The sequence below is a fragment of the Bidens hawaiensis genome, unplaced genomic scaffold, assembly GCF_021521415.1.
Source record: "Bidens hawaiensis isolate Kalapana, Puna unplaced genomic scaffold, B.hawaiensis_p1.1 tig00022011_1, whole genome shotgun sequence".
Lineage (NCBI taxonomy): Eukaryota > Viridiplantae > Streptophyta > Magnoliopsida > Asterales > Asteraceae > Bidens > Bidens hawaiensis.
Genome location: NW_027493415.1, coordinates 21,299 through 165,065, shown reverse-complemented (window position 1 = coordinate 165,065; position 143,767 = coordinate 21,299). Strand labels below are relative to the sequence as shown.

Below are 143,767 nucleotides of genomic sequence, written 5' to 3'. Positions count from 1 at the left end.
CTAAGAGTGTGTGGAGATTGTCACGAGTTTATAAAGGGTTTGTCAAAGATATCAAAGAAAGTGTTTTTGGTTAGAGATGCGAATAGGTTTCATAAATTTGAAAATGGGGAATGTTCTTGTAGAGATTATTGGTAACGGTGCAGATGAAACCGACACAGATGATATAGGAAAAGAAGCTTGTTAGATCAATGTCGGGTGTCTCATTATCTTTGATGATCTAAAAACAGATGCATGGCCGAGAATCGTGAAAAATTTTTGGGCCGAAGGGAAAAAAATTTTGGCCTTAAATTAGTTGAGCAATTGATATTTTTTTTCAAAAATATATTTATAATTTTTATTAAAAAAAAAAATCGGGCCAATCGGGATGTCAGGCCGGGGTCGAGTGTTGAACAGATGCAACCCCCTGAAACGCTCGACACCATTGAAAGCAAGGGAGGTTGTTGATAGCTTGTTCATGAGTGATGAGACCAGCAAAAAATAATGGCATAAAGGTGATAGAATGTGGTGCTGAATCATTCATTACTCAATCTGAATTGTATTACTGGATTTGCATTGTGAGGGTATAATTGTCATTTTGCTTTAAGCTGTCTTCTTCATGGTGATACTTATCACTGCATTATGATACATTTAGCAACCTTCAGAATGGATAAAGGGCAAAAGTCATCATCTGCATTTGACTATTTCAACCAATTTATTTTCTTTATTGAACCAGCTTAAAGAAATCAGAATGGATCAAGCCCACTTTGGTTTAAAATTATACATAAATAAATGTTGACTTCCCTGTACTTGTGTTTTTATATTTTGATACACCATTGTAAATTATTCGGCACATCAGTGCACGCAATAATGTATCACACCTTGTTAGACTATGTGTTATGGTTAGTTAAAGAGTCACGTCATTAACACGTAAGCAGTGGGCTTTAACTAACCAACTCTTGTTGTGGTTTAACTAGATATTAAAAAAAAACAATTAACTAAAATGAGGGTGAACCCCACCGTTTTGAGCCTCTTGGGCGTTATTTGTGGAGGTGTTGTGGTTTGGTGTTGTGTGTTAATGGGTGAGGTGGCAGGTGGGTGGAGCGGTGGAGCCCCTTCCTTATCAACAACTAATAAAACAATAAAACTCATATCATACTGGAAAATTTTGTTTTTACTAGTATAGTTTGAAAATAATAATAAACTATTTTTATTTTCAAATTTAAATTAAAAATCAAACGCATGCTATTATATCAAATCAAGTCACGTCAATAGAGGGTAGAAGTATAACGATTATAAGGCTGAGGGGTGTGGGGGGCGCGAGAGGGGGCGCAAGTGGGGGCTCCAGCCAATAATATTGTGACGTGTGGCAGAGAGAGAAACTTGATAAGATGGGTGTTGGTTGTGGTGCTCGCGCCCCGGGCCCTGGTGTGGAGGGGCGCGAGAGGGGGCGCGAGCGGTTTTTTTTTATTTTTTTATAAATGTATTAAAAAAACGTATTATTAAAAAAACAAGAAATTATTTAAAAAAACACACATTTTTTTGAAAATTCATAATAAAAAAAAACATACTAAAAATTAAACAAACAATAATATTTAATAATAAAACTAATCTAATACAAGATCATCTGGTCGCCTCGCCCACAAATGTTCAACCAACTCATGTCGAAGTTCCCCGTGTATCTCACGGCTCTTGATATTTGCTATGTTATGAAGTTTTTGTTGATCACTGATTGTGGACGGTTGTGGCGGAATGTCACCTTGGTAGTTTTGGCATATAGCTTTGCCCTCGTCTTCTAACGTCATGTTGTGTAGGATAAGACACGTGTAGACGACGTCCATTATCCTCTCCCGAGTCCAATAACGTATCGGGTTCGCCAGAACATAATATTGTTTTTTTATAGCTCCAAAAGCTCTTTCAATATCTTTTCTAGCAGACTCTTGCTTCTTCGTAAAATACTTCCATTTGTCGGCGATTGGATCTGTAAAAGCTTGAACTAACACAGCCCATTCGTTGTAAATACCATCGACCAGATAGTACCCGTACTTGAAGAGTTCTCCATTTGCAAGAAAAGATTGAGGTGGTTCAACCCCGTCGATAAGGTCGTTGATCAAATGTGACTGATCGATAACATTAAGGTCGTTATTTGACCCAGCAACACCAAAAAAAGCATGCCAAAACCAAAGATCCTGTGACACCGCCGCCTCAAGTATGAGGGTCGGCCCTTCATGATCACCACGGTGGAACTGACCTCGCCAGGCCGTTGGACACATAGCCCATCCAACATGCGTACAATCGATGCTACCTAGCATCCCAGGAAAACCATGTTTTTCTGCGTGCACCTCATATATGCATTGGATGTCATACGTTGTAGGTTTACGCAGATATCTCCGAGCGTAAGTCGATATGACTCCTACGTACAATATATATTACAAAATGTAATAAATATTTAATAAAAAGTAAAATTAATGTTTTTTACCTTGGCAGAAAAAATGAAGGGATTCGCGTGCAACCCTTTTCGACATCTGTAAATACTCATCCAAAGCGTCCGACGAGATGCCGTACGCTAATTGACGGATAGCAGCCGTGCATTTTTGAAGAGGGGTAAAACCGGGAAGACCCCTAGCATCCTCCCTTTGTTGAAAAAAGGGATACCGTGCCTCTAAATCACTCGCTATACGCGTGAACAATTGCCTGCTCATTCGAAAACGAGTTCGAAAATCCGACTCCGTGTATACCGGTTGAGGGCTAAAATAATGCCTCATCAAAGTATCGTTAGCACCCGATCGATCACGATCACGAGGTGGTGCTCTAACCCTCGGGAGTCGGGGTTGATGGGCTTGATTTTGCAAGAGATTGACCACGGTTGCGGTCAAAACTCCCCCTACATGAAGAAGCAAATCATCCTCTTCGGAGGAGTCGGAATCAGACGAGTACGACGACATTATTTTAAAAAAAAAATTGGGACGATGGGTTGTTTTTGGATTTTTATATGAAATGGGTTATATATAGGAAAAAAATTTTGGGTTTTATAAAGGAGTTTGGGATATTATATATGAGTTTGGAGATTGAAGTTGTGTTTGATATGATTAAAATGGGTTGATGGTATGTGATATTGGTATGTGATATTGGTTTTGGGTGGTATGTGATATTGGTTTTATAGAGTAAAAAATTTTTTTTTTTAATAAACAAAGAGCCCAACGGCTCTATTTACGCATTCCAAGGCCTCCTCACGCGCATTCCCAGCCGCGAGACCCCTTGCGCCTGCTTTGAAAGTTGTGCTCGCGCCCCTCTCGCGCCCCTCTCGCGCCTCGGTGGTGTGGTGCTCGCGCCCCGGGGCGCGAGCGGATGGGCTCACGCGCCCCCTCTCGCGCTCCACACCCCTCAGCCTAAAGGGTATATTTAGCCGGTGCTTGGATTTAAATACCATATATATAGTACGAATGATCTTTTCAAATAAATTTCAAACTTTAATTTAAAACATCAAACCACTTACGAATAGCATCATTAATGGAATTTATAATATCATATCCTTGTAATACTTTTAGTTTGATTATGCAATACTTGTCAACATAATAATTTTTCTTTTTTTTTTTTAATTTTTTTTTAGTTTTGTTAAAGTAGTATGAAAATAAATAATTAGTAAATCCCAATACTATAACATTGCTTTAAATGTACGTTTAAATCTAATCCTCCCTTTTTTAACTCATTTTCAAACAATGTATACTCCATATACAAAAGGCAAACATAATTTAAACAAGACCCTTGATAGTTTATACAAAGAGGCTCACCAAACCGGTTCTTAGAAAAGATTCTTCAATGCGGTATTAATAATTGAAAATTGAAATCATATTATATAATCACACACACACTATATTTCCTAACTAGTTGAACTTGAAGATAACACAAACAGGAAGAAAATAAATATACAAATTGGTGAAACATACATGAGTCATGACCCTTTCTATTACTAATAGTTACTGAAAATGGAATAGGGTGATGGTGCCATGTATTCTAACTAAACTAATGATCATGACCCCTAGATAATTTCTTTGTCATGTAGATATTCTCAGGACTGACTTTGCTTATAATCGTAGGAGTTTTTGTTAACGAGGCCATCACAAGAGAAAAGCGATTCAATTATCACGATTCACGGAGTGAATTTTGTTTACGAAAACCAGATACACATCAAAATGTTCAGTAAGCTTTAGAGAAAGAATGCTTTCTACCTTCACATATGTTATATGATGGTTATATTTATGAAGTACACAGGCTAAGACTTACAAGTGTTGCACATAGTAACTTGGCAATGGACAATTTTCTTTTATCCCATGATGCATTTGATTTTGGTTTAATCAAGTAAGGTTATGTTTATGTTGCCCCGAAAACTTCCCCACTAAACTTGAAAGACTTGAAATTTGATTTGAATTGGGTTTTGCGATTCAAAAAGGGGTAGCGGCGCAGCTTGTTGTCCGCTTGCCTTCTGTTTCGATGTAATCAAATACATTTTTGTACCTTTATTTCATAATTAACTATATATGTAAAATTCAGATTGAATTCTCATCCGAACCGAATTCAATATTCGGTTTTGAAATTTCTTTATTAATTTGAATTTACTCGAAAACTTTCGCGGTTTGAACATTCTGAATACATTTTACGATAATTCAAAATTTTAATTGAAAAATAAATAAAATATAAGGAAAAGTTGTAATATTATATTAAATAATAAATAAAAAATCAAAACAAATATTGCTTTTTTAAGAAATGTATTCCATTTAAATAAAATCAAATAAAGTATCTATCAATATTCAAATGGATGGTTGAAATAGTGTGAGCCTAATAGGTCCACCATCATGCTTAACTTGAAATAGTGTGTGAAGCCTTCAACGCTATTTATGCTCTTGCACACGTAGACGACTGGACCATTTGGAACTCTAAACCAAAGCCACCTCAGTCAACAAAACGTCGTCAACGATGCCATCTCGAGCATCTAAGACTGTCTAAACTCTAAAACCGTTACCTTTTTCTTTTAAAAAGAAAAAAGGTTTCACATAAAATCCTTATTAAAAGATTTGAACCTATCATGTTAGTTTTATGAATAAAAAAGAAGTGTTATTTAATTAAAATAGTGATTAAAAAAAATAAAAAAATATATATATGGAGTAAAGCCATCGGGTTCTATTCGCCTTTCCAACCAATTCAAATGAAGACGATTTAAATAAACTCAAGCATACCAATTATATAGATGGTTTCTGGTTAGAATGGTTCAACCAACATGATGTCCAATTCTGAATATATATATATATATATATATATATTGTGTCTTATAAATTTTATCCAACGGGAAATTTACATACACAATACATATAAAATTTCAAAGAATTCCATCCAAATTTCGATTTCTTAAACATAGCATTTTGAAGAATGAATTATTAGATAAAGCCTTGAACTCTGATAACAACTTCGACACACATGAGTTCTCTTGATCAATCTCTATATAAACGTTCTCAATCAACTTGAACCTACAAAATAAACATCTTTAGCTTCATCATATGAAGTGGGTTCTCTCTGTGACTATCCTCCGATGTTAGAATAAGTATTGGGCTTTAGAGAGAAAATGAATGCATCAATTGCTATGTACGAGTGAGAGTGTTAATGAGTGAGTGAATGAATGAATTACCTCATGGTGATGTATATAGGAGGGGAATTAGGGTTTGATGTCAATACAGTATATAGGCATCTTTACTTCTACCGGGGGAAATTAACATTCTTTTTGTCATGTTTTATTATCCTTATCATGTAGACATAACAATTTGACAAATCATAAATGGGTTTAAATTGGGTCCTTTAAGTTTTGTGAAATGATTTAAGGTCAAACCTCTCCAGATACTTTAATTATACTTTAAATACATATATTGACTAATAATAATTCAAATATAATGTTAATGTGATTAATAATACTCTTAAATTTCATTTTTGTTGCCATGCATGGGCAACACCCACTATTAGAAAAGTAATTCAATTGCTTGTAATAAACAATTTATTGATTTTTATCCCAAATAGAATATTACAAATTGTTTAAAACAAACATAAATGAAAGTTAGCCGGGTACCTCTCGGATTATTGGTCCGACTAGCTAGGATTGCCCTTAACAATGAAAGTAAAAGCTGTAACTAATTAATCACAGTCAACAAAATTATAATAGTTTGAATATTATTAAAATTAATTTTTTTTCACAATACATTAATGAAAAAAACTTATATTATTCCATAGTAGATGCATGAAGTCTCCCTAATCGTTAGAAATTCGCATGTAGATGTACTATATATAACAACATATAAGTAGTCACTTCCATAAGTTGTTCTCCACCACTTGGCCTTGATCTCCTCTGACCTCTTTCATATACACATACACATACACATACACATACACATACACATACACATACACATACACATACACATACACTGACCGAATTTAATCCACTCTTTTCCTGCAAAAAGAATGCATATTCATACATCACTATCCGTCATTAGTTTTCAAACTTGATCCATCACTCCGATTATAACTCACTTTAAATTATAATTATACCCTTAACTGGATCACCTTAATTATCCAAACACATTCATTCTCTCCTAGCCTTTTATTATTATATATTCTCCCAAAGATTCAGGAACCCTAATCACGTTTCTTTTGACTGAACGCCTTTTATTCGAATCTCACACAATAACCACCACTCATATTAATCCATATTCCATTATAAATATATATCCAGAATATTCCACTCTAATATCACCATATACAATTAAATTCACTAAACATGACATGTTTAAGGGAATTACAAGGTAAAATGGCTAATGATCACGCCTTTGATCACGGCTCTAGACGTTGCGTATGGGTTCATGGACCGGTCATAGTCGGGGCTGGACCGTCTGGGCTAGCGGCGGCTGCTTGTTTGAAGGATAAAGGGGTTCCAAGTGTCGTGTTGGAGCGATCTAACTGTATTGCGTCGCTTTGGCAATTCAAGACGTATGATCGCCTCCGGTTGCACCTTCCCAAGAACTTTTGTGAGCTTCCCATGATGCCCTTCCCGGACGAGTATCCAACGTACCCTTCAAAGCAGCAGTTTGTGGAGTATTTGGAGAATTATGCAAGCCAGTTCGGGATAGAGCCGGTTTTTGAGCAGGAGGTGGAGAGTGCTGAGTATGATGAGAGTGTAGGGTTGTGGAGAGTGGTGAGTGTAGGGTTGAAAGGGGAGGAGGTGGAGTATGTTTGTCGGTGGCTGGTGGTGGCTACCGGGGAGAATGCGGAGGCGGTGGTGCCGGAGATTGAAGGAATGGAGGGGTTTGGTGGGGAGGTGGTGCACACTGCTGAGTATAAGAGTGGGAGTGGTTTTGGAGGGAAGAAGGTGTTGGTGGTTGGTTGTGGGAACTCAGGAATGGAAGTGTGTTTGGATCTTTGTAATCACAATGCTCATCCTTCTCTTGTTGTTAGAGATTCTGTGAGTTTAACTTATGATTATTGTCAATGATATTTCTGTTTATTATATCTTAGATATATAAATATTTTACTTTATGAAAGTTAAAACATATGTCATGTTGGTAGAAAACTAGATATATATACATCTTCTCAAATACACTTCTAGCAAAACTAGCTTAATTAGCTTCATTAATATGTTGATTATATGGAAACTAGGGCATTGTTTGGGCTCTATTCATTATAGATTGAGAATAGTTAATTGCATGGTAAGTTTAATTTCTATTCAGTATTGAGTATTATCTATGCTATATTGCTATCTACTCTTTATCATTGCAATATTCTACATATATTATGCATTTGCATTCCTATTCAACATTTCAAACTATTTAATTACCAAATTGTGATTTGTAATCTAGCAAGTTGCTAGCTTATTTATGTTTTATACAATACAATTTGTCGATGTTTAAGAAAAGGAAAATTCGTAGATGTCCTTGGTGGTCTATTATAGTGATACTAGTACTACGACACAAGAACAAAAGGAGCTCTAGCACATCCATCTAATTTCTTTACCTTGTATCATCACTTTTATTATATCAAACATAAGTTTTTTATAGACTGATATGCGTGATTAATTGGGAAATAGGTCCATGTCCTACCACGAGAGATGCTAGGAAGGTCGACGTTTGGGTTGTCGATGTGGCTGCTCAAGTGGCTACCCATACGACTCGTTGATCGCTTTCTATTGATCATGTCATGGCTTATTTTTGGAAGCACGGCCAGTTTTGGACTCGAACGGCCCAATGTAGGACCCCTCGAGCTAAAAAGCAAGACTGGGAAAACACCTGTTTTGGATGTGGGAACCTTAGCAAAGATCAAAAGTGGAGACATCAAGGTAAACCAAATTACCATATGTATCTATATGAGCTTTTGTGCTACTTTTAATTCTTTTCAATTCCTTAAACATGTTCCCATATCCTTGTGCTTTTCTTCTACTTAGGATCCTCCTTTATTTTTTTTGCTAATTGTAGGGGTATGGTACTAAACCCGGCTTACGACCTTAATTTATTATGTCTGGCTTATTTTATTATATGGACTAATACAATATTATTGGGCTGAGGGGGTTTTGTGGAGGTAACCCTGACTGGGCTAGGCCCATTAGGGTACCATGATGGTGGCCATGAGGCTCCCTATATAAGGAGGTCTCCACCTCCTTATTAAAGGTTGTTGTTCTCAATAAGAGCCACCACCATAACCATTTTTGTGTCTGTAAACAAGATATCCTCGAGATTTCTTAGCAGTCACCTCCACACCCCCAAAAGTCATTGCAGATCTGAGCGGAGAAGACGATCCGAGATTTGGTTAGATCTCAAGCTACCGGAGAAGAAGATCGAGTCGTGGTTCGTTCATCTCGAAGACCGGGGAACATCGTCATGGATCAGGTCAGATTCATTTCATGTTTCTTCATTGGCGCCATCCGTGGGAACGGCAACAAACCACGACTCGATTTTCGTCTCGGTTCTCAGATCTATCCGTGGGACCACATCGAAAATGAGCCGCATCTTCGACTCTCCTTTTTTGACTTCTAGATCTGCTTTTTGGAAGAACGAGAGGGTGAAATAAATCTGAAAACCTTTTCAGATCTGATGATTTTTCAGAAAAAGCAACCAGATTCGGACAATAATGCTCCGGATCTGTGACGGTTTTAATTAGATCTGACCGTGACGACCAGATCTACTTTATTTCGGTGGCCAAAAATTCTCACGGTGCAAGATTTGCATTTTTTCCGGCAATACAGCCAAGATCCGGCGCAGAAATCTTCATATACGAGTTCGTAATGCAAAAAATGAGCTTTTAGATCTGCTACCTTATAAAAAAAAAGGATGGTGCTGGCCAGCTTCAATTGTCTTGTCATCCAGGGATGTCTTGTACAAATCTCATCAGAACAGTGTTGGCCAGATAGACTCCGCCTCCTTCTTCTATTCAGCTCCGTCGGGGCTGTCTCCGCCATCAAGGCGCCATACATGTGCGCCGCCGCGGATCTGCACCGCGCGGCCATCCATGAGCCCTGGTGTGAATCAACACCGCGCGTCATTGCGGACCATATAAGCGCTCTGGCTTTCCAACACCACTAGTGACGTCCATTCCGCGCCCATAAGCAACAGTGCGCCATCATGCATGCGCACAGTCGAACACCCCGATACAATATATGAGCGCCACCGCAGATCGTCACCACGGAAGAACAACGCAATACGCATGTCTGCTACCGCGGCACAACACTCCGCCACCACGCATGCGCCACCGCGGCACAATACATCGCCACCACGCGTGCGCCATCGCGGGTCCTCTCTCCGCCGCCACGCATGCGCACTGCCGAGGTCACTTACCGCGGGTCAACACCTGCGTGCCACCATGCATGCGCGCCGGCGGGTCCTCTCTCCGCCGCCATGCATGCGCACTGCCGAGGGTCACTTACCGCGGGTCAACACCTGCGTGCCACCATGCATGCGCGCCCGTGGAAACCACTATGTGGGTCGGAAGACGACTCCATGTCCTTGGTTTTACACAGAAGACTCCACCGCCATGCATGGGCACTGCCGAGGATCAAGACTTTGCAGCCATGCATGCGCGCTCGCGAGTCACGACTCCGCCGCCATGCATGTGCACTGCCAAGGATCAAGTCTTTGCTTCCATGCATGCACATTGCCGAGGATCAAGACTTCGCCGCGATGCATGCGCGCCCGCGAGTCACCACTCCGCTGCTATGCATGCGCACAGCCGCGGATCAACATTCCACCACCTATGGAAGATCCCGCGCACATGGAACGCATCACAACTTAGAAAATGTTTCATGTAAAAGTTGTCAAGTTCGTAATCAAGGCTTTTTAAGCCATTATGAATAATGATACGCTCTATTTTTTCTTAACATGCGTTCTATTACCTTTTGCATACATGTTTCACACTTCCCTTTATTAATTTTGAGCAATATGACAACATTGTATTGACATCAAACTAAAAATAAAACGAAGTAAAACATACATGCGCGAGCTTCAAGCTCAGACGCGTTAACGAGTTTTAACTCTAAAACGTTAGGGCCTTAGCCCAATAATATGAGCCTTAGCTCAAATTACTCATAGCATCCATCCTACGTATTGCGCAGCTGGACCATAAAAATACCTAAGCACAACTAAGGCAAAGCACATGCGCGCTCAACCCTTCGCCATGAATGCGCGCTCAACTCCCGCCATGCATGCGCGCTCAACTCTCCGCCATGCATGCGCGCTCAACTCCCGCCATGCATGCGTGCTCAACTCTCCGCCATGCATGCGCGCTCAACTCCCGACATGCATGCGCGCTCAACTTTCTGCCATTCCGCCACCATACGTACGCACCGCCGGGATCAAGACTGCCACCATGCATGCTCTCCAGCGGGTCACCATTCCGTCGCCATGCACGCGCGCCCGCGGAAACCACCATGTGAGTTCGAAAGACGACTCCATGCTTTTGGTTTTACGTAGAAGACTCCAACGCCATGCATGTGCACGCAACCCTCTACCATGCTTGTGCGCAACTCACCGCCATGCATGCGCGCACAACTCTTCGCCATGCATGCGCACTCAACTCTCCGCCATGCATGTGCGCTCAACTTTCAGCCGCTATGCATGCGCGCCCGCGGATCACCACTCCGCCGCCATGCATACGCGACCTTGGATCACCACTCCGCCTCCATGCATGCGCGCACCGCAGATCAACACTCCGTTAGACGAACACCGATCACCGCGGATCTTTATGAACGCTAAGGGTCGCTTATCGCGGGTCACATGTGTGTTCCTTAGAATAAATTCCAAACAGTTGGAGGTCACCCACACACGCATATCGGTGCTCCTCTATCACCACCGAAGCAACTAAAGTTAACAGTCTCGGAAGAACTCCGCCACCGCGGAAATATCCATGCTCCGCCGTGATGCTTGCGCGCCGTGGATCAACATTCTGCTGCCATGTATGCGCATCCGCGGATCCTTAGTATGTCGCCATGCATGCGCGCCGCGAATCAGCATTCTGCTGCCATGTATGCGCATCCGCGGGTCCTCAATACGCTGCCATGCATGCGCACCCGCGAATCCTCACTACGCTGCCATGCTTGCGCGCCGTGAATCAACATTCTGCTGCCATGTATGCGCATCCGCGGGTCCTCAATACGCTGCCATGCATGCGCACCCGCGAATCCTCACTACGCTGCCATGCTTGCGCGCCGTGGATCAACATTCTGCTGCCATGTGTGCGCATCCGCGGATCCTTAGTATGCCGCCATGCATGCGCGCCGCGAATCAGCATTCTGCTGCCATGTATGCGCATCCGCGAGTCCTCAATACGCGCCATACTTAAAGGTTGGGAATCCTCATAAACCCATACGGCTACGCGCCACACTTAAAGGTTGGGAATCCTCATAAACCCATACGGCTACGCGCCACACTTAAAGGTTGGGAATCCTCATAAACCCATACGGCTACGCGCCACACTTAAAGGTTGGGAATCCTTATAAACCCACATGGCCACGCGCCAAACATAAAGGTCGGGAGCCTAATAATATCCCACATGGCCACGCGCCAAACATAAAGGTCGGGAGCCTAATAATATCCCAAACGGCCACGCGCCAACGTAGGTTGGGCACACCTCATAATTTGCCCGAGGCTGGGAACCTTGTAATGCATCCACTTTTAGTTGATATGTTTTTGCAGGTTCGGCTACGAGTCGCACAAGCACCTATGACATTGTTATTATTATCTGGCCGTTTGTGACTCCATTATTATTTTGAAGACAAGCCGGGATAGTCATCCTGCGTAGAAGAGGACCTTGTGGGCCAGTCATTATCATCATATTATAGCTCATAAGCCGCAACTCGCGCATGCTTCATTATTTTATAGCTCGTAAGTCGCCTCGCGCGCAAGCTTCATTATTTTTATAGCTCGTAAGCTGCCTCGCGCGCAAGTTGCATTACATTATTATCGAGATGCGCACTCTATCTTTTATCAGGCCCCGCGCCACTATTGTTATGATGCGTGCTATATCTTATTCATGCCAGTGCACCATTATTATCATAAGGATCACAACATGTCACAATCATGGAGAAAACCTCTCAAAACTAAAAGACAATAAAGACAAGGCCGAAGAAAGGGGAAAAAACCGCCTCATATCCTAACACACCTTATGAAGTCCAGCGCTCCACCTAAACGCTTGCACGCCTAGGAGCAACACTGGATTTGGGGGGCTTGTAGGGGTATGGTACTAAACCCGGCTTACGACCTTAATTTATTATGTCTGGCTTATTTTATTATATGGACTAATACAATATTATTGGGCTGAGGGGGTTTTGTGGAGGTAACCCTAACTGGGATAGGCCCATTAGGGTACCATGATGGTGGCCATGAGGCTCCCTATATAAGGAGGTCTCCACCTCCTTATTAAAGGTTGTTGTTCTCAATAAGAGCCACCACCATAACCATTTTTGTGTCTGTAAACAAGAGATCCTCGAGATTTCTTAACAGTCACCTCCACACCCCCAAAAGTCATTACAGATCTGAGCGGAGAAGACGATCCGAGATTTGGTTGTAGACTCACTAATGTAGACTCACTACATTAAATCTACTTGTAATTATATAATAAAATATTCTTCCTATATAACTTAGCATGTGTATTTACTTCCTTTTTATTATAATATGTGCTCAAAACGTCTATAAATTTCAAAAGTTTAAAGATTTTATTAAAAATTGTGTTTGAAAAGCAGGTGTTTTTAATTTATTATAAACTTAGTACTAATAATTTATAACTAATATGTATTTTAACATGTATAGATACATCCAAGCATTCAAAGTGTTGACAACCATAGTGTGCAATTTGTCAATGGAAGAATAGAGATTTTTGATGCAATCATTTTAGCAACAGGGTACAAAAGCAATACTCCCTCTTGGCTAAAGGTACTTTATATCCTCTTCTTTCACTTTTATTCTTACAAAATAAATTTAGAATTTAGTTTTGTTCTCCAATTCAATCACATTCAAAACTATGTGCACATGCCTATAGGAGAAGAGGATGTTGTCTGAAAAAGATGGGATGCCTCGGAAACCATTTCCTCAAGGTTGGAAAGGTGGTTGTGGGCTATATGCGGTAGGGTTCACTAAACGTGGCTTGTTTGGTTCATCTATGGATGCAAAACGTGTAGCAGAAGACATAGAAAAGTTTTGGAAAGCCGAAGCCAGGAATCTTTCCATGACCATTGGGCGATCGTTCACACTCCAACCTGCGTTTTTTCCCGTGTTTTCTTGCTATGACTTAAAGAACTCAAGTTTTATTTAACTACAAAAGATTATGACTCTAAAGCCAACCAAGAAGTTGTTCATCCAATTGTAGATAATTAAGAAAAAATTGTGGTGGAGCTACTTCTAGCAACCAATTAGTTAGGTATTTTATATATATATATATATATATATATATATATATATATATATATATATTATTTGGAGAGGGGACCTCTATAATAATCTAGGATAGTGTATGTATGCATTTTGTACATTGCTAAATTTATTTCTTTGACAGAGAGGGACAGGGGTAAAGCTTGCAGAGTTTGATGTTTTTATTGTCTCTCTTTTCAATTTTATTTACATGGTTAAGAACTTTATTAGCTCATAGTTTACAAAGTATATAACTTTATTGTGTATTTATCATAAGTGAAATTAAAGAATAAAACAAAATCCTTTTCTCTACTATGAATGTAATATGAAAGTGATGCTTTCGTATCGAAAATCCAAATGATCACTAAGACATTTATAAAGTTTTATTATTTTGTAGTTTTATTGTTGTAATAATTTCATCGTCAACTAATTTCTAGGACCACGGTTTCAATCAATAATTAATGAGTGCACGCGCATTTTCAAAAAATATGTGCGTGAGAGAGAAGTAGACCTTACACAAAGTTATTATGTAATTGGATGATTTCGGTGTAACGTGGTTTTGAGGAGATTAATGTGCTACTAGCTACAAATAGTTTCTTGATGAGTTGGAGCCCTCAATCTCTTTCAAATGATATACTTCCATGATCAATATACATGCGGTTTTAACAACTATGGAAAGTGATTGAACATTCATGATAACCAAATTTTCAGCTAATTTCATCTAAGAAGTGGAATCACGTGTTGTTAGTTTCTTATTCTTATGGTCAAATAGTTCCAAACATATAAGTTGACTGAGTGTTAGAAGAGTTACACATGTAACGAATACATTACACGCACAAAATACGCATGCATATTTATGATATAGATCGACCGGGTAGGAAGCTCTAAAGACATCAATTCAAACAATTTTATAAATTTAATTCATAATTTAACATTGTTGAGGGATAAAAAAAAATTATGAATCGAAGTTACAATCTATAGCTTTGGTTCATAACTTTGTCATAAAGTTTCCCAAATTATATAGGTCACTATTTGATCTTATACATGTGAACGAATGCATTATATTAGCAAATTTGATTTTGTTTACGTCCAATTTAGATTCTATTCAATTATTCTCATTTAACGATTATGCCACTTAAAAATATAACAATTAGATGTAAAGTCACTAGTTCATATTGTTTCAATTATGCTTGTGAAAAACTAACCAATTTATTGGGTTTAAAAATTGTCCTAAATTGGTCGATTTGTTGACCTAAACTAAACTGGTTTAGAATAAAGAAATTCAAACATTTAAATAATTAACCATATGAAATTAAGTACTGTTTTTTGTTGCCTAAAATGTAAGAAATTGACTATACATAGTTCTTATCTAAAAATGCTTTGCTTTGAAGCTAGAGGGTCGTTGTGTGTTGTGATGATTATATTAAAATTTGCGTTTTTAAATAAATATTAATGATATTTGAGATGGGTATCATTGCTACTCTAAATAACTGATTATAAAATCGTGTGCCATACATGTCTAGCAATAACCAGTCGGGTATCGGATATATATATCCACACTTTTCACTATTTTTTTCATATGATTTTATTATTCATAGAAATTTGATATAAAAGCTAAAATTAGTGGACTAGTTGATTTCTTTGTTACCCCTAGAAAAAGAAAATTGATTATAGGTATGGGTTCGTGAAATTCATGTAAACGGGTATGCATGGTTTGAGTAATCGATCAAGTCGGATATCACCTAATATCATACCCGTATCATACCACAAAAAGAAATTAAAGCTAAGCTCTTAACCGTCTTCAATTTCTTAACTTTGCTCATCCGGTTCACGTTTGTTTATCATCATTGCTTATAAGAGTTGAACATAGTAGCTAGCATATATGAAAAAGAGCAGGAAATGTAAAACTACAAGGCTTATAGAAATTGATCGAATGATATTAAGTAATTTACATTTTATTCTAGAAAAAGTTTACAGGACTAGCTCTTTTGGTTGTAGTCATCTAAATATATCAAACAAAAATAAGAGGGTGTAAGTTTGGTGATCCATTTTTGAGTTGGATAAGTTTATATGCCACTTGTAGTTTTGAACCCAAAACATTTGGTTTTATAATCAACACCCTTTCCAATACATCAAAGGCTCGTTTAGTGAGCTCTAATTTTAAAGTAAATTAATAGAGAAAACATATATATACAATTAAGTAGTTATGGGCCTCTGCGAAGAGCTAAGGCAGTTGCCCACCTTGCCCCTCCCTCCGGCCCGGCTCTATCATTGGGTTCCACCAAGAGAATGAAACCCACCCTTTAGACTCTAGATGATGAACTATAGCTAATACATGGCTTCTAAACCAAGATGATGTTGCAACGCTCATCCTTAACTAAAGAGTTGCACAAACAAGACCAAGGCTTGTAGGAACTTAGGAGGCATCTCTAGTTACCTGAAATCTGTACAGCTAGTATTGCTTAGCTTTCAATTGTTTACGCTTCCAACTATAAAAGGAAATTTTTTTTTTTGGTAAATATTTTGTAGAGCGAGATCTCCATTATCGAATACATGCTGACAGGATAGAGTGTGGATAGAGATGGATGCATTAGTATGTACTTGAATGAAAGTGGAATAAATTTATAACGAATAAGACTATCTTAACCCTTATCAGTCATTTTAAGCCACCTAATTGGCCAAATAGCATTTACGAGTAATTGAGTATGTACCTACAAACCACTACAAACGTATGACCTCTTAGCTTCCCAATATATCAATAGAAATACATTTGAACCACTAAATCTCTTTACATGATTGACAAGTGAGGTCATTAAGAATCACCCTTAGCTTAATATAGTACGTGCTACTACTTCCATGATATCAACTTGACACATCTAAGCTCGTATGTATTGTACACATCCTATTTTAATACGTTCAGTGACTTCGGCTTGTGTCCTCTATAACATTTCTATGCTATTATGTATAGCGGTACTTCCTAACGGCGATCATATCAAAAAGAAAAGCCACTGATGGATTTAGAAAACATCATCAAGTGTAACTATCAATCATAATTTATAAAAGAGGTAAGGTTGAAGTGTAAATAAACATAAAAGTTTATTCGCTGGTTTTGGAATGGTAAATAAAAATAATTGCAATTGACCAGTTAACATTATCGTAATTTCTAAAAAGACCTGTTACAATAAAAGATACGATCTTTTTATAAACTATTTTAAAAAATGAAGCTACATTGCCTAATTTATATAGTTGCATTCACTACATTGATGTATGATTTTGATGGGGGTATATCATTAATCATATGTGGTCCTAAACGTAGGTTATGGAGGAAAGTTAGCTAACTGTTTTGTAATTATTGATTCATAAAGATAAAAAGGAGGGACCATTTGGTCAAATACACTATTAAGTCCTAACCCACGGGTTCACAAGTTCGGTGCATAGGCTCCTTTAGCCTCGTGCTTAATGGCACCCAAATTCACGAGATGGTCAACTACAGAATCTTCTAATGTAATGGTAAAACAACTTATGTTTGGTTTAATTTCCTGAAAACGTTTGTACTAAATTATTTACTTTATTTAATAATTGCATTTTTTTTCACTAACGCCCCTAAAATCTACTTCACATAATCCAATATGCACCAGTTTAGTAGTTAAACATCATGTGTCGCTGCCCGCTAGACCAAAAGACCACTGCTAATGATTTCGTGTGAGTTGCACACAAGTTTTTATGATTTGATGTACAATATTATTAAAATTATTTATGATTTTCTTTTTTTTACCTTCATAGGTGAAATTTTACTTTGGTTTTTATAATAAATAAATAAATATAAATGATCGTGTCTCAAATAAGGTTACCTATACATTAGAGTTTGATTTGATATTAGTATATTAGAGCATTCACATTCTACTCATTAAATTATGTGAGTGGGGTTTTTATAATTTATGAAGTGTCTTATGGTGTTGTAAGTATATGAGAGAGAAAATACAATGATTTTTCTGTATATTTGAAAAGTTCATGTAGCATTCTATAAATTTTTTAATATTTTTGAAAGTGGTTGTAAATGAAAGAGAGAGAAAAAGGAAATGATAAGGTATTAAAAAAATATTATTTAATTAAAAGAAAGGATAAAATGTAATAATTGTTAGTGTAATTTTATATTTAAAGATAATGAATGGGATGTGAATGCTATTACATTCATGTAAAGACTTTGATTTTTGCAGATACGTGTAACTAGTCTAATGGCTTAGGACTAATTTTCCATGATATGTTTTAAAGTTTGTATTTGTTAGATATTTTAGTGTAATTGGTTGATTTATCGACCGATGTAAATTGCGATATACATTAAATAAGTCAGAAGGTGCAGAGTGCACGTTTGTTTTAATTATTATGATGTTAAGAGCAATGCCTCTAAAAAATGTATTCCAAGGGGGTAGCACCCCTTGGTTGGGGTTCGGGGGCAGCGCCCTGGTGGCGGTGCTGGCTCCCTTGGCTAAAGTTGAGCTGTATGATCAGCTTGAATTCTTTATTATTTTAACTATTGCTTCTATGTTGACAACTCATTAGAAAATGAATTTTCGGAGTTGTCACACGACTGTTATAAGTCAAAACAATTGGTGAATTTTATGATGTATTGAAAATTCAAAATGGTAATTGCCATTGCGTCGAACTTTCATTCTCTAGTTCACGTAATTCACTCTCGCATTCATACTCATTTTTGATCTATTTCTGAGTTTTATCCGATTGTGATATTTAAAAGAATCACTAAATAATTTCAGCCTAAAAGTTCCAAAGGACTCTCAAATAATCCAAGTTTCTTATCCTCAAAATTCTCAATAGTGTTTAAACTCTATCTTAGAAAATAAAAAGATAGAAAATGAGGTTTTGGTGATAATAAATAAAGTAACGATGACGGTAATCATTATTATTTTCCATTGTGTGTGTGTGTGTGTGTGTGGTGAACTTCATGCTATACATCACCGCGGAGCTGGAAAACCTGACAAACTTTCAGCCTAAGGCCGGCGTCGATGATCCTAACTTCACCTACTACTACTTCAAGGTCTTCCTTCTACTTTCTCTTTCTCATTATTATTATGCTTTCATTCCGACTGACTGTAGATTTTATTTGACTCTATATATCTGTATATGTAACCTAAACCTACTTCTTCCTCTAGTTCATATTTTAATAATCTCCGTCGATCGATTCTGTTTTAGAATTAAGGCTGCGTAACTTCTTCCATCTGTTTAGATTATTTGACGCCGTAAATTGTTCCTTGACATTTTCTATTGCAATTTCGCAGCTAGTAACCCTAAAATGTATGTTGTCATGTGTTGTATCTGCTCTTTGTTATAATACTTGATGATTGATTAGCTTTGGTTATACGCCATCTATAATATGTATTTATTTAGGTACATAATATCATCAAAGTTTCGATGCCTCGTTTGCCGATCTGTTTGCTTATTAGTTTCAAACTTCACCATAGATATGGAATATTGTAACTTAACTGCAATCTCTTCATTATTTTAGCATATTTTTCAATAATAAAGCAGACGTTTACTTCAATATATGTCTGGTTGATGGCTTTGTGTGCCTAAATTGGTTTACTTCCGTAACATTTACAATCTGTTGGTTGTAATCTACTATAGCTGTGAGTTTTTAACAACCGACGCCGTACGCATATCGCCGTAAAGTGTTCGTTTACAGTTTCTAATGTTAATTTGTCACGCCAACCCTAAAAATGTTGTCACATCTTGTATCCGCTCACTGTTTCATACATGATTAGCTTTGGTTATACGCGATCTATAATATGCATATAGGTATTTAATATCATGAGCTTTTGTTGCCTCATTTACAGAGCTGCCTGGTCATTAGTTTCAAACTTCACTATAGATATGGAATATTCTAGCTTAAGTGCAATCTGTTCAATATTTTAGCATATTTTTCAATAATAAAGCAGACATTTACTTCAATATATGCCTGGTTGATGGTTTTGTGTCTCTAAATTGGTTTAATACTCTAACATCTTATTTTGTTGCAAATCTAAAATTATATGCATTTACAATGTGTTGGCTGTAATATACTATAGCTGTGAGTTTTTAACAACTGGCTGCGGTAGTGTTTCATGAAGTAATGTGCATGTTCCTTTAATTTTGGCTTTCAGCTATTAGACCTATATGTATATATACTCAATTTTCAGTTTCATCTTTTTGCGGTGGCTGCTCATTTCTCCCATATATGTAACATTTTCATCATGAATATCTACTGGCAGTGGCAAATGGTGATGGTGTACACCTTATACTCCATCACATCTGATGCAATCTTTAGTGATCTATATTATGATATATTGATTCCAACCAATGGATATATAATCATGGCATCCAAATGTTTATCTCAGTGTTTGTTTTTGACTGAAGGTTAATATACAGATGGCTAGCTGTGTTACGTATATATACTTGTGTCCATGGACATTTATATAGTTAAGGCATCATTACGTATTAAGAGTCAGATTTTGTCCAGTTCTTCCTAAATTTTATTACGCAGGAAACTGTTACACAAACATATGTATTTATCTGCATCTCTTTTACATTACCACATGCATTTATATTCATCTTTAGGGAACTTCCTGATGATTCCAGAAGTAAACTCTTGTCACATCGTTCCTTTTTACTTTTCCGCATCAATATTTAAGCAATATATTTAGTATCAGATGTAGTTTTCTGTCTCAAATATCAGTTAAGAGTTAAGACTCTTAGGACGTGCTTTATCGTGCACAAACATTCACTGTTATAGTTTCCTCTTTTCAAAATAATGTTGTTTGGATTTTAAATTCATGTATTGAATTTAGATATCTAGAGGATTTTCTGATGTGTTTATCCTCTGTCTCGAAGAAAACGGTTTGCTATATAATCCAATATCATGCTAATAAGTACCCATTTGATTATCACTTTAAGTTAACCACTGCTGTGATTTCTGTTGCTTAGTACTTCAGTGCACTTTTGTAATATATACTTACATATCTTGTGATTACACCTGTTGTATAGTTGAAATGTGAAAACTGTGGTGAGGTGACTGATAAAGAGACATGTGTGAGCCTGAGTGAGGAACTTCCTCTACCAAAAAAGGGCAAAACGCATCTTATTCAAAAGGTTATCATCTCTTGATCTCTTTAATAAAAGCATATGTTGTGTTTATAGTTGATCATGTTAATATATTAAATTATGTGTTTGTGGCTGTATCAGTGTAAGTTCTGTAAAAGGGAAGGGACTGTAACTATGATCCTGGGCCGAGGCGCTCCACTTACTCAAGAACACAGTGAAACTGGAAAGCATGCTCCACTAATGGTATTCGACTGCAGGGGTTTTGAGCCGTTGGATTTTGCCTTCAGCACTGGCTGGAAAGCTGAATCTGTAAGTCATAACCCATATCAAATAATGATTTACTTTTTAATACTTTCATCATATGATCTCAGAAACGGCTTCTTAATCAAGTAGTTAGTCTTAAGTACATAAATGAACATATCATTGAGGCAGGGGTAGGGGTGTAAATGAGCCGAGTTGTTCGTGAGTTACTCACGATTAGCTTGCGAAAAGCTTTAATCGATTTGAGCTTAAATGAGCCCAACACGAATCTAAATTTTAGCTCATTTAATAAACGAGCTCCAGTCTAAGCTTGACTAGGCTCGCAAGTTATTTAATTAAATATATCAGTTAACTAATATAAGAAATATATATTTACATGATAAATATATGCTAATATACAATTTTTTTTATAAAAATGACTAAGCAATATATATGATGTTGTATGTAAAATTATAATTTATAAATATATAAAAGTAACTATATTTGCATATAAGTAAAATTACTAAATAATATTACAGTTGGTTTTTCACTTGTTAACTAAAAAAAAGTAGTGTTTATATCGATACAGAAGGCAACTGGGCAACAAGCTTAGCCGCTAGCCCTTTTTGAATAGCAAAACTAAGTCATTTAAATAAGTAAAAAATAATTAGCGAGCCAAGTTCAAGTATAGAAATATAGCTCACGCAAACCAAGATGGTTCTTTTCGTGTTAGACCTTGGCTGATGTGAGGCTGTGAGCAGACAAATTGTAAATTATTTGTTTTGATTTGTAGCTTGAAGGAACCAAGTTTGAGGATATTAATCTGGATGGAGGGGACTTTTCTGAGTATGATGAGAAGGGTGAGTGTGGGGTGATGATCTCTAACGTGCGCTCCATGTTCAAAGTTGTTGACTTGAGCAAGAAAAATTTATAAATAAGCAATCTAGAGAGCATATATGCTTTGGAAATTATATTTGCTGCCTCGTGAATTCTCTGTTGTTGACTTGAAACCTGCTGCTTTCATTTTGTGATGTAAAAAAAGTTGGCAACTGTTGCACGGATTTTGTGTGATGAATGGTCTGTTTATGGTCAAATTGCTTAGCTTAGCTTAACTTGCTTGCTTGATCATAATTCATGCATGCCTTTATGATTTGACATTGTGCTCAGGCCAAAAGTAAAAATCTGGGCTCTTAACAAGTTAGTCCTGCTAGGGGTCATTGTTAGGACCCGGTGCAGGATTTTCAAGCCATATTTATTTTGCCTGTTTCTGATCAATTTCTATTTCTAAAGATGCACAAATAGCGAGACTAGGAACAGGGTCTGATCCGTTTTTTCCTTTTTTTTTTTCGTTTCCGTTTTCCTTTGGCATTTAGTGCGTAAAACCGCTTTCTAAAGAAAATATAGCCATTTTTGACCGTTTGAACCCAGTTATTGACCATTTTAACCCCCCTAACTCGGTATAATAGGTATTGAAAGTTATTGACCGTAAAACCGTTTGAGCAGGATTATACCACTTGTTTTAACTCTCAAAGGTATCTAATCTCAAAGTCAAAACTGGTCAAACCTCTCAAGTGTTCAAAGGGGCCTGGGCCTGAAAAGCCCAAAGCTTGTCTTGGCAAATACTTGGAAGTTTTTGTCATAGGCAGGCCTGGTAAAAGTTTCAGGTGAATATATATGTCTACACATGTCGATATAAGATGGAACTATAATGGTCAGGTTATTTCAAAAATGGATAAAAAAAATTAGAAGGGTGAGAAGTATTTGTAACAAAAAAAAAAGAAAACACTTAAAAAAATGTTGAAAAATTAATTAAAAAAATCATAACTCGAATTTTAATACAAAAACGAAAACTGTAAAAACACAAAAATGTTTCCACCGTCTTCTACGTCCTCAAAAAAAAAAAAAAAGACACGATGTTGAGTGCAAAAGATCATTGTGTCTTTTTGTTTATCTTTATGCTTTGTGTTTATTTTCGTCAATAATTTTGTCTTTTTTTCTTGATATTGTGTTATATTACTCAACATTGTGTCATATTTTATTTGGCATTGTGTTATATTTTGTGATCTCCTGTGTCCTTTTTTGTTTATCATTGTGTTTTTTTTTTGAACGAGAATGACGGGGGAAACATTTTGGTTTTTTAATTTTTTTCGTTTTTTATTTATATATTGAGTTATGATTTTTTTATTTAATTTTTTGAATTTTTTAGGGGTTTTTTGTGTGACGAAAAATTCTTTTCACACCTTTTATTTTTGTCTCTCTTTCCATTTTAACTTTACCCATAATGTCTAACGGTTATTTTTAGTATTTTAAAACCTTTTGATTATTACTTGTTTATATAGTTTATGCAATACTTGAAAGAGAAAATTACTATTTGCATCCCTGTGGTTTTAGGACGAAGACACAATGAGTCCCCGAAAATTTTTTTGAACTGGTTGAGTCCCCGTGATTTCAAAAACAAACCATTTGAGTCCCTGTGGTTTTAGAAACGAACAATTTGAGTCCCTGTGGTTTCAGTAAAATGAAAGTTTATCATGAAAGTTAAGTAATGACAGGGACTCAAATGGTTCATTTTTAAAACCACAGGGACTCAATCAGTTCAAAAAAATTTTCAGGGACTCATTGTGCCTCCGCCTTAAAACCACAGGGACGCAAACAGTAATTTAATCCTTAAATCATATTTGATTGAAAATAAGTTTGTTTAAAAAAAAAGAGCCTGGGAATAGTCCGGTGCTTCTTTGTGATTTTAATTACTTTAAAAAATATTAATCACTAATTATTTATTTTAGTTCATCACTTATATGCCAACCCTACTTAACTTATTGAGTTGACCCTTCACCAACTTGAGATCTCATGTTCTTAATTTGTATCCACAAAAGATTTCTATGGTGTTTTCATTTATATAATTTTAAAATATACTTTTATTTCAATGCTTATTCTTCATATTGTATTAATTACTAAAGAAGTTTAAAGATATGCTTTTCAATATTAATATGATATTGAATAAAAATGATTGTGCTAAATTTCATAGTTTATAATCTAAAGAAGTTATATTCTTGATGTAAAATATACCTTTATACACAATAATTACTTGTACTTCATCCCTTGCATCAATCATAGAACAACATCCTTTCCATCATCAAAGGTGTAAACTGTTGTTTCTTTCTCTTTCTATATCAAATATACCATCTCATAACATAACAAGCCAAAAGATTTTCTTGTCTAGCATTATTATTGTTTTATCTATATTATGCAATTTGATATAAAAAGAAAACATTTTAGTTTACAAAGTTTTAGTAAATGTAGCCTATAGATGTATGGTTAATTGTTTAACCGCCATATGCTTATATTAACTTTTTAACTATTACATATTACAAACAGTTCGATAATTTAGTTTTTAATCGTCAACCACCTCATGATGATTATAGAAAGTTTTACTGATCATAGCCTTAAGACTGTTTTTTATAAAAACTATAATCGACTATAAAGTGTACAGTGCTATATACAAATTTGAAAATTATACGAATACTCCATGTAGCATAGAGTTTGTGTACGCATATGTTCCATCATTTATGGGAAACGCCTACAACAACCCATCGTCACCATTTTCTTCACTTTCTTGTCGATTTGTGTGTCTTGGGTGGTTGGGTTTGCCTTTGCCTTTGCCTTCGCCTTTGTAAACCTTTTAGGCATCTGGTAGGTTATTGTTAGGGCTTCTATATGTAACTATGAACACATTTGATGCAAGTGTTTAGATGTGTTTAATTGATATCATGTTTGTAGGTGGATGGTGCTTGCAACATGGGAGTGGCTGGTAGACTGATGTGGATCGGTGGTTGAGATCCGACACTCAACAAACAAAAGATTAGTTCAAGCTAATTAATTAATGGATCAATGTTTTAAGCATTGATTATATTTTAAATAGAATTAAAGCACAAAAATAAAGAAATATGTAGGAAAAGGCAATCATGCACTCAGTGTCCAAAACAAATAATCTTCAAACAAAAACTAAAATTTGAGAATTAAATGTATAGTTTTGAATAATCAAAATCTAAACATATAGAACATCTGTCCATGAATTTTTACGTTGAATATTCAATTATAAAAGTCATAAAGCCACCATTCGCTTCATTGCTTTAAGTATAAGCACTAAACTAAATACACATGTTAACTAGATATATTGGATTACACATGCCTTATGCATGCGTCCTTTGACTAGATTAGTATTTAATATATTTCTGTGCATAAGCATATACTATAATCAAAATTATATGGACAATATTATAATTTAATTTAATAATATTATAACTTTGTAGATAATTGTCTATTTTGTAATATGTTAGCAATTGGTATCGTATTCCTTTTACATTTGCTCTCTCGGCCCAAGACCTTCTAATTGGGCATGAATCATGCAATTTGGGCGTTAAGAAAAATAAAGCTCTTTATGGGATAAACCTTAAGATGTGTTGGTGCATTTGAAAGACTAGAAATGATGTTATTTAAAAACAAGGCGGCTATCGTGTCCCAAATGACGGAAGACATAAAGGCTTTGAGCTTTCTAGGTTTAAGAATCGCTCCTCTTCTCGTAGTTTGTTATGGAGGAATTGGTGTAGGTTCTTTTTAACTTGTTCGTTGTTTGTTTTCTAGTGTCTTGCTAGTTGTTTTAGTAACTTCGTCACTCCAAAAAATATATTAGGATATTTATTATTATTCTTTTTGAACGATTAAATTTATGCAATCTATAAGGTTTGAACTCATGATCTTTTATTATTGTCCCATCAAAATAGAAATGATAATAGGAAATTCATTTAATATATATAATTAAAGAGTCTATAATGCATTACAAGTCAAAATAGGTATAAAAGTTATTCTAAAACCAACTTCCCCTTCTCACACATAGATCTTGCAGTGTGTTGTAAGCAATTCTAAAACACAATCATAACAAACACACAAATTCTATTCCATTAAGAATCGTTCCTTTTTTCATAGTTTATTGTGAAGGAATTCATATAACTTTTTCTTGTAATTTGCTCGTTTGTTTTCTAATGTCTTACTAGTTTGCTAGTTGTTTTTATTAAATTCACCGTTCAAAAAATAAAAAAGGAAATTCATTTAATAATATGCATAATAAATATGGTGTGTGTGTGTATTGATTCGTATGATTAAAGAGTCAACAATTAACATACATGATTGATTGATTTAGAATAATAATAATAATAATAATAATAATAATAATAATAAAATGTCAATTCCAATTCCATAGATCTCTCTGTTTATTTCACTCATACCTTTCGCATTCTCCCCTAAATTTCCTCCTCCAACACTCACTCACTACCTACCGATCAATATAATATATTTCACTCATCACTTTACCTCAATTAATTCTTTAGATCCTTCCTTCAATTCAGTTGCTTTTTTTTATTACTTCCTTTGATTTTCATTTTGATTACTCGATCACACATACATGCTTGTTAGTTATATGATGATGATGATGATGATGATGATGATGATGATGATACACCACTACTAATTTCTATTTAATTAGGTTTCCACTGTTTTGTTATTATTATTATTATTATTATTATATCATTATTATTATTATCAAAGCATTCATTTTTCTAGAAGCAAGCTTCCTTTCTTTCTTTCTTTCTTTTTGTTTGCTGTATTTTCAGATCTTAGGGTTTATATTATTCTACAAAACCCTTCCTATTGCTCTAATCCTGCTTTTATAACGCCAGCAGCATTTTCATATGCGAGCGCCAAGGTTTTTATATAATTTTTTTTATATGTATCAAGATTTTAGCATCCCCTACCCAAAATTTAGCTATACACAAGCATTATATATGATTTAATATACAAATATGTATGTTGTACGACACACCCGTGTACGAAAGACACGCGCCTCAGGCAGCTTTTTTGCATAAAAATCACGCTTCCCTTGCGTCTTTTGAACTTTGGTCGCCCAAAAGCGATGAGGGTTGCGCCTTAGGCCACCTCAAGCGTGTGTAGTTTCAACTTTCAAGCCTCTTGATTTTAGGTCTTAAATTTGAATTAAAACATATGTGATTGCAGTATATTAATCTAATTATCAATATCGGTGATACGCTTGTAAGTTGTGACTCTATCCGGTATTATGATATTTCAGGGTTGAAGAAGGTTCACAAATGACTTGCTAGATATTATTGTTTGTTATTGTTATTATTGCCAATGGAAGAAGGCAAAGATCCTGCTACTACCACTACAATTATAACTCGATCGAACCAATCTAGGGCTTTACCACAAAGGCTTATACAACTGCTTACCTTGTTTCTAGTTTTATGTTTTACCATTTCTTTATTTAGTATATACATGATCCGTAAAACTGGAGTCGTTACCGCAGTAACATCATCAATCCCCATTTTACAACCGTGTATCCAAGAACAACCAAGCAACAATCTTGACCATTGGATCAGACCTCCTTCGAATCTTATCCACACGATGAGTGACAAAGAGCTGTTTTGGAGAGCGTCTTTTGTACCTCAAGTGAAATAGTATCCGTTTGCAAGGGTTCCAAAGATTGCTTTTATGTTCTTGACTAAAGGCCCGCTGCCATTGGCTTCTTTATGGGAACGGTTTTTTAAGGGGCATAAAAGTCTTTTTTCTATATACATTCATTCACTTCCGTCATATGAACCGCGGTTTTCATCCGAGTCTGTTTTTTATAACAGACAGATACCGAGTCAGGTACGTTTGACTGTTTGAGCCCTTCTGGTTTCATCTTACGTTAAACCATTTATGTATATATTATGTAATAATTGTTTTGATTTGATTGTATATATTGATGAAAATGTCTAGTTGTCTCGTATGATTGTATATACTGGGATTTTACTTGTCAGTTTCATGACAGAACAAAAGGTTTACAACCATTGTTATAATCTTATAAGTAATAACACAAATTTCTATTACAAAGATTAAAGAAACGTGTCCTCAAAGATGTTTTTGAAAAGTTTTGACCTTTGTTTTTTAAGAAATCGTGCAATCGTAGTTTGTTGTTGGTTAGTAATAGTTTAGATGCTACATATTTTTTCATTTGCAAAATCTTGATTTTTTGGATTGTCAATAATCATCTGTTCAGGTCTTGTCATTTCTGAATTTCAAAGTTAGTAATTTGTTGGTTAGTAATAGTTTAGATTCTACATATTCGCTCATTATGTTCATATTGGTGCACAAGATTCTGAATTTAGCAAAGGGCATTTTAGACATTTGACTAATTATCAAACAAAATAAGAATATAGTTATATAACTGTTATGTGATGATTATATTTGCAGATTGCTGAACGGGGTAGAATGAGCATTTGTGATGCAGAAAAAAGACTATTAGCAAACGCACTTCTCGATATCTCAAATGAATACTTTATCCTTGTCTCGGAATCATGCATTCCCATCTACAATTTCACCACAATTTACAATTACATATCTCAATCCAAATACAGTTTCATGGGAGCGTTTGATGACCCGGGCTCATTTGGTCGTGGTAGATACAGCCCAAACATGTTACCGGAAGTCAACATTTCTCAATGGAGAAAAGGGTCTCAATGGTTTGAAGTCAACCGAAAACTTGCGTCAATAATAATATCTGATGTGACATATTACCCAAAGTTCTTGGAGTTTTGTCGGCCTGCTTGTTATGTAGATGAACACTATTTCCCAACTATGTTAACGATCCGGGCACCAAATCTGCTAGCAAACCGGAGTTTAACTTGGGTTGACTGGTCAAGAGGCGGGGCCCACCATGCAACATTTGGGGCACCAGATATAACAGAGGGGTTTATGATGAAACTTTATGAAGGGCGCAAATGTGTTTATAATGACAAGCCTGCTTCTGTGTGTTATCTGTTTGCTAGGAAGTTTGCTCCTAGTACTTTACAACGCCTGCTGCTTTATGCATCTGATTTTTTGGGGTACTAATTTGGCCTGAAGTTTATTTAGGCATACAGATTATGATATGAACAGGTTTTTTCTGTATATTTTTAGCTTAAACTGTTTTCTTTTGGTTAATTAGTTTATATTATGTTGGGAAACCTTAATTTTTCAATTGTGTTTGCAAAAGCTTGAAGTTATTTCAAAATATATTAGTTTAAATGAATCTGTTATTATTGTTAAAATGAAAATGGCCTAACTGCAACAATTATATAACTTGGTTATTATTTAGCTCTACTTTAGGTTAAACTTGTAACAGTAAAAACTACCAAGTAGTAACCAAGTTTTATATTATATGAGTTTGGATCAAATACAAATTAAATTAACGTGCTAACTTTTGAGAATCAAGTAGTATGATTATATATATAACATAGTGTAATTATAGCGTAGTGTAATTACAAAGTGATTACACGACGATGTAATTACATAATTACACTAATTGTAAATATAATTACACTACTTGATTATCACAATTAGCACGTTAATTTAATTTGTACGTTAACTTTCCCCTATGTTATTATATAAGTTCTAATAAAAGAATTTACAATTGCACAATTTTGAAACATGAGTTGACTTTCGTAATTTAAATTAGAATTAAGTGTCATTTTAGTACATGTGGTTTGTCTATTACGCAACTTTAGTACCATTTTTAAATTTATTGCAAATAGTTACCTCACTTTTCTAAAACTTGCAATTTTAGTTTTTTTTTCTAACCCTGTCTATTTTATTCGTTAAGTCAGGGGCAAATTAGTAATTTCGATGATTTTATTTATTTTCTTTTTTGAGCTAAGTGTCATTTTCACACATGTGGTTTGTTCAATTACACAATTTTGAAACACGAGTGACACTGGTAATTTAAAATAACTGGGTGACTAGAAACCTTGGAAAAACTTTGTTACCATTTGGTGAAATTTTCCATTAAAAAAACTACATAAAATTCACTTTCAACTTTGATGAGTTATTTAAGAATTTTATCATAACAATTATGGATTGTAGTTGCTTATTTACACAAAGTAAAATGCATCTATCAACACTGTATTATAAGATATTATGTCCTCTCCCAAGTGAGTCAACACAAAATAAGAAAAATCATAGGTCAACAACTTAATAGGTCAAAATATCAACCCTTAAATCTTCTGCTTGCACATTTAGTCACCATACCACAATATACAATCATAATTAAAAAATAAAATAAAATACATTACAGTGTCAATTCAATGCAGTATACAAATCATCAATCAACCCATTTTTGTTCCTTGACTTCCAGCTCTATACCTTGCAAGTTACAATTACACCCATGAAATTTCAACAATTTACAGTTTCTACACAACTTTAAACAGAAAACGACTTACCAGCCCAAGGCTTCTTCTTTAGGAAGATTTCGGTTGTATAAAGGAAGCTCAAATAGGAAAGCAGCTTTAAACCAAGAGGGCAAGTTGCCATAAACCGCTGTAGGCAGCGGAATCAAAGGACTGAAAACCGAGGAAAATTCGAATTATTTCCCATTTTTTAAATATCAGAAAAAGAATTTCTTGAATGTTTGGAAGTGAAGGACATCCTTAACAAACCTTGTTATCTTTTTATACTGTCGATATGCAGCCACGTTTCCATACTTCTTATCTCCGGATTCCTGAATTCATTTTATAACAAATTTAACCAACGATAATAATATTAACTTATATATAACAAAGAACTATAAACACCGAACCTCAAGCAGAGGTATCCCACTAACAAAAAGAAGCAATAATGTTAAAAATAATGGCCCGAAGACAACGAGCCATTCAGCACCATCCAGTACAGGAGTCGAAGCCACAAAAACTCCCCACCAAAGTAAAATCTGCAAGCAGAAATATATTATAACTGACTCAAAACTGAAAACAGAAAAGCCGATCCTGCTGATGTGGTAGTAACTGAAATGAAATGACTCAACAGATTCAACCACTAACCTCACCGAAGTAGTTTGGATGACGAGTATACCCCCATAGTCCAACATTACACCATTTCCCCCTATTTTCGGGTGCATTTTTGAAATTTAATTTTTGTTGGTCAGCATAAGCCTCTATTGTGATACCCACGGCCCACATAATCCACCCGATTATGTCACGGGCTTCAATATCTGGATCCGAGTCACTTGCGTTGACAACTGTCACAGGTAAACTTACTGTCCAGACCCATACAGCCTGCCATAAAAAAAACAATAATCATTTAATCAATTAATAATGTTGTAAAGAAAAATAAACCCATAAAGTAGAGGAAACACAAACCTGAAAAATCCAGAAAACAGCCAATTTTCCCAAATTAGTACGCATTTCATCGAACCGTCGATCTTCTCCCCAATTTAAGATTCTGCAAGAAATGTGAAAGATTAAAATTAAAACCATAAATCAGAATGAAAGTTAAAGAACAATTAACTAATTATATGATATTATATTATGATATTTAAGAATGATCGGGCGTCTATACCTCATAAGTAGAAACAATGCAAGGCGAAGACCCCATACTACAACAAGGAAGGTCAAAACCGTCTGAAATGCACAAAATAATAATATGAAATATGGATATACATAGGGTAAATAAGCATGGGCATCTAGGATTAAATTCCAAATTATGATATTATTTGCTTCCAGATTTTACCTGTCTCAAATGCCATGAACCTTTGAGAATCAAGGTTAATAGGGAGATTATAACAAAATTTGTGCTTCCTGTAGAAAATTAAGTGTAATGCCAGCATCAGAATGAGTAAACTCTAACGAAGTTGCTTATTTCAAAAATCAATATATGATTAGCATTTGTCCAAAAATATTATGATTCTACTAAAAAACTTAGGTAGGGGTGTGCATGAAACCGAAAAAACCAAAGTTTCGGTTTGGTTTGGTTCGGTTTCGGTTTTGCGTGTAATAATACATTTTTATATTATAATAAAAGGATCCAATTACAATAGAGTGGCAGGTAAGCGGGCAACAAGCTTGCGCCGCCACCCCGTTTTGAATGGCAAAACTGATCCTACCGAAAACAAAGTTATCGTTCTTCGGCATCGTTGAGTTGCCGTGCACGACCCGTTGAGTTACTGGCACGTTCTTCGGCGTGCAATTAAAACCAAAAAAGGCAAACCGAATTTATAGATTGTTAGCATTTTTTATTTGAGATATTTAGAAATAAACAATAGTTTAATTTCATTAGAATATATCTAGCACAATTGGAAAACTAGATCTAAAGCATACATAAAGTAGTAGCTAGGAACAAAATTCTCCTCCATCAATCAGATTTGGAGTGAAATTGAAGCAATGGAAGACGTGATTATTATTCTAGACAGACGTACGTACCAGCAAAATCAGTAACTTTATCGAATTTGAGAAGTGCTGTGATTATGAAGAACAGCAACTGATAACCAATCTATAATAATAATAATAAGTTAATAACTGCAATACAAGATGATATGATTAGAATAATAGGGAAGAGAGATAGATACAGTGACGATTGCCGTGAGCGCCAAGAAATGAGAGTCGATGACGGTGCCCATAATAGTTTAAGTTTTGCAGTTTGAATTTAACTAACAAACACAGATGTTGTTTGTGTTTAATTTAATTGAGTTGTGACTTGTGAGCGTTCGTTCGTACTGTTGTATTGTATTGTATTGTATTGTATTGGTCATTGGTGTACTGTGTTAAAGAGTTTTGGATACGTGGATGAGGACTTGACACGACTCAATACCCAATGCCGCATATGTTGTCAGTACATACATATAACTAAATATACCGGTTTCAAAACAATGAATTCTATAAGTAAAGGTTCGACCCCCGCCAACGACTCATTTTATGTAATTTAGCCATTCAACGAAAACTAAAATTAAATGTTTATGTTTTCCATCATTATTCAGTCGTGTCTACATTTTGAGGCATTTTCTTTCTTCTAAATTCTAGCAAACGAACCGAGTTAGGAAACTTTTTAAAGTCAAGCCAAGCTCGATCTTTATTTTCCGGTTTGTGAGCAACCCTACAGCAACTATCAACCTAGTGTATCCCTCGGTCCAAGCCAGTGACGGATCTTGAGCATTTACTATGGATGGGTCGAAAGTCACAACAATCAAATATTTTTTTCCTGCTTCTAAGTGTCGGTCGGCAATCCGGTTCGGGTCGGGTCAAAGAATAATTCAAAACCCTGACATACCAGATTGAAAGAAATACAAAATGGTGAAATGCGAATTACCGAATCTGGTCTCTGCTTGCTTCTATTGACTGTTTCGATTAATCGATTTCACTCCCCACACGAATCAGTTCCGAACCTCAGGCCTCAGCAGACAACAATAGTGCCCAGTCAATCAATCGATTTCACATTCAAACGATTTCATCAATTCACTTGCTTGCTTCTCAGCTTTTGTTTTGACTTATGCGCCAAACCTCATAAGTCAGTCACACAACAACCATCGCATAATGGAGCCTCCATTTGTTGTTGTGTTCAAACATCAACCATATGTTAGGGGTTGGATTTTGGGCTTAATGTTTAGTTTTTTTGTTTAAAGTTTATTTAGGTTTGGGGTTGGTCCTATAGAGTTTTATTTCTTATCCTTCCTTTCTTTATCTTTACGTTTATTTCGTAAACGATTTCTGATCTTCGACTTTAAACAAACTTTACATTTATAAAAATTCACATCTGGCCCGGACTCAAATAATTTGGCTGCGCCAGACTCAATACATATATATATTTTCTTGATTTTTTTGAAAAAAAGACACTACCGGGCGAAAAACGTGATGGGGCCGCGGCCCGGTGTGACGAAAAAAGATCCGCCAGTGGTCCAAGTGCTATGTTCGACACGAGCGTGCATAATGCATTATATAGTTTTCATAATTCTCAACATATTATTGGTTCTGAAATGAAGGTAGTTAACAATTAAGTTTTTGTTTTAAGTAGCTTTCCATTTACATACTTGAAATTTATCTTTCATAAAATTTCACCAAAATCTAATTTTCAACAACTTATGCGTTACCCAACTGGTGTACTAACTTTCCTATTCTTTATCCTTTTGGTCTAGTTCCTATAATCATAAGGTAAATATATAAGAAAAATTTGTTAATTGGAAATGGGAGACAACAAACAAATAAAAGTAATTACAATAAAAAAGGGGTTCATTAGAGCATTAGTTGTCTAAATTTCTACTAAGTAGTAAGTAATCAAGTATTATGCATATTCATAAATAAAACATTAATTGGTCTAAACACAACACAATTTTAGATTTGCCCGACTTAGGGTTGATGTCTTTGATACATAATTACATATACATATATGGTCGAGTTTGGTTCACCTATTCAACCACTCAACCCAAAATCATTCTACCACCATCCCGACACAATTTATAATTATAATGAAAATATTGGCCCGAACTGGTAGCTACTATTTTGGCCCGAACCCAAAATAGTGGCCGCTAGGAGGTTGTTCATGGTTTAGGTCGGCTAATTTTGATGAAAATATTGGCCCGAACCGGTAGCTACTATTATTTTTATAAAAAAGACTAATCAAACCACCAGTCATCATCGTTTTACAGTTTAAAGATTATAGTTAGGTGGGTTACGACTTTTAGCCAAAAGAAAATTTTCAAAAGCATATATATTTTTTTAAATCATATATATTTTTTTATAATTTTATATTTGTAGAAAACAACGTAAATAGAAATGCTAAGGAACCTGCAACCTGTTTAATTTACACGGCCAGATTCAAGTTTATAACTATGTTGGAGCCCCGCAGGAACTTTTCATATTTCAAGTTTTCAACAACCAAATTAATTATTAGAACAAAATTAGTTACCATTTACCACGCTATATCAACATTTATCTGTACATGAAAAGTTTATAATAATCCATGATTTTGAAAATACAATTAAAGCATGCCAAAGAATTATATTAATCTGTGGTTGAGAAACATAAGTCGTGTTTGTTTTTTTAACGGTTACATGTCAAAAGACCGTCAATATAGTCGAATTATTAAAGTACAAAATTAAAATGTTGAATGTTAAATCATTATATAACACTGTTTTAAAGAAATATTAAATGAAAAATACAAGCTTGTATAACTTTTCAGTAAAATAAAAAAAACACTAACAAACTTGTCTTACTAAGAAATTAGCTGTTATTAAGTACTAGCTTTAAGGCTATATGCAGCAGTGGGTTATAAAATGACGGAGATTTTTGATACATGATGCCACGTCAGCAGAGGGCCGATTTTCATTTCAGGGGTGTAATGGTATTATAGCCCTTTGTCTCCCCTTTTTTTAATTTTTTATTATTATTTTCTTAACACATCCAAGCGACAAATTTATATCCCCCCCCCCCAACTTGACGCCCGAATATTGTCTAAGGGTGGTGTTGTAGCCCCTTGTCGCCCAAAATAACCACCAACTTATCGCCTACTACGCATAGTCTAATAAATTGTAAATCTGTCTAGCAACCTAAACCTATTTTTCTAATGTATTATTAAGTTAAAAAATAATATTATATTTATGGAGCGATTTAGAATACCCAGCATTCATTTATTTGTTTCTTAAACAAGTAGCAAGCTTTGTTTAGGTTATCATCTCATAAGGTTATTAAGGGTGGACGTGGAACTCATAAAGGTAGCAAAATGAGTGGTGGGGGTTGGGCGAGTAGAGCTAGGTTGGCGCCCCTTTTGAAGCCCGTAGGAGTGCTAGGGTTGGAATTCGAGTTCTACAACTCGGAGATGAATGCAACTGATGTCAGGATGGATGGGGATGCGAGGTGCATAAATTTATTAGTTAGTAGGTTGAGCTAGGATTCACCAAGTCCAAATTGAGTTAAATTGAGTAGATTTAGCTGAAAAGGTGGCACAATATTATTAGTTGATTGATGGAATTGATGTGGGTTGTAATTGGTTTCTAGGTGGATGCATCGTTCACACTGTTGGTCCGCCTTTGTTGCGCTTCCACGGTTCCACCATAGACACATCCGCGGCCCTCCTTGCGTACTACAACTCACTCAATAGTGCATAATATTTACCAACAAACAAGAAAGCAAAATTTTCATAGTAGCCAAATATTCTCTATATTTAATATAGGGAAATAACTTGGAATATTATACAAAGGAAAAGGTTCAGAACCTCTTCCTTGAACCAGATGAACCCCAAAGAGATTGCCAAAAGACGGGCCAATTCTTTTGAGCCTCATTCCAACCCAAAAGAGAGCCTTCCCTCATAGGGTCCCAACTAGTGGACACTATCCCATAACTAACACCCAATAGAGCTGTCCCAAAGAACACAAATGACACTATGAAGGGCACCCAAGTGGGCACATCAATCTTCAACCCTACTTTCAGATAATAAAAGAAAGGAAAGAACAAGAGCCCCATAAACAATGGAATCCCAACTGAAAGCCCAATTCTACCCATCATCCTATTGGTCACAACCTCTGGAATCACACCTGCATCTCTCTCTATCTCTTCATCCTCCTCATCTTCATTGTTGAGTTTTGTTGGCTTCAGGGGCTTTTTGGTAATTTTCTTAGGGGGAGGTGGGCCGAAGCCTTTGGGTGAATTGAGTGATGCTGATATGGGTGAGGAGTGGAATCGGTGATTCCGGTGCAGTGATGGGCTTGGAATTGGAATTGGGAGTTTTGAGATCTTGGTTGGAGATGGTGAGAGATGGAATGAGTAGCAGGTGGTTGTTTCCATCACTGGTTTTGGGGGTTTGTTTTCAATGCATTATGTTTTGTGAAATGGTTGGTGGCGCGCCTTAGTGTTATGAGTTTTGGATTAGATGGCTTATCTTCTTAAGAGTTTATGAAATTACAGTAGTACCCTTATCCTATGAGAGCTAGTATAGGCCCAAGCCCACAATGTGTTAGGCCCAAATGCAATGGGCACAAGCCCACAAATGAATTGCAATCTTACTAATAGTAACTAATATTTTGATAATATGATCCACTGAATTTTCTAATAGTAATACAAAAGAAGAATATTTGTAAAGCACATTTATATGAATATCATCAATAGCAACTTCATGTATCATATTTACTTCTGTAAGAAGTCTTGGTGATTCAAGTAAGAATTCTATTTATTAAAACTGGATTAGACCTAAGCAAACAGCAAATTTTAAGAACAATAACTTTCATCACCTTCGGGAGACTAACAAGACTGCATCCGGATACTATTGCTTTACTCTGTGACCGATTCCTGGTAAAAAAGTATTCTTAAGTTAATGGCAAATAGGATCATAGACCTTTGAGACCAAATATGCAACCTAAAATCACAACTATTTATGGTTTGATTTCACATTTACAATGGTGTGTATGCAAATTAAGCACCAAGCATGCCATATGAGTATTTCCTAATTCCTTGGTGTTTGTTTTGACATTTGAGCGGTCTAAAAAAGGTAAATCTTTGTGTAATTAAGTTATGTAATAGCTGCTCACCTAGAAGAACCAGTTTGTTGCTTAAGAAAATCCATAGCGGCTCCTTAGAGAGTCGATGGCTTTATCCACAGATTGCATAAGTTCAGGGATGGTTGTTTTGCATACTGGAATTAACAAAACACAAACAGGCAAACCGCATTAATCTTTAACAAGTTGTGACAAAAAAAACATGCTTCTTGCATGTAAACTATAATTATACAAATTGGTGTATAGTTACGTCATAAAAGCATACCACGGTTAGTGTTGGCTTGTGTTTCTTTCATCATCTCCATATATGATACCTGAAAAAGGTTGGTTTGTCATACATAAAAAAGCTCAAAGTCGTGATGAAAATCGACCATTTACTGATGCATCAAAATTTAAAAATCACCTGCATTGTGTCATGAGTTTCACTTATTCGGTCATTCAGCTTCTTGAATTCTTTCTCAGCTTCATTCGTTGTTTCTTGACATGCTTGGTTTTGAATCTTGAAAAACAGTAAGAAGATAAGAGCTTATAGACAAAAACCAGTCGACCAGAAGCTTGAATTGAAGCAGGTAGAATGATTTACAATGTAATAACAAATTTCAACCAATCACTTACTAGAAGTTATTTGTATGGTGTAATGGCATGTATAGGTAACAAGATGCATTTCAGATATGTATAACATGATTAGCATTATTGAATAAGCCTAACAAAAGGAAAATGTGTTAGCATTATTGATAATGCATCAAATACAACATAATCTTTACTTGCACTAGACAAGGCCTCAACTAGTTGACTAGTTGTATACAATGAAGAAATAAAATTTGAAAAGATTACATTAGTAAGCCCTTTTTAGTTTACATTTCAAATAAAAATATATGATCCAAAGATATTAGTTAAGTTAGCACGGTGTCTAGTTGTTTGGAACTTTGGATGTTCAGTTACATAAATGAACTCTTTATTTGCAGCAGAACAAAAACAAGTTAGTGAAGATTTTAGGAGTGCCAACTGAAGGAAGAAGAAATTAGTCAATTACTATCTGTAGATGCATAAGAACACAATAAATGAAACTTCCACATCAAAATTCAAGACAAACACCTACAATCAGATATCATGTCTCCTAACCTAGTTTTAACTTTTAAACATACAAAATATACGCCACTCCTCGTAACATTATAGCACAGTTTGACTGTTTAGAGTATTGAATATCAAACCTGAAACCTGGTTACTTCATAATTCAAAATGTACATTGTTTAGCTACTTTCACAGATAGAAAATGTTGATTGCAGCGGCTTTCTATAACCTTATATACATATCAGTTTTCCTCTACAAGCAAGACTATCTAATCACTGTTAAGGTGCAGCAAAGTAGACACTTATAAGTCAAAAAACTGGACTCTAATTTTGACATAGGGAGTATCATAAGCCGAAATGTACAATTCAGCAACACAATTCATAAGACCTCACTTTTATCCTGTCTTTTTATGAGAATTACATCACTAAGCTGGTATAAGCTATTCCGAGGCTGATTATATATGATCACCGTATTAATAAGCAGCAATGAACTCAGCAGCCTAATATAAAACCTAGCTTTTATTAGGTCCATTTTCATGAGAGTCACATTACTAAACACAAATGCACAATTACGCTATTCCTAGAGTGATTATATCTGATCTCTATATTAATAAGCAGAAATGAACTCTTCAGCAACATAATTCATGAAACCGCACTTTTATTTTATCCTTTTTTACGAGAATTACAGTAACAGGCAAAAATAAGTGAATCTGAGGCTAATTATATATGATCTCAATATTAATAAGCAGAAATAAGCTATCCTGACTCCTGAGGCTAATTATGCATGATCTCGATATTAATAAAGAAAAATAAAATGTTCTAAGGCTAATTATACATGATCTCGATACTAATATGCAGAAATAAGACGTTCAAATACTAATTATATATGATCTCGATATTAATAAGCAGAAACAAGATGTTCCGAGGCTAATTATATGTTATCTCGATATTAATAAGCAGAGATAAGATGTTCTGAGGCTAATTATATACAATCTCAATATTAACAATTAACAATAAGATGTTTGAGGCTAATTATACATGATTTCAGTATTAATATAGTAATAGACCTTAAATCGTTTATGCAGGCGTGAATGAGAAGCTTCCATATCCTTAAGTATCTCCGAATGCGAGAAATCCACGTGGCGCTTAATCGAATCGACGTTATTAGTCGCCATTTCCTTCAGATCCGCAATTGTGTTAAGCGCCTTGCTCAGTGACGATACCGCAGGCGCAGGCGATACTCCGGTAGGCGTCTCCGCAGCTGATTTGTTGCCGGTCTTCTTCATCGGAGACGAGTAGGAGTTAGTGACGTCATTGAAGCAGGTGAAATTGAACTTGAACTTCGGCGGAGAATCGGTTGGTGAACGGTTTGGAATTGCCGCCGATGGCTTTCGCGTTGTTTTCCGGCCCATGGCTAACGAGTCACGAGAAACGGTTCTGGTTGAGTTGAACTGAACGGTTATGGTTGTAACTGATTTTAAAGGTGTGGTGATTAGTGTTTAAAATTTTGATTGTGTCTAGTGGCGGGTAATTGGTTGCGTGTTCAATTTGTTCACGAGTTAACAAAGTGTTTGGGGGATTATTTATTCGAAGTTGTGATTAGACAAATAACGAGATTTATTTAAACGAGTTTATCCTCAAAAATAATAATTATTAGATATTAGGCCCTTCCCGGTCTTCAAATTCATAATTACGCTAAAAAAAACACTATATTTTATCTGATATTTTCAATTAAATAATATTTTTTCATACTTTTATTGTTACATTTTCTCACTCCTTTACTTACAACCACTTTTAACTAATATTAAAAAATTACAAAGGGTAAACAGTAACTTTTTAAATTTACAGAAAGTTTTTTTCTCTCTCTTCAATCACAGCACCATAAACTACTTTTTATATTATAAAGTACCATTGAATATGGTGGATGTAACTTCTTGGAACATGTAATAGATATTATGTAAGACCAGTGTTAAGTATGGGGGCTTGGATGATTTGTTATTTAGTGAAAAAATTGTTAGTTATTTGAATATAACCACATATCTTTTGCGAAACTGGACAATATCTATTTCGTATACCTTAACTATAGCTAGCGTATGATAGTGGCAGCATGTATTTCAAACTCAAAAAAAACCTAAAATTTGAACTCAACCAATTTTAAGCAACGAATTCGAATTTAGGTTTCGGTTATTTGAATTGGATCCTTATCAAAACCGAATTCGAGCCTATGAATCAATTGACATACTAGATTACTTATTTATTAATTTCTATTTTTTTCATAAGTTGGGTGGATTCGAATCAGATCTAAATTTTTTTGGATTGGATGGGTTCGTATAACACTATAACTAATTTCGATTTAAAAAATGTCTAACCTGATATCGTGACAACCGTCTCCGCGTCTCAGTTAACACTAGGGATGGTAGTGAAACCCGAACCCGATGGGAAAACCCGACATAATTGGGACGGGTCTTACCCGTCCCATTAGGGTTTGGGACGGGTCTGGGATTAGTTTTTAAATTTTTCGCGGGTTTGGGACGGGTCTGGGATTTCTAATATACCCAATTACCCGACCCGATTACCCAATAATATGGACCTATTTACCCGATTATGTACCCGAAGTACCCAATAACTATATATCTATATACATATACATATAGGGTTAAGTTCAATGGAGAAATCATATTAGTGTGAGAAGTTGGAGAAATCCTTTGAACCAATCAGATTTTTTCTTTTTCTTTTCTCATTTAATTAAATGCATGGGCATATTAGTAAATTTCATAATTTCTTTTATATGGTAAGTATTAATGATTTTTTGAATTTTCAAATTATCATAACAATTATTTTATATCCTATATTTTTGTTAATTTAAAACTTAAATTATGACCGATTACTGAGTCGATTATGCCTATTTTTGCTTTGCGTAACATGCCATGATTCGACAACATAACGAATACATGATCAGGTTATTTATATAATATCAATTGCAATTTTGTGTCGCAATAGTTTCATATATCCCCTCTACACTTACCTACACGAGTTCATATTTATACGCCCTGCTTCATATAGTTTCATATAATATCAATTGCAATTTTGTGTCGCAAAAGTTTCATATAATATCAATTGCAATTTTGTGTCGCAATAGTTTCATATAATATCAATTGCAATTTTGCGGTGCGCACATATAATGTATATATGTGTGAACCCTTGGGTGGGCAAAAGTAAAATTGCACTAATTTTGACGTTATTTTACTAATCACGTGAAAATAACGTTAAAAGTGGCGGAAGGTTAATCAGGCATCATGTGGTGGCGTTGATAGCCGAAAGACAAGGGCACATGCACCAATCAGCCGGTGTCCCGATGATTGAGTGTTATGTGTCTTATGTCCAAGGCTTGATTCAAAACTACTATCGAGCCGGGGGTCTCACCGGAAGCAGCCTCTCTATCCCTATGGGATAGAGGTAAGGCTGTCTACATCTTACCCTCCTCAGACCCTACCATAGCATTGCTATTGGTGGGATATACTGAGTACGATGATGATGATGATGATTAGTAGAGAAACATGTCATTATACTTTTATACCACACACTTTACATCACATACCCTACACTGCACAATAACTTACTGACAACATACATTACCCTACATTGACCTCCACATGGTAACATCCATAGCATACATGGTTGGAAACACACAAGTCACCAGACTTTTTAATTTAGCCTACATGACCTACACACCTTCACACAGATGATATATTTTCACAAACTGAGACGATTTGTAAGAATCACATGAATACTTTTGTGGATTTGATGGATTATCTCTTAATTTGGAAGATATCGCGGGATAAAGGGATGAACATAATTGATATTACGAATCTTGTGCAGATTTGGAAGATGGAAAGTCAACGAGGGTTGGTTTATAACAAGCAAGTTTCCAAACAACCATTTTAGTTTCCTATTTTGATTGTATCACAAGATTACTATTGTACCATTTTCATTAAAAAAAAACTCTTAATAAAGCATAATTAATTACCAACATGTGAGAATTAATGTAGGCCTTTTATCAAAATATCTAATGTCTAGGATTCATTTATCCAATTTCTCACTCTAATTTCATTTTTCAACTGAACCGTCCCCTATACATACATACATATATATGTATATGTATATAAATGTAAATATAAAAATTAATATTTCTAATTTGTGTTAACTATTGTATTAATTTTTTTACATTCTAGTAATGTTTAAGACTATTAAAAGGATACTGTGTGTATATCAATAAGCAATCAATTAAAAAAAACATATTGACTAGTTGCATATTGTCAAAACCTGACGGGTATACCCGATGGGTATTTTTAATAAACTAACGGGTATACCCGAAACCCGTGGGTATACCCTAGACCCGATGGGTAATTACCCGATTGGTTTGGGACAGGTCTGGGATGGGGTTTTATAAATGGGTCCGGGTCTAGGAATACCTAGACCCGTCCCAGACCCAACCCATTGCCATCCCTAGTTAACACCATGCTAATGAAATTAAAGGCATACATTTATATGCCTCTCATATTTATCTTTATGTTTACTTTGCTTGTAATTTGTCCTAATTACTTGATAATAAGCAGGTTTTGGTCGTGATCACGAGTTGATTGTGAAGTCTCGTAACAACGCATACGTTTTTTTAGAACGACGATTTATTTTGTTTTTAAGTCACCGCACTCCCTAAACTGAAGAGTTCGTTACCCCACTCTGACAAGACTATGTTGATGTTTATATATTTTCCGTCCCAAAGAAAAAATAGCATTTAATAAATGTGCTTTACTAAGGGGGTGCTTGGGATTGCTTATTTTACCTCCTTAGCTTATAACTTTCAAAAAAAAATAATAATCATAAGATGCTTGACAGAATTAAAAGTTGTGAGAGGAATAAGTCATAAATATTACTTTTATAGCTTATGACTTATGAGAATAAAGTATAAGGCGATGGAAATAAGGAATCATAAACACCCCTTAACACTTAAATACCTATTATATTTATTAGTAAAGCAGTATCAAAATACGACATGTACTTTTTGTGATTTCAAATGAAAATAGACAGAGATGAATAAAATAACTAACTATATGTAGTTTTTAAGCAATTCAAATTAATAATTAAACTTTATGGTTTTTAAGTAATACTAGTTTTTATAACCCGTATGTTGTGACAGAGTTATTAAACTGTATCAAAAAAACATGTGTGGAAACGTTAAACCGTCCACACATGTTAGACATGGTAACTCACACGTGAAACATAAAACAAAAAAGTTCTTACGATACTCTAGGTGGTTTGGTGAAGTTTTATAAAAATAAAATGCATATTAATATAGAAATTTGTATTTACTTAAAATTGTCATATTTATTCTGAAAAGAAAGCGATTTTGTGAGAGAAAAAAGTATAGTATTATGTCATCAAATAAAAAGATTATACAAGAAAGAAGAAAATAATAAGAAAAGTGGGAACACTGTAGATAAAATGATCAATCAAAAGTATTAAAATTGAATGGTAAACTAGGTTAATAAACTGTGTATTATACAGGCTGAAAAATGATATAATTTCAATAAAAATATATTTACATATATGATACAAATTATAATTGAAATCAAGCATATAAAACAATTATAATTATTTAAAAAAATCCATAATGCCAAATAATTTTGTAAGGTATAACAATTTCTCATAAATTAAATTATATATTACAGTAATTATAATAGTGACAAAGGATTTAAAAGCTATTGACCTGTTTTGAACCGAATTAATTTTGCTAAAAAGCTATTGACCTGAACTAAATATGAGCGTGATCTGCCTTTTTAAATTAACATAAAAACTAAGATGGCATGAACAATAAATTTATCTTTGTTTATATATATAAACTTTCATATAACATTGTAGCCTTTGCATTTGTTTTTAAGAGTCATGTAAAACAAGATGTTGAATCTTACACACACATATAAAATAACCATGACCATCTTTTTGTTGAAATTAGTCAAGCTTGCTCACTCACATATAGAGAAACGATCTTAGTCACAACACCATGATTTATGTCGTTTACCGACTATGAGCGGATTGGTTTTGTCCATTATGGGTTAATCACAATTGTTAAAAAAATAAACTTTGAGATAACCATAAAAATAGTTTAAGGGCAAATTATTTGTGAAATATTATGAACTATTTGATAACAAACCGTATCATAAAACATACAATATATCAAATTGCTGTAACTTTTTTTCAACTTTGCTCCAATTTTTATGCCAAAATGTAGTCAACTTGTGCCAGACACTTTTGACCCATAAATCTGTAATATATTTGTTAAAAAAAATTAAACCAATTAATCAAGCTGTTAAAACCAGCCATTCTTTCCAAGGTAATAACTTAATTGAGTTAATTATAAATTGTTAATAATATAATTTTAAGAAAATAATAATTGGTTTAATTGAGGTAACTAATAAATATTAAATAATAATAAATGCATTAATTGTTATATCATGTAACATAAAAAATTATTAAATTGAATGAGTGGTAATTAAAAAATTAGTTAATCAGATGGAATATGTATAAATGAAAATTGATTAGTTGGCATTCTATGTGAATGGCATACTTGAAAGTCATGTAAAACATATATTGCTTTAATATATTAGTTAGGTTATGTTAGATTTGTGAGCGACATCAAATCTCCAAATTAATATATAGGTTAATTTGTTAAGCAATCCAATAATTGAATATTCATGATCTTTGCATTGTTTTAAATACTTACTAAATATAATAGGTAGTGGCATATTTAGAAAATATGTTAACATGCCACTAATATTAGGCAAATATTGTGTAACAATAATGGATAAACGACAATTATCCTAAATAAATGTTTAGCATTTGTTGATAGTTGAGAATTGAGATAAACATATTCAAGAGGTAGACACATGTCATTTCTAATGTCATTTCTAATGTTTCATACCGGTAGAAAGTTTAAATTTTTAATAGAGACTCAGGTTTAATTCATACAAATATATATATAATATTTTGGGGAGGACATACATGGGTGGCTCATTAAGGATATTGTGATTTATCCTAAGGACGTCTAGACTGAGTTTTACCCCTAGTGGGCCTTTGAATGGGTGGATTTCCTCGAAACTAGAGATAACCTGGAGGCACTTAAGGTCTCCGCTGTGTTGGGCCTTGCCCTTTACAATTGAGTCACATTATACAAACAATTCTTTATTTGTTGGCCTTTAAAAAAAAGTATCAGATACGCACCTACAATCATGATATTTTATTATTCGACATAACTAAATAAAAAGTATTAAAGCTATGATTTTAGTCTACTCTTCCTATCAACAAAAAACCATGACATGCTAGTTCTAAATTTTCAATATAAAGCAATATATTATTACCAAACATAATTAATAATTAATAAAAAGTATTAAAGTTATCATAGATGATTTTTTGTCTACTCTTAAGTCTTATCAACAAAAAAACATGGCATCCTAGTTCTAAATTCTCATTATAAAGCAATCTTGATATTTTATTAGCAGACATAATTAAATAAAAAGTATTAACGTCTTATCAACAAAAAAACAATGACATGTTCTAAATTCTCAAAATAAAGCAATTTTGATATTTTATTAGCAGACACAATTAAATAAAAAGGATTAAAGTTGATCATAGATGATTTTAGTCGACTCTTAAACCTTATCAACAAAAAACCATGACACGTTATTTCTAAGCTCTCAATCTAAAGCATACCGAACACTCAACCATCCAAGGGCAAAACATAACAATCAGCATATAGTTTAAGGACCAAAATCACACTTACCCCCATAAAACGAAACAGAATAGGATAAGTGCAGACTCAGACACACACCATCATTATGATGCAACTATATATGTATGTATATCTTTCAATTCAATTGATTTCTCCCAAGTTTGCGTCGTTTTCTCTCACCAAATCAATCCCACACTCATTTCTATAAAAACCCACCCCATTTTATCTGCTTTCCTCAATACATAATAATAATAATAATAATAATATCTACACGCGCATTGGTCCATCACTACTCAATAATAATAATTGATTAGATCATGAGGATTGACGACGGAGTTGACGAAGTATCAGCTTCCAGAAACCATTTAGTGTTCGCTTATTATGTTACTGGTCATGGATTCGGTCACGCCACACGTGTTGTTGAGGTCATTGATGGTTTCATTATATTCAATTTCGTTTTTAGTATATGCTTAATTCTAGGGTTTAATAGGCGCTTCTTTATGTGTAATTGAGATGATTAGGATTGAATAATTACTTCTTTTAGTTTGCATGTGCTTTTTGAGACTGGTTATTATTTGCTATTTTAAGAATTATAATTGTATTAATTATTATTACCAGTAATAATCAAATTTAATATTGTTTCCAGTAATTGAGGAACTAATTTTTACTTGAATTAGTTATTTTTGGCGCTAAAAAGTGGAAAATATAACCATAATCAATATATGTGGTCCAGCTCATCTATTGTTCTTTGATTTGACATATCTGCAATATATGATGAATTATGAAGTTTTTTTAGTGTTTATTTAATTAATTTTTAATTTTTGTGCAGGTTGTTCGCCACCTAATTCTTGCTGGTCATGATGTTCATGTGGTAACTGGTGCACCTGATTTTGTCTTCACTACCGAAATAGACTCGCCACGACTTTTTCTTCGGAAGGTGGATTTTGGAAATAGGCTAAGAAGTTATTTTATTATATATGGCTCTTGATTAATAATTTGTTGACTTTGTTTTGACTTGATTAAACTGTAATTAGCTAGTTTTGGACTGTGGTGCTGTTCAAGCAGATGCTTTAACAGTGGACCGACTCGCCTCGTTGGAAAAGGTGTTTTAAGTTTTGTAACATGAATTTTTTTTTCTTATGTTAATTTCTTATTGTTGTATGTCTTTTTTGTTAATACAGTATTCAGAGACGGCTGTTGCACCACGTGCTTCTATTTTGGCTACAGAAGTTAAGTGGCTGAATTCCATCAAGGCTGACTTAGTGGTAATTAATATTCTGTTTAAGTATTTGTTATTTTAAGTTAAGTTTTTTAAGTTGCTTATGTATTATATGGAAATTGTTATATGGAACAGGTGTCAGATGTTGTTGCAGTTGCATGTCGTGCAGCGGCTGATGCTGGTATACGATCGGTTTGTGTAACTAATTTCAGGTAATCGAAAATGTCTAAAATGCCCTTTTATAAGGACCAAATACATTTGATTTGTGGACCAATTTCAAGTAACCATTATTATTTTTTAATCGACAAAAATGAAAATTTTACTTTAACTTATCATTGCTCATGTTATCTGTTAAATTTTATGTTTTATCATTGCAGTTGGGACTTCATTTATGCAGAATATGTTATGGCTGCTGGATATCATCATAGGTCTATCGTTTGGCAGGTATTGTTCTTGATGATTTCTATCATCATTGTTTTCTTTTCTTGTAATGCTATATGACAAATAAGGTCTAGATTTATTTGTGAGTTATAATTCTCTGTGTTCTAACTCTGTCTCTAATTGTTTGATAATTAATACAGATAGCTGAGGACTATTCACATTGTGAATTCCTAATTCGGTTGCCTGGATACTGCCCAAGTCTGTTTCTTCTTACCGCACCCCCCTAATATCTTCTTTATGTTGTAACTTGCAAGTAATATTTTAATTGAAAACTTTTCTGTTTAGTGCCTGCTTTTAGGGACGTTATTGATGTACCTTTGGTTGTAAGGAGGCTGCACAAATCACGCAAGGAGGTTTGTAACAACATTTGTCTTTTCCATTATTATTTTAATCTTATTTTCTTTTATGATGCATTACAGGTGAGGAGTGAAATGGGGATCAGCGAGGATGTGAAGGTTGTTATACTCAATTTTGGTGGACAAGTAAGTTGATGATTTTAGTATTAAGATAGCGTTTGGTCAAAAATGTGCATAAGATCAATTATGGTATTTGTAGCCACAAGTAACATGAGACCTATGAAAATTTGCAGCCAGCTGGTTGGAAGTTAAAAGAGGAGTACTTGCCTCCTGGTTGGCTGTGCCTGGTATGTTCCCTTTTGAATATCTCTTAGATTCTGTCTACAAGTAACAATTTTGATCCATTTACTTATGAAATGGGTTGATATGTGTTCTGTTTCATCTCAAATGATTCAAATAAGAATAATTAGCTAAAAGTGAAAACCAGTCAAATGGATTGGAAGACTAGTTCTAGCTGTTGAATAAAGTATATCTGCTTCAGAAACACTAATTTGCATTTTTTTTTCAGGTTTGTGGGGCTTCTGAACAGGAACTTCCTCCCAACTTCATAAAGCTAGCGAAAGACGTGTATACCCCTGATGTAATGGCAGCATCAGATTGCATGCTTGGTTAGTCATGGAATTTCTATTTAACAGATTCTATTATAATGATGAAAAATCAAGATTGTGGCTCACCACTGTGTGTTTTTGTTTCAGGGAAAATTGGATATGGAACCGTTAGTGAAGCCTTGGCTTACAAGTTACCTTTTGTATTTGTGCGGAGAGATTATTTCAATGAAGAACCATTTTTGAGAAATATGCTTGAGGTAAATTTAGTATAGATATGGCAATATGTATGGGTAGTTTAGACTGGTTGGGTAAAGGGCCAGAAGGTTGGAATTCGGACCCGCGGAAACCTTTCGTCAAGTTTAAAAGTCTTTTTGTAAGCCGTTACTTTGTTAGTCAGGACTACAGAGACGGTATTATCACAATTAATAATAATAATAATAATCTATTATTTGATGAAAATTGATGTAGAACTCGAGGTGACTTTTAACCCATATGACTTGTTTCCCTTTTAGATAATTTTTTATTTAACATACTTCTTTTATCAGTATTATCAAGGTGGTGTTGAGATGATAAGGAGGGATTTACTCACGGGTCATTGGAGGCCGTATCTTGAACGTGCCACTAGTTTAAATCCTAGCTATGATGGTGGGGTCAATGGTGGTCAGGTATTTTCACTTAATTATTATTGCCCTTGTAATTATCATTATCTTTTATTAGACTTCCTGGATAAAATAAATTTAAGCATCATTTAATATATTCTTCAATATTTTGTTTTATTTTTCAGGTGGCAGCTCGTATTTTGCAAGACACGGCTAATGGAAAGAACTATGCATCAGATAAAGTAATTCACAGTTTCATGTTCTAGCCCGTGGCTAAAATCATATTGTTAATTTTATTAAATCTTGCTTTAATTTCTTAATATATAGCTTAGTGGGGCCCGAAGATTACGTGATGCTATAGTGTTAGGATATCAATTGCAAAGAGTTCCCGGAAGAGATATCAGCATCCCAGAATGGTACTCAAGTGCTGAAAGTGAATTTGGTCTACGCACGGGCTCACGTTCAGTTGATAATAATAATTCTAGCGTACTCGATAGTTCGTGAGTTTTTATTTTAATTGCGTAGTTTTGTTATTACATCCATAGTCTTTTATGAACATCAAATTGTTTATTTATTTGTTTAGAGATGCTGTGGAATTTGATATTCTTCATGGTGATGTCATGGGTCTTCCGGATACAATGAGCTTTTTAAGGAGTTTAGCTGAGTTAAATGTTGTTAATGATTCTGAAAAAAATACTGAAAAACATAATGTTAGAGAACGCAAGGCTGCTGCTGGTATCTTCAATTGGGAGGTTCTGTTTTCTTTTCTATCTTTAAATTAAACAAAATTTCCGTTTATTTTTAAAAAATATTTACCTCTATCCATTATTGATACAGGAAGATGTATATGTGGCACGAGCACCCGGAAGATTGGATGTTATTGGAGGAATTGCTGACTACTCTGGAAGTCTCGTTTTGCAGGTATTCACATAGTTCCACTTTTAGTTTGTTATTTTTCTATTTTATCTATGATGAAAATTAAATATGTTGCAGATGCCAATTAGAGAAGCTTGTCATGTTGCTGTGCAAAAAATCGAGCCTGGTAAGCAAAGGCTGTGGAAGCATGCACAGGCTCGGCAGAATGCTAAAGGACAAGGACCGACACCCGTGCTTCAAATTGTAAGCTTTTTTGAACATAATTTCTACTAATGGTGTATTTCATTATAAGTTTTGACTTTTTAAGTTGACTATATCAGGTGTCATATGGGTCAGAATTGAGCAACCGTGGGCCCACATTTGACATGGACATATCAGATTTCATGGACGGTGATCAGCCAATTTCATATGAAAAGGCCAAAAGTTACTTTGCCCGCGATCCGGCGCAAAAGTATTTCTTTTTCCATTTTTGTGTCTGATTTGTTTATGGAGCTTTATACTATTCACTAATAATGTTTCTTTTAACTCTTTTGCAGATGGGCTGCGTATGTTGCTGGCACGATTCTTGTTTTAATGAAAGAATTAGATATCCGATTCAAGAGCAGCATCAGCATGCTGGTATTTATTTTATATCACATGTCAATTTTAGAGTATAGTTTAAGGATGCCTTTTGATTTAATTTATTATAAACAGGTTTCTTCGGCTGTTCCAGAAGGCAAAGGTGTATCTTCTTCTGCCTCTGTGGAAGTAGCTAGCATGTCAGCTATAGCTGCTGCTCATGGTGATTGCATATTTATAACATCTTTATTTTCAAAGTTATACATATACACAGCTAAATATTGTGATTTTTAACACGTAATATGTGTTTGCAGGATTAAATATCAGTCCAAGACAACTTGCTTTGCTCTGCCAAAAGGTATAAATAATCATTTTTTATTGTCTTCTATACTAGTAGCCTAATTTTTAATATTTTCTGTTATTAATTTGTTCCCAGGTTGAAAACTCTGTTGTTGGAGCTCCATGTGGTGTGATGGATCAAATGGCTTCTGCATGTGGTGAAGCTAACAAGCTTCTTGCAATGGTTTGCCAGGTAATCTTGAGGGGGTGTTTGGATACATTGATAAACATATTCTTATTTTGATTATCAGATTATATAGAGATCAAATAATCTGCTTTGAATAGTCGGTTTCATACAAGTAGCACTAGTGTAATTTACCTATTTACCCATTTTATTAACCTAACTTTTTCATGTTGAATTTTGTGCAGCCTGCTGAGGTATTAGGGTTGGTGGACATTCCAAATCATGTACGGTTTTGGGGAATTGACTCGGGTTTAAGACACAGGTTTTGATTTAGTCTTCCTTAAACAATAAACAATATACAAGTTATGAATCGAAACTGTCACTTATACTTGCTAATTATTAACTTATTGCCAACCTGCAGTATCGGGGGTGCTGACTATGGATCGGTGAGAATAGGAGCCTTTATGGGTAGAAAAATGATTAAATCCACCGCATCTGCCATGTCATCTGAATCATATTCAAATGGAAATGGGAATAATCTTGACGAGTCGGAAGAATATGGGATCGAATTGCTACATAACGAGGCTTCTTTAGATTATCTATGCAATCTCACTCCTCACAGGTACTTAAAACAATTATATATATTTTTCATAAATTAACATTTCATGGCGGATTTCATTGTTTTGTACTTTTGTTCATATCCTTCAGATTTGAAGCTATATATTCCAAGAATCTTCCGGATACAATGACCGGTGAAGCATTTTTGAGCAAATATGATCACCACAATGATCCAGTAACAGTGATCGATAAGAAACGTGCATATGGAGTTAAAGCAGCTTCCCGACATCCTATATATGAGAATTTCCGCGTAAAGGTACATATTTTCTTTCAAAAAATAATTAAATAAATATTTAAAGTTTCTTAAATCATCATACTGAAAGCATCTACTATGCAGGCGTTTAAAGCTCTTCTAACATCTGCTTCATCAGAAGAACAACTCACAGCTCTCGGGGAACTGATGTATCAGGTACTTAGTAACCTTAGAAAGTATTTTCGCTCAAGGGAACATTTTTTAGTTGATGCGGTTTGTTTGTTTGTTTCTTTGTACAGTGTCACTACAGCTATAGTGATTGCGGGTTAGGGTCAGATGGGACAGATAGACTTGTTCAATTGGTTCAAGAAATGCAGCACAACAAATCGTCTGTTTCAGGAGATGGCACGTTATACGGGGCAAAAATCACGGGTGGCGGGTCTGGTGGGACCATTTGTGTGATTGGTAGGAATTGTCTTAAAAGCAGTGAACAAATTCTTCAGGTACTTGATAACATTATAGTGAACTATAAAACAGGTTATATATTAGATTATCTTTTATATCAAAATATGGATAAAAATAAACACAATCACAAAAATTTTGCAGATTCAGCAAAGATACAGAAACGCAACGGGTTACATGCCGTTTCTGTTTGAAGGTTCATCACCGGGTGCGGGAAAGTTTGGTCATCTGAGAATTCGTCGGCGGCGTCAGGTCCCCAAGCAAGATTAGTTCATTTTTATTTTATTATATGAAAAATAAGGGTACTGTCACGAGTAAAGAAAGTACTTTGTTGTTATTGAAAAAGTACCATTAAGGATAAGATCATGATATGGAAGCTTTACTTGTACGTTAAGTGCTAAGGAAAGAAGTTTGGTTATACTTGTTTAGTTTGGTAATATGTTCATGCACCAAGACATCTAGTCTTACGTGCATAAATACAACTATATTCAAGATATAAATACACGAATTACGCCGTATGGCATGCCAAACAGTGGCTAGCGTATGACTATGCTAAAGATAGTTATCCTTTTTTTGCTATTCTCTTTTTGAGTAAAGCCACTCACACAAATATAAGCATGTTTTTCATGTTCAAGCTGGGTGGATAGCACATATTACATGTTTCAAGAATTGCACAAATCTGTGTTTAAAATCAAACATGTTCTAAGAATTAGCAAGTAAAACTATCAATTTAATCATCGTGGTGTCAACACTCTTTCCTTCAGAATTTTAAAAAACTGTTCACTTTCCTTCAGATTTTTAAAATGATTTGAGAGTAAAATTTAGTTCTCATCGAAACTTTTTCAGTATATTCATATTATTTCGTATCATTGTTAGTATATTTTTACTATATATTATTTTTAAGAAAGCAAGACTTTATGTCCAATCAATAATATACTCTATATAATTTTAAATTCCACAATATATTTATAACATTTCTAGTATCTATTATTATATTTTCTTGCTGGTGCATAGAAAGTTACATGTTGAGAAATATAAAAAAAAATAGAAAAATAATTACACACGAAACAATATTGAATATAATATGTTCATTTGCTATATTCCTCAACATTGAACAATTATCTTACGTGTTGTGGGGCTGCTCCTTTCATCTTAAACATTGTCCTGAAACTATATTATTTCGCCATTGCTATTAAATTTTACCCTTACGTCTTAACTATTCTAAACTACTCTAAGTGGTGGTGCCACTTCTTTTAATCATCCTTATTTATTTATATTTTTAATCAAGTAAAACACTCCTTTTATTCACCCTTATTTATTTATTTTTTAATCAAATAAAAATACAATTTCTAAATTCCAACGCAACACAAAAATAGTAGAATATCTTTTTTATATTTTTTTTATGTCAATTTATATTTCACCCAGGAATGTTTTCAGGGAGGTAAACTTATTATTATTATAGAAAAGCTCTCTTGAATTATGTTTCACACCTGAGACCTTAAGATATTAAGCCTTAGTCATCACCCCAATGACGTGTTTCCCTATTGCTGCTCATCTCCCTCCTCACATAATGATGCTTGAAGTCGGTTGTTATAGATATGGCGGTGAGTATAGGCAAGGTTGGATGGCCTAATGATACATTTAAATGGGAAAATTCTCAAAATAACCACTTTGACCCACTTATTTTCAATTTTAGCCATCTCTTTTCCAAAATCCTCAAAATAGTCAACGAAACCATCACCGTGGACGCTTTAAGATTGCCAACCGATCTTACCAACTGTCATCCGGTTTTGTCGGATCGACGGAATACGAGCAAGATCCGACATTCAATAAAGCCTTGTCCTGACTTGATTTTGAATAAAATTTATATCGGCACGCAGATAAAAGTAAGCTCGTCTCAATGATATATTCAAAATTTTATAAAACTTTATATATTAAAAGTTATAAAAGAAAAACTAAATAAGAGTAAAATTAATTATAATAATTAAATATTAACAAAAACAAAATCTCAAAGTTCTCGGATTCCAAGAAAAAAGATAGATTTCAAAAAGACAGAAATTTTTCAAAAGTCGTCGGCTACAATAGTTTTTATCTGAAAGTTGTCTGAGCCGACAGAGTTAGTTCAAAAATTGTCGAAAATGGATTTGGTTGAAAACTCGTTCTTAGAACTTGGTTCAAAAGTTTTGGAGGGGTCTGTTTTTGAGAATATAATATTTTGAGACTTTTCCCAATATTTGGGATATCTGTTGACTTGTTGGTTACTTGTCACTACTGAGCTGTAACGGGCCAAATGGCGATGGCGTCATCCGGTGCGGTTGGTGGTGGCAGTAACAGTAACAAGAAGCATACGGTGTTCGTTTACGGCAGCCTCTTAGCTGACGATGTCGTTCAAGTCCTCCTCAACCGTCTCCCACAAGTCTCCCCTGCCATCCTTAATGGCTAGTCAGTCTCCCTATTCTATATTATTATTATTATTATTATTATTATTATTATTATTAATTTATTATTATCCCAACTTCTTTGTATTTTCTATCTATTTATTCAAATCCTAACATAATCATCTTATTTATCCCTAAATTAGTTTACTATGTGATTGACATGAATGAATTAGGCCGATCTCTAGCCGACTCGCGATCCTATTAATATATATAATGTTATGAATAACTAAATAATATATGTTATGTTATATATAAAATTATTACTGAGAAAAAAATAATTTGAATATATAAAAATTAACTAGTTACAAAAAATAAATAGTAAACGAGCCCAAGCTGAGCTCGGGTTTGAGAAAGTACTCACAAGCCGAGCTCGACCTTTAGAAATAAAGATCTAAATGACCTTGAGCTTTGTGTAAGTTAAGCGAGCCGAAGCTTGGGCTCGGCTCGTTTGCACCCCTGAGTAGTTGCTTCAGCAGGAGCTTGTTGATAAGTCAATAATGATTTAATTGTTGTAGTCACAGGTTTAGCATCAAAGGCCGCGATTATCCTGCAATTTTACCTGTAGAGAATAAGAAAGTCACAGGGAGGGTATGTTCATCATTCACTTCATATGCTCTCATTTCCATTCTTAAGCCCGGCAGCTTGGGCTGGGTCAAAACGGGTCGTTTTTATCAATATGGTTGCGTGAACGTAGTACCAAGAAGGGTCCATTCTTATCTACTATGTTCATGCAACTTACGTCCTATGGGTGGGTCTGATTTAGTGATTTTTTTAGTTTACTATATGGAAGTCATTAGCAGAATTCAACAAATACAAGCATATTTCTGTGGTTGTGATTGCCAAAATTTTTACGCAAAGATCGGTCTGACAAAATTGAGTCAGTTTGATATATGGATGTCTTATGTTTTTTAAAACTTATACTCTGCCCCTTTCCAGTGTTGAAGTTGTTGAATTCTGCTAGTTTATGGGTATCGAAAGATTAATATTAAGAATCATTTAGTATAGGTTATAAAACACGGTATGTGGCAAAACATGATTGATATGTGCATGATAATATAAGACCATAAATGCTTATAAACGGCGCATACACGTATATACCAATTATCTAAATCGCCAAAAGTTTTGCGCAGGTTCTTATGAGGCTTTCTGCTACAGAATTAGATATCTTGGACATGTATGAAGATGAAGAGTATGACAAGCGGGTTGTTGATGTTTCTTTGCTGGTATGATTTTGTAAAAAAGTAAATAAATAACAATTTGAAAGGTTAAATGACATTCTGCAGAGTTGTATGTGTTCAAAGTTTAGGAAGATTTTACCCATCTTTCGATGCAGGAAATTGGTTTTAAAATCATTTACTTTTATATCAACAAATTGCAAGATAGATGATTCTAGTCTTTGTGCAGGATGCCTCTAAGGTCTTACAAGCCTATACATATGTTTGGGGCAATAGTACCCATCCTGATTTATACGGAGAATGGGATTTTGAGGTTGGCTTGTTGCAGATATCGTATTATTTAGGATCCTATCGCACTCTTTTCTCTCGTATATAAATCTTCCTGCATGTCGGTTTATTGATAGGAGTTTAAAGTGTCAAAGTTGAAAGGTTATTTGGCAATGACCAAGAACTATGTTAAAGAACTGGAGGACCCCGCAACCTTGCTACCTTGAATCATCACTCATCAGTACTGCTGTTTATAGACAATAATATTATATTCTTTGGAAATCTTGATTCAGTTCATGTGTTTCTTACATCCATACACCATCACAAAATGTTTTTCAGACAAATATTATGTTTTATTGACTAATGAACTATATGATTCTATATTGTTAAAAATAAACATGGTTGCTTGATTAATAAATTTATGATCATGCTGTAAATTTGGTTGCTTAATGAATTTATTTCAGACAATGACACAGAAAATGGATTAAATTTGCATAAATGAACAATGACACATTGTGTAATTTGTTGGCAACTAGAAGGCTGAATATTTGGGTATAATGGGTGGTGTGTATCCATCCTCATATTCTCCCTTTAAACCTTTATCCTCTGTTTCTTAAGGAACAAAAATGGTGTTTTTGAGTAGTATCAAGCTGCCACTGACACCTCTTATCTCTTTGAAATCCAGCAGGATTTCAAAGCCTGCACATTGCACATCTATTCAACTGCAGGTATTTTTGTGTAACAATTGCTTGAAACTTTGTCTTTTTGGTTTGTTAGAAACCGAGGCTGAAGATGATAATGTTTTATTTAGGCTATAACAGCAGATGCTGGGATTGAATGCCAGCCTTGTGAGGGGAGAGGATGGTTGGTTTGTGATTTCTGTAAAGGTCAAAAGACACATGTAAAATCGGAAACCAATCGCATCTATCGTAGATGTCCATCTTGCAGAGCTGTAAGTAACGTCGTTTTTTCTATGTAAAACGTGTTACATATTATAATCGGGCATCTGAATACTCAATATCCATAGTTTGTTAAAACTTATTATTGGGACTCTCAAGTCTCGGTTACATTTTTTTTTTACTATTTTAATCTTTATATTTAACTGCTAAGAAAAATAGAGAGAAAGGTAAATAAAGATAAAAAAAAAAAAAGAATTTGCGGGTAAGGTTTGGATAAACGAACCTGGTATCACCTAATGCCATACCCATCCAATTCTCTGTCCTGAATGCTTTGGGTTTGCCCATGGGGCTCGGGTCGGGCTCGTTTGCCATTCCTGTTGGTGTTGATCAACTTATTATAAGCTGCCTTTAATGTTGTATCTTTGATTCACTTATGTCAGGTTGGGTATGTGTTGTGTCCCAAGTGCAAGGTTTTCAAATGCGTTACTTTTCCTGACCAAAGTGATGTTGAAAGCTGAAGGCTTTTCGGCTTAAAGTTCAACCCCCCTGTGTTAATGGTGTCACGGGCGACTTGAAGCCTACTTGTTTTCATTGTTGATATTGGCTTTCTTTTATCTTTCAAGATGATTGAAGGGGTGTTAAGAATTGATTGTATCCTTTCGTAGCAAAACAAATCACACAATCTTACGATTCGATTACTATTATTTTAAAACTAGTATTTTGACCCCCCTGCGCTGCCCCGGGGGGGGGGGGGGGGTAGGGTTAAAATCGTAGCCGAAGCTCAGATTTCGGTGATCGAATAGTTAATCAACCTTCTTGAGTCTAATCATCATAGCTTCTAAAAATGACACAAACCCAAAGTTAAAAGATCCAACAATATGATGTCTACTCCCATACGATGTTGTTGGATGACTTGGATATACAAAACTTGCTGAAAAGTACTTGCAAAACAACTCATTAAACTTTTCAATAGCAAACCGAATCAGCCAAAAACCATGCCCTGTTAAAAATAAACTGAAAATATGATTATACCCTCCTTTTTCTCGAATAAAACTTACCCGTCTTGGCCTTTGGGGTAGTAGAATGGTAGGTGAGCTTGAAAAAAAAACGAAAGAACAGTGATTGACACACAAATGAGAACACCTTATTTAGTATATCAAGCAAACATCATAAACCCGCCATGGCGGCATAATAACAGGTTGCCATGTGAAAATAAAAACTATACCTTTCACATCACCTGTTAAATAACCGACGAAGATGCGAATCATTTCAAGTTTAGATATTTTTTATTTATCATCATAGGCTAAAAAATAATAAACCATAATCATTATTTATGGCTGGTAACAACACCACCCGTAACAGTTTGAAACAAAAAAAATCTGTTTATAAAGTGTGAACCTGAATGTGTCCAGAGTTTATACTCAGAATTACAATAATCTGAACTGTATCACCGGCAAAGTTCAATATCTATTTGTTGTAACCTGAAATTAGTCAATACAAACAGAATTCTTACTTATTACTATTGGCTCGTTAACTACTATCAAATATATCTTGAAATCACTACCTTCAAGATAATTCTTTATAGTAATTAATATTAATAGTTGAACAAACGCTTTTCTCTCACGACCAACAAAGAAAACTCTTATTAATAGAGAATCAACAAATAATTAATCCAAAACACCACTAAGTATACACCAAAAGGAACATCACTAACCACTCATGTAACTTCTATTAAGTAAATTCAATACAAACAGAAGCTCACAAAGATGTCTCAGATACAGACTTTAGTAAGAGTGGGCAGTAAGCCACAAAATGTGGTACCAAATGATGACGACTAATTCACAAAACGAGGTACCAAAGCTCACCTAAATTAACTTATTTTATAGCCACTGCCATTGAGTTTACTTGAAACATAGGTATTATGTGAAGCAACTCTGAAGAAACACTAACCGGACCCCGGGCAGATTACGGATAACCTGGGGGTTAGATAGATGTTTCCCACGAGGGGTTAGACCCAGAGAAGATGGTTCTTCTGATAACCTGCAAAACAGACACCGTGAGCTTGTCACTGAGAAGGGGGGGTTCCTCCTTGTGACCACCCTCCGGCGTGAGAATCAGACTAGATTGCTCTTTAAATATAAATGTATATTAAGAGATTGCTAGAGCAGATATCAGGTATAATATGATGATACAGGATAAGATGAGATGGTCATACCATTTGTGGTATTTATAGCCGAAGGTAGGTTTCCAAGGAGGTGTGGCCGGCTGCAACAGTATTCCTGTTCCACCAACAGTGGCCTACGCACGTGCCCTGCTGGTAGTTGGTGGGTAGGCAGCGGCTGATAGTGACCAGGCCTGCTGTGTACTATTCCTTTTCCACCAACTGCCGGCTATGCACGTGGTATGACAGGAGTTGGTGAGTAGGCAGCGGCTAATAGTGACATACAGTGCAGGAGCATGCTGCTCGCCATACTGTTGTCAATAAGCTGTCGTATCTTTAGTCAGATCTTTTGCCCATACCTCGTCAGGTACAGTACAGAAGATCTTCCTGTATCGTACGGACTGGCTTATGGGCGGGAGTATTCCCCCTCCCGCCTTTGTGCGGGATTGTTCCCGGCTTTGCTCATTCCTTCAGGTGACACTGATTGAGAGCTAAGTGCCTTGTGCGTGTAGCCTTGCTGCGCGGGTGGCCTTCCCTGATGGCTTGTATCCGAAGCTGCGGGAACAGGCGGAGTCCTTCACCATCGGGAGGCATTTCCTGCGGGAACAGCTTGCGTACTGCGCGTAAGGACGTCACGTCTCTGAGCATGGTTGGTCCTGCGGATCCAGTTGGTTTCTGCGCAGACGTCCCTCTTCAAGGTGAGTCTTGCGGGTCCAACTGGGCTTTGCTGGGACCTACCTCTTCAAGTCCCCCCAATCCAATGTTCTTCTCATGAGTGTTTAATAAAGTGAGGTGAACTTTTGGACTTAAGCAAAGGGTTTTGAAAAGGGTTTTTTAAGGTTTTCCATGGGGATTCCTCCCGCGGAAGTCCTTGTCACTTGCAGAAATTCCCGAGTTTCCTGCTTGATCTTTGGGTATGATGCGGGTAGGCTGTAACCTCCTCGCAAGTCAGGAGCGTTGAGTCCCACTTGTGGATTCTCCGTGAGGTTTTGGTAGTTTTAAACATAGTGATCAATTATGTTAAAACCACCAATTCCGTCCTGGAGCTTCAAACAACGTAATTCTCGACGTTCCCGCTATGCGGGGATGTTATTTCCGTTTCCGCAAGCATTGCCCAGAAGATCCTTCTTGGTTTCAATTCCCAACGGAGCGCTAGGTATGTGAAGGGTTTTGCCTTAACACTGTACCCGCGCTCGTCTTACGGTTACTTTACTTCCAAGGTATTCCTGGCGTCAATTCCCTGCGGATGCTAGGTATGTGAAGGGTTTTGCCTTTACACTGTACCCGCATCCGTCTTACGGTTACTTGTTTGCCAAGGTTTTCTTGGCTTCAATTCCCTGCGGGTGCTAGGTATGTGAAGGGTTTTGCCTTAACACTGTACCCGCATCCGTCTTACGGTTACTTGGTTGCCAAGTTAAGGGGTATTTTCCCGCTTACTTTTTGATCTTTTTGAATTTTGAATTTTGAAATTCGAAGAGTTGGTGGAAAGATAAGAACAGTCCAAACATCTGAAACGTCGTGCGACGGTTTCTTATGACTGTGTCAGGACGTGCAGGAAGTTATGGTGACGTGACAGTACATGGTCATTCCAGACGCTTTTTCAGGCGCGTGGGCGCGATTTTTCGGGCGCGTGGCCGCGAAATTAATGGTATGCATCCTGTCAATAGCTGTTGCCAGCTTGCTTTTTGCCACGTGTCATAGTTTCATTGCACCTTCGTTTTCTCTCTCTTCCGCATTAATTTCATCGCATTAATTGCGATTAGTATATAAAGGGGGAGAGGGTTCTCTGTAATCCACACTTTCACTCTTCTCTTCATCTTCTAAGCGATTTCAGGCGAATACTCACCTTTTCAGGCAAGCATTCTCCCGAAATCGTTTTCTTCTTCTTTTACAAGATGTCTCGTGATCTCGAATCTACAGCTGATGACAAGAGTACTGCTGGCGAGTGCCAGTGTGCTCTGCCTGGCGATCTGTATCGGTACGTCGTCAGGAAGTTCATGCTCGAGTCTCTCGAGCCTGAGTTTCCTGAACCCCATCAGACGGTGTACGATGCCCCCAGAGGCAAGATCGGGGTTTATGCTGCATTCTTTGTTTATGGGAATCTTAGGTTCCCATTGACAAAGTTTGTTTACCGTGTCCTTTGTGGGGCACGGTGTTCATTTGACCGAGTTGCACCCCATGGCGATCGCCAAGATTCGCCACTTCGAGTGGGTGTGCCGGATTCTGGGCATTGAGCCCTATGTTGACCGCCTGATGACCTTCTACACTTGGAGGTGCATCCAGGGGTGGTATACATTGATAACCCGGATAAAGGGTTTGAAGATTTGCGCAACGGAGCGCAGTCTTCGCGCGTGGAAGCGAGAGTTCTTCTTCATCTCTGCCCGTGCCATCCCCCTTGCCATGAAGTTCAAAAATGGGCAAGCACTTCCTAGCCTTCACGCCTCCAACTACGAGGAGACGGAATGGTTTTCGAAGATTTCCCGGGTCCAATCTCCGGTTTACCAGTTTGCGGAGTCCGGGATGGTGATGCTCGGGATGAGCCGGGTGTGGAAGGAGGCGGATGCGCAAAAGGTCCCAATCGTCCTCGAATACGGTTCGAACTCTGTTCCTTACGGTATGCTTTGTTTCCTTTTTTTAATTTTGAATTTCTTCTAACTTCTTTCCTGTTTATTTCAGAGGGGAACGACTTGCAGTCGCTCCTGAACCCGCGGGAGGCTGACGGTCCCGCTCAGATGGGTACTCGCGCTCTAGACGAGAACGAGTTGCCCATCCTAGAACAAACTGCGGATCGGTTCGTGGAGGTCTACCCGCTAGGCCACGAGATCCTGAGCGCCAGACGGCCAGGTAAGGCGCTATTCAACCCTCGACCCCTCAATGTTGAAACCTCTGCTGGAATTCCTCTAATCGTATGTTCTGATGAGGAATCCGCAGATGGTCCTCCGTTGGCTGCCGGCGGGAAGGGGAAGGAGTGCAGAGTACAACTTCCTTTAGCTTTTATCTTCATAGTTTAATATCGTTTAACACTTATCTTCTTCACGCAGGCGTGGATGTTAACGCATTCCAGGGTGGAGTGCAGAGTACCTCTCCGCCAATGACGGTAGGCTTGGTCAGCCTACCTGTGGCGTCGACCCAGGCGCCTGCACCTGCTTCCGCTGGTTCAGTTGCTCACTCCTTTGAGCCGACTGTTCCAGCTGAGATGACGTCACCAGCCGGCTGTGAGTGCAATTTTTACAGCATCTTTCACCGAGCCGGCGGTTACTATTGCTGCGGATTCCGCGGCGGCGACCGCGGCGGCTGCTACCATGCCCCCGTCATCGGCAACGACGGCCGATCCATCAGGTACGCATGGGGCTTCTCGCCAATCTCTGCCACCTTCCCATCTGCCTGACCTCTTGGATGGATTTCCCTTGGGTTCAGGTGAAGGGTTCGGCGGCTATCGGCCTGTTATTGACCCTACAGGTGCGTAGGGTTCTTTTGGCCCATTTTATATATATATATATATATATATATATATATTTGTTTTTATCATCTTTTCCTAACTGCTTTATGTTTTTTGCAGTGTCGGATTCCAATGAAGTGTATGTTCCACGATGGAACATTCGCCGAGGAACAACCCTTCGCACCCCTGTGGAGTGCGTGGAATGGGCTCGTCACGCTGCTCCCAGTGGTGCGTTGGGGGAAGCCATGGCTAGCTACCAGGAGGGTAGGCTAACCAATGAGCTTCGGGTTCTCCTAGCCCGGATGCAGCCGTGCGTCGAGCTGCTTTGTCGTGAAAACGACAAGTTAAAAGCAGCTCGCCTTAAAGAAGTGGCTCAGGCGCGGGCTGTCCGGGAGGAGAACCAATGGCTTTCCGCAGTGGCTGCGGAAAAGGAGAAGGCCTTTAAGGCCCTCGAGGTTGAAGTTCAGGCTCGACTCGAGGCCCGTTCCAAGGCTGCCCAAGCTGTTAATGAACAGCTTCGGCTGGCTAAGGAAACTGCGAGGAACGCAACCGAGAGGGCCACCAAGGCTGAAGCTGTTGCTGAGCCTCTACGCATGGAGAATGAAGAGTTTAAAGCCAAATTAGAGGCTCTCCAGCAGGCTCATGATGCCTTGGCGATGAAAGACGCCAAAAAGCTCCAGGAGATCTTGGACCAGAGGGGGGTGCTTGACCATACTGAGCGGAAGCTAAAGGGCGTCGAAGAGGCTGCGGCTAAAGAAGTGTTGCTTGCCAACCTTAACAAGAGTGAAGCCGAACGCGCCCGTAACGAAGCTCAAGCTGCCCTCCAAGAAGCTCTGGGTGCCAAGGAATGGCTTCTTCGAGAAGCGTTGTCTCAGGTATGTTTTCATGTCTTTACGCTTTTCTTTGTAAATAGAAAAGGTTCTGATACTTGTATTTTTTCTTTGTAGGTTGTGCATCGGGTCTTCTCAGAGACCTCTTATGATGATGCTATGAGCGCAGCCCTCAACGCTTCTCACGAGGATGGGGAAAAGGCCGGCTTCCTGCTTGGTCTAGGGTTCGTTGAGAAAGGCATCCCGCCTTCCAACTTCCCTTTGTACAATGTTGATACTGAAGCTGTTTACGACCAAGCAGTGAATCAGTACGCCGCCTTCCCGCATCCGGTGGTGGAGATGGTAAATCAAGTTGCTGCTGCTGATGATGGGTTAGCTATCCTTAAAGCTTTCCTTGAACTGCCACGATCTACTGATGGTGCTGGTCCAAGTGGAAGTGGCCCTGAAGCCTGATCCTGAAGATCCCTTCCCACTGCTAGGATAGATTTAGCCTGTATAGATTTATTTTCTTGTAGGCGGGTAGTTACCCGGCCATTCTTGTATTGAATATTTATGAAATATAAATCTTTGTGCGGGTAAGACCGCTACTTTCTCTGGATTCCTTGCTTTATAAACGTTATATGACTTGCATACTTTAGTTTAAATTAGCAATTTTCCAAGTGTAGAATAAGTTAACCTTTGAACGTGGTAGATAATAGGTTGAAGTTTTGCTTCCTCTTTCTTGATTGTGCGGGTAGGACCGTCACTTGCACTTAGTAGGATGGCTAAACTTTACCTACGTCTGATCTGCGTGTAGGTTTTCCTCATCTTTTCTGAGGATAAGTTAACCTTTGAACGTGGTAGATAATAGGTGTGAAGTTTTGCTTCCTCTTTCGTGATTGTGCGGGTAGGACCGTCACTTGCACTTTGTAGGATGGCTAAACTTTACCTACGTCTGACCTGCGTGTAGGTTTTCCTCATCCTTTTTTGAAATTTCTAAGTGTTTAGGATAGGTTAACCTTTGAACGTGGTAGATAGTAGGTTGAAATTTTGCTTCCTCTTTCGTGATTGTGCGGGTAGGACCGTCACTTGCACTTAGTAGGATGGCTAAACTTTAACCTATATCCGACCTGCGTGTAGGTTTTCCTCATCCTTTTGTTAGAAATTCTGGTTTGAATAACCGTTCGACGCGCGGTTGTTAATAGGTTAGTGTTCAGTATCCTCTCATGATTCATGCGGATAAACCGGCACTTTCATTTAGTCGGATAACTGAACTTTTCCCCTTTAACTGACCTGCGTGAAGGTTTGTCGTTTTCTGGGTTTATGCGGGTTTTGCCGCCTTCCCCATGCAACGACTTTCCACGTAATTATGCGGTGAAAACCGGCATATTAGTGTTGAATAAATTAACCGTTCGACGCGCGGTTGTTAATAGGTTATTGTTCAGTTTCCTCTTATCATGATTCATGCGGATAGACCTGCACTTTCATTTATTGGGATGACTGAACTTTTCCCCTTCAACTGACCTGCGTGAAGGTTTGCCGTTTTTTGGGTTTATGCGGGTTTTACCGCCTTCCCCATGCAACGACTTTTCACGTAATTATGCGGTGAAAACCGGCATATCCGTGTTGATAGTTCATAAAAGTATAAATGTAAAATCATCAGCGTCGATGTTTTAAGGAGAATCATTTCCATTAGAAGTGGCTCTTGGCATTTTCTTTACAAATTTGGAATTGATTTACATGCAAACTGTGTAAATGAGCTCCCTTCCATGTTGTTGGGATGGGAGTGCCATCGAGCCGATACGCACCTGGTTCGGGATCTCGTTCTTTACGCAGCATGTAGTCTCCACATTGAAGCTGGAATTTTATTCGTGTTTTCCCCAGCTGGGGTTCTACACGCATCAACCTGCTCAGCGTTCATTGCGCCACGAGGTGCGCGAGCGTCTCATCTCTGACGAATGCTTCGACCATGTCCTTTACGTCTATGCATTCTTCGGTGTTGTGGCCTTTTGTCCTGTGAAAGTCACAGTATTTGCTCCGATCAGCATTGTGACGATGTCGGATTATTGGAGGCTTTGGCCATGGGAGCTTCTCAGTGGCGAATATCTCGGTGACGCTTTTGGTGAGCGGCGTCCATCTGGAGTTCTGGTTCGACTGTACGTTATCCCTTCCACCTAGCCAATGCTGCAAGCCGGATGAGGTGTCAAAGTTTACCCTTGACTGCCAAATGCCTAGCTTCCGCTTTTTGTTTAATCGGGCGGCAAGGACGTTGTCTTCCCTTGTTTTCTGGGTGTAGAGGTTTGTGCTATGAGGGAGATCTCTACCCAGTTGCTTCTCCGTTTCCGCAAAGCGTTTAGCTGCTGTCATGATGGCATCCCATGTGGATGGCATGCCATCTTTACCCGTTAAGGTGCGGATGAGCTCCGGGTCGTTCGCGCCCTGGATGAAAGCAGCGCGAACAAGATCTTCGCTAATGTTGCCCAGACTTAGCTTCCTCGAGTTGAAGCGAGTGATAAAGTCTAGCAAAGATTCATCTTCCTCTCGAATGCATTTGAGGATTGTCCATTGTTCCTCGGTATACTTTCTTTGCTGGCTGAAGTGTTGGCTAAACTTCTGTTGGAAGTCTGCCCAGTCGTAGATGTGGTTGACCGGTAGACGATCGAACCACGCTCTAGCAGCCCCAACAAGCGTCATTTGGAACATATAACACCACGTAGGTTCCGTCCAACTACTGACGGTTGCCCCCGCTATGAACCTGTTCAAATGATCGTCTGGATCAGATATACCATCATATGTGCCTATGCTGGACATTTGTTTGGCACTTTTTGGGGAAATTGCTTCCGCAATGTCCCTTGCAAATTTGGACGTTCCCGCATTTGCAACGTTTGGTCTGAATGTTTTGGAGAAGTCTCGTGGACTTCCACCTGTGTTTTTTGGTTTGAAGGCTTCTCCAAAATGCCTTCTCGGTTGGGAGTCCGTTTCCTTACGCTTCCCTTTCGCCCTATGGCGAGGGTTCGCGTCGGAGTCGGATTCCTCCGAGTCATCGTCCGAGTATTCTTCGAATTCGTCGGCCTGTTGGACGGAACGCAAGCGTTCGTCCAACTCAGCTTGGAATTCCTTTTGACGTGCCTCCGCTCATGCCTTAACTTCATCGAGAGTTTGGCGGTGGAGTCTTGTTCGTTTCTCTAACTGGGTATCGGTGAATCCCAGTGAGCAATTATTTACTGCACTTGCCCCAGCTTGGGTAGCTGGGGTAGTGTTCGTATAATTTACTTCACTTGCCCCGGCTTGGGTAACCGGGGTAGTGTTTGTAAAGACTGTGTAGCCGGTATTCCCCCCAGTAGCTGGGGTTGTGGTTACCGGAATTTCTTTAACCATCTTTCTAGTAGTTTGAAAAAACTGGAGAAAAATGAAGTTCTAGCTTTATGCACGGATGGCGCCAATGAAGAAACACTAACCGGACCCCGGGCAGATTACGGATAACCTGGGGGTTAGATAGATGTTTCCCACGAGGGGTTAGACCCAGAGAAGATGGTTCTTCTGATAACCTGCAAAACAGACACCGTGAGCTTGTCACTGAGAAGGGGGGGTTCCTCCTTGTGACCACCCTCCGGCGTGAGAATCAGACTAGATTGCTCTTTAAATATAAATGTATATTAAGAGATTGCTAGAGCAGATATCAGGTATAATATGATGATACAGGATAAGATGAGATGGTCATACCATTTGTGGTATTTATAGCCGAAGGTAGGTTTCCAAGGAGGTGTGGCCGGCTGCAACAGTATTCCTGTTCCACCAACAGTGGCCTACGCACGTGCCCTGCTGGTAGTTGGTGGGTAGGCAGCGGCTGATAGTGACCAGGCCTGCTGTGTACTATTCCTTTTCCACCAACTGCCGGCTATGCACGTGGTATGACAGGAGTTGGTGAGTAGGCAGCGGCTAATAGTGACATACAGTGCAGGAGCATGCTGCTCGCCATACTGTTGTCAATAAGCTGTCGTATCTTTAGTCAGATCTTTTGCCCATACCTCGTCAGGTACAGTACAGAAGATCTTCCTGTATCGTACGGACTGGCTTATGGGCGGGAGTATTCCCCCTCCCGCCTTTGTGCGGGATTGTTCCCGGCTTTGCTCATTCCTTCAGGTGACACTGATTGAGAGCTAAGTGCCTTGTGCGTGTAGCCTTGCTGCGCGGGTGGCCTTCCCTGATGGCTTGTATCCGAAGCTGCGGGAACAGGCGGAGTCCTTCACCATCGGGAGGCATTTCCTGCGGGAACAGCTTGCGTACTGCGCGTAAGGACGTCACGTCTCTGAGCATGGTTGGTCCTGCGGATCCAGTTGGTTTCTGCGCAGACGTCCCTCTTCAAGGTGAGTCTTGCGGGTCCAACTGGGCTCTGCTGGGACCTACCTCTTCAAACTCCTTCAAATCAAGCTAGCCTAAAGCCTAACTTTGTTATGGTAAGATAATAGTTGCACATAATAATGTCGAAATAAATTATAAGCATTTCATCAAACACCTTATGAGCACTCTTAAAATAACATAAATACATTATTTCATTTTCAAATTAGATATGAACAGATTAAGTTCATCAAGATTACCTTTTCATTGGATTTGAGTGTTCATTTACTGGAGACACCTGCAATATTCCTAAAACACATTTTGGTTAACATTCAATAGCATTTCAAAATCATCTGTGAAAACACTAAAGCATGATGCTTACCTTAGCGTCCACAACTGGAATGACCCGGCGATTAATCTTGCCCTGCTATCTGTATTGAACACAAATAGGAATCTAATTAATCATAGTCTGGAAGTCCTAAGAATCTTACGTTGAGATAATGGATGCACGATTCATTGATTCTAACGGTGTTGCTATTGAGTGATTCAACCAAAAAGGCTTCACCGACATTTGATATTTGAATTGCCCTCGACAATTGAAGAACTTGCGATGAAACTGGGAGGACAATTGATTCAATGTAGGAGATGGTTGTTCACCTTATCTAAAATCCTAGATATAGAAGAAACCGTCGATGGGAAACACATAGCAACGGGTCACAGGCTTTATGGTTGTGACTAAGCACTTATATAATGTTACCGAGTTTAATTTAACGAGAGAGAGAAAAGATTTGAAGAAAAATAAACAAAATTGGTGTTTCAGAAGGTTTTTTTTTAATGAAAAGAAAAGGAAAGAAGAGAGATGAGGAGATGAAGTTTTTAGTGTATTTATATTTCTTTTCAAATTGGAAAGATATGGAGAGAAGAGATGAAGGCCAGGTTTTTAAAATATTTAATATCCTTTCTTTTTTTCTTCTTTTCATTAAACTCGGGAACACATAAAATATTTAATATTCTTTTCTTTTCTCTTCTTTTCATTAAACTCGGAAACACGATATCATTTTCTTTTCTTTTCTATCCTCATTCCTCTTCTTTTCTCATCTCTCATTAAATTAAACTCAGGAACACAGCGTTAACGATGAGATAGAATACACAGGAGAAACTTACAAGGGCAAACGCACATGATACAATCCTAGGAGCATAAGAAAGTTTGGAATTATATTATACTAGAATTTTGAACCCCTGCGTTGCGGGGGCGGTCGATTTGAATGTTATTCAGGGTTTGTGACAAAGCAAACAAACCCGTGAACATTCAAAAGTGCTAACACGACTTAAAACATAATGTAACGAAGAATTTTATAATCAAACTTAAAAATTAATCGACATGTGGTCTAGAGTACTCGAGATATGAAAAATAACATATGTAAAATTAATCGACATATGAACACCCGGGAGTTACGGAAGCGAGTAGACGTGAATTGGGCTAGTTTCGGTTACATTTGTTACTGTACCGAAACTAAAACAAAAACACCGGTCGGTAATGTCGGGCGTTATGATTGGGAGTAGACGTGAATTGGCCGGGCGTTACGGAGGCAAGTAGACGTGAATCAGGCCGGTTTCGGTTACGTTTGTTACTGTACCAAAACTAAAACAAAAAACACTTGTCGGTATTACCGGGCGTTATGACGGCGAGTAGACGTGAATTGGGTCGGTCCCTGTTACCGGAACTAAAAGTAAAATAATCATTATATAAAGATCAACGTTAATACATGTTTCATTTAAGTTGATGAGTCTTTATTTTTATATTTAAAATTGAATAAAAGTAATAGTACATGAACACAAATGGTCAAAACTCAAAAAGGATTTATTGGAAGCAGGTGTAAAGCATTCAGCAAGTAGCAATTAAGATGGATACTACATCAACAACATGCTGTACAATCTATAATGCACGTAAACCTTTCAAATTGTTATATAAAAATATATATATAATGCCATTCAACATGCCGTCTTATCGATTCCTGGTCAGAAAAATATAAAGAATATATTAATTTGAAAGTGTTATAAACATATGTTGTTATGCAAGTTATATTTAAATACTAAAATGACAAACATATTTTTTTTATAAAAGGAAAGAGATAATAAAGAAACTTATTAAAATAAAAAAGATTAAATAAAGCTAGTTAATACATATAGAATTAAAACATCAATTTTTCCCAGAGTTTTTGGGTTCAAATTCTGGTTCTTGTGACTTAATAGCTTGTATGTTAGTATTGGATTCCAAAGGCCCTAAGGTTTCGTCGGATTGATTATAGCACACACTAATGGATGCGTTCATGATGCTATACAAAGAAAACCGTGATGATTCTATTAGCTATCACATCTGACCAACGAAATCTTCTTTGAATTTACACATACATAAATTCTTGCATTAATAAAAACGAAATCGTGAGATTGTATGATGAATATTCCATAAAATTACAATGTCAAGGTAATTAATCATCTTGGTATATTATAATGGTTAACTTCAACTTCAATGTCTAAGTATCTTCTTATTTATATAACTAAAGTCAATGCCTCATGAAAGATTAATCACTAATATATTTTTTGCTCTTATGGATCCACCCAAAATATTGATCATCTAAACACCATGAATATAAGGTTCTACTACAACCAAATCCTTGGTCGCCGCTAGGCATGCTGGTAATTTTAGTGCTATCGACATGTATTTTAGTATATTGGATTAACTTGTTGATGGAGGAAATAACGTTAGAGATTAAACGAGTTAGGTGACGCATGAGTGCGGGCTTGTATAGCAATAATGCTATTAGGTTTTATATTTGGACTTAAGTGTAATGATAAATAGGCTTTTAATTTATTTGGGCTTATAAGGGAATTGGATTCGGATTGTATTAATATATGTTTTTCATTCCCTGGATAAGCTATATCTGTCGAATGCACAGAACAGAGAAGACGGTTACTACTCTCTGGTTCTTCATCATCACATAGAATCATCAAAATCCAATTCCATCTACATAAAAATCTCTGTCTTACCCGATAAATCATTGCGTGTAACTCGTAAATGAGTTTATCTGAAAGTGATTCACGATTCAGAGATTAATCCAGACAATTGTTCAAGAAACAAAGATTGAAATCAAGATTACAGGTTTGCAATGATCGAATTAATCATCCAGTTACGCTTACAAGAAGGCATGCACATAAGGCTTCTTGCAATGAATTAAAAGACCAATAAATCATGTTTTAGATTACTCTTAGAAGTGCATAAAAATAACTTACTGATAGATATTACGCTTTACACAACATATCACGACATGACATGGTATAATATAATACAATATTACGTAATACTTGCATGAACGAATGTTTGCGTTAGAAGCAGCCTCTCAATGTTGTATACAATAATGAAGTTGCATATGTGCCATGAACTCTTTTGTACACGAGGTTACAATGGTGTCAAACAGACAAACACCATAAACATGATTTATCATGTTCGATCTTAATGGCATGTCATGTGTGAATTTAACCTATAAAATGAAGGATATCTAGAGTTTAATGAGATTGTGTATGACTTAGCCAACAAACACATTTATGAAAATGCTAATGTTCTATTGACTATATTGAAATTTTAATCCGAGGTGCAACATATCTTGGCTTAATGGTACTAGGGGCACAACTCAAAGCACTCAATTGACAACCAAATCGGGGCATTCACCTATTTTTATTTTATTTAGTTTATTATTTTTTAAAACCAAATCCATGAAAAAGCACCCAAATTGGTATAGGCACTTATGGATAAGTACCCAAATTCTTTTTTTTTCCCATAATTTAAACGAACACTAAATTACTTTTCTAAAAACACAAAAATAAGAAATTCCATTAATTCAAAATAATAATAAAAAAACTACATAAAAACAACTTTGACATTTTGATATCCATCCGATATAAAAGTGATAAAAAAATTTTCAGTAACTTTGAGTACCTTTTTGAAGCAAAAGATTAGAGCATTGAGGATTCGAGACGTGTTTTATGTTGACGATAATAAAATACATAAATAATGCTACAATTTTTTATTAGTAATTTTGAGTGTTGACGTTACACACAATATTTTAAAAACTGGTATTTTATTCGTATATGATTTGGTTAAAAAATGATACAACCGAGAGGTTCAACTGAGTTGAATAGTTTACCATATAATTCTCATATAAATACAAAAACTCAAAAAATTACTCCAAAAGTACATTAACAAAAATATTATATGAATTAAACATCATACATGAACAATGATCGAGTCAAATAGTAAGTTTGTACTTTGTAAACAAACTTAATCAATTTCAAGCATTTACTAAGTTTACCCGCTTCAAATTCATCCGCTAGCTTAAAAGTCATTTTTTAAAAAATATAGACCATAAAATATATTAAAAATCTCCTAGTTTAAAACCGGTATTTTTTTAATAAAACCGGCTATACGATGTTCTAACAAACTGTCAAAAATACCGAGCCCTATGCCTCTATATACCGGTTAGCTTACCAAAATCCAATATCGGTTTTCAAAAAATTATATATATTTGTTCTTGAAAAATAAATATTGTGGGGCCTACACTTAATAAATATTCAGGAACTGAACTGAGCCTCCGTGGCTGTGGCATGCAAATTGGTAAACCAAAACAAAAAAACCACCATTGAAACCGATGGAACACGAGACTCGATCTAAGGCGGCGCCTGATTGGACTGTCGAGGAATCCTTAATCCTAGTCAACGAGGTTGCCGCCACTGAGTCCGACTGCGGCGCCACGCTCCAGAAGTGGAAGATCATCGTCCAGAATTGCAATGCAATCGGAACCTGAACCAGTGCCGGAGGAAATGGGATTCGTTACTCTCCGATTACAAAGATATCAAACACTCCGGGTCAAAGAAAGCAAGTTTCAATTCCGAGTTGTTGGCCATCCAACGCTACGTTAGGGACTGCGAGGGCGGTTACGACACCGATGAGCCGCCTGCTGTTGTTCTACAATCCGGTAATTCGGGTTCAAGTTTTATCGGGTTAGGTTAATTGATGTAAACGTAAATAACTAAATAATAAACTAACATAATCGAAAAACACAATTCGTAAAGAAGTAAAATATATAAAAAAAAATTCCAATTTCTTGACATATTCGCTAATCATTAAATGTTATTGTGGTTGTATGAATGTTATTTCAGTGTTGTTTTGACTATTATTTAAAATTTTGACGTTAAATGACTTTTTTATTTAAATTTATGCTTATTTGAAGTTTCTGTTTTATTTTAGCAGTCTGTAGACGTTAAAAAACAAACAGTCTTCTTCTTGCAGATTGCAGCTTCTGCTACAAATGCCTGAAGATGTGGTCCGCAAACTATAAAAATTTTACATCTGAAAAAACAAATAACACCTAAAAGAAGTCCATAAATGTCTTCAATCTGCACGTCCTCCATAACTAATGTTATATTAAAAAGTCAAATAAAATAAGTATTAAAACTGTTAAATATAACATGAACAAACATTAAGAATAACAATAAAAAGAGTAAAGTGCCAAAATTATACTTAAGTCAAGGGTAATTTCGGATGACATTCACAAAATGACCAAACCTCATTAATGATTTTGACACTTTACTCTAATAAAAATACCTTTTGGGTTGACCTGAACCCAAAAATTAGAAACAGGAACTGACCCGATCACTACGATTTGGGTTTGGGTCAGTGTTTTTTCATGTTCAGGTTTTCTTTGGTTGGGTTTCGATTAAAAGGGACCGGCCTACTTTTGACATTAGGTTCGAAGAATCAAAGGTCCAAGATGACGATAACACCTCATAACCACACAGTAGAAGTGAAATCAAAGCCAGCAAGGCGTCTGAAAAGTGAGAATATTGAAATTGAGGAATGCAGTTCAGAGCAACAAGTAGACCATCACACAAATAGCTTAAATGAAAGTAAAAGGTTTGTCGAAATGAATCGGTTGGATCATGAGCAAAATATGGCTGAGAAACTGAGAGGAAATGCAGAAATGATTGAAGCAATAGTCAACAACAGCAATGGTGCAAATGATTTAACAAGGATCCATGGTGATAACATTATTATGTACCTAAGTAATCTTGCAGTCGCCCTTGATGAGCTTAGCAAATTGCAAACTGATTCAGTAATGTAGGCCTTTTTCTTTCTTTTTTAAACTTTTGTGACCCTAGTCTTCATGTTATGTACGAGTTGATTCATGTTATGTTTTATCTTTAATGCTTTAAACGGGCAAAGTAATAAAATTAGTTTAATGAAATGTATTCTCATAAAAGGATAACGTGCTTCAAGTCTTCAACATCATCCCGAATATCTAGAGGAACAAATCGTCATAGCAATATATACATTTACTATGAAGTATGAATGAAATATGAAAATCGGATTACTGGGACAATGAAGAAATTTGTGAAGTTTTCAAGGATCTGAGATGTATCCGCTTATCAAACCGATGATTAACACGATGCAAACAAATACAAAGGGGTAACCTTTCTTGCTTCTCCTAGCCTGCAAATAAGTAAACAATCTAAAAAGTAAACATAAATATAAAATTATATATAGTTTTAAAACAAGGATCTAAGACAAGGGATACAATGCACTCACCAATTCTAGCTTAAGTGTCTCTTTTGCTTCAATTATAAAGCTGTTCTGACAGGTTAAGCTAGATATTGTGGATTTAGCCTGCAAAAATATTTATAATCAGAATAGATTATCATTAAATGCAGTACTAAACAACTTACTTAGCACATGATTTTGTACATTTTTTGGACCGTGGGTCAAATGACTAAAATAGCCCCGGTAAACGACAGGATATGTAGAGAGAATCTAACCTCTTTCAGTTGATTTTCTAGTGCAGCTTCCTTTAATTTTAACTCCTTGAGTAGATTAAACAACCTCAACTTCCTTTCTGGATCCTCTTTCACAACTTTTACAGGGTCCGGTTTTGAATTTTCTAAAAGAGTCCCTTCATTCCCATCATGATCACCAGATGCCTTCGGGTCCTCTGTGGTCAAACCACCTTTGACTTCCCTGTTGTTATCAGTTTTCTGCAAGGAAAACAATGTTCACATTACAGAAAAACATATTCCCATCAAGATTATCAAAGCGAATGTCCAGTAAAGAGCAGAAATGTATCACTCACTGCAGGCGATGGGAGGGTATTCTCGTCTTTTTTCACCACATTCTCTTCTTTAGATGGTTCTTTCTCCAAAACTTTGTTTTCCACCACATTCTCTTCTTTAGTTGAAGATTCATTGGAAGGTTCTTTCTCCAACACTTTGTGTTTCACCACATCCTCCTTTTTAACTGAAGATTCATTAGATGGTTCTTTCTCCAACACTTCGTGTTGCACCACATCCTCTTTTTTAACCGAAGATTCATTAGATGATTCTTTCTCCAACACTTCGTGTTGCACCACATCCTCTTTTTTAACCGAAGATTCATTAGATGATTCTTTCTCCAACACTTCGTGTTTCACCACATCCTCTTTTTTAACGGAAGATTCATTATCCAACGCTTTGTGGGCCACCACGTTCTCTTCTTTAGCTGAAGATTCATTAGATGGTTCTTTCTCCAACACTTTGTTCTTATGTTCCTCTGATGGAGAATCTTCCTTGCCAACAAGAACAACCCTAAGCTTCTTCTCTTCAATATACTTACCACTCCCTTTAGCGAACTGCCAGTGCCAGGGGGGCAACAATGAGCATCAATAATAAAACTTTTAACTGAAAACCAAAATGCTTACCAATTCAAGCGTTACTTCTTCTTCTTTTGTCCCGGCATCAACAACTGTGCTCTGTATCAGGAATTTATCCTTGCAGTCCACCTCAGATGGAGGTGACCTTAGACCTTGCATAGTAACTGCAGCACAAGTACATTCAAGAAAGATCAAAGAATATAAAAAGAAGGATTAACGGTATAGGCGTGCAGTGCGTAACGATGAAAATAGTTACAAAAACATTTCGATGTAGAGTTAAGTCGTTTACATATACCTGTGAAGTCGCATGCTGACTTTGGGCTAATGATGCCTGAATTCGGTCTTACACAGAATCTCTTTGGTGATGTGGTCTTCACCTGCTTGATGAAAAATGTTGTACATGTGACCAAATTATAGCTAAAAAGCTTTGCATTGATGAAAAAAAGTTAATATGACAGATGGATGAATGAAGCAGGAGGCACCTTATAAGCAACATATTGATCATAAATATTGAAGAGGTGAACAGAAGATGTACTTTGTTTCTTCACTTCACCTGCAAAGAGAATGAGAAACCTGTTAAGTTCTTGAGTTATGATTTCTGTCCTCGGGTTGTTAGCCTGGTCACTCTATAGTCTGTATGGTTGCAAATTTCTCCATAACATGCTACACTCTATGAGTCAAGTTTTGTTTATGGCATTAGAGCCAAAATATATATGATAGAAGATTAAACCAATTTTAAAAATAGGATACAATAAGCAGCAACTGTGCGCATATTAGAACTACCAAAGGCGTTGTAGTCGGCTGCTTCAATAAATAATTAACAGAATATACAATTTCCTAAGATTTTTATGCCTCAGATATCAGAATCCTAAATCCCTTACCAATTCTACTTAATATATGCAAACTAACCTAACTCTAATGCGTATTCGTTGGCCCTGAGGAACTGTAAACGAACCGAACCGAACAACGCCTTGTTTAAGTTCGTCCGTTTACCTTTTATCGGACAAACGAATGGTTCATGAACAGCTAACCGATCGAAATTTCTTGTTCTGTTTGTTTGTTAAGGAAATGAACTTGTTTGTGAATGGTTCATGAATGCAAACGAACGAACACAAAAAAGGTTTTGTTTGATTTGGCTAACCGAGAATGATCAGTTTCAACGGCTTACTCCGGCTACCAAGTTTGTGTTAACATTTTTCATAACATTCATATTCAAATGTTAATCTAACATTTTTTATAGCATTCATATTCATACGTTAATCTGACATTTTTCTATAATATTCATAATACTCATACATATTTATGTTTTATAGTTAATAATTAAATCTACAAAATAAAATTAGAAAACTCATAAAAAAGTATTAAAACCTATAATGAAGAAACACATTATTGAACACTACCTCTGTTCGTGTTCGTTCATTTACTAAACAAACGAACGGTGCTCTAATAAGGGAACTAGATGCAAAAAAAGGCGAATTAAACACGTAAACGAACACATTATTAAATTGTGAATAGAATTCATGTGCTTACATACGAAGGTGATTGCGGTTGCATCGATTTGCAATAATCTTCCGCCCATGATAGTGGTTCCTTGTCCGCCAAAACACAAGTTCACCAGATTATTCATTGCACGCTAATACTGATCAGCTCACATAAACACATCATTACGCCACAAATTTCAAATCCAACTAATCAATCAATCAATCGCGATTAGATTACCAGTAATTTGTACGGAAAATTAGCGTGATTACCGATTAAGTGTTCGATTTGATTCGCCTTCGTCAATTCAATTCAATCTAATCTTCCACCATTTTCTCGTGTCGTCTCATCTGAATTATTATTATTATTATTATTACTATGTTGTTGGTGCATGGGCCTCTGTTTTTATGGTGCTAATTTGGTCCTCTGTTTTTATACTAATTACCGTTGTAGCCCCTGACCTTGTAACTAACCAATAATAATATTTTACGCTTTAAACTAAAGCAATCAACTTTTCTTGTTGGATACAAATTAGAAAGAGCACATGGAGTGGCATTTGTGATATCACTGGGGAAGTGCAAATCTCGGGACCACTCTACGTCCCCTTAGGTAGGACGAATAGGTTAAAAATTGAAATAAAATCGAGTTCTAACACTCGAATGGAATTGAGTTTTTCTTTTTTTTTTCTAGATAGATAATTTTAGACATATATGGAATTCATAAACATGGTTTTTTTTTTTTTTTTTTTTTTTTTTGTATTACGTGATTTGAAGTTTAAGTAAGTGAAGCATTTTAGTATTTAACATCTAGAATCGACGTTATAAATGTATAATCGTATGACAAATATCCTATGTGATATACACCAATGGGGGTCTACATACTTCACCTTGATCTGGCAAGGCGAGCAAGCCACGAACGTCACACCGAAAAGGTCCGTTAGTGGTTGTCGGTAATTTTCTTATCTATTGAATTGTACGAGTTCACAATACATTGTCTTTCTATTTTATTTTATTTTGTTCATTGAATTGTATAAGTTTACCATAGGTATTTCGAATGTACTTGTGTATAATAAACCTGTTATGAATTCACCCCCTTATTATAAAGAAAAAAGTTACCATATTTATAATTACATCTACAACTCTTCTTAACCTTTCTCTTTCAAATCTCATCCTATTCATTTCAATGCTGCTTACCATGAACCCATATTATTTTATATAAAGATATTTAATGGTTGTAAAAAAGATATTCAACCATCTCCGATGCATAATATATAAATACATACCACATCATCATCTACACGCATTCTCTCTCTTCCTTTCTTCTATCATTCTATCTAACAACATCACAAAAGCATGCACTTAGCCAAATCTTTTTCTACTTTCTCTCCCCGTCCTCTCTCCACCAACTCATTATCCTTGTCATAAATGTAACCTATATATGCATTAGACCATGTGTAGTGGATGGAGCCCCTATGGGAGCGTTTTGCGCCATGTGGCTCCATGTCACCACAGGGGTGTTTTACAACAAAGTGATGCAGTGGATGGAGCCCCTTTCACATCATTACATCATTATTATTTTATTATTATTTTTATATTAAAAAAACAAATAAAGCAACCAATCAGCTTCTCCCCATTCCAGCGCTTTGTGGGAAGCGCCCCCCACATCCAAATACCCCGTCGGGTGGTGTTCTTGATGCTTTGGGGGCTTGGGTGGGGAATGCGCCCCACTACGCATAGCCTTACAATGGGTTTGGCCTATAGAGTTTCACAAAATGCTAGAAATGACCGGCTGTTGCTGCCACTCACCATGCAAGTACTCACTTACAAAGCAAAACCACGAAACAATATTGACAACAACTAAACTCCAAACAACAACGTCAATGACAATGATTAAGAATGTATTGATTTGTTTTTATTTCCAAAATTGAAAAAAAAAAAAACGGTTTCATATGGTCTAGTTTCAATCCAATCTGATAATCACTAAATGTCGTCCCCCTTTCTCATTACATATATATTTACAAGTATCACAATATATTAAGAGAGAATATCTCAACATATTAATTATGAGATCCTATGAAATCATTTAAATACATAAGTGATATTATTTCTATTACAATCCCAACCAACCGCTCAGTCTAGTTCCATTCAAAACCAGATTAGATCCGAACAGGTTTGGATTAAAACCGGTTGTCAACTAAATATGAACCAAAATTGTATATTGCATGAAAATCGGGGATATAAAAAAAATAGAAGAAGACGACGATAGAAATCCATGTTAACCGCTCTTTTGTCTTTTCTGTCTTGATCACAAACACGATGATTCTGGTTCTAAATTTTTATTTTTGAATCTCCATCATCGTCTTCAAACCTTCTAATTCCTCAAGGTAATTGTGGTTGTCATGATGCGCATTTTCAATACTGTATCATTTTGATTTGGATAATATCTTCAAATTTAGATGAATCAGGGCTTGGATTATTCTTGTTTGCATTTTAAATCATTTCCAGTTCTTCATATCCTAAATTCCTAATTATTATTATTATTATTATTGTTCATGTTAATCTTTAGAAACCTGTGGCAAAAAGATGTCTGAAGACGAAGAGGAAGAAGAAACAAAGAAAAGTGTTGTGTTTGCAGTCGGGAATCAGAGAATTATCTTCTCCGATTCGTCTGTTCCCATTTCTGCTCAAGGTTCAAACCCTCCCTTTCGCCGCATTCTTCTCTATAATTATTTTGGGGATAATGACTAAAATGTCCATTTGACCGACAAAATGCGCATTTGATCAATCAATTCCCAAAATGTCCACCCTAAAACTTGTCGACCCGATCACTTTTTAATTATTACTCGACAAGATTTTTAACCAGCCATGTACTACCACGCGTCATAAAACCTTTGGGTCGCTAGTTTGTTTTTAAAAAAATCATCGGTGCCGAGGGATTATTTAGGCGTCTATGGAGATTCTTTTGGCTTCTAACGAGATTTTTTTGGCTTCTGCCGAGATGTTTTGGACAAATGGCAAAATCTGGTTGGTTAAAAGTACTGTTGAGTAGTGATTAAAAAGTGTTTGGGTACTTTTAGGGTGGACATAATGGGAATTGGTTGGTCAAATGGACATTTTGCCAACATTGACCGGTCAAATGGACATTTCGGTCATTTTCTCATTATTTTGTCTCGTGATATGTTGTTCTAATTATTCGTTGGTAGTTTGGTACTTACATATGCAAACTTTTTATCATTATGGTAGAACTTGGGTCATTAGATAAAGAAGAAGACCATCATGATGAGGATGAAACCAATCCTGAACCATCTTCACCTAAAGCTATTGCTAGATCCGCTTCGCCCGAAAACACATGTTCACCATCTTGCAAATCAAGAGAGATAGATTCTGATCCCCCTTCAGAAAGTCCGCATCAATGGAACGGGTTTTTAAGAAAAATTAAAAGGGGGTCTACCTCAACCTTACATGGATTCCATCCTACCCTTCATTCCATCAAAAGGTTTACTAGGCGAAGGAGCAGAAAAATAACTGAAACCATACCAACACTGCCTCATGATCTAGATGCCGAGTTGTATTGTTTCGAAGCATCATGGACAAATTTCTCACTTGCAGATCTCAAACATGCAACCGACAACTTTAGCCGTGGTTTGTATATTCTAAAATATGTTAGAACTTTGAAGTCTTAAGAGAGAGTTACATACTTACATTTGTTAATGGCTTGTTAATAATCATATATAACTTTTATGATGGTGTGAAGAAAACTTAATTGGAGAGGGAGGGTATTCTGAAGTTTACAAGGGCCATTTGCATGATGGACAACTTATAGCGGTTAAACGACTAATCAGGGGTACACCTGAAGAAATGACTTCAGATTTTTTATCTGAATTGGGAATTCTTGTTCATGTCAAACATCCAAATATCTCTCATGTTATTGGCTATGGCGTTGAAGGCGGCATGCATCTTGTTCTTCCTTTGTCTCAACATGGAAGCTTAGCATCCCTTCTTAGTGGTTAGTCATTGAAGAATGATAAATGATAATATTTCATGTTTTATAAACCTTGTTTGTTCATATTGTTTATTTGTTTAAGGTAAGAAAGCAAAGTTAGATTGGGGAACAAGATATAATATTGCCATAGGCACTGCTTCTGGTCTTTCTTATCTTCATGAAGCTTGTCAAAGGAGAATCATTCATAGGGATATCAAGGCAGCTAATATTTTGCTTTCAGAAGATTTTGAACCTAAGGTAATCATATATTATTATATAAATTAAGCATGTGTTTAGACTATGGTATCTGCTACTTGTTTATAATAACCGTTTGTTTTGTTAACCTGTAGATTTCTGATTTTGGGTTGGCAAAATGGCTTCCGGATCAATGGTTGAACCTCACTGTATCTCAATTTGAAGGGACATTTGGGTATGTATTTGAATAAATTTAATCATGTTTATACTTTTATTTGACTGGCTGTTATTTTTTGTTTTTCATATCATAGCTACCTTGCCCCCGAGATTTTTATGAATGGTTTGATTGATGAGAAAACTGATGTGTATGCTTATGGGGTGCTGCTGTTGGAGATTATTACCGGGCGTCCTGCTTTAGATGAATCACAAAAAAGTTTGGTAATGTGGGTAAGTTTTTTCGATTTTGGCTAAAGTATGTAAAAATTTGATGACCGAAAAAGAAGTTTATGATTTAATACTTGCAGGCTAAACCTTTAATCACTTCAAAAAGCTATGAAGAACTTCTGGACCCGCAACTTTCTGGTTCTTGTGACTTGGAACAACTGAATTGCATCGTCTCAGCTGCTTCTTTATGCATAAATCACATTCCAACTGAACGCCCTAAAATGAGCCAGGTAATTTCTGTTTCTTTTTGGAAAAATAAACATAAAAAGAAAAAATAAATCTATTGGTGCAGTCATTCAAGATAAGTGATTTTTTTTTATATATTTATGCTGCAGGTTTACAGAATGCTAAAAGGCGAAGAAGCCATGGCTGATATCAGTAAAAAGTTTCAAAAGAGGCTCGCCTTTAGAAAGGGGAAATCAGTTGAGTTATATGATTCAGATTATGATCCAGAGGACTTACTGCAAGATGATTTAAGTCAGCAAAACCATATTGCATTGGAGCTCTAGAATTTGACCAGCCTTGGGATACCGTTGACTTGGCTTTTCTATTAGAACCTTTCAGAAAAATCAAACGCGATTCTAACCATAGAACGAACAACACGTATTGGCTCTCAGGGTTAGGAGAAACAGGGCACTATATGCTTTGCTCAATTGCTAATAGTGACTAATTTCTCTATTAATGAAGAAAATGACAAAATATGATGTATTTATAGATCATTGGTGCTCTTAAGTGATCTTTAACATCATCATTATGATTATGTTTCTTTTATAACATGTAAATGTTTGTCGTCGAAACCATGCAAGATTTCATTATTAGAAGTCGGATGCTTCACACAAGGATGCATTCGCTCATATTTAACCAGATTGAACAATCAAGAACATGAAAAAACAGAGGATATCTGGCTCTTGTCACAAACAAAATTAAAAAGAACAGATATTTCTTCTACAACACAGGCATTAGTCCGTCACTACACTACATTAATTTAGATTATGAGTAACTAATCATTACTTTTCTTTTTTTTTTTTTTTTGAAAATTTGATGATACATGTAGATTTATGAAATACCAACTTAATGATTCTTCAGGTATCTGCTGGCTTCTTGAAAAAAATGACAGCTTTTTCTCATCTTTGTTCTTGCTATGAGCTTTGCTGTGAATACCAAAGCTTTTTCTGGCAAACCAAAATCTTTTCCTTATTATTACCATCTTCAGTATCTTCAACATGACAATCCCATCTCAACCCTTTAGCAATAGTAGCAACCGCATCCGCAAAATAGCTCGATTCCCTAATCAACGCGTATCCGTTTGGTCTCAAGATCCGATCCATCTCCAACAACACATATTTCATCTCACACCTACACATAAATCAAATCCAAATAACAAAAATTGTCAGTTTCAAGATATTTGACTAACATGTTTGACTTAAAGAAAGTCAACTTTACCTATGGCCTTCCAATGTAAAGAGGCTGTCAACATGAAGCAGATCATATGTTCTAGGATAAGTCGAAAACGCCTCACACCTAACACGAAACAAAACACGTTAATGCTTGTTAAGAAACAACACAATATAAGGATATTATGTGTGTTTCTTACCAATCATGGTAAGTTCCAATTAAGCCCCTATCATATACCACCGGAAGCGTATTTGGAGCGTAAGACGAGACAACATTCATAACCCAAAGTGGATCATTAATCAAATTAGCAGCAAAACCGCCATAACGGGTATTCATATCCATCACATTTCGTATCTTATCGGTTCCAAGAACCGAAAGTAACGTCTTGTAATGTGCCACTCGATTTTTCCACTTGTTATCATCTCGATTAAAGTCACCCGCACTGCTACCTTTAATATCACCAATCCGGTCTGGGGCATCGCGTAACCTCTCGGGCCATTTTGCGACTGATTGCAAGCTCAGTTTCTTGTGCTTTGAGTTAGGAACGACCACACACGGTCTCAACGGGGTGTACCACGCAGAATCTGGCTCGGTCCCGTCATCGCATTTTGGTGGGTAGGTATCTGGTACATCAAGCTGTTTGTAACAGTTGTTATCTGATGTTTTCTGCCAAACTGCTATGTCATCTTTCTGGTCATATAATTTAAAGCACATTGAAGTCAAAAGCTTTTTTAACTTTTCATAATCTGATTTTTGATCCTCCATTGTTGTGTTCCAACCCCTCCAGCGTCTCTTGTAGTTTACGGGCGGGCCCGACAGAACCCAAAAGCCCCCGGGCCGTAAAATTCGGTGTACTTCTAGAAGGTAAATTCCACCTGAAATATACATAAAAAAAACCAATTAAGATTGTCATGAACAATTCATGCTAAAGTTAGGTTCGGGTCAAACGGGTCGGAAGTCGTTGCAAATGTACTTTCAAAGCATACAACTCTGTCTATTCAAAAAATAGATTATATTGTTACAATATAGTTTTTCTTGACATATTACTTATAAAGATTAAAAACTGTCTCCGGGCCAATCTGACCCGACCCGTTTAACCCACTCAAAAATGACACATTTTGACCCTGACCCGTTTGATGGTAACCCAACCCGTCCATTTTGCCACCTCTATGACGGCATAACTAGTTTCAGAGACTTAAGAAAAATACCAAATTCGGTCCATGGGATAAGGCATCTTGAGCAATGAGCCATATCGAATGAATTTGACGGGAACGGAAGACGTTGTGTAGATATGATTCCAAGAATGGCGGGAATCCCCCGTTCTAAAGCAAACTGTACTTGAGCCTCATGGTTATCTCTAGGGGCGAGAGAAACGGTTAGGATGCCACGGTCAAGCAAGTCACCTCCCCAGCTAGCAACCTATAACATTTCAAGATTTAACCTTTTAACCTTTACATTACTAAAACTTAACCACTTTGGTTAAGATTCATAAGATGTAAATTGAGAAATTACTTACCCCACATCCAGTATCGATGGCGGTGCGAACGGTTCCATCTTTCATACCCGGAATTAGATTTTGCATTAAGTCCACATAAGCACTAACACCATTAGGGAACATTGTACCGCCACCCGGGAAGTAGAATTTCTCGCCTTCTTTTCTTAGCCAATGCTGGTTTGACTTCTGTTTGTTGATCCAGTCATATGGGACATTCCTAGACAGTCAAAGATTTGGATTATTATTGTAAAAAGGTGTTAATTTAATAATAAGTACGCTAGGAGTGTGCATAGGTCGGTTTGGGCCAAAACCAAAAATTTGGTTTAGGGGTTTTTGAAAACAGTTCGTCTTTGGTTTTTCAGAATTTACAATGGGTTCGGTTCACTTTCAGTTTTACCATTTGGGCTCGATAAATTTGGGCCCAAAAAAGGCCCAAAAGATGAATTTAGGCTTAAATCTTTGGGATTAAGTTTTTACTGCTAGTTGATATTTAATTGATTATTACACATTTGGACTTAAAAATTTTTGGTTTACACCATTATTAATTTCTTATAAATGACTTAAAGTCGGATATTTCCAGTTTAAGTTTGATTCGGTTTTTTCAGTTTTTTGTTAATAGTAAAGCCGAAACTGAACCGAAAAATCAGCTTTTTAGAAAAACATAACACCAGACCGTTGGTTTTTTATTGGGCGATTATTTCAGTTTTGTGTACACCCCTAAGTAACGCATTAAGTATTTATACAAAAATATAATGCGTTGCTGTCCACCCGACTTGACCCGTCTGCCCCATACCTAAAAAACAACCGTTTAACCCGTTACATAACCTGTCCAACCCGCCATCCTGCCATCTCTAATCAAGATCCAAGATTGGCATAATATACAAAAGATGTGAACTTTACCTGTACCAACATTCATCTTTGCTCTTTGGCCATCTGATAGGCTCCTTGTATCCATCAGGTGGAGGTATCAAACATTCCTTCCTATCAAACAAGGGTGGGCAATGACGCTCCATAAACGTAAGCCTGTACCGCCCATACTTCATCCATCTCTATAACAACAATCAAATTAACCGAAAGTCAACAAACCCGCAAATCACAAAACAATCATAAACAACCAAACCAAACAAACATCCACCTTAGGATCCGTGCAAGGCGTGTAGTCCTGTAAATCAGGACTACATTCAGGAAAAGTAACCGACTCCACCCGAATCACCCCAGAAGTAGTTGGTTCTGTAACAGAACCAACTGCTTTGGAAACCTGCTCGGTCGGTATTTTGTTCTTCTCAGAACAAAATATCCCACCGAGATAAAACGAAAGCCCGCATAGCACCACAAACATTACTCCTATTGGCACCACTCTTGAACTTTTTTCGGGCTGCCTCCCAGGTTTATCATCTTTAAACTTCATTTCTTCACCTCACAAATTATTCCACAATCTATTCAACAAATTAGCAATAATTCAATTTGCATAACTTCTTCAAGACTAAAGTAAATTAAATAAAAAAAATAAAACTTTTTTCTTTATTTTTTTTAGCACAAACTAAGTTCAAAAACAGCTTACTGAAGTCACAGATCTAGATGATTTAAAGAGCATAAATCAAAGTCAAAATATAACAAAATAAACAAAAATAAATAAAAAAACAAGAGAGGGAGTCAAAAACTGAATGCAAATATTGGCTACTGCCGACAATGCAAACTTTTGGTCCAATTATTATTATTATGACCAGTGAGCAAAAGAGAGAGAAAGACTATAGTAACACACATTTTTCTTTTTCTTTTTTTTTTTACTTTTTTGATGATAAAATAAAGAAAAAGGGTAGCAAATGTTGTTCAATCACCCAATCAATGGCTCTGTGTTTCTTAACACTTATCAATAAAGATGAAACAACACAAAATAACAAATAAATTGCTCTCCAAGTTAGCTGGAAATTAACATTAACTTGAACACCATTATTACTTCCACTTATTTTATTTCAAGAACTCATATTTCGGCATCAGATCTTTAACATGAACTTGAACATATATAATGGATCTATGAGAAAGAAAGAGTTACCTCTGTATGTGATGAGCTCAGAGAATAAATAAATGAAACCCAACAGCAAAACAGGATATGAGAGAGGTAACTGGTAAGGGATATCTATGGACTCATGCAATAAAATATAATATTATATATTATAATAATGTTGTTAAGTTGTGTGTGTATGTATATGTGTGTATATACACGGATGTCGGTGTGTGTGAGAGATGAAACACTTTTCTGACTTGTGTCTGAGATCAATGTTATTTAACTTTGTAGGGTAACTGTTGCTGGGAGACTTTAAATTATTATTTTGGTGTTTATTATCAAATTTTTGAATTTTTTACTATTTTAGGAGTATGTTGTTATTGGTAAAATCGAGCAATTTTGATACTGAAATCTATGTTTGTTTAAAGAATATGTTTCGAGCTCACGAGATACAAGTTGTAAGTGAAAAAAAATTAGAACATAAATGACTTATTTGATATTAATTACTTCAAAAATATGATATTTATTATGAAAAAACCTATGCAGTTATATGCAATGTTTTAAAAAATGTACGTATCAGCCGATTGAATCGGTTATACCGGATTTCGGTAAGACAAGTGATATTTAGAGCCCGATATTTTTGGGCGGTCTGCTATAACATCTTACCGTCGGTTTTTTTAAAAACACCGTTTTAAATCCAAGAGATTTCTGATAAGTTTTTTCAGCCCATATTTTGTAAAAGTGACTTTTAACCTACCAGATAAAGCAGAAACGAATGAACACAGTAAACGATGATTCGTTAAACAAGCAATTTTGTATCATGCAAATCCAAGGTTGATTTCTTTACATCTTGTGTAATTGATTAATTTTGTATATAAAGTACAAACTTCTTATTTGACTTGATCATTGTTCGTGCATAATGTTTGGTTCATGTGTGATGTTTTATTAATATACTTTTGGGATATTTATTAAATTGAAGCTGTATTATATGGAATAATTTGGTAAAAAACTATTTAACCCGATTAAACCTTCGGCTCAACCGGCTGTACCTTTTTTTAACCAAATCTGGTATGAGTTAAAAATCGGTTTTTAAAGCATTGGTTATGCGTGAGTTTCTGCCACGTAACTTATTAATTAAATTTAATATTTTCTTGCTTTATTATTTTGTATTTACCATATTAAAAATGCTATCTTTTGAATGTTATTACCTTTCTTTTTTGTTTAGAATTGTATGTACTTTAAAGAGTTCATATTCCGGCTAAATAGATTGCTTAAGTTAAATCAACTCGATAATTTGTGAATGATTTAAGATTTAAAAATAATAAGTGACCGAACTTTCTATACATGTAAAAAATAAGTTTATTTAGCTACCTTTTCATATAGCTTAAGATTGGTCCATTATAGGTGTACACATGCCATAAGATTTTTATTACGGATGTCAATTTAAAAAATGCTCGGTGATGGACGTCTCTCTATACAAAAACGAGTATCATATATAACACATAAAACTGCGCGTGTTATGCATTTCAACCATATATAATTAATTTTCCTTGAACGCGTTAACAATTTTGTTGAGAATACACTTCATATTTATACACTTTCTTTAAAAACAAAAGGCAAAAGTTTAGCGTCAAACGAATTGTTTATTGCTTTTGATTACAACCATTCGCCCATAATAATATTGCTATTTGGTTAATGATGAAGTTGATAGGCGTGCGGGCCTTTTTAAAAGTCGTTGTACTATTTTTTTTTTATTTTGTCGTTTTTAATCAATTCATTTAATTTCACGTATTATATTAAATTAATCAATTATATGTATACATAACATTGGATTCTAATTTTTCAATTATGTCTACCTTTTTTTTTATAAACGGTCATTTGGATTACTAACGGACCACTGACCTACTCGTTCATCTCCGTTTCATCCTCAAGATACCATTATTGAGTTATGGAGAAAAATTTTTGGCCCAACCTGGAACATTGGAACCCCCTACTATCTCACTATAAAAAAATACTATTAAATAATAAAGAGGAATATTTGTTTGTATTTTTTTTGGACGGCAAATTTTTGTCATCGGAAGAACTTGAACTCAAGACTTCCAAACTTATTGGTATTTTAAAAGTTTTGTCTTTGCCAATAAAAGAAATAATAGTTTGTATAATTATTGTCGGAATTGAATTTGCATTCAACTGTGTACTGTTGACTTAAAATCAATGTTATATTAAAGCAATCTTTAAAAATGTATTAAGATGAGTGTCCTATAACATAATTAATAGAACATAAGGGACCAAAAGTGTGACTCTTCATAAAGGTGCCGAGTTGTCGTGACCATTTGAAAGATGGTGAAGACGACAATATAAAAGAACCACCAAATTTCATTTAAGGAAGTAGAAACCCTACAGACAAACACATCAAAGTTCGGTTTGTCTCATATCAAACTACGATACGTTATAGTTATGGACTTATGGTGGCATCAGACATTGTTTTTAATTACTTGAAATTAATCCTTGAAAACTTAGTAAGTCCAATCAGCTTATCGTCACTTATAAACATGATTTCTTCTTTCAAGTTACTCAGAGTTCAAGGGGTTCAGACGTTAGTTTGAGAGTCATGGTTGTTACTTGATTAGGACCAGGGATGTCCGTGAAGTTTCCTGTGTGACTAGTAAAATTGGTTATTATATATAAATTTATTTTCGTTCATACGACGATAATTGTTATAACTACCAAAACAAAGTTATTGTAGTAAAAATAAGCCCTTTTGGCTGCTCTTATTTCAACGTCAAAGCTGCATATCTATCTATTTTTAGTCTTATATATATATATTTGGTGTAAGATAACACAATAACATCAACATAATCTATAAAGAGTTTCCAGCTTATCTTATTAGATATTAATTCAAAGAATACCTGTTAGAGATGTAAATAATAAAATATCGTTTTAGCCACAACAGAGTATGATCAGCTATATTGAGACCGTAGTAACTCTTTGTTTAGAAAAAAAAATGTGAATAAGAAAAGCAATGTAATAGCTACAAGGTATTTATTAAGCAGTAATGAAAATCAATGCATACACAATTCAACAATAATTAGAGAAGCGGTATTAAGAAATGGTCCGATTGAAACAAATATAAAAAAGGATGAGGCTATCCCTGCACATCCTCTTCTAAGCCGAATTGAAGTTAGTTTGATTTGGTTTGCGGGTTATGTTAGCGCATTATGAACAAAGTTACGAGTCCATTAAGAGACATTAGAAAGGCTACTTCTGAACCGATCATATAGAGTGTGTTTGGTCCACTTAAAAGACACATGTTAATGGTTAATGGAGCCTTTTAATGAGTAAGTTTTAGAGTCATGCCGAATGATTCAGATGCTACCTCTTAATCGGTTATGTCTCTTAATGATTTAGTACAAGATTGCTAAACAACCCATTAAGCTTTTAGTTGTAGAGGTAGCGGTGGTGGAAGTGTGACGTTATTGTTGGCATCGCTTGTTGTTTTTGGAGTCAAATAGGATGACGCAGTTTAAATAGGTCAGTCATATCGTACTAACCAAAGAGAAAAGATAAAGAATTTTCCTTTCAAATACTTTAATAATATTTTGAGAAATAGTATAAATGTTAAGTCTTATTTATGAAACTATCCCACATCAACAAAGTTGTTCAGTCACCTATTACATACTATAATAATTAATATCAAATATTTACAAATTGATTACATAAATAAAGTATTATGGGTTTAACATGTTCAAGTCATCTCTTGTTGGAGCTTATATAAGTATATACAATTTCTATGAGGTTGAAATTAACAGAAATTTTTAATAAAAAGTTAGAAGACATTACATGATTATTTGGATGGGACACTTTTTCATTTAATTTGAAGATGTGGGGTATCAATTTAGAGTGGGTCGATGCATCCATCAATCACAAAAGTTACTTACACTAGCAACATGGGTTTAATGTTATGCATGAACATATGCTGACATGCCATGTGAATGCGATGGTCATGGATAGAGAATTAGAGATGGTACCTAACAACCATTATCTTCTTTTCTTTTTCTTAAATGCATTTTTCTATCCTAAAACAAAACATTTAAGGCCTTTTTTTTATAGTTCAAATACGATATTTCTTTCCTTGATAAAAGACATTTAATTTTCCTAAAAAAAGAAAAAACAAGCAGTGGAAACTGGAAAGTATTATATTCACATTCTGACGGATAATTTGGAAGACTCGAAATGAAACTATTTTCATACTAATGAGCTGAAGACGTAACTAATTTTTAATTCGATTGCTCATTATTCTCAAGGCCGTCTTAGAGCATATGCGGGCTAGGCAATCGTGCAAGGTCCATCGAGGTTTGAGGCTCATACGTTTTTAATTTCTTTGAATATATTTCATATATTGTATGAGTTTTTAATTTCTTTTAATAAATTTCGAGGCCCATTTTTATAGTTCGTGCAAGGCCCACGATGACCATCGTGCTCTTAGAGACGGCCCTGATTATTCTTTCCTATGAATAGTCAGTTGAAGCAGTATAATAAGCTTAACCTGGACAGGCTTAAAAACCCTCTTCTTTTGATGTAACTTTTATGATGTGGGTTAGCTTTTTTCTAACCGGCATGCTTGTTTATAAATTTTGCATTAAAAAATAAAACATCTATAAAAGATGGCAACACAACGAAATCAGTTCATTAAATAAGTTGAGCCTAAACTGAGATTGAAAGTATATTAATTACCAAGCTTAATCTTTAGTAATAGAGCTCTGAAGCCAAACTCGAGGTCTAGCTTTAGAAACACCGCTTGAAACAAGTCACGCTCAAGCAACAGAAATATAATTCAGAATAAGCCAACATGAGCTCATAGTTGACATTTGTTCTCTTATACCTCTACACAGTACTGATAAACTGCTATCAATCAATTTAAAGCGTCAATTTTTCTTTTTTGTTTGAAACGCGTCAACTGATTTGACCGCCTAGTGATTCTTGGACGTGTTTATTGTCATAAGGGGACAACACATAAAACATATTTTTCTAACAATTATGGTTTTGGATATTATCTACCTATTTATACCAGTTTGGGATCCATTAAAACCTTTCTCGATCCAGTTTGAAAAACTATATGTTTTCTGATCTCTAAATGTTGTTTATTTGCCTAAGCAACCCTCTTGCCCTCATTTGTTTGTGTATTAAGTATTGTACGTGTTAATTTAATCTCATACTCAAGACACTCTAATCTCTCAAAACTTAGAAACGCTCTCTAGTAATGGCATCCGAATGTGGTCAAACACAATCTTTCATTGGTGTTAAATTCTCATCAACCAACGTAAGAGTTGTTGCGTTAAAAAAAAGCCAAGCTTGAGCTATCGAAGTAGAACTTTGAACAAGCAAGGTTGTGATCATATTTGGCTTTGCTTGGCTTACACCCCTAGGCAATACTGATAAACTAGAATCAATTAATTTGCATCGTCAAAAAGAATTTTGTTTGAAACAAGGTCAACTGATTTGACCGTCTGGTGAATCATGGGGTGTTTATGGTCATCGCCAGGACAACACACAAAGAAAAAAGATACCGGTTTCATGTGATCTAGTTCCAATCCGATCAGGTTTCTATCCTTAGAATTATTTCCATTCCAAACTGGTTTAAATGCGAAGCATTTTGGGCTCAACCTGGTTTTGACTTTGTTAACCAAATCAAATCCGGTTTTCACTTTGTTGCAGAAGGGATTTTTGTAAACCATGAAACCGACTGAATCACCCAAACCGTTGCAAGTCAGCAAGTTTAAGATCCAAATAGTTTGTTTAGGTTCAGCTTTGGCAGTTTGCGGGTTCAATAGTTTGGCCCGAGGTTAGAACTTGGAGCCAACCATTTAGCTTCCACTATTTATATTTTGTTTTAATTTTTGAAATATGTAGTTACTAGTTTATATGCCTCTGTGATACACAAGTTGAGAAAATTATTTTAAAACATATTAATAAATATAATATATAAAATTTTAAAAATCAAATAAATATGTAAGCGAGCAATTGACCTCGTGCAAACTGTCAAACAAACCAACTCTTGGTAATTATTATCCTTAACTCTTGTTTATGGTCAATGCAAAACATATGGCAAGTGGGAATAGTCTTCTTTGTAACTTAAGGTGAAGTTTTTTTGTGTGTAGATATCAAAGTCGTCAATGTTACCTCCCAATATAATATCTACTTGTATTACTGAATCAACCAAAACAGATCAAAGGTCGCTGATAAAGAGAATGTAGCAAACTGACACTAAAACATTCTTGAACAAACATCAACTTTATTGCTAACCGCATAATTATTTTTAGCGTATAAGGACCTAGTCGACCAGTTCCACCTCTACCAGACAATAAACCAAAACCGAGCCCGTCAAAACCTGACTATACCCAGATTCAGTTCCTATCCGATCTGGTTCTTGACTTTGTTGACCATAAAAACACCTAATTTATGCACCTTTATATGTTGGTACTATTAGAATAAATCATCCTCCTCTTTTCATTAACAATTCCCATGGGTATAAATAATACAAAGTATCCCGTATAAATGGCAATAATAATCAACTAATAATTACAAGAATAATCAACTATATATAAATATTCTATTACACCCCCGCAGTCGAAGCGGGAGGCGACCGGATGCTGAGACTGGATCTGAAGTCTTCAAACAGAATGCGCGGTAACCCTTTTGTGAAAATGTCAGCAACTTGATAACGAGACGGAACGTGGAGAATTCGAACTTGACCACGCTGGACTTGTTCACGGACAAAGTGGATGTCAAGTTCAATGTGTTTAGTGCGCTGGTGTTGAACCGGGTTACCGGAGAGATAGATTGCACTCACATTGTCACAGTAAACGATGGTGGCTTTAGACAGTGGACGATGAAGTTCCAGAAGTAGATTGCGAAGCCAACAGATTTCAGCAACTACGTTTGCAACCCCTCTATATTTAGCCTCGGCACTAGAACGAGAGATGGTAGGCTGCCTCTTGGAAGACCAGGAAATGATGTTGTCGCCTAAGTACACACAGTAACCACTTGTGGATCGACGAGTGTCTGGACAACCAGCCCAGTCGGCATCGGTGTAAGCAAGAAGCGTGGGATCACGGTGAGAAGTTAAGGTGAGGCCGTATGAGACTGTGCCTTGGACATATCGAATAATGCGCTTTAGAGCATTCCAGTGATCAGTTTTGGGCGCGTGCATATGCATGCACACTTGCTGTACAGCATAACAAATGTCGGGCCGTGTGAAGGTGAGATATTGTAGCGCCCCAGCCAAGCTCCGGTAGAGTGTTGGGTTGTCAAAGGCGGTACCCGAGGTTGCACTGAGTTTGGAGTTCGTGTCGACCGGAGTGACAGCTGGCTTACAAGACGACATGCCGGCACGTTCAATAATTTCAGTCGCATAGGTTTGTTGAGATAGAAACATGGTGTCTTGGCGTCGGGTGACCGAAATCCCGAGAAAAAAACTTAAGTCACCGAGATCCTTCATGGCGAATTCAGTGGAGAGATACTGCATAAGATGCTGGCGGAGAGAGGTAGAAGAAGTAACCAAGAGAATATCATCAACATAAAGGAGAAGATATGCAGTGTCACCATTTTGATGCAGGATGAACAAGGACGCATCGCAGCCACTTTGAGTGAATCCCAAGGTAAGAACATAGTCTGTGAACCGTTGATACCAGGCTCGAGGTGCTTGTTTTAAACCATATAAAGACTTTTTCAATCGACAAACATGATCCGGGAACTGCTTATCCCGAAAACCCATGGGCTGGTGCATGTACACAGTTTCATGGAGATGGCCGTGAAGGAAGGCATTGGTGACGTCGAGTTGATGAACCGGCCAAGATTTTGATAGAGCAATGGTTAGGACGGTGCGAATAGTAGCAGGTTTAACCACCGGACTAAAGGTTTCGCCACAATCAATACCCACCTGTTGAGATCGACCGTCACAAACTAATCGGGCTTTATACCGTTCAAGGGTACCATCAGACCTGAATTTGTGTTTAAGTAACCACATGCTTCTAATAATGTTCATATGTGGTTCACGTGGCACCAAGTCCCAAGTATCATTATTAATAAGGGCGTGAAACTCATTGGTCATGGCAGTGTGCCATTCCGGTATGGACAAGGCTAGGGATGGGTTTTTTGGGTACAGGGATGATGTTTGTGGAGTGAAAGGTGAACGGTTGTTTGGGTTTAATGATGCCATCCATAGCCCGTGTACGCATTGTGCGTGTGGTGGTTGGCTGCATAGGTGGGGGGGATGATGGGGTAGTGTGGGATGCGGGTTGAGTGGCGGGTGCCGGGGGTGGGGCCAGGCGGCGCCTGGAGTAGGTGAGTATAGGTCGGGTGGAGGGTGGGGAATGGGAGGTAGTGGGTTGGGCCGACGGTGAGGGCGGGGAAGGAGATCGAACTGGTGTATGAGGGGGTGAAGAGGGTGAGGAGGTGGGGTTATGAGGAAAGGAATATGAGTCCCATAGGAACGAGGAAGGAGGATCAGTGAGAAACTGGTATGATTTTTGTGGAGAGGTTTGAATAAGGTTGGCAAAGGGAAAAGTGGATTCGTCAAAGAGGACATGGCGGGAAATAGTAATGTGATGGGTTTGTAGGTTGTAACATTTATAACCGCGGTGGGAAGGAGGATAGCCAAGAAAAACGCATGGGTAGGACCGCGGTTCGAGCTTGTTAATGGTGGTGGAGGGTTTAAGTGGGTAGCAAAGGCAACCGAATACGCGTAAGTGGTCGTATGTCGGTATTTGGGAGTAAAGCAGTTGGGTAGGTGTGCGGAAGTGATGGGTTTTAGAGGGGGTTATGTTGATGAGGTGGGTGGAAGTTTCAAGGGCATGATGCCAGAAGTTTGTGGGTAAGGAAGATTGGGCAAGTAAGGTGCGGAGGATGTTATTAATGGAGCGGATTTTGCGTTCCGCCTTGCCATTTTGTGGCGAAGTATATGGGCATGATAGACGGTAGAGGATACCATGTTTATCAAATAAGTGTTTGAATGACGTGTTAACATATTCTTTACCGTTATCACATTGAAAAGTTTTAATGGTGTGGTTGAATTGGGTGCGAACAAGGTTGGTGAAAATTTCAAATACGGTAAAAACGTGTGATTTGTTTGAGATTGGATATGTCCACAAGTAATTTGTATAATCATCTAAAAATAACACATAATAGCGGTGCCCGGCGGAGCTTATGACCGGTGAGGTCCAAACATCACTATGCACAATATCAAATGGTTGCAATGTATTATTATTAGACAAATGAAAGAGGAGTCTAGTACTCTTGCCAAACACACAAGGTTCACAAACAGCTTTATTAAAATTTGAAAAGACAATGAAATTAGAATTCTTCAAAGACTGTAGAAGAGCCGGGCCAGGGTGACCAAGGCGTTGATGCCATAGACTGGAGGACTGAGCAGCAGTGGTGGAGGTGGAGAAACAGTGGGCATCCTTGGAGAAGGTGTAGAGATCACCGCTGCTGTCGCACCGGATTATAGGTTTCCGGGTCTTGAAGTCCTTCACAAGAAAACCAAAGGGATCAAATTCCACATAAACAGAATTATCTCTAGTGAATTGACGAACAGAGATGAGTTTTCTAATAAGGTTGGGTGCATAGAGGACACGGTTTAAGACAAATGGTGGGTAGGGTTTTGGGAAGGTTTGTGGTCCATGTCCATATACCGGAATGGAGGTGCCATTACCAACAATAATATTTTCATTCACACGATTATTAAGAATGGTACGAAAGTTACCTGAGTTGGGGTCCATGCTGATGGTTGCACCGGTGTCCATGACGCCATGCTGATAGTCCGGTGGGTTGAGAGACATGGTGTAAAGTGCCTGTTGAATGTCAGTGGGAGTATAGGTTGCTTGGTGGCCTTGGTGAGGTCGTGGGCCGAGGATCCCTTGGCTGTGGGAGGTGTTCTGTGGTGGGGGGACAGTGGGGTACGGGCATGGGGGTGGTGGAGGAGACCAAGGGAGCCAAGGTGGTGGGGAGGAGGAGGTGGGGTGGGGGGTCGGCATGGTCCAAGTGTAGGTTGTGGGTGAGGTCCAATGACCGTATGGTTGTCCACGCCCAAGGTTGGGATTGCCCCGCGACCAGGAGTATCTACCGCGACCACGGCCCCGGGTGCGTCCGCGACCGCGGGCTGAAGGTGGATTCGGGTCAGGTTGGGCGGCCGAGGGGGGGGTGGGTTGGTTTGTGGTTTTAGAGGTGGTAGTGTGTAAGGCCTGACCGGCTATGGTGGCTGCATACTGGGCTTTCTCGGCTTTTTGACTTTCGATCATACAAAGTTGGGAGCGGTCTTCATGAAAGGATGGGATGGGGTCTTTGTGTTGTAGGATGGTTGAGATGCCTTCATATGCATCGGTGAGGCCAGCAAGTAGGTGTAAGACTAGGAGTTTATTATCAAGGGGAGCACCTACGTTGGCAAGTTGATCGGCGATGGATTTGATGGCTTGACAATAAGCAGACATGTTGGGAAAACCATCAAGCCGAGTGGTTGCAAATTTCTGAAGAAGGTATGTAGCTCGAGTGTTCTTGTTGTCTTGGAAAAGGCCTTCAAGAGCCGACCAAGCATCATAGGCCGACATCTTGGGTTTGACAATAGTATTAAGAAGATCATTAGAGATAGTCCCATAGATCCATTGTTTGACAATGGCATCTAGACGAGACCATTGATCATCCAGGGATTGCTGAGTTGTATCTTTTGCAGCATCCGATGAGGAGGATGTTGCGGTTGTGATACGAGGAGAAAGGTGATCACTTACCTGATAAGCATGGCAGTGATTTTGGAAGAGCTCTGCCCACAGTCCATATTGACTGGATTCGGATTCAAGGAGGACTGGAATGGCGTGTCGGATGTTGTTGACAGTAATGGCAGGGTGGAGTTTCTCGGCCATGGTGGTTTCGGCAGATGAGACTGCGGCAGAAGGAGGGGGCGGCAGGGAAGGGGTGGGGAGATTAGGGTTAGACTCTTGATACCATATTAGAATAAATCATCCTCCTCTTTTCATTAACAATTCCCATGGGTATAAATAATACAAAGTATCCCGTATAAATGGCAATAATAATCAACTAATAATTACAAGAATAATCAACTATATATAAATATTCTATTAGGTACCAATCTAATTAATCATCCCAACTTACAATGACAACATGACATAACTCCTGTTTGACTTTAACTAGTCACAACATCAAAAGCTCGAACCTCATATGTATTTAATTTTGAATTGAAAATAAAAAAAAAACACTCTTAAGAACTCATGACATCATATCAAAGAACAAATAAAGTTCATCCAACCATAACATTATTACCACCATCCAATTATGTAAACAAAAAAGAATCATATGCTACATATATCTATTCTTATTTAGGAAATAATCATTTATTACATGGATGGCCTTCATGTAATCTATACAGAAAAGAAGAGTGTGCATACCCTCAAATCAAGTTGTGAATGCCCTCAAACATTCTCATTACTCTGTCTGGTATCCAGTAACCACGCAAAAGCACACCATAATTAGATGGTCACCCTTTTCCATACTTAACATTGCTAATTTTAATGTCACCTATGAAATACCATCTGCTAATTTGATCAGAAACCCCCAACCATATACACACATCAATAATTAGGAAACAAATTACTAATTAAAGAATTAGTTATAGCATCCAGTATCAAGAAAAAACTACCTTTGCAGCATCTTATGGATTATTCTTCATAGGTGTAACAATGCCTTCGATTTCGACAATGAAATGAATCATATTTTCAAAACAACATTAGATAAATACAGGTTCACCATGATATTAGCCACCGTAGCTAAAATAGCAATATCTGGAAAATAACAAAGTGGAATTTTGAAGCAAATGAAACTTTTTAACATACATATAGAAGAGATTTGATAAAGAAAATAAAAAAAAAATAAACAAAAAGTTGATTACATAAGTGGTAGTAATATTTAACCTACTACAAACTTACCAAACAAAAATTTAATTACCAGAACGAATGATTGTTCAATGATTAACTCAGTAGAGACAAACAAAAACTGGAGTCATAACTACACAGGTCAATATTGTCACCTGTATGACTTCGATCAAATAACACATCTTCAAGTGTGTTATGCTGAATTTGTAAAAATATAACACTATTATTTTAGAACCAAAAGAAGAAAGTTTTGTAATATAGATTAAAATTAACAATGATAGTAAATTATTATTGCAAAATTGGCATATTACTATCATCATCCATTCTTTCATCCTCTTTATCCGAATATCTCCTCCATTACATTCTCTCTCATAGATTTGTACGTCTAAGAGGGGTGTTTGGGTGAGTTTTTAAAATTTGCTTATTTGCTTTTTGAAAGTAAAAGTTATTTGGCAAAGCTTCTTCAAAGCTTCAAAACAGAGCTTTTCAAAAAGCAAATAAGCAAGTTTCAAAAGCTCATCCAAACACGCCCTTTGATACTCAAAAGACCATCAAACACAACTTTAGTACCCAATTACGATAGTCATGTATCCCAAGATTCAATAATACAACTAAAAAAAAACAATTGAAGTCTAATAGATTTATTTCAAGAATGCCAGAAGAATAAGATTTTCAACTGATTTAAACCCAATTTTAAGTGCCTACAATGGAGCAGGTTATTTCACAATGTACATGAACTGCTCAAATTGAATTTTAAGTGCACAAATGAGACGATATATATGATGTGTACCAAAAAAAAAAAAATACTTAAAAGGAATGATACTAAGTTAAGTGGTTGCATTTAAAGACTTGAGACTGAAGGCAGCCCACAACATGTTCTGTATTTGAAGCCAAACTCGTGAATGTTTGTTTCAGGTCTGGTCAAATTTGATGAACAAATGCTGATGGCATACAAAACAGTTTAATAATATTAACAATATTAATGATGATATATAATAAAAGGTGTGAAGAGATCCTTGTACCTATGCTTGTTGGAAAGCTATAAACACAATCACAGATTCATCTTCGCAATCTGCAGAATCCTAGAAATGATATAAAGTTATAAACCGAAATCATGAAACACTTATCACCAATCATAAAATAAAAAGAGTAGATGTAGGGACTTTACCTCAAAACTCCCAACTAATGGCTGGAAACCAACCCCGAGCAAATGATGCTGCATCTTGGATCTCTAGTTTTATTTTTTCAAATTCGAACATAAATCTTTTGCACCAAAAGAACAACTATTCACAAATCAGATACTAAAATACACACTCTAGAACATACCTCGAACATATGGCAGATACCAAGTATTGATGAGGAAGATAATCGAGCAGAGGAGAAGGTGTAGAAGATTAGTGTTTTTGTAAACTTTGAATTTTGAATATGATATAGAAAGTGAGGAACCTTCGATAGGAAGATTAAGTATGGAAGAGAGAGAGAAAGAGAACCTGATTGCCAACTCAGCAAACGCCTTGACACGTGTATACTGTTGTTGAGAGGAGTACCCATGAACCATATTTATCATTTAAATCATTTTAAGACTATTTGTTGTCGTTGAAGCCGGACTTCGAATTTATCCAATAATATTGTGTCATACAATGCTAACTAGACACTCGCTGAAGCCACCGTCGAAGCCGTCTGAGCCTGTTGTGGTTCAGGTGAACGGTGGCTTCAGCGAATTTTATGTTTTTTTTTAATTTAAAACAATAATATATATTAAAAGATAATTTATAATAAAGATAAAAATTATATAAATAAAAAAAACCCAAACAATACAAATTATCTTTTAATATATTTTCTTATAATTGAAGTGGCTCAATGGTAGAGCACTCACTTTACTAGTGAGAGGTAGAGGGTTCAAACCTTACTATCACCAATTTATATGGGAGATATGAAGGATGACCAAGTCTTGATCTCACCCGGTTTTACCGGCTCCTCACTGTTGTGCCGTTTGGCGGGCGTGGAGGTAGGGTTTTATTCAGGAATCCCTCAATAGGAGGAGGACCGCTAGGGGCTCCGTCCGTCCGGACTTGTGGCTGGCTCGGGCTACCTTTAGCCAATGGGGCCGCGTACGGAGTATCCGACGTTGCTTGGTTGGTCGTTCCAAAAAAGATATATATTCTTGTTTTAAATTATCTTTTAATATATAGAAATTTGTATTGTTTGGGTTCTTTTTTTCCTATTTTATGTTTTTTTATCATACACATTTGTATTGTTTGGGTTTATTTTATTTATATAATTTTTATTTTTATTATAAAAAACATAAAATAAGGAAAAAAAAAAAGAAAAACCACCAACGACCCCTTCCCTTTTCCTTTCTTCTTCACCATCCTTCTCTTCTTTCTTTAACCATTCTTCACCACAAACATCAACCACCATCACCACCTTTCCTTTCTTTTTTAATTTGCAGGTATTAAAAAAAAGGAAAGGAAATATAATCACCTTCACTAGCCGCGACTAGGGTCGCCCCGGCTCACAAAAGCCCCATCACGCCACCGCTCCCGCCGGCCTGTTGTGGTGTTCGCCACTGGCGTGGCTAGCGCCGGCCACTCGCGACGCCAATGAAGCCACCACAACGCACAATCTAATAGAAACTACAGATTTTGAAAAAGAAAACTACAAAAATGGGTTCAAACCACTAAACCATACTATCAAAACGGCTGGTTTAGTTTGTCATTCTTCAAACCGTAGTTAATGGTTCAAATCATAACTTTTGCCTAAACCAACCGTTAACACCGCTAAGTTATAGTGTTTTAAATAAAGAAACAATACAATTACAAACAGCATTTCCACATTAAATTCACCAGATAGGTTAAAACATAAACTGAAGTTCTGGATTGGCAATTTGGCATAATCCAAAGGAGTTTAAGACAACAACAATACATGCATCTACTTCGACGATAAAGAGTAAAGTCAGTAAACAACATAACCATCAGCATCTGACATCTATCCTCAACCAACCAGGTCACCGCTTAAAGCACCTTGAGGAGGCAGAATAGCCTTCCCATTTCTTCTGCCTGTGACATCAAATTGATATGATCATACTTCAAACAAGAAGGTTTTAGAAACTTATAAATAAAGGTAATGTAAGGTGACTTACATTGGTCATAGAGGTCTTCAGCCCGCCTTAGCATTGCTGCACTTTCATCAAGAAGCTCAGCAAGCGTATTCTTATCTTCATAACCTTTAATCACTTGGGATTCCAAGGTTTCCGCTGTGGCTATCTGAGCGGCAGCAGGAGTTGGTGCATCTTCTACTCTTTCTGTTGGAACGGGTTCCACTGCTTCTTCTGGTAATTCATTAAGGTCGAAGTCTAGGACCAATTCATTAAGGTCAAAGTCTAGGACCCGTCTTTGGTTGACATTTTGGGGTTCCAGCGGTTGTTGGAGTTCTATGCGGTTTTGGGGTCCCGCATCATCCCCTTCCTGGGATGTTTCATAACGCTTGAGCCTGTAACGCTCATTCACCTGCATGTTAAACGGATGAAAACAATGGATCAGTCAGGTTGGCAACGAGTCAGACCTCTAGAACCTTGAGGTTGTGCAAACACGGTTCCTTTCTTTTTAAGTTTCATAAGTAGTTACATATAAAATATGATTTCAAAAATAACAAAACAATATAGGTAGCATTCATCTTTCACTACAACTCCAAAAGAACAAAATGATTTACGTCACTAGAACCTTTTGTACACTTTTAGTCCTTAAAACTTTAACAGCAAGTCTGAATGTCATGATTAACTGATGTAAAATAACACTATAAAACTTCTCTTTCAGAATTTTGTTTTTAATATAAATTATAAGGTTTAGTTACCAAAACGGAGACTTTCAGAAGCTATTTGCTAAAACAAAGAGTTTTTAATAAAGCAATTTGGGAGGTTGTAAATATAGAGTACGCTTTAGGCGAATGATAAACCACATGACCCATTTCCTTTTCAGCTAAACTTCATTATGAACAAACTATAATTCTAATTGACCCACTGCACAAAATTTCTAACCAAGAAACCAATCTACGAAAGGTTAAATAACAAAAAAAAGAGTTGCAAAAAAGTAGTTTCTATGAGTCATAGCACTATGATAAAAGTAATTAAATACTAGAAGCTGCACATGCTAAAATAGATGGTAAAAGTAATGGTGATAGAACCAAACTTATAAGAAGAGTTACCAACCTTCTCAAGCTTTCCCGTCACTGTAAGTGTATTGAGTTTTCCAGTTAAAAATCTTCTACATTTATCGGGTACACTGTACACCCTCTGCAACATGTGTAAAAATCAACAAAATCAATTAATTTCTTTGCTCTATGAAATATCTTATACTGTAATCCAGATGGCAATCAACTGCTTAAACTGTGACATGTAGTAACACAAACAAGATAGCTAGCCACTTAACATATACAAGATTTGCGAATTATGCAATAGATCTTACTGCAGTATAACAGTTTGATGCATTTGACAAACTATCAATTGAAACATATAGAAACCAAAAAGACATATTCTGACCTGAAGATAGCGATCTATGCTGTCAACATCAGTTCCGTTGGGATCTCTAAAAGCTGAAAGAGCCTCATAAATCATTCTATCGTACCTAGTCAAAGAGCATTAATACAGAAAAAGGTATTATCAAATAAGTAAAACAATATAAAGTCATAGAAATTGATAAACTCATAACAGTATCATGAGAGCAGCTGACACAAAAATACAAGTAAAGGAGTTAAAAGGAACATACACTGGGGCTTTTCTCTTCTCAGATCCATGCTTACTTCCACTAAGGTTTCTCCATTTGTCCTGCACATAGAATGATAAAAAATTTAACCGATAGACATGACTAGTAAACTAAACCTGTCTTTTATACTTCTTACGGTTTAGTCCTTCAACAGTTCAACTTTCACATATGAACTAATTAGGATTAACTTCCAATAAACCATACAAAATCTATAGATTGAGAAGCTCATAGAAGGCGTAACTTGCAATTGAGTCATTACTATTAAATTTTAAGCCCTCTTTAGACAAAGTTCAAGTAAGCAATAACTAAAACATTAATTGTCAAGGTTTGTATGTAGATCCGGATTTGTATTCTCTGCATCATGAAATCAATACAGGTTTCAGAAAAGGAATAATCACAAACTTAAACGTTTGCCTGCAAAATCGTTATCGACATTTATGTGTAAACACATTTGATAAAAAAATTGAAAACAATCCGACCTGATTCACGATTAAAGGTATACAAAGGTTGCGAGTAATGGATTCAACACAAAAGTTGAAGAAGTCACAAAAAACGTGGCGAAAGGGAAAAAAACCTTAAGATCGACATTGGATCGATTACTGAGTGAAGACCCATAAAGCGGATCATCAAGGATTATTTTCCATTTGCCTTCCCCGTGACGCTTAACGCCATCGGTTAAGGCTTTTACTTCATTGGATGTCCATGGCTTCTTTTCTTTTGCCATTTCACTAGGATTCGGCTTTGTTCTTTCGTCTGGTGTTTAGGATTAGGGTTTCTTCTTTCGTCTGATGTGTTTCCATCCTTTATATATGCACTCACCAGAGAGCTATAACTCATTCCAGCCGTCTGATCAGTTATAATCCAAGGGTTTGACGTGTACCAACTGGATCATAAAATCCGATTCATTCCAACCGTTAGATCAACACTCCAATAGTATGAAACAGAGCAAACAAAAAAAAATAAAAAATAGCTTCCAAGGCAACTACGGATCAACCATGTCGAAATTCTTTTGTTCTAACAATCTTAGCTGTTTTAGTCTAACATACATAATAATGTAATGGATCGATAATAATCCAAGGGCTCGACATGTAATGGATCAAAACAACCACATTCAAAGGTCGGAAATGATCATTTTTCGATCCTAAAATCCGAACTCAGTCCAGATCGCTAAATCAACACTACAATAGAAATTCATCAAATGAAAAGATAACCTCTTCCAGGCAGCTATGAATCACCAATTCACCATCATATCCTCAAATCCAATAACCATCTCGTTCCCTTTTTTCACCCAACAACCGTGCCGAATTGCTTTTGTTCTGACAACTTATAGTCGTTTCTGTCTATAACATACAAAATAAATGTTTGCCAGCTTTAGAAACAATTCATCTTCTTAATGGATTATAGGTACTCAAACTATTACTAATTAGTGTTTCCAAATGTACAAGATATATTTTAATTAAATACAGATACTACATCCCCTTTTTGCAAAATAAATTCAATTTAGAAAGGTACTCTATCACATTGTTTAGTTTGCAATTATATTTCCTATTTCACCAAACTCATACTAATTTTGTATTAAATGTGAAGCATATTATCAATTTCAACAATAACAAGAATAAATTTTAAGCTTTCACAGCCATATATATCCACATCCATCCCAATCAACATACCAGACAGTATACGCTTTAATTTCCCCATGTTTCATTATTAACATACTTATACCGAAACTCAAACACCGCAACTACTTGGTTAACGCATATGGTAGCGATATCTTGATTGTTAGCCACTTAAATAACAAATGAGCTATACGATATCATCCTCTAGTACAGAATTCATTCCAAGTTCTATAGTGCCATCGAGTGATTTATGTCCGACTCTTAGAGCAGAATTTCAAATAATAGTGAAATATACATATTCTCAAAGGCATGCCTCTGTTGAACGAAACTTGTACAAGTAATAATCGCAAGTCTATCCGTAAGATAAAGACAGGGCACAACTAGCCGTACCTCAAGTTTTAGCAGTGGTTAAAAGAGTAATTTGTGACTTGAGATTAAGAATTCGGCCAACACTAGCAAGCACTTGACATGAATAAATAATAATACCAAATAGTTGTTACGAATCACAAATACATGATTTATCGGAGATGACATTAAAATATAAAATGGAGGACAGAACAAACATATTTAACCTAAAAAGTTAAAAGTAATAATAATTTGAGGTCAATAAAGTTAAAAATTGCATCAGGTGAATTAATAATATCTTGAATGAATAAATGATCCTAAGTCAACAGCAGTGCATCAGAATAAGCATGTTATGTTATGTTATGAATGATAATAATAATAATAATAATATCATAATATATCACAGGCAGCTCAGTTCTCATATATATAATAGAGTAGTTATAATTATAATACAAATCATAGCAATAGCAACTGTATGTAATAATCTTCTTATGGTTTGATCGGCTAGGGTTTGGAGTTTGAGATATCGTTTCTCCAATCTAAAAGGAAGGAAACGGTTAGTACACACCTGGACTTCTTCCTTTGCCCCCGCCGTGCTTGATTACACCGGCGACGGCGGTCGCCTTCGGTTAAGTGAATCATTTTGGTTCACTCGTCAATTTCCATGGATCGTTGTAGTTCACAAGGTTCACCAAACCGGACCTGACCGGACATCAAAGAGTTATACTTTACTCGTTGGACACGGCGGACGGGTTAAACCGGACTGCATATATAATAAATAAAATAATATATACTACAAACTAAAAATGCTTTAAAGACTATAAAATTATAAAATGGAGGAGATTTTTGGTACGTGGTTATGGGTGATGATATGTAGCCTAGGGTGGTGGTGGTGGTGCAAAAAATCGCCACCCTATACTTGATCGACACGTCACCATCTTCATCACACAAGCCGGGCGATATGTTTATATCCCCCCCCCCACTTGTCACCTATTTGTAGCCCGTGGGGCGGTGTTGTAGCCCCTTATCGCCCAAAACTCTTCCAATTTGTCGCCCACTACACACACTCTAAGAAAGGTAGTTTGACAGATGGTTGATTTCTTGTCTCTTCTACTATATCTTCGTCCTTCTTCTATCGTATCTGGTTCCCCTTCCATTCTGACTATCTACTCTCTCTCTCTCTATCTCTCTCTCTCTCTCGCTAAAATCGTGATGTGAATAACAAGAATGACAAGAGAATAACATCTCCAGCAACAGTTCTATTGGCGGGTCATCGATTCCGAGCTAAGTAATTAACGCGGAAAAATATCGGACTTCGGTCGAGGACCAATATTTGAGATATCGGTGGGATGTCGGTAATTTTAATATCATGCAAAATTTATATATATAGCACTTTAACACTAACAATTCAGTATACTCTTCTACTATTAACAAATTATCTTTTTACAACTTACAAAACACTAACAATTATAGCAAGTAGGAACTGGGTTCGAATCCTACTGAGAGATCCACTAGAGATCAGAAATTGTTAAAGAAACAACAAGATCTTTCTTTTCTCAGGCGATCGGAAAATAAAGAAATGGTTAATCTATTCAAGATAATACGTATTTACAAAATACCGTCTCAATTCATCCTATTGATAATTATCTTCAGTCTCAAATCTGTATTAATAGTTACACTGTAAGTGGTAGTGACAATTCCAGTCATAATTACAAGAAGTGGAAATAGTAGTAAAAACGCGGATGCCAAAACGAGTGATCAAATTATACGAGAAAGTTCTACTGACCTGGATGTAACTTAAAAACTAATTAAGACTCAAAACACCAACTTAAACACTAAAAGTTGAAAATTAAGACTTAAAACATGATATCGGGAATATCGGTGAAATATTGGTCAATATCGCCGATTATATCAGTACCGATATTCTGACCGATATTTCACATGAGAACCAAGACCGAGATACCACCGAGATTGACTGCATAGGTTCCAAGTCCAATCACAAATTACAAAAACCATCCATTTTTTCAAAAATGAACTATATTATAACAACCGAACCGATATGGGCATTAGCTCCTTATCTGACCGGCCAGTCTAGTCTAGGTTTTACCGGTCTAGTCTAGGTTTTAAAACATTGGTTTTCCATATGACAAGAGTTACTATACTTAAAATAACGATTTACTTGCAATGAATATGATCAAAGTTCTATTTTGATGTAAACGCATGAATGGCATCGTGTTTCAATCTAAACACTACTCTTTAATCTTTAATGAACTAAATGAAGGCAAAGTATTCACATCTTGCTATCATCTCCTCATGCATTTAAAAGCATGAAGCAAGTAAGAATAGAAGATTGTTGATATTTTCTATATCAATCTTGATATGACAGACAATTTATAGAGAGAAAAGTAATACAAATACTCCATGAGCACCACTTCTCCCATTCCCACAACCACAATCACCATCACAAATTCACCACATAACTGCTGTGGCCAAAACAAAGAAATTAACTACTAAACAGAGACTATAATTTACATCAGTTATAAAAAGAAAAGAAAAACCATGACTTCAGAATACACACATTCAAGTAACCAACTGTACCATTCTACCCCAAACCAAACAAAAAGATTAAAGTTTGAACCCAAAACTAAGACAGCTGGCCTTTTATTACTACAAGATTCTGCATAGTCAAAATTTAACAACCAACCTGCAAATATAAGAAAAATGTTCACCATTTACATCATTAGTGTGTGTATTGTGTAATGAAAAAGGTTTTAAGTTTATACCTCTATAAGTCAATAACCACCAACATACTGGCCAGACGCGCCCCCGTATCTTCCTGGTCCCACATTTCCACCACCATAGCCCGTAGAAACATTATTCACACCAGGACAGTCTTTAGCCCAATGACCTGGTTGATGGCATTTATAACAATTGGAACTGTTTCCACCTGCGGAAGTCATACTGTTAAACCGCCCACCCGAACTATCTACAGCACTTGGACAGTTCATAGAGCTATGGCCCACACCACCACAGCTGTTGCAAGTAACACCATGTCCAGAACCACCATATTGATTCCCGTACTGACCCGTTTGAATTATTGGTAAACGGGCTTGTTGACCAACAACACTCCCCGCGAAACTGTTCAAAGGCACTGATGCACCAACAGGGGTTTCAATCTTTGGATTCTCCTTTTTAAGCAAATCTAGAAGAAAGCTGGTGTCTGATGAAAAATTTATCTTTTCAACTTTGACCACGGTTGACTTCACACGCTGTTCATCAGCAAAGGCCTCTTCTTTCACCTTTAACTTGAAATTATACTTATTACGAAGAGCATTCCTTACAATTTCCGTAAATCTCTCTTCATCTTGCTCTTCATATTTTATGTAATGCAATTCTTTAGCAGAGATTCCCATTATCTCCTCACCAGTTTCTTGAAATGCAGTTGCCCATGTTAAACCAGTGTGGTCTTCTAACTGCATTTGAAGGATATATCTGTAATCACATTCGTCAACAGCCTGATCACACCTATCACACTGCCACTTTGCATCACTGTTTTGCGTAACCTTTTTACTGCATTTTCTGTCACCCAACATGATTGGGCACGCTGTGTAACAAAAGGTTTCAGGTTTTATAACAGATAGAGTTGCACTGACTGTGATCCAATCTGGCTTCTCATTGGTCCCGAGTTTTTCATCTTTGATTTGGGAAATAGTTTTCCTTACATCAGTTCGAGCTATAGTATCACTGGATAAAGAAATAGACGGTGTGTTTTTTCCAACATTATCATACCATGTTTTGAGTTCACGGGCCTCAAGGAAAGCGGGCTCTATGCACAGCTGGCTTGTAGATATTGTTCCTAGGTTTTTACCATTGAACTCACCAACACGAGCAGCCTTTATAGCCAAAACAGGGAATGTTCCAGAATCACACAGGTTTTGAAGTGTCTGGCCTTCTTTGTTACAAAAGTTACCCCATAAAGTTACCTCAACACTTCTTCCAGACTTGTCCTTCATACATAGGGTTTGTTTGAGAGTCTCGGTATTGTTTTTTCTCATTATGGATGATGAGGGTCTAATACTATAAACCACACCAATGATGTCTATAATAGTATTGTTATCCAACTTTTCAATTTCAGCAATTGGACGGAAATGAAACTGTTGTTGTGGAATTGATCTGTCATCTTCTAAACAAGGCTGTATTGTTGATGAATAATCCAGTGTAATTTCGTATTCGTTTTTCAGATAGTTATAAGCTTTTTGAGCAGGTTTAACGTTACCTTTTGAAATGAAATAAACTTTACCAACTTCAATTTGGTTATAAAACTGGTCAGCTAAAGCGTTGAAGCATGTTGTTCTTATTTCACCACCATCAGAGTCAAGAAGGTCAAAAGAAAAAACTTTACCGTCTCCTTTTGCATTGTTGAAATGTCTAAGTTCTGCTTTTGCAGTCACACGGGCTTTTATGGTCCACCTACCTTGATATGGGTTCAAACCAGCAATCTGGATAATCCTAGGTGGCGCCTCGTTTTTTGCAGTGGGTCCCCTGTTCATATACATTTGAGGAGGTTGATTATATGTGGGTTGAACTGGACGCATGTAACTGTTTGCAGGCGGGCGTGAACCACCATAATTAGGAGGGTAATTTGGGGAATTCACACCATGATTAGGAGGGTAATTTGGGGGATTCACATCAAAATTAGGTCTTTGAACAGAGCCCGTGAAGTTGTGGGAACTATGCATGGATGTTGGTGGCTGATTGATGGACTGCATAGGTGCTGCAGGCCTTAATGTAGAAGGCTCACCGCCAGGAGCAGATGAGAATAGTTTTGCATCACCAATAACATCACAGAATGGCTGGATCACATCAACACTAAGAACTATAATAATCCTGCAAAAAGTAATTAAAGAAGTGTCAAAGATGAAATTTTTACACGATGATTGCCAAATTATATACCGCAACTCGTACGCCCATTGCGGTAGTAAAAGAACCATATTGTAACATGAGTCAAAAATGTCAGATGAAATTTTATCCATCTATTTAAGGTCAACTTCTTAGTTAACATAACAAACAAGAAAAAAAAATCTATCAATTTCTATGCACTCCAATCTCCTAAAACTCACAACCACTACCTCTACAAAAATCATGTCAAATATCGGCTATAAAGTTAGCTATATGTTATGATTTCTAAGTACGTTGACAGGAAGATTAACAAACACATCGTCAAAATCATTTACTGCAAGTCAACAATATCCTGTGGCAAGTTCGTATACTTAATTCACATTTCACAGTCATGGTCCTGACTCTCAATTAAATTATACAAGTGGCCCTATTTGCAGTACTGCAAAACTCGCTAGGCGTTACTTTGCCGGTGGGGTACCAACTAGTGACTAATTGGATTGAAATTTTTAATGTAATTTTCAGTTTTGTATACATACACATTTTTATATGTAGAATTCTGAAGTATACAGGTTTTAACCCCTCCTCACCCATTCAGGACAGAAATCGCCAGAAATGACAGATATTAGAGCCGATTAGGTCTGATTTTGACCTACTTTGACAAATTAGCGATTTTTACTTACCGGTTAGCCAAAATTGAATTGCCAGCAGGGTTGGCCCTAGAGTAACCGACCGAGGCCACTAATTTTCTGGGTCCAAAAAAATTTATATACATATATATTTTAACTTTTCTTTTTTTAACAAAAAAAGGTAGGATCTTAATCATCTTAAATACGGTGATCATGAATATATTGGACCCAAAGCTTTTTTATTTGTAATCCATTAAGCTATTGGGCCGAAACTAAATTTAAAAACTAAAAAAAGCAAATAACTTGTTTCAGCCTAAGGTAGGGCTGTTCAAACCGCTCACCGCTCACTCGAAAATTGCTCGAAAAATGCTCGTTCGATTTCGGCTCAGTTTAGAAATGAGCTGTTCAGTTCGGTTTGAAAGCAAGCCAAGCACGAGCAAAGCCTCGCTCGGTTTGGTTCCGTTCTTTTTGCTCAAATTATGTTTTATTTACTAATTTAATATATATATATATATATAGAAATATACTAACTTTTAAAGTTTTTAAAATTTCTCTTTTGTATTGACTTCAAAGTTCAAATTTAAATCATAGCGTCTCGTTTTTTATATGTTTTCTTGTTAACTTTGAGTTCTAGACATTTTAGAGTTGCAAGTTTAAACATTTTAGAGTTAAGAGTTTTGAGTTAATGATATTTTGGAGTTTTAGAAATTTAAAATCGAAAACTTTGTACGAAATCAAGCAAAACCAAGCCGCTCGGTTTCAAACCAAACCAAGTTCAAGCATAAACATATAGCTCGTTTATTTAAATTCAATACACTCAGTTCGTGAACAACCGGTTAATTTGTATTTGATCGAAACCCTATAAAACTAGTATAATAATAAAAAAAAACGTACACGCGACTTTTGATCAAGCTGACGTTAAACTCATTCAATTGAACAACAGAGCCGTTCTGTAAGTGGTGAGATCTGACCAACTGATTGAGCTGAGTGCCAAACATCCCGTTCTGATAGAAGGAGCCGTCAGATAAACAAACACGGTACCTCTCCTTGTTTACTGCGGACTCAGTTTGCGTCTGAGCAATCTGTAAATCCAGCAACTGCACCACCGGTTTACCGTACGTGTCTTCCCATCTTCCGTCGGATATCGCCGCTATTGCACCTTCCGTTAATTTCACCCTCATCTTTCTCAAACCCTAGAATTAGAAAGAGAGGGAAAACTGCCTTTTGTGTTTGTGAGCGCCAACTTAATAAGCTTATTATTACAGTCCTTGCAATATTAAAGTTTGGTAAAGTTAACATTCTTTACGTCATCTTTTGTGAAAGTGACACGTGTAGTAGGAGAGAGCGTGCTAAGGAAGTCTTCTCAACTGCTTTAAAATAACGTTTTCAGACCCGACCTAGACGTCTTACCAGGTTAAAGGCCGGAACGACTCGGGAGGGGCAGACCGGTGTTTGACTCAAATAACGTCATAAATAATATATATATATATATATATAATTCTTATACATATAAAAAATAATAATAATATCAAACTTTAATGCATGGGTGCAAATGAGCCAAGTTACTCGAGATCGGCTCGTTAAATAGCTCGATCCAGCCGAGCTTAATCAAGCCCGAGCCTGAGCCTAAAAGTAAGCTCGTTTAATAAACAAGCCCGGGACCGAGCTTCACTTATCGAGATCGAGCCGGCTCGCAAGCCTAAACGAGCTTATTATTTATATAATTTTTTAAAATATATATTTAATAATTATTAATATATATAATGTTTTTAAAAATAAATAAAAATAACTAAATAATATATATTATTTTATACATAAAATTGTAATAGAAAAAATATATATAAAAATAATTATAATTATATAAATAATAGTTGAAAATCTACTTGAAAATCTACTCAAGTAAACGAGCCGAGCTCGAGCTTGAAAATCTACTCACGAGCCGAGCTCGAGTTTGAAACGAGCCAAGCTCGAGCTTTGAAAATAGAGCTCGAAACAAGCCGAGCTCGAGCTCTGTGTAAGTTAAACGAACCGAGCTCGAGCCTAGTCAAGCTCAGGCTCGGCTCGTTTGCGCCGCTACTTTAATTTTTATTTATGTTTTATACATTGTTTTTTAAATATACATGATTTATGTTTGATCAATAGAGACAGCAATAAAGCTTTGTTAGTTGGCTCATAGAATGATTATTAAAGTTTATATCTCTAAAATGACCCAAATTTGAATCCCGGCATACATATTTTATTTTGGATTTAATAGAAAATGAGTTTTACCGGTTCACTCGCCGAGTCAACCGGGCCGACCACTGGATTTCAAAACACTGCTTTACAATGAACGTTGAGTTGGTGAATATGAAAATATTGAATACAATATTTGATGTCTTAACGGGTAACATTATCGTTTTTGTCTAAGACTGATAGTTTGAGTTTTTCTATACTTTTAACTTTGATACTATTGGTTTAACTTGTATTGTAGTTCCGTACATAATAATTAATGTAATCTAGTCTTTTGATTCTTAATAGCATAACAGGAACATCAGTCACTAGGACCAACTTATGGTTTGACAAACTTGATATTTAATCCGTTTAGAACCGTAGGTGAGTATAAAGTTTCATCAATATATTCATTCACATACTTACATTGCTAGCAAATGCTCATTAATTTTGTGAACGACTTCATTGTTAAGTGCAACTATTGCTCTTTCTTGAAAAAAAATAGTTTTGATTGTTGTAATTTGATTAAAAATAGAAATATATATAAAGTCAACTGGGTCATAAATAGGATCCAATAAATCATTAATAAAAAGATGTTTAGGAATTTTGATAATTGTTTCACCATCATTGAAGCCACTAAAAATTCCTTCACCTAATTAATGGTCGCTTAAAGGCAAAGGTTACGAATTGAAACAGAGGTTGAGAGGAAGATGAAGTGTAGAGGCGATGCAATTGAAGATGGAATTGTAGAAGGATGCCGGAGTTTGTAAATTTCGCCTGGATAGTGATGCTGTCGCTATCGATCAGTCAAAAAAAAATATTAAACAGTGTTCCTAATCACTTAAACAAGCTAAGTTAAGTAGGGTGTCGAACCACGAGTAGTACGTGGTCAGCGTAACATGCAACCAATTTCTAAATTATGAAGTAACAGTAATGAGTGCTGATCACACGCAAGAGATTTAGTTTTAATATCAAACAAGTAAACAAAGCAAGTTTCAATTAATAAACAAGACAAATCACACCCCGGTTTCAAACAAGCAAATAGACAGTAATCTCATGTCACTTAACATATTAATCATCAATGATCAAATTAGATTGACTAACTAGGCAAACCTTATACATCAACAATCGTTAACACATGGCACTGTTATCAAACAATATATGCCATCGTGAACCAATTAAAGGCAACTGTATGCTTCATCATATTCAAATTAGTCAAAACAACCCTATAAACAATTATCATAGCAACTGGCAAACCAATCGTTTTGATCGAAATAAACTTAAACCGACTGAGTGCACAGTAATATCAAACATCAATCCTCATAGATTAATCAAAGATAACTACAAATCATTCGTTCTTAAACACATGAGAAAACTGAATAATACAATACCCTACATCACGGGTATGATTCGAGAGGATTAGCCGCGCCTCGACGTCGAAAGATCTTCAATTCTAATAACGTAGGTCATATGAATGATCTCTAGATGCTTCAGAGGGATTAAAATGGTCTTGATATGCTTTAGACCGTGATAGATCAGAATAGGGTCGTCAAAACATAATATAACATAAAACCCTAACTTTATCGATTCTGCCACCCATCGTGATACGCGATAGGGTCTTCACAGGTCCATCGCGAAGTCAACATTCAATATTTTAAAGTCCACCAGGATACGCGATGGGCTACCTTCCACCCTATCTCGTAGCGGGACGGGTCTCCTCACCAGCAAACTTCATTTCTTTGTCTAGTTTCACGTGCTGGTTATCCCGGGTCTTCATCCCGTGCTAGTACAGGTCCATATTAACTGTTTTAATCATCTGTGACCTGAAATATAGCAAACACGTATGAAGTACCAAAGTTCACGAAATAAACAACTAAAACTAGATAATTACCAAACTAAAATATATACAAATCAACCGACCATCAGATAGTTGTAGGTGACTTAATGACCCATTTAGTTTAACGGCGTCTCCCCGGAAATAATGAATTACCATTTTATCCTCCTAGTATACTTAATAAGTAATATAGATATATATCTACCTATTCTAATAAAGTAAAATAAATGTGAACACTTGTCATGTTTTGGTTAATTCTCATAATTTTTTTCCTTCAAAACTAATATACCCTAATATACGTAATAAATCAATAATTATTCACTTTCTTTTTACACTGTATTTATATAATATCTATATATTTTTACAAATATAAATATTAACATGTTATTTTACTATATATTCAAAATACTTGGTGAATTTTAAAAATCAACAACAAATCATGTTTCTCAAATGAAAATTGTTTCGGGTTTTTTTGTGGAACTTAAAATTGATTTTATGGGTCAAAAGTTGGTAAATAGATTGTTTGCTACAAGTTAACTACATTTTGGTCAAAATTTGTTATGGTCAAAAATGAAAATTTTGAATATTTTTAAAAGTTTAAGAATACAAAATAGATTTATCGTCAAATTTGTTATGGATTCAAAGTGTTGACTTTAAAATGTCAAAAGTGTGAAAGTTAAAATTTTAAACATGATTCGGGTTTCATATTTATTTTTAAGGGAATTTTTTGAAATAATCAAAAGGTTCGGGATTTGGCAAACTGACTATCCCCCCCCCAACTATTAAAATTTAAGAAAAAATATCGCGAACACTTTCGACATGCCACCCCTATGCCTATCAATGCTTAACTTTTATCAAATTTGAAATATTTATGTCAACATTAATTTTTCTTTCAATGGTGATCAGAACATTGTATGGGAAGCATGACATGCTAAATTATGCTCAAATGAAACAAAATATTCACAAAATTGAATGAGTTAACATGTTGTTTTTTATGTTGTCATTATGACAAAGTCGAGAAGCCCTCTGAAACTTATCAAAATATTTTTCATGGTGTAGCTCAGAAAACATAGTTCTTGAAGAACATTCATTGTTATAATTTAATGTTCTACTTTCCTTTGATGGGTGGTAAATTGATAAATATATCAATAAAAGTAACGCTCCTTTTGTATTTAGGCTGAGTGGTTAGAACTACTATCGTATGAGAAGTCTTATTTCCGAAATTAGTTCATAACCAAAATTCTTTCAATTATACATATATGACACTGAGAATGAATTTTTCAATAGAAAGAAGTATTTTTGGGTACGTTTTTGCACGAACATTTTTTTTATTAAGTTCATTTAAAAAAATATCTTGTGATATAAATAAAATCAATTTGTGTACACATTGTATAGATACAAGCATAGATGATTAGATGTAATACTTTTTTATTTTCATATACGCTATATAATTATTTGTTTTACTTATAATTTTATAATTTGAATTATCCCGTGTGTGATATGGGCTCTAAAACTAGTTATCATTATATACAACTAAACATTATAATGAATTGTGTTTAAAAAGATAAACAAACTTATAAATAAAATATTAAATAAGGTAACCAAATTTATATATTAATAATTAGCATCTTTGGCATACATAATTAATTGTAAAATGTGAATCAAATGTAGTTTCACTTAGCTTATGTAGTTTTATGCTTAGTTTTTGGTATCATGCTAATATGCGTTGTTTATATATGATGATACACGATATGTGTCTTCAGCTGTTCAGCTCAGCACATTCACATTACAACATCCATACATGCTTCTTTTCTTCTTTTCTCACCATTGCCATCTCGATATCTTGCCAAATTTAAAACAAATTGCAATTGCTAAACTAATATCAACTAATTAATTATAATTAGTTAATAATTATTAAATTACGAAAGAAGTTAACATGATTTTGAAAAATTAATCACTTAATTAATAATTAGTAAATTAGAAAATAATTATTAGTATTAATTTACTAATTGATTAAATTAGGAAATAAGGTAAACAAAATTAAAACAAATTGCAATCAGGATATTAAGGGAAAGTAATTAGAGTTATTTTAAATTAGGAAATTCGTTTCATTTAAAATAATTGAAAGCTATTCAAGTCAATATAATAACTTATTTTGAATGATTATAAATAGTCAAAATTAAATTAAAATCATATAAAAAAGAAATAATAATATTATAATATTTGTTTTTTAGAAAATATTAGTATTTTGTTAGCTATTAATTAGTAATTGTGCAATTTTGTGATGTGTATAATTCACAACATGAATTGTAAAATGACTTTATAACCGAATCAAAGGATAGTTGAGGAAAAGGTTGTAAATTATGAAGTTTTTGTCAAATGTTTGAGTAACTAAAGAAGAATGATATGTACTTGAAAAGTAATAATAACTAAAAGATTGTGCAAGAATTAAAACCAGTATATAGTACCAAAAGATACTATGATGTAGCTTTAATCTATACTTGACCATCGTATATAGACAAATACACAGTTTAGAAGCAAAAAAATACACAAGCATTAAAAGTAGTTCAAAAGTTTATCATAATTTAGAAAATACTAAAAAAGATGGACAAATAATTGGGAAAAAAACAAACTTTTACAAAATACTAAGAAATCATTGTAACAAGACAAGTGTTTAACATAACATAACAGACTGTAGCAAAAAACATATGAGATAACATTGTCACTAAATATGTCCAACTTAACTTCTTTTCTGCTAACGCTAAACACACATGTATCACCAATCGATAACCCATTGTTGTTCGTGAATGTACTTGAAGAAACACTAATCGACCCCGGGCAGATTACGGATAATCTGGGGGTTAAATAGATGTTTCCCACGAGGGGTTAGATCCGGCAAAGATGGTTCTTCTGATAACCTGCAAAACAGACACCGTGAGCTCGTCACTGAGAAGGGGGGGGGGGTACCTCCTTGTGACCACCCTCCAGCGTAAGAATCAGACTAGATTGCTCTTGAATATAAGTGTATATTAAGAGATTGCTAGAGCAGATATCAGGTATAAGATATAAGATACAAGATAAGATGAGATGATCATACCATTTGAGGTATTTATAGCCGAAGGTAGGTTTCCAAGAAGGTATAGCCGGCTGAATAGTATTCCTGTTCTACCAACTGTGGCCTACGCACGTGCCATGCTGGCAGTTGGTGGGTAGGCAGCGGCTGATAGTGACCAGGCCTGCTGTGTACTATTCCTTTTCCACCAACTGCAGGCTATGCACGTGGTATGACAGGAGTTGGTGAGTAGGCAGCGGCTAACAGTGACCAGGTCTGCTGTGTACTATTCCTTTTCCACCAACTGCAGGCTATACACGTGGTATGACAGGAGTTGGTGAGTAGGCAGCGGCTAATAGTGACATACAGTACAAGAGCATGTTGCTCGCCATACTGTTGTCAATGAGCTGTCGTATCTCTGGTCAGATCTTTTGCCCATACCTCGTCAGGTACAGTACAAAAGATCCTCCAGTATTGTACTTACTGGCTCATTTGGGCGGGAGTATTCCCCCTCCCGCCTTTGTGCGGGATTGTTCCCGGCTTTGCTCATTCCTTCTTCAGGTGACATTACTGAATTATTTTGAGAGCTAAGTGCCTTGTGCGTGTAGCCTTGCTGCGCGGGTGGCCTTCCCTGATGGCTTGTATCCGCAGCTGCGGGAACAGGCGGAGTACTTCACCATTGGGAGACATTTCCTGCGGGAACAGCTTGCGTACTGCGCGTAAGGACGTCACGTCTCTGAGCATGGTGGGTCCTGCGGATCCAGTTGGTTTCTGCGCAGACGTCTCTCTTCAAGGTGAGTCCTGCGGGTCCAACTGGGCTCTGCTGGGACCTACCTCTTCAAGTCCCCCCAGTCCAATGTTCTTCTCATGAATGTTTAATAAGTGAGGTGAACTTTTGGACTTAAGCAAAGGGTTTTGAAAAGGGTTTAGTTTTAAGGTTTTCCATGGGGATTCTTCCCGCGGAAGTCCTAATGTCACTTGCAGAAATTCCCGACTTTCCTGCTTGATCTTTGGGTATGATGCGGGTAGGTCTGTAACCTTCTCGCAAGTCAGGAGCGTTGAGTCCCACTTGTGTAGATTCTCCATGAGGTTTTGGTAGTTTTGAACATAGTGATCAATTATGTTAAAACCACCAATTCCATCTTGGAGCTTCAAACAATGTAGTTCTCGACGTTCCCGCTATGCGGGGATGTTATTCCCGTTTCCGCAAGCATGGTCCAGAAGATCCTTCTTGGTTTCAATTCCCTGCGGAGCGCTAGGTATGTGAAGGGTTTTGCCTTGACACTGTACCCGCACTCGTCTTACGGTTACTTTACTTCCAAGGTATTCCTGGCGTCAATTCCCTGCGGGTGCTCAGTATGTGAAGGGTTTTGTATTGACACTGTACCCGCACCCGTCTTATGGTTACTTGGTTGCCGAGGTATGGGGTATATTCCCGCTTACTTTTAAATCTTTTTGAAATTTTGAAATTCGAAGAGTTGGTGAAAGGATAAGAACAGTCCAAACTGTTGAAACGTCGTCCGACGGTTTCTTCTGACAGTGTCAGGACGTGCAGGAAGTTATGGCGACGTGACAGTATATGGTCATTCCAGGCGCTTTTTCAGGCGCGTGGGCGCGATTTTTCGGGCGCGTGGCCGCGAAATTAATGGCACGCGTCCTTTCAACAGCTGTTGCCAGCTTGCTCTTTGCCACGTGTCATAGTTTCATTGCACCTGCGATTTCTCTCTCTTCCGCATTAAATTCATCGCATTAATTGCGATGAGTATATAAAGGGGGAGAGGGTCCTTTGCAATCCACACTTTCACTTCTCTCTTCATCTTCTAAACGATTTCCGGCGAATACTCACTATTCCGTCTAGCATTCTTCTGAAATCGTTTTTCTGTACATCCAAACATGTCTTCTACTCACGATTTTGAAGCTGCTGCCGAGGAATCTGACGTGCACGTCGAGATCCCGACGTCTACGTCTGATAAAGACGATAAGAGCACTGCTGGCGAATGCCAGTGTGCTCTTCCCACTAAGCTTTTTCAGTACATCGTCCGGAAGTTCATGCTCGAGCCGTTCGAGCCTGAGTTTCCGGAGTCACACCAGAAGGTGTACGATGCCCCCAAAGGCAAAATAGGGGTGTATGCTGCATTCTTCGTTTATGGGAATCTCAGGTTCCCATTGACGAAGTTTGTATACCGTGTCTTGGAGAGGCACGGTGTGCATCTGACGGAGGTACACCCGATGGCGATCGCCAAGATCCGCCACTTTGAGTGGGTGTGCCTCATTCTGGGCGTGGAGCCCCATGTTGACCGCCTGATGACCTTCTATTCTTGGAGATGCATCCAGGGGTGGTATACCTTGGTCAATCGGATCAAGGGTCTGAAGATCTGCGCAACCGAGCGCAGTCTTCGGTCGTGGAAGAGGGAGTTTTTTTATATCTCCGCTCGCGTCGTCCTGATAGCGATGACGTTTAAGAATGGGAGAGCACTCCCCGCCCTTCACGCCCCAAACTACCAGGAGGCGGAATGGTTCGCCAAGATCTCTCGGATCCAGACTCCGGTGTACCGCTTTGCGGAGTCTGGGATGGTGATGCTTGGGATGAGCCGGGTGTGGAAGGAGGCGTCACAGGTTCCCATCGTCCTCGAATACGGTTTGAACTCTGTCCCTTACGGTATGCTCTGTCTTCTTTGTTTATATAGGTTTGTCTTCTAACTGTTTGTTTCTTTTATTTCAGAGGGGAACGATTTGCAGTCTCTCCTGCAGCCGCGGGAGAGTGATGGTCCCGCTCGGATGGGTACTCGTGCTCTCGATGAGAACGAGTTGCCCATCTTGGAGCAAACGAGGGATCGGTTTGTGGAGGTCTACCCGCCAGGCCACCCTATTCTGAGCACCACGCGGCCAGGTAAGGCGTTATTCAACCCTCGACCTCTCAATGCTGAAACCTCTGCTGGAATTCCTCTAATCTTGTCATCTTCCGATGAGGAATCCGCAGATGGTCCTCCGTTGGTGCGGAAGAAGAAGGCTGCCGGCGGGAAGGGGAAGGCGAAGGTTGCCTCCACTGCCGATCCGGTGCATCGGTCTGATTCAGACCGAGAGCGAGGAGGCGGCGGGGAACCCAGGTGGTGAAAAGACCACTGCTCCGGAGGCTGAGACGACTGTCACCTCCGAGCAGCCCAGGACGACGACGGTGAGCGGCGTGAAGAGGCCGGCTCCATCGGGTTCGTCCCTGCCTGTTCGCACCTTTAGGCTCAAGAAGACCCGTAAGTACAAACTTCAGTTAATTTTAACTTTATATATTTCCGCCATTATACTTATATCTTCTTTGTACAGGCGTGGATGCTGCCGCATTCCAGGGTGGAGCGGGGAGGAGCACCTCCGGACCCATGACGGTAGGCTTGGTCAACCTACCTGAGGCGGTGACCCAGGCGACTGCGCCTACTTCAGTTGGTTCAGTTGCTCACCTAGTTGAGCCAACTGTTCCAACTGTGATGACATCTCCGCCGGCTGTCAGTGCCATATTTACTGAATCTTTCACTGAGCCGGCGGTGACTATTTCTGCGGGCTCTTACGCAGCGGCGACCACGGTTGTGAGTTCACCTCCGTTGGTTTCTACCGCGGCGGCCTCCATGCCTCCTCCGACGTCGGCAACTACGGCCGATCCTTCAGGTATGCTTGGGGCTTCTCGCCAACCTCTGCCTCCTTCCCATCTGCCTGACCTCTTGGATGGATTTCCCTTGGGTTCAGGTGATGGGTTTGGCGGCTATCGGCCTGTTGTCGACCCTACAGGTGCGTAGGGTTCTTTTGGCCTTTTTTTATATATATATATCATCTTTTCCTAACTGCTTTTTGTTTTTTGCAGTGTCGGATTCCAATGAAGTGTATGTTCCACGATGGAACATCCGCCGAGGAACAACCCTTCGCACGCCTGTGGAGTGCGTGGATTGGGCTCGTCACGCAGCTCCCAGTGGTGCGTTGGGGGAAGCAATGGCTAGCTACCAAGATGGTAGGCTAACCAACGAGCTTCGGATTCTCCTGGCCCGGATGCAGCCGCGCGTCGAGCTGCTCTGTCGTGAAAACGACAAGTTAAAAGCAGCCCGTATTCAAAAAGTAGCTCAGGCGCGGGCTGTCCGGGAGGAGAACAAGAGGCTTACCGCAGTGGCTGCGGAAAAGGAGAAGGCCTTCAAGGCCCTCGAGGTTGAAGTTCAGGCCCGACTCGAGGCCCGTTCCAAGGCTGCCCAAGCTGTTAACGAACAGCTTCGGCTGGCTAAGGAAACTGCACTGAACGCAACTGAGAGGGCCACCAAGGCTGAAGCTGTTGCTGAGCCTCTACGGCTCGAAAATGAGGAACTTAAAGCCAAACTAGAGGCGCTCCAACAGGCTCATGATACCTTGGCGATGGAAGACGCCAAGAAGCTCCAAGAGATCTTGGACCAGAGGGGGGTGCTTGACCACACTGAGCGGAAGCTAAAGGGCGTTGAAGAGGCTGCGGCTAAAGAAGTGTTGCTTGCCAACCTCAACAAAAGTGAAGCCGAACGCGCCCGTAACCAAGCTCAAGCTGCCCTCCAGGAGGCTCTGGTTACCAAGGAATGGCTTCTTCGAGAAGCGTTGTCGCAGGTAAGCTTAGCTTCCTAATGTCTTCACGCTTTTCTTTGTAAATAGAAAAGGTTTTGATACTTGTATTTTTTCTTGTAGGTTGTGCATCGAGTCTTCACGGACACATCATACGACGATGCCATGAGCGCAGCCCTCAACGCTTCTCACGAGGATGGGGAAAAGGCCGGCTTCCTGCTTGGTCTAGGGTTCGTTGAGAAAGGCATCCCGCCTTCCAACTTCCCTTTATATGATGTTGATACTGAAGCTGTATATGACCAAGCAGTGAATCAGTATGCCGCCTTCCCGCATCCGGTGGTGGAGAAGGTGAACGAAGTTGCTGCTGCTGATGATGGGCTAGCCATTCTAAAGACCTTCCTTGAACCGCCACACTCTACTGATGGTGCGGGTCCAAGTGGAAGTGGTCCTGAAGCTTGATCCTGAAGATCCCTTTCCACCATTAGAGTAGATTTTTATTTTTGTATAGCTTCTTTTGTATGCGGGTATGTACCCAGCAATCTTTGTAATATTTGAATTTCGATGGAATAAAGATTATTTGCCAATCCCTTGCCTTGTTTATTTCACGCATATTCTGATTTAACTTAGCAATTTCTTTAGTACTTAGATAAGTTAACTTTTCAACGTGGTAGATAATAAGTTAAAGTTTTGCGTCCTCTTTCATGATTGTGCGGATAAGACCGTCACTTGCACTTAGTAGGATGGCTAAACTTTGCCTATATCTGACCTGCGTGGAAGTTTTCCTCATCTTTTCCTTTGAAATTTTCTAAGTGTTTAGAATAAGTTAACCTTTGAACGTGGTAGATAATAGGTTGAAGTTTTGCTTCCTCGTTCGTGATTGTGCGGGTAAGACCGTCACTTGCACTTAGTAGGATGGCTAAACTTTGCCTACATCTGACCTGCGTGGAGGTTTTCCTCATCATTCTGTTAGAAATTTTCTAAGTATTTTGAATAAGTTAACCGTTCGACGCGTGGTTGTCAATAGGTTAGTTCGGTTTCCTCTATCATGATTTGTGCGGTTAGGACCGGCACTTTCATTTAGTGGGATGAACAAACTTTACCTATGACTGACCTGCGTGAAGGTTTGCCGTTTTTTGGGTTTATGCGGGTTTTGCCGCCTTCCCCACGCAACGACTTTCCACGTAATTATGCGGTGAATACCGGCATATCAGTGTTGAATAAATTAACCGTTCGACGCGCGGTTGTGAATAGGTTAGTGTTCAGTTTCCTCTATCATGATTCGTGCGGATAGACCGGCACTTTCATTTAGTGGGATGACTGAACTTTACCTTTAACTGACCTGCGTGAAGGTTTGCCGTTTTTTGGGTTTATGCGGGTTTTGCCGCCTTCCCCACGCAACGACTTTCTTTCACACTTATGTATGCGGTGAAGACCGGCATATCCGTGTAGAAAGTTCATAAGTATAAATGTAAAATCATCAGCGTCAATGTGATAAGGAGAATCATTTCCATTAGAAGTGGCTCTGGGCCTTTTCTTTACAAGTTTTGAATTGATCTACATGCACTGTGTAATCGAGCTCCCTTCCATGTTGTTGGGTTGGGAGTGCCATCGAGCCGATATGCACCTGGTTCGGGATCTCGTTGTTTACGCAGTATGTAGTCTCCAACATTGAAGCTGCAGTTTTATTCGTGTTTTCCCAAACTGGGGTTCTACACGCATCAGCCTGCTCAGCGTTCGTTACGCCACGAGGTGCGCGAGCGTCCCATCTCTGACAAATGCTTCGACGATGTCCTTTACGTCTGTGCATTCTTCAGTGTTGTGGCCTTTTGTCCTGTGAAAGTCACAGTATTTGCTCCGATCAGCATTGTGACGATGTCGGATTATTGGAGCCTTTGGCCATGGGAGCTCCTCAGTGGCGAATATCTCGGTGACGCTTTTGGTGAGTTGCGTCCATCTGGAGTTCTGGTTCGACTGTACGTTATCCCTTCCGCCCAACCGATGTTGCAAGCCGGATGAGGTGTCAAAGTTTACCCTTGACTGCCAAATACCTAGCTTCCGCTTTTTGTTTAGTCGGGCGGTAAGGACGTTGTCTTCTCTTGTTTTCTGAGTGTAGAGGTTTGTGCTCTGGGGGAGATCTCTACCCAGTTGCTTCTCCGTTTCCGCAAATCGTTTAGCTACTGTCATGATGGCATCCCATGTGGATGGCATGCCATCTCTACCCGTTAAGGTGCGGATGAGACCTGGGTCGTTCGCGCCCTGGATGAAAGCAGCGCGAACAAGATCTTCGCTAATATTACCCAGACTTAGCTTCTTTGAGTTGAAGCGAGTGATGAAGTCTGGCAAAGATTCATCTTCTTCTCGAATGCAATTGAGGATTGTCCATTGCTCTTCGGTATACTTTCTTTGTTGGCTGAAGTGTTGGCTAAACTTCTGCTGGAAGTCTTCCCAATCGTAGATGTGGTGGACCGGTAGACGATCGAACCACGCTCTAGCTGCCCATACAAGCGTCATTTGGAACATGTAACACCACGTAGGTTCCGTCCAACTACTGACGGTTGCCCCCGCTATGAACCTGTTCAAATGATCGTCTGGATCAGATATACCATCGTAAGTGCCGATGTTGGACATCTGTTTAGCACTTTTCGGGACGATTGCTTCCGCAATGTCCCTTGCAAATTTGGACGTTCCCGCCTTTGCAGCAGTTGGTGTAAATGTTTTGGAGAAGTCACGTGGGTTTCCACCCGCGTTTTTTGGTTTGAAGGTTTCTCCAAAATGCCTTTTCGGTTGGGAGTCCGTTTCCTTACGCTTCCCTTTCGCCTTATGACGAGGGTTTGCGTCACTATCGGATTCCTCCGAATCATCATCCAAGTACTCTATGAATTCCTCAGGCTGTTGGAGTGAACGTAAGCGTTCATCCAACTCCGCTTGGAATTCTTTTTGACGTGCTTCCGCCCACGCTTTAACTTCATCGAGTGTTTGGCGGGGGAGCCTCGTTCTTTGTCTGTCTAACTGGGTATCGGTGAATCTCAGTGAGAGATTATTTACTGCACTTGCCCCAGCTTGGGTAACCGGGGTAGTGTTCGTAAAATTTACTGCACTTACCCCGGCTTGGGTAACCGGGGTAGTGTTCGTAAAAACTGTGTAGTCGTCGGTATTCCCCCCAGTAGCTGGGGTTGTGGTTACCGGAGTTTCTTTAACCATCTTTCCAGAAGTTTTGAGAAAACTGAAAAAGAATTAAGTTCTAGCTTTTATGCACGGATGGCGCCAATGAAGAAACACTAATCGACCCCGGGCAGATTACGGATAATCTGGGGGTTAAATAGATGTTTCCCACGAGGGGTTAGATCCGGCAAAGATGGTTCTTCTGATAACCTGCAAAACAGACACCGTGAGCTCGTCACTGAGAAGGGGGGGGGTACCTCCTTGTGACCACCCTCCAGCGTGAGAATCAGACTAGATTGCTCTTGAATATAAGTGTATATTAAGAGATTGCTAGAGCAGATATCAGGTATAAGATATAAGATACAAGATAAGATGAGATGATCATACCATTTGAGGTATTTATAGCCGAAGGTAGGTTTCCAAGAAGGTATAGCCGGCTGAATAGTATTCCTGTTCTACCAACTGTGGCCTACGCACGTGCCATGCTGGCAGTTGGTGGGTAGGCAGCGGCTGACAGTGACCAGGCCTGCTGTGTACTATTCCTTTTCCACCAACTGCAGGCTATGCACGTGGTATGACAGGAGTTGGTGAGTAGGCAGCGGCTAACAGTGACCAGGCCTGCTGTGTACTATTCCTTTTCCACCAACTGCAGGCTATGCACGTGGTATGATAGGAGTTGGTGAGTAGGCAGCGGCTAATAGTGACATACAGTACAAGAGCATGCTGCTCGCCATACTGTTGTCAATGAGCTGTCGTATCTCTGGTCAGATCTTTTGCCCATACCTCGTCAGGTACAGTACAAAAGATCCTCCAGTATTGTACGGACTGGCTCATTTGGGCGGGAGTATTCCCCCTCCCGCCTTTGTGCGGGATTGTTCCCGGCTTTGCTCATTCCTTCTTCAGGTGACATTACTGAATTATTTTGAGAGCTAAGTGCCTTGTGCGTGTAGCCTTGCTGCGCGGGTGGCCTTCCCTGATGGCTTGTATCCGCAGCTGCGGGAACAGGCGGAGTACTTCACCATTGGGAGGCATTTCCTGCGGGAACAGCTTGCGTACTGCGCGTAAGGACGTCACGTCTCTGAGCATGGTGGGTCCTGCGGATCCAGTTGGTTTCTGCGCAGACGTCTCTCTTCAAGGTGAGTCCTGCGGGTCCAACTGGGCTCTGCTGGGACCTACCTCTTCAGTACTCTTGCCATCCTTGCACTCAATACCTCTTATAACCTTCAGCCTTTTCGATATGAATTTGTGTATCACATATTCAACACCCTCAACATTTTTATTTTTCAAATCCATAAAGTTGTCCAGTCTCGCCATTCTAACAAAGTGAATCAGAAATGGCTACAAAGCAAAACATGTACGGACATTATAAATTGTGATATAAAGGATTTAAAAAACATATAATTTTATTAAGTAATTTACCAGACGGTAAGCCATAGTTGTAGTCAATACAGGGTTATTGCCTTCTTCTGAACTATCATCATCAACATCAATCACATCATGATCTGAATTTATTGATCATCTTCATTAGGTGCTTCATGAGTTAGTAGAACTTGAATTCCATTTGGACGGAAAATTGTCATGCTGAAGACGGATACACCAACGAAATCAAACACACGGAAATTAATAATGCTAAGAGGCATGTCCTCCACAACTTGCTTTCATCCATCAATACTGAAATGGTAGAAACTCCCAAATTTTTCCATCGTAAGATTCCACTAGGGAACGCCACTTGCACGTATAGGTAACCAGATCTGTTAGAATTTTGTTGTGAAAATGACGAGTAACAAAAGAAGAAGGCAACAATTACATAAAAGCAAAAATGATGCATCAGTGGAAAATATAACAAACAATAAAAGAAAGTTGAAACCAAATGAATAAGATGAGTACCAAAGTATTTAATATTGGTTTCAGCATGATCTTGTAAAGCAAAGAACCATTGATCCAGATGAAAACAAGTCATGTGGAAGGTGGAATCTCCTTCTAACAGAAACACCATTGCTCCGAGAGCTCCCAAGCCAACATTCTATACCAGCCTTTTCCATCCACAAGTTAAACAGTAATCTGTTCCAGTTAATCTGTTCTTAGGTACCTTTTGATGATTTGAATACGTTTTTAATAACATTAGTGATTTGTAGGATTTTAGTTGGCTGTATTGCTTAATCTATATGACTTTTTTTTGGGTACATTTGAATCTTTTATGCTTTTAGTTCAGTTAATTATTTTAAGACTTCCAAGTACTTTTGATTCTGTGTGGTATTGCTTATTTTGTGTTCAAATCGAGGTATCGAACTTGGGCTGAGGGTTATTGGGCATTGAATCTCACAAACATGATACATAATCTCATTCCAGAATCTAAGTTCGCTGTTCATCTGTTAAGGTATCAGACGAATCTCATTCTAGGATCAAAGTTCATTATTCATCATCAAGTATTGAAGTTACAATGACTACTATTCATTTCATCTTGATCATGCCTATCCTCGTCTAAGGAAACAGACATCTTTTAGATCGTTTTCTATAACTTATTCCGTGACCATTTCATTCAATTTAAAGATCACGTTAAAGTTTTTTTTAAAAAAAACTTTCCCTATATTGGTTTCAAGGGAATTGTTTCCGTTGTCTGAACCTCACAAAAAATCATTAAGTTTTGGGGATAATGTTGGCTGCAAACATTATCAGAAGAAAATTGGTGTTAAGGATTAAAATCAGAGTTGAAACCAAAATGGTGTTCTCATCACTAGAGCCTTATGCAGTTGACCGCTATTTGGACAAGTTGGACAATTTTTCAAACTTGATTAAACAAATCCGACCTCGATTGATAAATGAGTTTGGGTATTTGAACAAATTAGACCATCGATTGAACAACTCCGACCAAAAATGTGAGATTGTGAGAATATCTTACATTTAATATATTAACGTTAACTAGTTAAAATTTTATCTATGAATTATTTCTAGTATTCTTTTAACAGCGAACGTCTTGCATATGTGACGCACACACTTTGCGCATCACAAGTTCATTTTGGTAGCAACACGCATCCGAGTGCCACACTTTTTAAAGCCAAGAAGTGATGTGTAGATCCAACTTTCTATGCGCCGGGAATGTGGGGTGTAACAAAAGATCAAGGGTATATACTATATAAGAATGAAATTCAATCATTTTGCTTTATATCTTCAAAAAGGTTGAGTCAACCCTTGGCGTGTCTACGTTATTATTGGAATTTTTGCCTTAAAAACAGAGTGAGGACAAGATGAAAGCGCGTTACTCTTCCCAACTTCAAGAAGCAGAGACAAACGGTCATTTCAAGAGACAAACTTTCTGATGTATCTGCAACTTAAGTTTTAAGTTAATTCCTGTATATTTGTGTCCTTTTTACGTCATATATTGTCACTTGGACTACATAACTACATAACATCTTTAAATTTTCAATGATCAACCTTCAAAGGTACATAAATAAAGTTTTACATGTCATTAAGTTTTACCTGAAGAGGTAGGTCCCAGCAGAGCCCAGTTGGACCCGCAAGACTCACCTTGAAGAGGGACGTCTGCGCAGAAACCAACTGGATCCGCAGGACCCACCATGCTCAGAGACGTGACGTCCTTACGCGCAGTACGCAAGCTGTTCCCGCAGGAAATGCCTCCCAATGGTGAAGGACTCTGCCTGTTCCCGCAGCTGCGGATACAAGCCATCAGGGAAGGCCACCCGCGCAGCAAGGCTACACGCACAAGGCACTGAGCTCTCAATCACTCAGTGTCACCTGAAGGAATGAGCAAAGCCGGGAACAATCCCGCACAAAGGCGGGAGGGGGAATACTCCCGCCCAACTAAGCCAGTCCGTACGATACGGGAAGATCTTCTGTACTGTACCTGACGAGGTATGGGCAAAAGATCTGACTAAAGATACGACAGCTTATTGACAACAGTATGGCGAGCAGCATGCTCCTGTACTGTATGTCACTATTAGCCGCTGCCTACTCACCAACTCCTGTCATACCACGTGCATAGCCGGCAGTTGGTGGAAAAGGAATAGTACACAGCAGGCCTGGTCACTGTCAGCCGCTGCCTACCCACCAACTACCAGCAGGGCACGTGCGTAGGCCACAGTTGGTGGAACAGGAATACTATTCAGCCGGCCACACCTCCTTGGAAACCTACCTTCGGCTATAAATACCCCAAATGGTATGATCATCTCATCTTATCATATCTTATCACATTACCATCATATTATCATCATATTATACCTGATATCTGCTCTAGCAATCTCTTAATATACATTTATATTTAAAGAGCAATCTAGTCTGATTCTCACGCCGGAGGGTGGTCACAAGGAGGAACCCCCCCTTCTCAGTGACAAGCTCACGGTGTCTGTTTTGCAGGTTATCAGAAGAACCATCTTTGCCGGGTCTACCCCTCGTGGGAAACATCTATCTAACCCCCAGGTTACCCGTAATCTGCCCGGGGTCCGGGTAGTGTTTCTTCATTGGCGCCATCCGTGCATAAAAGCTAGAACTTCATTTCTTTTCAGTTTTTTCAAACTTCTGGAAAGATGGTTAAAGAAACTCCGGTAACCACAACCCCAGCTACTGGGGGGAATACCGGCGACTACATAGTATTTACAAACACTACCCCGGTTACCCAAGCCGGGGCAAGTGAAGTAAATTTTACGAACACTACCCCAGTTACCCAAGCTGGGGCAAGTGTAGTAAATAATCGCTCACTGGGATTCACCGATACCCAGTTAGAGAAACGAACAAGACTCCCCCGCCAAACACTCGATGAAGTTAAGGCATGGGCGGAGGCACGTCAGAAGGAATTCCAAGCTGAGTTGGACGAACGCTTGCGTTCCGTCCAACAGGCTGACGAATTCGAAGAATACTTGGACGATGACTCGGAGGAATCCGACACCGACGCGAACCCTCGCCATAGGGCAAAAGGGAAGCGTAAGGAAACGGACTCCCAACCGAGAAGGCGTTTTGGAGAAGCCTTCAAACCAAAAAACACAGGTGGAAGTCCACGTGACTTCTCCAAAACATTCAGACCAACTGTGGCAAATGCGGGAACGTCCAAATTTGCAAGGGACATTGCGGAAGCAATCGCCCCAAAAAGTGCCAAACAGATGTCCAACATCGGCACTTATGATGGTATATCTGACCCAGATGATCATTTGAACAGATTCATAGCGGGGGCAACCGTCAGCAATTGGACGGAACCTACGTGGTGTTACATGTTTCAAATGACGCTTGTTGGGCCAGCCAGAGCGTGGTTCGATCGTCTACCGGTCAACCACATCTACGACTGGGCAGACTTCCAACAGAAGTTTAGCCAACATTTCAGCCAACAACGAAAGTATACCTAGTAGCAATGGACAATCCTCAAATGCATTAGAGAGAAAGATGAATCTTTGCTAGACTTCATCACTCGCTTCAACTCAAAGAAGCTAAGTCTGGGTAATATCAGCGAAGATCTTGTTCGCGCTGCCTTCATCCAGGGCGCGAACGACCCAGAGCTCATCCGCACCTTAACGGGTAAAGATGGCATGCCATCCACATGGGATGCCATCATGACAGCAGCAAAACGCTTTGCGGAAACGGAGAAGCAACTGGGTAGAGATCTCCCACAGAGCACAAACCTCTACACCCAGAAAACAAGAGAAGACAACGTCCTTACCGCCCGATTAAACAAAAAGCGGAAGCTAGGCATTTGGCAGTCAAGGGTAAACTTTGACACCTCATCCGGCTTGCAACATCGGTTAGGCGGAAGAGATAACGTACAGTCAAACCAGAACTCCAGATGGACGCCGCTCACCAAAAGCGTCACCGAGATATTCGCCACTGAGGAGCTCCCATGGCCAAAGGCTCCAATAATCCGACATCGTCACAATGCTGATCGGAGCAAATACTGTGACTTTCACAGGACAAAAGGCCACAATACTGAAGAATGCATAGACGTAAAGGACATGGTCGAAGCATTTGTCAGAGATGGGACGCTCGCGCACCTCGTGGCGCAATGAACGCTGAGCAGGCTGATGCGTGTAGAACCCCAGCTGGGGAAAACACGAATAAAATTACAGCTTCAATGTGGAGACTACATGCTGCGTAAAGAACGAGATCCCGAACCAGGTGCATATCGGCTCGATGGCACTCCCATCCCAACAACATGGAAGGGAGCTCAATTACACAGTTTGCATGTAGATCAATTCCAAATTTGTAAAGAAAAGGCCCAGAGCCACTTCTAATGGAAATGATTCTCCTTAGAACATCGACGCTGATGATTTTACATTTATACTTTATGAACTTTCAACACGGATATGCCGGTTTTCACCGCATAATTACGTGGAAAGTCGTTGAGTGGGGAAGGCGGCAAAACCCGCATAAACCCAAAAAACGGCAAACCTTCACGCAGGTCAGTTGAAGGGGAAAAGTTCAGTCATCCCACTAAATGAAATTGCCGGTATATCCGCATGAATCATGATAGAGGAAACTGAACACTAACCTATTAACAACCGCGCGTCGAACAGTTAATTTATTCAACACGGATATGCCGGTTTTCACCGCATAATTACGTGGAAAGTCGTTGCGTGGGGAAGGCGGCAAAACCCGCATAAACCCAAAAAACGGCAAACCTTCACGCAGGTCAGTTGAAGGGGAAAAGTTCAGTCATCCCACTAAATGAAAGTGCCGGTATATCCGCATGAATCATGATAGAGGAAACTGAACACTAACCTATTAACAACCGCGCGTCGAACAGTTAATTTATTCAACACGGATATGCCGGTTTTCACCGCATAATTACGTGGAAAGTCGTTGCGTGGGGAAGGCGGCAAAACCCGCATAAACCCAAAAAACGGCAAACCTTCACGCAGGTCAGTTGAAGGGGAAAAGTTCAGTCATCCCACTAAATGAAAGTGCCGGTCTATCCGCATGAATCATGATAGAGGAAACTGAACACTAACCTATTGACAACCGCGCGTCGAACGGTTAACTTATTCAACAAAAGGATGAGGAAAACCTACACGCAGGTTAGATGTAGGTAAAGTTTAGCCATCCTACTAAGTGCAAGTGACGGTCCTACCCGCACAATCACGAAAGAGGAAGCAAAACTTCAACCTATTATCTACCACGTTCAAAGGTTAACTTATCCTAAACACTTAGAAATTTCAAAAAAGATGAGGAAAACCTCCACGCAGGTCAGATGTAGGTAAAGTTTAGCCATCCTACTAAGTGCAAGTGACGGTCCTACCCGCACAATCACGAAAGAGGAAGCAAAACTTCAACCTATTATCTACCACGTTCAAAGGTTAACTTATTCTACACTTGGAAAATTGCTAATTTAAACTAAAGTATGCAAGTCATATAACGTTTATAAAGCAAGGAATCCAGAGAAAGTAGCGGTCTTACCCGCACAAAGATTTATATTTCACAATGATTCATTACAAGAATGGCCGGGTAACTACCCGCCTACAAGAAAATAAATCTATACAAGCTAAATCTATCCTAGCAGTAGGAAGGGATCTTCAGGATCAGGCTTCAGGGCCACTTCCACTTGGACCTGCACCATCAGTAGAACGTGGCGGTTCAAGGAAAGCTTTAAGGATAGCTAGCCCATCATCAGCAGCAGCAACTTGGTTCACCTTCTCCACCACTGGATGCGGGGAAGGCGGCATACTGATTCACTGCTTGGTCGTAAACAGCTTCAGTATCAACATTATACAAAGGGAAGTTGGAAGGCGGGATGCCTTTCTCAACGAACCCTAGACCAAGCAGGAAGCCGGCCTTTTCCCCATCCTCGTGAGAAGCGTTGAGGGCTGCGCTCATAGCATCGTCATAAGACATCTCCGTGAAGACCCGATGCACAACCTACAAGAAAATATACAAGTATCAGAACCTTTTCTATTTACAAAGAAAAGCGTAAAGACATGAAAAGCATACCTGAGACAACGCTTCTCGAAGAAGCCATTCCTTGGCAACCAGAGCTTCTTGGAGGGCAGCTTGAGCTTCGTTATGGGCGCGTTCGGCTTCACTCTTGTTGAGGTTGGCAAGCAACACTTCTTTAGCCGCATCCTCTTCGACGCCCTTTAGCTTCCGCTCAGTATGGTCAAGCACCCCCCTCTGGTCCAAGATCTCTTGGAGCTTTTTGGCGTCTTCCATCGCCAAGGCATCATGAGCCTGCTGGAGAGCCTCTAATTTGGCTTTAAGCTCTTCATTCTCCACGCGTAGAGGCTCAGCAACAGCTTCAGCCTTGGTGGCCCTCTCGGTTGCGTTCCTTGCAGTTTCCTTAGCCAGCCGAAGCTGTTCATTAACAGCTTGGGCAGCCTTGGAACGGGCCTCGAGCCGGGCCTGAACTTCAACCTCGAGGGCCTTGAAGGCCTTCTCCTTTTCCGCAGCCACTGCGGTAAGCCTTTGGTTCTCCTCCCGGACAGCCCGCGCCTGAGCTACTTCTTTAATGCGAGCTGCTTTTAACTTGTCGTTTTCACGACAAAGCAGCTCGACGCGCGGCTGCATCCGGGCCAGGAGAACCCGAAGCTCATTGGTTAGCCTACCCTCCTGGTAGCTAGCCATGGCTTCCCCCAACGCACCACTGGGAGCAGCGTGACTAGCCCACTCCACGCACTCCACAGGGGTGCGAAGGGTTGTTCCTCGGCGGATGTTCCATCGTGGAACATACACTTCATTGGAATCCGACACTGCAAAAAACAAAAAGCAGTTAGGAAAAGATGATAAAAAAATATATAAAATGGGCCAAAAGAACCCTACGCACCTGTAGGGTCAATAACAGGCCGATAGCCGCCAAACCCATCACCTGAACCCAAGGGAAATCCATCCAAGAGGTCAGGCAGATGGGAAGGAGGCAGAGGTTGGCGATAAGCCCCATGCATACCTGAAGGTTCGGCCGTCGTTGCCGATGACGGAGGAGGCATGGTAACAGCCGCCGCAGTCGCCGCCGCGGAATCCGCAGCAAAAGTAACCGCCGGCTCAGTGAAAGATGCGGTAAAAATGGCACTGACAGCCGGCGGTGACGTCATCACAGCTGGAACAGTCGGCTCAACGGAATGAGCAACTGAACCAGTGGAAGCAGGCGCAGGCGCAGCCGCCTGGGTCGTCGCCTCAGGTAGGCTGACCAAGCCAACCGTCATGGGCGGAGGGGTACTCCTCTGCGCTCCACCCTGGAATGCGTCAACATCCACGCCTGCACAAAGAAGATAAGTGTTGATGATATTAAGCTATGAAGTTAAAGATAACGGAAGTTTGTACTTACGGGTTTTCTTGAGCCTAAATGTACGGACAGGCGGGGATGAACCCGATGGAGCCGGCCTCTTCACGCCGCTCACCATTGTCATCCTGGGCTCTCCGGTGACAGTTGTCACAGCCTCCGGAATGGTGGTCTTATCACCACCGGGATTCCCCGCCACCTCTTCGCTCTCGGTCTCCGAGTCAGACCGAGGCACCGGATCGGCAGTGGAGGCCACCTTCTCCTTCCCCTTCCCGCCGGCAGCCTTCTTCTTCCGCACCAACGGAGGACCATCTTCGGATTCCTCATCAGAACATACGATTAGAGGAATTCCGGCAGAGGTTTCAACATTGAGGGGTCGAGGGTTGAATAGCGCCTTACCTGGCCGCCTGGCGCTAAGGATCACGTGGCCTAGCGGGTAGACCTCCACGAACCGATCCACCGTTTGTTCTAGGATGGGCAACTCGTTCTCGTCTAGAGCGCGAGTACCCATCCGAGCGGAACCGTCAGCCTCCCGCGGGTACATGAGCGACTGCAAGTCGTTCCCCTCTGAAATAAACAGGAAAGAATTTAGAAGAAATTCTAAATCAACAAAAAGAAACAGAGCATACCGTAAGGAACAGAGTTCGAACCGTATTCAAGGACGATTGGGATCTTTTGCGTATCCGCATCCTTCCACACCCGGCTCATCCCGAGCATCACCATCCCGGACTCCGCAAACCGGTAAACCGGAGATTGGACTCGGGATATCCTCGAAAACCATTCCGCCTCCTGGTAGTTGGAGGCGTGAAGGCTGGGAAGTGCTTGCCCATTCTTGAATTTCATGGCAAGGGGGATGGCGCGAGCGGAAATGTAGAAGAACTCCCGCTTCCACGAGCGAAGACTGCGCTCGGTTGCGCAAATCTTCAAACCCTTAATCCGGGTTATCAGGGTATACCACCCCTGGATGCACCTCCAAGTGTAGAAGGTCATCAGGCGGTCGACATAGGGCTCAATGCCCAGAATCCGGCACACCCACTCGAAGTGGCGAATCTTCGCGATCGCCATCGGGTGCACCTCGGTCAGGTGTACACCGTGCCTCTCAAGGACACGGTAAACAAACTTTGTCAATGGGAACCTAAGATTCCCATAAACAAAGAATGCAGCATATACCCCGATCTTGCCTCTGGGGGCATCATACACCGTCTGATGGGGTTCAGGAAACTCAGGCTCGAGAGACTCGAGCATGAACTTCCTGACGATGTACTGATACAGATCGACAGGCAGAGCACACTGACACTCGCCAGCAGTACTCTTGTCATCGGCTGTAGATTCGAGATCACGTGAAGACATCTTGCAGATGAAAGAAGAAAACGATTTCAAGGGAATGCTCGACTGAAAAGATGAGTATTCGCCGGAAATCGTTTTGAAGATGAAGAGAAGAGTGAAAGTGTGGATTACAAAGAACCCTCTCCCCCTTTATATACTAATCGCAATTAATGCGATGAATTTAATGCGGAGGAGAGAGAAATCGAAGGTGCAATGAAACTATGACACGTGGCAAAAAGCAAGCTGGCAACAGCTGTTGAAAGGACGCGTACCATTAATTTCGCGGCCACGCGCCCGAAAAATCGCGCCCACGCGCCTGAAAAAGCGTCTGGAATGACCAGGTACTGTCACGTCACCATAACTTCCTGCACGTCCTGACACAGTCAGAAGAAACCGTCGCACGACGTTTCAGAGGTTTGAACTGTTCTTATCCTTTCACCAACCTTTCGAATTTCAAAAATTCAAAAAGATTCAAAAGTAAGCGGGAAAATACCCCTTACCTTGGCAACCAAGTAACCATAAGACGGGTGCGGGTACAGTGTTAAGGCAAAACCCTTCACATACTTAGCACCTGCATGGAATTGAAGCCAAGAATACCTTGGCAACCAAGTAACTATAAGACGAGTGCGGGTACAGTGTTAAGGCAAAACCCTTCACATACCTAGCACCCGCAGGGAATTGACGCCAGGAATACCTTGGAAGTAAAGTAACCGTTAGACGAGCGCGGGTACAGTGTTAAGGCAAAACCCTTCACATACCTAGCGCTCCGCAGGGAATTGAAACCAAGAAGGATCTTCTGGGCAATGCTTGCGGAAACGGAAATAACATCCCCGCATAGCGGGAACGTCGAGAACTACATTGTTTGAAGCTCCAGGATGGAATTGGTGGTTTTAACATAATTGATCACTATGTTCAAAACTACCAAAACCTCATGGAAATTCCACACAAGTGGGACTCAAACGCCCCTGACTTGCGAGGAGGTTACAGACCTACCCGCATCATACCCAAAGATCAAGCAGGAAAGTCGGGAATTTCTGCAAGTGACAAGGACTTCCGCGGGAAGAATCCCCATCGAAAACCTTAAAAAACCCTTTTCAAAACCCTTTGCTTAAGTCCAAAAGTTCACCTCACTTTATTAAACATTCATGAGAAGAACATTGGACTGGGGGGACTTGAAGAGGTAGGTCCCAGCAGAGCCCAGTTGGACCCGCAAGACTCACCTTGAAGAAGGACGTCTGCGCAGAAACCAACTGGATCCGCAGGACCCACCATGCTCAGAGACGTGACGTCCTTACGCGCAGTACGCAAGCTGTTCCCGCAGGAAATGCCTCCCAATGGTGGACTCTGCCTGTTCCCGCAGCTGCGGATACAAGCCATCAGGGAAGGCCACCCGCGCAGCAAGGCTACACGCACAAGGCACTTAGCTCTCAATCACTCAGTGTCACCTGAAGGAATGAGCAAAGCCGGGAACAATCCCGCACAAAGGCGGGAGGGGGAATACTCCCGCCCAACTAAGCCAGTCCGTACGATACGGGAAGATCTTCTGTACTGTACCTGACGAGGTATGGGCAAAAGATCTGACTAAAGATACGACAGCTTATTGACAACAGTATGGCGAGCAGCATGCTCCTGTACTGTATGTCACTATTAGCCGCTGCCTACTCACCAACTCCTGTCATACCACGTGCATAGCCGGCAGTTGGTGGAAAAGGAATAGTACACAGCAGGCCTGGTCACTGTCAGCCGCTGCCTACCCACCAACTACCAGCAGGGCACGTGCGTAGGCCACAGTTGGTGGAACAGGAATACTATTCAGCCGGCCACACCTCCTTGGAAACCTATCTTCGGCTATAAATACCCCAAATGGTATGATCATCTCATCTTATCATATCTTATCACATTACCATCACATTATCATCATATTATACCTGATATCTGCTCTAGCAATCTCTTAATATACATTTATATTTAAAGAGCAATCTAGTCTGATTCTCACGCCGGAGGGTGGTCACAAGGAGGATCCCCCCCCCCCCCCTTCTCAGTGACAAGCTCACGGTGTCTGTTTTGCAGGTTATCAGAAGAACCATCTTTGCCGGGTCTACCCCTCGTGGGAAACATCTATCTAACCCCCAGGTTACCCGTAATCTGCCCGGGGTCCGGTTAGTGTTTCTTCAGTACATAAATAAAGTTTTACATGTCATTAAGTTATTTTTTGTTAAATGTTTAATTGTTGTTGTATAAAATATTTGGTTTTCTTTTAAAAAATCATTTTCCTTTTTTGTTTTGAGTCAGCTGTTATTTTTTAATAAAATCATATATGTTCTAAAGTAATCAATTTATTAGATATATTAAAATTTGCATTTTAAAAAAATGACTCACATTATAAATTTAAATTTGTTTGATTTAACACAAACTTATTTTAATCCCTTCACAAAACAATTTGAATATACATACTTAGACATGATCATATCAAAATGGTAAACATGAATTACATGGTTTAATGAAAACTCAAAAACATTAGCATGAGTATACTTATGAATAATACAAAACGATCTTTATAAGATCTCACTTTTATCTCATACACATAAATATTTGTATATATGTAGCGAGTGTACGCATAGTTGTCAACTTAACACGAATAAGTAGACCGATCTACTTATTAACAACACGACAATCCCTTCTTATTTCGCCTTTGGTTCCAGTAAGAACCTTTAGTCCCCCCATCTTGCTCATTGAGTAAGCGAATCCTAGCCTAAAGTCTTCAAGACCAATAGCATATTCATCGATAAGATCACGTGTGTCCGTGTCATTGCTGTTTAGCAGTTGTTGGTCAACCCCTAGAACGGATTTACTTGCCAACAGTCTTGTGTAGTAAGAGTTGGTAAACTTGTGTGTCGGGTTAACTGGGTTCAAGTTTATAAGCGGGTTGGCCTGACCCAACTTCACCTTCTTGGGACATTGCTTTTGTAAGAAGCTTAGTGTCGTTGGTTCCATGGTCGGGTCTGGTTTTCCTGTGTTGTTGAAGTTGTATAGTCGGTCTAGGATGTTGCTGCAACGAGTTCTGCCCATCATATGTCCTCCTAAAACCACCCATAAATAATATAAGTTAAAGAGGTTTTGTTTATTATTCACAAATTATAATTATATATAGTTTTAAATGTTTTATAGTTATCATAGTTTGTTAGCTTAATTTGTTATTATCTTTCTTCTTGTAATCACTACTATGTACAAGATCTGGTTTTTAGATACATAAAAAATATTGTTCACCAATGATACGTTTTTTAGTTCTTTTGAATTCTTTTGGAAATAATATCATAAGAGTTGCTAAAACGAATTTATTTTTTTTATTAATTGGCTATTTAATTTCAATTCAAAACCCTCAACGACACATGGGTCTTTTATTTGTTTAATTCGCTCGAGTCACTTTGGAGTTGCAAATACTATGATACCAGCATTCCAGACTTATAGCAGTTGAAGTCACTATCTTAAACAACAACTTTAACTGCTCTTTTAAGACACAAAATTTTCTTTCATCAAGTCTTTAAAAGTAACTCATTTTTGGGGGGAAAATTTCTCGTAACTTATGTTTTCAAAAGACTAGGAAACTAAAAGTGTTGGCTTTTAAGTGCAAAATACTGGAATTGAGGATACCTAGCAATGTAACCATGTCTTGCAAATTTAAACCTTTCTTTGTAAAGTATGCTAAAGCCGATTCCCACGAAATCGAGGGCGAGGGTAGGTCAACCCATTCCGCATCTGATTTCAACCCGTCTCTTCTTCCCAAGAAAACCGGGTATGACGGTCCACCCGACTGCCAATTTCAATTAAAAAAAAAAGTAAAATGAATATTTAGATCCTTGATGTAAAACATCACAATGAGAGAACATATAGTTACAAGGTCTTACAAAGAAAATGGCATCTCTAACAACAATATTAAGTATATCAGCACAAGATACTGCTCCGGGACACCTTGCTTCAATAACCTTTTTCACTATGTCTATCATAGCAAATCCGGCTAATCCCCGGTTCTTAGGCGATTTTTTCTCCGTGTTGTCACCATCCAACAAAATCGACGCATCACACCCCTATAGTTTCACACATTTAATATAAATCATATTGTTTTTTTTTCCTTTACCAAAAAAACGTTATAAAGATATGCAGTTATTAAGTATGTAGTTAGGAAAGTAAAAAAAACACGTACATTAACCATGCAATCAGCATACAACAGTTTAACGAGCTTAGGGGCTATGGTCTTGTCCTTAGTTAAAACCTTCATTTGTTGTCGAACAAAAGGTTCAACATTAGCACATGTGTTATGAACCTTGTAGTAATGGCGGATCAACGGTGACGATTCTGGTGGCAATAATCCTGTTGCCATCACCTCGACACCACAAACCGCCACAATGACTATAAAGGAGAGAAGCATAGAACCTAATTCTCTCTTCATCTCCTTGATACGTATAGATAATAATTATAGTAATAATAATATATAGTGTGATGAAAGTGTATGAGTGGTTGCAACTTTGTATGGTATTTATATAGGCTACAAGATGTGGTCTTCTACGTTGGTTTACACAATTACAGGTATTGGTCACGTGGGCTTTATTTAAATATTCATTTGTGGCCAGTTGGATTTTCTTAGAACCTAGCTTCAAGAAATAAAATAGTTATGTTTTTTTTATATATAATTTGGTATTGGGATCAACTTTACGTTTTGGGTGTCACGAGTCTTGAGTTTTACGTGGTTAATTTGTATGGATTCAATACGTTTTGGTTTTCAAGAAAATAAAACATTGTTATTAAGAAAAAGCATGCAAATAATTATTCTGTGTCTTGTATACTTCAGCTATCCGATTATTCAATACTCGTGGGATATGCTAAACTCTCAAATACAAATTTTATACAAACTATATAATACCATTTCAGATTTCACATAGGTTATTACCCGAAAAATTTATATAAATATGAAACTAAGGTCAATGCATTTGTATATTACTCTCTATTACTAATAACAAAATAAAGAAAATATGCTTATGAGTATGGTTGATAATCGTATGTATGCTTCAAGTAACGGGGCCGGGTATTGCACAATATCATACATATCCGTAAAAAATTAAAATCAATCTAATACATGAATACATTTCTAATTTGTTTCGGATGTCGAGTTTAGGTTCATTTGATATCCACCACAAAACGCTTCTTCATAAGTAAAAAATCCTAGAAATTAAAATTTATTTATATTGCATCTGGGATGACAAGAAACTTTCATTTCCAGAGGTTTGATTTTTGTGTCTTGCAAGAGATGGAGACGAAATTTTCAACGTATGGTTGGAGTCCTGTTGTAGACTATATGTTAGATGATATAATCTATGTGTGTAGGTTACCAATACAAAATTAAGCCATACATGAACAATGTAGTTTAATCTGATTTTTATTTACATATTTCTATTTCACATTTGTATGTAAGAAACACTGGATATTTATTTTAAAAAATATGAACCAATAATAAAAATGATTACTTGATGTATATATTATATCCTTTTCATTTAATGATAAGCTGGTGTATTATAATATATTGTTTTTACAATTTTGCATGTATACATTAATTAATATTTTGTCCCTAAAATTGTTGAGGTCATGTGGTATTGCAAGTGGTTTTGACTAATTAAGGTGTATGAAACATTCCTACGCATTCTTTCTTTCTACTATCGTCCATTATAAGTTAAACGCTAATTAAGTAGTACGCATGCCATCACAAAACTACAAATACTCTCTATGGCCTATTCATGTCGACCTTAAATCAGGTCTGAACAGCATAACCCACTGACTTTCTATTCTTTTAAAAAAAATTAAGATATATAACATGCAAATAGTTTCGTAATATTAATATAAATAATATTATTACAAGGCCTTTATTGTTAAAATTGTTGTCTTTTGTTATGTTTTACCTGGTTTTGATTTATATCCATGGGCTTCACTTTTTCTCACATCACGTATCAAATTAAAATCAAAACACTCAAAAGTTTTGATTGGGGAAGTAAAAAGAATTTGCCTGTAAAAACATATCAAACTATCACTTTTATATTCAGAGGTTTGTATCCTCCAGTTAAAGAGATACATGAGATCATTCACATCGCATACATTATATTCTATCATATAATTTTAACAAGAAACCATATTTTTCAAAATTTATCTTTTCATCTTTAAAAAACCACCACGTCTCCCATTCCCTATTTTTAATTTTATCTTTATAACCATTTATTTTATTAATTTTCTCGTTCTTATACACTCATATAAATTTGGTGGAGGATCAATAGTAGTTTTACATATATGAAAAGGTACCGTAATAACTTTTCTATATATTCTAAAGATGGAAGAGGGTTTGACGGATGGATTGGAAATGCTCTCCGAGTAAGAATTTGCTACATGTGTACTTCCATATGATCATATTTTAGCATGTTTTTTTTATTCTCATGTATTGATTTGGACGTTCCAAGTGACATGCTAATTAGTTAAATTTGGAGCAAAAGCCATCAACATGCATGCGTTCTCTTGTTTAGCACTACACCACCACATAATACAAAAACAAAGGTGGTGCCTTCATGTAACAAGAGTTCATAAAACTGTAATTATGGGCATTTCCCTTGGTTTTACTATAAACAGAAATCAAAACTCAACGTTTCTCTTATAAAGTTATTAGTAACCGATACAGGATTCACCTAGTTTCTTAGAGATTTGCCATAAATCCCGTGCTATATGGTACACATTGCACACGCGGGCAATAGATTGCTATTTAATGTATGTCCGTTATAAGGGCATAACACTTTAAACATATTATTCGCTACATACAAGGTATTCTCACTGGTTAGTTTCAAATTTGCTTTATGTTGATAGAATAGGGACACAACAAGTGCTTATCTCTTAATTATAATATTGATTCGAATAGGGGTTCCAAGTTGGGCCATGCCATGGAGTTTTCTCTGGTTGCGACCATTGGGGGCAAACTAATGTAAGAGCCTCCATTCGGGGACGTGCCAGCTAGCCTAGAACCCCAAGGTTTTATACTCGGGCTGGTGGCCCGTCAGTAATCCAAATTAATCGTTAAAAGGTGGAATAATTACTTTGGAGTTTAATCATCGAAATTTTAGGCACGGGGCAAGTAAAGCCAATGTGAACACTTGCACATGCTTAGTTTTTACTATGAGGAAATTAGTCACCAAGCAAAGA

The 143,767-nt window shown here is 37.7% G+C and overlaps 12 protein-coding genes, 1 long non-coding RNA gene and 3 pseudogenes across 16 annotated transcripts; 8 read left to right on the top strand and 8 right to left on the bottom strand.

Annotated features, from left to right (window-relative positions):
• LOC143564505 (putative pentatricopeptide repeat-containing protein At3g15130) overlaps positions 1–162 on the top strand; it is an 11,023-nt pseudogene extending 10,861 nt beyond the window's left edge.
• Positions 163–6,796: 6,634 nt separating this feature from the next.
• Positions 6,797–13,806, top strand: LOC143564503 (indole-3-pyruvate monooxygenase YUCCA6-like). The gene is made up of 4 exons (XM_077051762.1): positions 6,797–7,477; positions 8,099–8,347; positions 13,305–13,427; positions 13,534–13,806. Exons 1-4 carry the CDS (start codon positions 6,797–6,799, stop codon positions 13,804–13,806), a joined length of 1,326 nt encoding a protein of 441 aa, XP_076907877.1.
• A 5,019-nt stretch (positions 13,807–18,825) lies between these two features.
• LOC143564521 (uncharacterized) lies at positions 18,826–22,456 on the top strand (the record flags this gene model as incomplete). Its single annotated transcript, XM_077051774.1, has 4 exons — positions 18,826–18,954; positions 20,937–21,041; positions 21,135–21,302; positions 22,027–22,456. Coding segments are annotated over 4 exons (543 nt in total), but the record flags the coding sequence as incomplete, so codon positions are not given.
• A 4,949-nt stretch (positions 22,457–27,405) lies between these two features.
• On the top strand, positions 27,406–29,177 carry LOC143564502 (glycosyltransferase BC10-like; annotated as a pseudogene). Its single transcript, XR_013140888.1, has 2 exons — positions 27,406–27,953; positions 28,539–29,177. The product of XR_013140888.1 is annotated as a glycosyltransferase BC10-like (transcript).
• A 1,173-nt stretch (positions 29,178–30,350) lies between these two features.
• Positions 30,351–32,709, bottom strand: LOC143564501 (uncharacterized). 2 transcript variants are annotated; one of them, XM_077051761.1, is made up of 10 exons: positions 32,659–32,709; positions 32,513–32,582; positions 31,824–31,891; positions 31,653–31,714; positions 31,454–31,535; positions 31,136–31,369; positions 30,898–31,026; positions 30,758–30,819; positions 30,542–30,661; positions 30,351–30,458 (listed from the first exon to the last, which is right to left on the bottom strand). In XM_077051761.1, coding segments are annotated over exons 1-10 (879 nt in total). In that variant the 3' UTR covers positions 30,351–30,457. The 2 variants fall into 2 exon arrangements, with proteins under 2 accessions (XP_076907876.1, XP_076907875.1); XM_077051760.1 differs by having other exon boundaries at positions 30,363–30,464.
• A 3,502-nt stretch (positions 32,710–36,211) lies between these two features.
• LOC143564500 (protein PAM68, chloroplastic-like) lies at positions 36,212–36,961 on the bottom strand. Its single transcript, XM_077051759.1, has one exon. The coding sequence runs from the start codon at positions 36,860–36,862 to the stop codon at positions 36,287–36,289; it is 576 nt and encodes a 191-aa protein (XP_076907874.1). The 5' UTR covers positions 36,863–36,961; the 3' UTR covers positions 36,212–36,286.
• Positions 36,962–46,742: 9,781 nt separating this feature from the next.
• LOC143564512 (L-arabinokinase-like) lies at positions 46,743–53,277 on the top strand. Of its 2 annotated transcripts, XR_013140890.1 has the most exons (30): positions 46,743–46,850; positions 47,255–47,362; positions 47,460–47,528; positions 47,607–47,690; positions 47,780–47,856; positions 48,022–48,088; positions 48,226–48,283; positions 48,371–48,438; positions 48,505–48,567; positions 48,675–48,728; positions 48,950–49,049; positions 49,137–49,246; positions 49,535–49,654; positions 49,774–49,830; positions 49,916–50,088; positions 50,172–50,340; positions 50,426–50,509; positions 50,582–50,707; positions 50,785–50,915; positions 51,001–51,082; positions 51,158–51,245; positions 51,337–51,380; positions 51,459–51,554; positions 51,731–51,807; positions 51,907–52,107; positions 52,194–52,359; positions 52,441–52,512; positions 52,596–52,799; positions 52,903–53,103; positions 53,169–53,214. XR_013140890.1 is itself a non-coding variant. In XM_077051767.1 (29 exons), exons 1-29 carry the CDS (start codon positions 46,743–46,745, stop codon positions 53,026–53,028), a joined length of 2,982 nt encoding a protein of 993 aa, XP_076907882.1. In that variant the 3' UTR covers positions 53,029–53,277. The 2 variants fall into 2 exon arrangements, 1 of the variants encoding a protein (XP_076907882.1); XM_077051767.1 differs by having other exon boundaries at positions 52,903–53,277.
• A 1,771-nt stretch (positions 53,278–55,048) lies between these two features.
• LOC143564499 (AIG2-like protein D) lies at positions 55,049–56,903 on the top strand. Its single transcript, XM_077051758.1, has 5 exons — positions 55,049–55,200; positions 55,712–55,784; positions 56,327–56,419; positions 56,601–56,684; positions 56,776–56,903. Exons 1-5 carry the CDS (start codon positions 55,049–55,051, stop codon positions 56,863–56,865), a joined length of 492 nt encoding a protein of 163 aa, XP_076907873.1. The 3' UTR covers positions 56,866–56,903.
• Positions 56,904–57,244: 341 nt separating this feature from the next.
• LOC143564498 (uncharacterized) lies at positions 57,245–58,163 on the top strand. The gene is made up of 3 exons (XR_013140887.1): positions 57,245–57,366; positions 57,450–57,590; positions 57,978–58,163. It is a non-coding gene; the product is annotated as an uncharacterized LOC143564498 (long non-coding RNA).
• Positions 58,164–74,738: 16,575 nt separating this feature from the next.
• On the bottom strand, positions 74,739–77,596 carry LOC143564497 (uncharacterized). The gene is made up of 8 exons (XM_077051756.1): positions 77,548–77,596; positions 76,500–76,570; positions 76,313–76,394; positions 76,066–76,181; positions 75,463–75,996; positions 75,152–75,367; positions 74,925–75,002; positions 74,739–74,828 (listed from the first exon to the last, which is right to left on the bottom strand). Exons 1-8 carry the CDS (start codon positions 77,594–77,596, stop codon positions 74,739–74,741), a joined length of 1,236 nt encoding a protein of 411 aa, XP_076907871.1.
• A 2,482-nt stretch (positions 77,597–80,078) lies between these two features.
• On the top strand, positions 80,079–82,836 carry LOC143564520 (receptor-like cytosolic serine/threonine-protein kinase RBK2). Its single transcript, XM_077051773.1, has 8 exons — positions 80,079–80,184; positions 80,739–81,137; positions 81,250–81,501; positions 81,581–81,735; positions 81,828–81,907; positions 81,984–82,119; positions 82,197–82,346; positions 82,452–82,836. The coding sequence occupies exons 1-8, from the start codon at positions 80,079–80,081 to the stop codon at positions 82,623–82,625; spliced, it is 1,452 nt and encodes a 483-aa protein (XP_076907888.1). The 3' UTR covers positions 82,626–82,836.
• A 337-nt stretch (positions 82,837–83,173) lies between these two features.
• LOC143564511 (putative methyltransferase PMT21) lies at positions 83,174–86,493 on the bottom strand. Its single transcript, XM_077051766.1, has 7 exons — positions 86,142–86,493; positions 85,907–86,055; positions 85,028–85,223; positions 84,720–84,930; positions 83,711–84,386; positions 83,560–83,637; positions 83,174–83,472 (listed from the first exon to the last, which is right to left on the bottom strand). The coding sequence occupies exons 1-7, from the start codon at positions 86,412–86,414 to the stop codon at positions 83,256–83,258; spliced, it is 1,800 nt and encodes a 599-aa protein (XP_076907881.1). The 5' UTR covers positions 86,415–86,493; the 3' UTR covers positions 83,174–83,255.
• Positions 86,494–93,624: 7,131 nt separating this feature from the next.
• LOC143564519 (uncharacterized) lies at positions 93,625–97,924 on the bottom strand. Its single transcript, XM_077051772.1, has 2 exons — positions 96,189–97,924; positions 93,625–95,011 (listed from the first exon to the last, which is right to left on the bottom strand). The coding sequence occupies exons 1-2, from the start codon at positions 97,922–97,924 to the stop codon at positions 93,625–93,627; spliced, it is 3,123 nt and encodes a 1,040-aa protein (XP_076907887.1).
• Positions 97,925–99,972: 2,048 nt separating this feature from the next.
• LOC143564518 (uncharacterized) lies at positions 99,973–104,434 on the bottom strand. The gene is made up of 7 exons (XM_077051771.1): positions 104,285–104,434; positions 103,714–103,772; positions 103,488–103,572; positions 103,158–103,241; positions 102,093–102,459; positions 101,954–102,009; positions 99,973–100,032 (listed from the first exon to the last, which is right to left on the bottom strand). The coding sequence occupies exons 1-7, from the start codon at positions 104,432–104,434 to the stop codon at positions 99,973–99,975; spliced, it is 861 nt and encodes a 286-aa protein (XP_076907886.1).
• Positions 104,435–108,449: 4,015 nt separating this feature from the next.
• Positions 108,450–110,704, bottom strand: LOC143564517 (replication protein A 70 kDa DNA-binding subunit A pseudogene; annotated as a pseudogene).
• A 28,427-nt stretch (positions 110,705–139,131) lies between these two features.
• On the bottom strand, positions 139,132–140,987 carry LOC143564496 (putative peroxidase 26). The gene is made up of 4 exons (XM_077051755.1): positions 140,742–140,987; positions 140,446–140,625; positions 140,192–140,351; positions 139,132–139,620 (listed from the first exon to the last, which is right to left on the bottom strand). Exons 1-4 carry the CDS (start codon positions 140,985–140,987, stop codon positions 139,193–139,195), a joined length of 1,014 nt encoding a protein of 337 aa, XP_076907870.1. The 3' UTR covers positions 139,132–139,192.
• Between the last annotated feature and the right edge of the window lie 2,780 nt (positions 140,988–143,767).

Coding starts and splice junctions, on each gene's coding strand:
- LOC143564503 (XM_077051762.1), top strand. CDS start 6,797: ATGACATGTTTAAGGGAATTACAAGGTAAAATGGCTAATGATCACGCC. Junction 7,478..8,098: donor CTCTTGTTGTTAGAGATTCT/GTGAGTTTAACT, acceptor ATTGGGAAATAG/GTCCATGTCCTACCACGAGA. Junction 13,428..13,533: donor ATACTCCCTCTTGGCTAAAG/GTACTTTATATC, acceptor ACATGCCTATAG/GAGAAGAGGATGTTGTCTGA.
- LOC143564501 (XM_077051760.1), bottom strand. CDS start 32,709: ATGGGCACCGTCATCGACTCTCATTTCTTGGCGCTCACGGCAATCGTC. Junction 31,892..32,512: donor TAAAGTTACTGATTTTGCTG/GTACGTACGTCT, acceptor AATTTTCTACAG/GAAGCACAAATTTTGTTATA. Junction 31,027..31,135: donor ATCCAAACTACTTCGGTGAG/GTTAGTGGTTGA, acceptor TTCTGCTTGCAG/ATTTTACTTTGGTGGGGAGT.
- LOC143564500 (XM_077051759.1), bottom strand. CDS start 36,862: ATGGAAACAACCACCTGCTACTCATTCCATCTCTCACCATCTCCAACC.
- LOC143564512 (XM_077051767.1), top strand. CDS start 46,743: ATGAGGATTGACGACGGAGTTGACGAAGTATCAGCTTCCAGAAACCAT. Junction 46,851..47,254: donor ACGCCACACGTGTTGTTGAG/GTCATTGATGGT, acceptor ATTTTTGTGCAG/GTTGTTCGCCACCTAATTCT. Junction 51,808..51,906: donor GACTCGGGTTTAAGACACAG/GTTTTGATTTAG, acceptor GCCAACCTGCAG/TATCGGGGGTGCTGACTATG.
- LOC143564499 (XM_077051758.1), top strand. CDS start 55,049: ATGGCGATGGCGTCATCCGGTGCGGTTGGTGGTGGCAGTAACAGTAAC. Junction 55,785..56,326: donor ATAAGAAAGTCACAGGGAGG/GTATGTTCATCA, acceptor AGTTTTGCGCAG/GTTCTTATGAGGCTTTCTGC. Junction 56,685..56,775: donor ACGGAGAATGGGATTTTGAG/GTTGGCTTGTTG, acceptor GTTTATTGATAG/GAGTTTAAAGTGTCAAAGTT.
- LOC143564497 (XM_077051756.1), bottom strand. CDS start 77,596: ATGGGCGGAAGATTATTGCAAATCGATGCAACCGCAATCACCTTCGTA. Junction 76,571..77,547: donor AACCGCAATCACCTTCGTAT/GTAAGCACATGA, acceptor TTCTCTTTGCAG/GTGAAGTGAAGAAACAAAGT. Junction 75,368..75,462: donor ATACCCTCCCATCGCCTGCA/GTGAGTGATACA, acceptor TTTTCCTTGCAG/AAAACTGATAACAACAGGGA.
- LOC143564520 (XM_077051773.1), top strand. CDS start 80,079: ATGTCTGAAGACGAAGAGGAAGAAGAAACAAAGAAAAGTGTTGTGTTT. Junction 80,185..80,738: donor TGTTCCCATTTCTGCTCAAG/GTTCAAACCCTC, acceptor TCATTATGGTAG/AACTTGGGTCATTAGATAAA. Junction 81,138..81,249: donor AACCGACAACTTTAGCCGTG/GTTTGTATATTC, acceptor GATGGTGTGAAG/AAAACTTAATTGGAGAGGGA.
- LOC143564511 (XM_077051766.1), bottom strand. CDS start 86,414: ATGAAGTTTAAAGATGATAAACCTGGGAGGCAGCCCGAAAAAAGTTCA. Junction 84,931..85,027: donor CCATCGATACTGGATGTGGG/GTAAGTAATTTC, acceptor GAAATGTTATAG/GTTGCTAGCTGGGGAGGTGA. Junction 83,473..83,559: donor TTTACATTGGAAGGCCATAG/GTAAAGTTGACT, acceptor ATTTATGTGTAG/GTGTGAGATGAAATATGTGT.
- LOC143564519 (XM_077051772.1), bottom strand. CDS start 97,924: ATGGCCGAGAAACTCCACCCTGCCATTACTGTCAACAACATCCGACAC. Junction 95,012..96,188: donor GCCGGGCACCGCTATTATGT/GTTATTTTTAGA, acceptor ACACAAATTCAG/GTCTGATGGTACCCTTGAAC.
- LOC143564518 (XM_077051771.1), bottom strand. CDS start 104,434: ATGGCAAAAGAAAAGAAGCCATGGACATCCAATGAAGTAAAAGCCTTA. Junction 102,010..102,092: donor TGAAGACCTCTATGACCAAT/GTAAGTCACCTT, acceptor TTGATGTCACAG/GCAGAAGAAATGGGAAGGCT. Junction 100,033..101,953: donor GTGCTTTAAGCGGTGACCTG/GTTGGTTGAGGA, acceptor TATCATTTCTAG/GATTCTGCAGATTGCGAAGA.
- LOC143564496 (XM_077051755.1), bottom strand. CDS start 140,987: ATGAAGAGAGAATTAGGTTCTATGCTTCTCTCCTTTATAGTCATTGTG. Junction 140,352..140,445: donor TTAGAGATGCCATTTTCTTT/GTAAGACCTTGT, acceptor TGAAATTGGCAG/TCGGGTGGACCGTCATACCC. Junction 139,621..140,191: donor AGACATGGTTACATTGCTAG/GTATCCTCAATT, acceptor GGGTGGTTTTAG/GAGGACATATGATGGGCAGA.